The sequence below is a fragment of the Meriones unguiculatus genome, chromosome 4 (genome assembly GCF_030254825.1).
Source record: "Meriones unguiculatus strain TT.TT164.6M chromosome 4, Bangor_MerUng_6.1, whole genome shotgun sequence".
NCBI classification, from domain to species: Eukaryota; Metazoa; Chordata; class Mammalia; order Rodentia; family Muridae; genus Meriones; species Meriones unguiculatus.
The window spans coordinates 67,398,595-67,542,773 of NC_083352.1; the positions used below are offsets into that span (position 1 = coordinate 67,398,595).

A 144,179-nucleotide genomic window follows, 5' to 3' on the forward strand; every position below is an offset into this window, starting at 1 on the left:
GGCACAGAAACAAGTTTCCATTGAAAGAACAGAAACGCAAAGCACAACTTTGTAAACTAATTCACATACGTGTCGCCCGTTCAATTATTATAACAAGAAAACTGAAAAGTGATGTATTACACTATACAGCACAGAAACAAGTTTCCAACAGAAGAACAGAAACGCAAAGCACTACTTTGTAAACTAAATCACATGTGTGTCGCTCGCTCAACTGGGAATACAGGAAAAATGAAAAGTGATATATCGCACTGTACAGCACAGGAACAAGTTTCAAACGAAAGAACAGAAAAGAAAAATACTACTTTTATTTTTTTTCTTATTTTACAAATTTATTTAAATTGTAAGTTTTCCTATGATCTTTAAAACTAGCTGGATGTGGTGGCACACATTCATAATCCCAGCTCTTGTGTACCTGACTCAAGAGGGTCACTGAAAGTTCAAAGCCAGGCTGGATTATATAGTGAGTTTCAGGATGACCTGTACAATAGAGAGGGATTACTGTCTTTTTTTTTTTTAATAATTTTTTTATTTTTTTTATCAGTTACATTTTATTAACTCTGTATCCCAGCCGTGTCCCCATCCCTCATTCCCTCCCATTCCCTCCCTCCCTCCCTCATCTCCACCGTGCCCCTTTCCAAGTCCACTGATGGGGGGACCTCCTCCCCATTCATCTGATCCTGTTTTATCAGGTATCTTCAGGACTGGCTGCAAAGCCCTCCTCTGTGGCCTAACAGGACTGCTCCTCCCTTCGGGGTTGGTGAGTCCAAAGAGCCAATCATTGAGTTACTGTTTCAAACGGAATCACATGTGTGTCGCTCGCTCAATTAGAAATACAGGAAAACTGAAATGTGTTATCTCACACTGTACAGCACAGAAAAAAGTTTCCATCAAAAGAAATGAAACAAAAACCACAACTTTGTAAACTAATTCACATACATGTCGCCTGTTCAATTATTGTAACAGGAAAACTGAAAAGTGATTTAACACACTGTACAGCACAGGAACAAGTTTCAAACGAAAGAACAGAAAAGCAAAGCACTACTTTGTAAACTAAGTCACATGTGTGTCACTCGCTCAATTAGGAATACAGGAAAACTGAAAAGTGTTATCTCGCACTGTATGGCACAGAAACAAGTTTCCATGGAATGAACAGAAATGCAAAGCACAACTTTGTAAACTAATTCACATACGTGTCATCTGTTCAATTACTATATCAGGAAAACTGAAAAGTGATATAACGCACTATACAGCACAGGAACGAGATAAAAAATGAAAGAACAGAAAAACAAAGCACTACATTGTAAACTAAATCAGATGTGCATAGCTCGCTCAATTAGGAATAAAGGAAAACTGAAAAGTGATATATCGGACTGTACAGGACAGGAACAAGTTTCCAACGAAAGAACAGAAAAGAAAAGCACTACTTTTAAACGGAATCACATGTGTGTCGTTCGGTCAATTAGGAATGCAGGAAAACTGAAAAGTGATTATCACACTGTATAGCACAGAAACAACTTTCCAACAGATGGACAGAAATGCAAAGCACTACTTTGTAAACTAAATCACATGTGTGTCGCTTGCTCAATTAGGAATACAGGAAAACTGAAAAGTGTTATCTCGCACTGTACGGCAGAGAATCAAGTTTCCATTGAAAGAACAGAAACACAAAGCACAACTTTGTAAACTAAATCACATACGTGTCGCCCATTCAATTATTACAACAGGAAAACTGAAAAATGATATATCGCAGTGTACAGCACAGGAACAAGTTTCCAAAGAAAGAACAGAAGTGCAAAGCACTACTTTGTAAACTAAATCACATGTGTGTCGCTCGCTCAATTAGGAATACACGAAAACTGAAAGGTGATATATCGCACTGTACAGCACAGGAACAAGTTTTGAGCAAAAGAACAGAAATTCAAAGCACTACTTTGTAAACTAAATCACATGTGTGTCGCTCGCTCAATTAGGAATACAGGGAAACTGAAAAGTGATATATCGAACTGTATGGCAAAGAAACAACTTTTCATCGAATGAACAGAAAAGCAAAGCACAACTTTGTAAAATAATTCACATACGTGTCGCCTGTTCAATTATTATAAAAGGAAAACTGAAAAGTGATAGAACCCTAACCCTAACCATAACCCCCTAACTCTAACCCTAACCGTAACCCTAACACTAACCCTAACCCTACCTAAACCCTAATCCTAACCCTAACCCTAACCCTACCCTAACTTGTTCCTAACAGGAACAACTTTATAAACTAATTCACATACGTGTCGCCCATTCAATTATTATAACAGGAATACTGAAAAGTGATAGAAACCTAATCGTAACCCTAATGTTAATCCTAATCCTAACACTAATCCCCTAACCTTAAACATAACCCTAACCCTAACCCCAAACCCTAACCCTAACCCTAACCCTAACCCTACCCTAACCCTAACCCTAACTCTAACCCTAACCCTAACCCTAACGTGTTCATAACAGGAACTAGTTTTCAACGAAAGACCATAAACCCAAAGCACTACTTGTAAACTAAATCACATGTGTGTCACTCGCTCAATTAGGAATACAGGAAAACTGAAAAGTGATATAACGCACTGTACAGCACAGGAAGAAGTTTCGAACAAAGGAACAGAAAAGCAAAGCATTACTTTGTAAACTGATTCACATATGTGTCGCCTGTTCAATTATTATAACAGGAAAACTGAAAAGTGATATAACGCACTGTACAGCACAGGGACAAGTTTCCAACGAAAGAACAGAAAAGCAAAGAAATGTGAATTGTAAACTAATTCACATACGTGTCGCCTGTTCAATTATTATAACAGCAAAACTGAAAGGTGATATAACGCACTGTACAGCACAGGAACAAGTTTCGAATAAAAGGACAGAAAAGCAAAGCACTACTTTGTAAGCAAAATCACAGGTGTGTCGCTCACTCAATTAGGAATACAGGAAAACTGAAAAGTGATATATCGAACAATAAGGCAAAGAAACAAGTTTTCATCGAAAGAACAGAAACGCAAAGCATAACTCTGTAAATTAATTCACATACTTGTCGCCTGTTCAATTATAATAACAGGAAACCTGAAAACTGATATATCACACTGTACAGCACAGAAACAAGTTTCCAACAGAAGAACAGACACGCAAAGCATTACTTTGTAAACTAAATCACAGGTGTGTTCTCGCTCATTTAGGAATACAGGAAAACTGAAAAGTGATATAACGCAATGTACAGCACAGGAAAAATTTTCCAACAAAAGAACAGAAAAGCAAAGCACTACTTTTAAACGGCATCACATGTGTGTTGCTCGCTCAATTAGGAATACAGGAAAACTGAAAAGTGATAAATGGAACTGTACGGCAGGGAAACAAGTTTTCCTCGAAAGAACAGACACAAAAAGCACAACATTGTAAAATAATTCACATACGTGATGCCTGTTCAATTATTATACCAGGAAAACTGAAATGTGAAATAACCCTAAGCCTAAGCCTAACCCTAACCCTACCCTAACCCTAACCCTAACCCTAACCCTAAACCTAAACCTAACCCTAACTTCTTCCTAACAGGAACAAGTTTCCAACAAAAGAACATAAACGCAAAGCACTACTTTGTAAACTAAATCACATGAGTATCACTCGCTCAATTAGGAATACAGGAAAACTGAAAAGTGATATATCGCACTGTGCAGCACAGGAACAAGTTACCAACGAAAGAACAGAAAAGCAAAGCACTGCTTTGTAAACTAATTCACATATGTGTCACCAGTTCAATTATTATAACAAGAAAACTGAAAAGTGATATAACGCACTGTACAACACAGGAACAAGTTTCCAATGAAAGAACAGAAAAGCAAAGAACTACTTTGTAAACTAATTCACATTCGTGTCGGCTGTTCAATTATTATAACAGGAAAACTGAAAATATTGTAACGCACTGTACAGCACAGGAACAAGTTTCGAACGAAAGAACAGAAAAGCAAAGCACTACATTATAAACTAAATCACATGTGTGTCGCTTGCTCAATTAGGAATACAGTAAAACTGAAAAGAGATATATCGCACTGTACAGCACAGGAACAAGTTTCCAACGAAAGAACAGAAAAGCAAAGCACTACTTTTAAACGGAATCACATGTGTGTTGCTCGCTCAATTGGGAATACAAGAAAACTGAAAAGTGATATAACGCACTGTACAGCACAGGAACAAGTTTCCAAAGAAAGAACAGAAATGCAAAGCACTACTTTGTAAACTAAATCACAAGTGTGTCGCTCGCTCAATTCGGAATACAGGAAAACTGAAAACTGATATATCGAACTGTACGGCAAAGAAACAAGTTTTCAGGGAAAGAACGAAACGCAAAGCACAACTTTGTAAAATAATTCACATACGTGACGCCTGTTCAATTATCATAACAGGAAAACTGAAAAGTGATAGAACCCTAACCCTAACCCTAACCCTAACCCTAACCCCCTAACCCTAAGCCTAACCCCTAACCCTAACCCTAACCCTAACCCTAACCCTACCCTAACCCTAACCCTAAACCTAACTTGATCGTAAAAGGAACAAGTTTCCAACGAAAGAACATAAACGAAAAGCACTACTTTGTAAACTAAATCACATGTGTGTCACTCACTCAATTAGGAATACAGGAAAATTGAAAAGTGATATATCGTACTGTACAGCGCAGGAACAAGTTTCCAAAAAAAAGAACAGAAAAGCAATGCACTATTTTAAATGGAATCAAATGTGTGTCGCTTTCTCAATTAGGAATACAGGAAAACTGAAAAGTCTTATCGCGCACTATACGGCACAGAAACAAGTTTCCATCTAAAGAACAGAAACACAAAGCACAACTTTGTAAACTAATTCACATACATGTCGCCTGTTCAATTATTATAACAGGAAAAATGAAAAGTGATAGAACCCTAACCGTAACCCTAACACTAACCCTAACCCTAACTTTAAAACCCTAACCCTAACCGTAACCCTAATCCTAACCCATAACCCTAACCCTAACCCTAACACTAACCTTACCATAAACCTAACCCTATCCCTAATCCTAACCCTAACTTGTTCCTAACAGGAACAGGTTTACAATGAAAGAACATAAACCCAAAGCACTACTTTTAAACGGAATCACATGTGTGTCACTTGCTCATTGAGGAATACATGAAAACTGAAATGTGTTATTTCGCACTGTACGGGACAGAAACAAGTTTCCAACGAAATAACTGAAATGCAAAGCACAACTTTTTAAATTAATTCACATACGTGTTGCCTGTTCAATTATTATAACAGGAAAACTGAAAAGTGTTATCTCGCACTGTATGGCACAGAAACAAGTTTCCATCGAAAGAACAGAAAGGCAAAGCACAACTTTGTAAACATATTCACATACATGTCACCCGTTCAATTATTATAAGAGGAAAACTGAAATGTGATATATCACACTCTACAGCACAGGAACATGTTTCCAACGAAAGAACAGAAAAGCAAAGCACTACTTTGTAAACTGAATCACATGTGTGTCACTCGCTCAATTAGGAATACAGGAAAACTGAAAAGTGATATATCGCACTGTACAGCACAGGAACAAGTTGTGAGTGCAAGAACAGAAATTCAAAGCACTACTTTGTAAACTAAATCACATGTGTGTCGCTCACCCCATTAGGAATATAGGAAAACTGAAGAGTGATATATCGAACTGTATGGCAAAGAAACACCTTTTCTTCGAATGAACAGAAAAGCAAAGCACAACTTTGTAAAATAATTCACATACGTGTCGCCTGTTCAATTATTATAACAGGAAAACTGAAAAGTGATAGAACCCTAACCCTAACCATAACCCCCTAACTCTAACCCAAACCATAACCCTAACCCTAACTTCTTCGTAACAGGAACAACTTTCTAAACTAATTCACATACGTGTCGCCCATTCAATTATTATAACAGGAAAACTGAAAAGTGATATAACCCTCACCCTAACCTTAACCCTAACCCTAACCCCTAACCCCTAACCCCTAACCCTAACCCTAACCCTAACCCTAACTCTAACCCTTTCCCTAACCCTACACTAACCCTAACCCTAACCCTAACTTGTTCCTAACAGGAACAACTTTCCAATGAAAGAACATAAAAGCAAATCATTACTTTGTAAACTAAATCACATGTGTGTCCCTCGCTCAATTGGGAATACAGGAAAACTGAAAAGTGATATATCGCACTGTACAGCACAGGAACAAGTGTCAAAGGAAAGAATAGAAAAGCAAAGCACTACTTTGTAAACTAATTCACATTTGTGTTGCTCGCTCAAGTAGGAATACAGGAAAACTGAAAAGTGTTATTTCACACTGTATGGCACAGAAACAAGTTTTCATCGAAACAAGAGAAACGCAAAACACAACTTTGTAAAGTAATTCACATACGTGTTGCCTGTTCAATCATTATAACAGGAAAACTGAAAAGTAATATATCGCACTGTATAGCACAGAAACAAGTTTTCAACAGAAGAACAGAAACACAAAGCACTACTTTGTAAACTAAATCACATGTGTGTCGCTTGCTCAATTAGAAATACAGGATAACTGAAAAGTGATATATCGCACTGTTCAGCACAGGAACAAGTTTCCAAAAAGGAACAGAAAAGGGAAGCACTACTTTGTAAACTGAATCACATGTGTGTCGCTTGCTCAATTAGGAATACAGGAAAACTGAAAAGTGTTATCATGCACTGTATGGCACAGGAATAAGTTTCCAAGGAAAGAACAGAAATGCAAAGCACTACTTTGTAAACTGAATCACATGTGTGTCGCTCGCTCAATTAGGAATACAGGAAAAATGAAAAGTGTTACTTCGCACGGTACGGCACAGAAACGAGTTTTCATCGAATCAAGAGAAACACAAAGCACAACTTTGTAAAGTAATTCACATACGTGTCGCCCGTTCAATTATTATAACAGGAAAACTGAAAACTGATATATCGCACTGTACAGCACAGAAACAAGTTTCCCATAAAAGAACAGAAAAGCAAAGCACTACTTTGTAAACTATATCCCATGTGTGTCCCTCGCTCAATTAAGAATACAAGAAAACTGAAAAATGATATATCGCACTGTACAGCACAGGAACAAGTTTCGAATGAAAGAACAGAAAAGCAAAGCACTACTTTGTATACTAAATCACATGTGTGTCCCTCGCTCAATTAGGAATACAGGAAAACTGAGAAGTGTTATCTCCCACTGTAAGGCACAGAAAAAAGTTTCCATTGAAAGAAAAGTAATGCATAGCAAAACTTTGTAAAGTAATTCACATACGTGTCGCCTGTTCAATTATTATAACAGGAAAACTGAAAAGTGATATAACCCTAACCCTAATCCTGACCCTGACCCTGACCCTGACCCTGACCCTGACCCTGACCCTGACCCTAACCCCCTAACCCTAACCCTAAACCCCTAACCCTAACCCTAACCCTAACCCTAACCCTAACCATACCCTAACCCTTACACTATCCCTAACCCTAACCCTAACCCTAACCCTAACTTGTTCCCAGGAACAAGTTTCCAATGAAAGAACATAAACGCAAAACACTACTTTGTAAACTAAATCACATGTGTGTCGCTCGCTCAATTAAGAATACAGGAAAACTGAAAAGTGATATATCACACTGTACAGCACAGGAACAAGTTTCCATTGAAAGAAAAGAAAAGAAAAGCACTACTTTTAAATGGAATCACATGTGTGTCGCTCACTCAATTAGGAATACAGGAAAACTGAAAAGTGTTATCTCACAGTGTACGGCACAGAAACAAGTTTCCATCGAAAGAACAATCAGTTCCCATCATGTAGAAGTATAAATTATCACCAATGCACGATTTTTATCTTTATTCTTTCAGAAAACACTCAAAGGTACCAGGTTCTTTTTTGTGGTCTGTAGCTTAATGTTGTAGACTAGCAACAAAATAGTTATAAATTTAAAACTCTCTGAGTCTTAGAGACCAGTGGGAAGTTTTATGTCCAGCCAAGTTTAGGTGTGTTCTTGTAACCCATGGTATATAAAAGGCTCATATGTATTTGCAGTTATATGTTTGTACACAAGATGTGAACTATCACTGATGTTCAAGTTTGCAGGTAAAGATGTGTGTGTGTGTGTGTGTGTGTGTGTGTGTGTGTGTGTGTGTGTGTACTCGTGTGTGCATGCATGCATGTATGATCCAAAATCAGTCTTTCTGCTTTATATACTGCGCCCACTCTCTGGCCCCAGGACTAGAGCTTCAAATGATATTAAAAAAAAGAAAGCATGGAAGATAATAATAGTCTGTAATATAACATGTTTTTTCTTTTAATATTGTTATAGTCTGAAATCTGTAACTTTGTCCTATATAGTTCCTGCCCTAAAAAATGAGACCAAACACAAGATAAACATTAGGTTTAGTGCAAAGAGAATCCTAGAAAGGATGTCATTTTCAATCATACCAGGAAGGCTATTATAATAAGTTATGGAGAGTAGATAGCAATGACATAATTGATTGCTACAGTTTAAGAACACTGGGGGGGTGGGCGGAAGGGGCTGGTGTGATGGCTCAGCTGTTAAAAGCATGTCTGCTCTTCCAGAGGTCCTAAGTTCAATTCCCAGCAACCACATGGTGGCTCACAACCATCTATATACTGGAATCTGATGCCTTCTTCTGGCACGCCCATATACATGCAAATAGAGCACTCATATGCAATAAATAAATAAAATCTTTAAAATTTAAACTTCAGAGAGTCACTCAGTGTTGGTCACATTATATATTCATAATTTTACCCATAAACAATTTGGAGTGTGTATTGAAAAGGTGCACACTTGAAAGATTTCATGTCACAAAAAGCCAAAGGGGTTTGGATTGGTGTGTAGACAGACCTTTGTAGGTGCTGGTCACAGCTTGGCTCTTTGTCACCTAGTAAGGTGGTAGTGTTTTGGGTTGTAGGCTCATGCTTTAGAAACCCAGCCTCTGACCTCTGTGCTATTGTGTTTGAGGTAGGGATAGTTAGATGAGGTCATGAGTGCTTCTCTGATGCTGTAAGACAATAAAGCCTCTGAGCTGCCTTCTTCCCTCTGTTACCATGTGTCATCCACCCTATGATGATGTAGTAAGGAGGCTCTTACAGGCTCTTCTTTTGGGCTTCTCAGCCTTGAAAGCCACAAGCTTTTAAGCAATGTACTAAAGCATGTGGTATTTAGTTACACTAACAGAAAACAGACTAAGACGCACACCAAGTGGTAGAATTGGAGAGGTATGTAATGTGCTTATGTGTTTCTTACTCTGAGAGGCACGGCTTACAGACAAAGGTTTAGGGGTTTCTGCAGTATTGTGTGTATTCAACCCTGGGCCTACCTCACACATGGCTTTTAAGGGACCATGAGCAAGTGATGAAATGATTCGGTGATTGTCAAGAGCCAGCTCAAGTGTCAACATACTCAAGGACACCCAAGTTACTCATGACTTGTTAGAGTGCTCTGAAGAAGATAATGAGCTTGTTGGAAAATTCTCACATGAGTCACACAGGCTTTCAAATGCTGCTTTTTTATTTAGTTAGAAGAACAGGGAGAAAAATCTCAACACGTTTAGAAAGGTTTGTGTTTCTTCCATCTTTTTCAAATCAGAGTTGAGTGTTGCTCAGACAAGCCCCTCTCCTTTGTGAGTTGACCTGCCCAGGCTTCAGATGTGGCACACAGAGGTTTCGGGACAGGTGGGTCAGTATGACTGTTGTCCACAATGGAGAAGCAGCTGTACATTCTTTAGATACTGTCTCTGATGTCAGAGGTAACTCACTGAGGGTCATGGAGAAGAGGTCATATGCCCAGCTAAAAGCTTCCTTCCTGTATCTATCACCCTGAGCATGGGCCTGTTGAATCATAGCTCCCAAACATATCAACCATGCCACATTCTCACAGCGTCTGATGAAGCTGATGTGGCTGTGCACAGAATTGGCACAGTTCCCGGATTCATCTCTAGCATTCCACCTTCATTATTTCACTAGTCCAGACAGAATCTACAGCTTCTAGAAGAGTGCCATCTTCTGTATTATACCACACTGTTTAATCTCCAACAATATACATATAATAATTAAAAGCGGTAGTTATAATTCTCCAAGCACATGAGGCTTAATTAAGGTGCAGGAGCCTCAGCCTTCAAAAGTCTGAATTAAAACAAGACACCCAATTAACAGACCACTGATTATCTGCAAAAGATAAAAGCAAAAGATAGCAAAAGGATTCACTCACCATCATACCTCCTTCAAAATTAAAAATAGTTGCATCCCATAATTTCTATGTGAAAAATAACTTGCAAGAAATGAGTAAAGAAAGCAAATATGTGGGCATACTCATCATTTTTCCACAGCACCAGTGCCTTTGGTTTTCTTAGATGGGCTAGCTTGACCTTCTCACTCAGCCTTCTCATGCTAGCAAGTTCTAAAAATATTTTCTTGTTGAAGAAAACATTTCAGCATTCCCTGCCAAAGTACCCTATATCCTGCCTTCCTTTGTAAGTAACTTCCCACAGTCCCCAAATGCCCAGTTTCCTTTCCTCCTTCACCATACATTCCCTCAGCACCTCATAAAGCAGTTGCCATTGAAGTATGTGCTTCAATATCTGCTGATGATTTATGGTTGAAATTGCAGTTAAAAAACGCGGCTGTTGGTATCAGACAGAACTGAATTCAAATCATAGTTAATTAGTTACCAGATTTTTTGACTTCCATAAACAGTTTGGCTTCTCCCTATGAGAAAACATGCTGATTGCTACCTCAGGAATTATTCCAAAAACAGACCTCATCATTGGCACAAGGCCTGTCCAGCATGAACATGTATGTTCTTAACTATACCACAGTTATCATTCCAGGAGTCTTTGGGTCTGACTGCCAAGAGATGACAGTGGTTTTATCAGAAGGAAACAATATCTTTGAGTCCACTCTAGGTACAAGGATAGACCTCTTGGAGTGAGTCTAAGTGTTCCTGGTTAGATAAGTCCTCCGCCATTGTATAGCCTTGTGTCTGTTCATCAAGAAAAAAAAGTTGTTTTTTTTTTTTTTTTTTTTTTTTGGTGGGGAAGAATAGACCATTACATGGACCTCATGAATAAAGACTAATGTATATTTTTTTTTCTTTTTACTTTTTCCCAAACAGGGTTTTTCTGTGTATCGTTGGCTGTCCTGGACTCTTTGTAGACCAGGCTGGGCTTGATCGCCTAGAGATCCACCTGCTTCTGTCTCCCTGAGTGCTGGGATTATAGGCGTGCACCACCAACTAATGTGCTTTCTAAGATCATGGTGGTGAAAACCAGAAGTACCCAAAAGATCCATTCCATTTTACAACAGAGTCAAGACTTCTCAAGTGTAGGAACCCCACCAGCCCCACATGGGAGTTGGCAGAAATGTAGTCTTGGCCTCACTCCATGCTCATGACTGAGAATATCTGGCAGTAGCCTATGTCTCACCAAAGCCCTATGCTGGCCTCCAACATTTGAAAATGTGCTTCTCAGATAGTCTTTAAACCCCGAGAATCCATGAATTACCATACTGCTCTGGGGCATCCTGACACACCCTGGATGATGTCTGTGGCTGTGTATTTACATACTACTTGGCCTGACTTGGATGTTCAGGACATGATAACCTCAGACTGGAGATGTGGCTTTATGGCTGGTACCATGGCATCAATGGGATTAGTTTCATTAGAATTACTCCTCCCTGTGATTCCACTTATTTCGACATGACTTACTAGCTGATTGTCCTTTTGAGTGTAAATTATCATAATTAATAAGAACTGCCTTCATCCTATTTTTCTGTTTTTGTTGGGTAAGAAATAGAGAAAAGAACATTCAAGACTTCTTTGAAAAATCAGGCAGATTTAGAATAATTATCTTGTTTGTTTATGTTTATGTATTTAGTTGTGTTCTATTTTCTATATTGCAAGAGCTATAAGACTAGGGGCCTAGTGAGGACATTTCCTGGCACAGAATGAGCATTTTGGTTGCCATATTTATTGGTTGAGTGCCATATTAGAAGACTCTGGTGTGTTTCTATATGACAAGTGGTATGAAATTCTTTTTCTTTTTTTCAGCCCTTTTTGGGGGAAATTAAAACTGGAAAAATGAAGCCTTGTGATGTAGGACTCCACAGTGTCAATCTAAGCACCTTTCTTGTCTTAACTTCTAGATGTGACATTTCTTCTTTACAGCTGATCTTACCTGCTCTTTTCTCAAACAACTATAAGATTATCTTGCAAGGGATTAGTGAAGAAATCATGGAATTCAAATTTAAATTTGGCTTTCTTCTCTCTCTCATAGAGGAAGCCTGCAGAAAGCACAGGTGTGCATTCGTGATCCTCCCAAACATAAAGCCTTTTTAGAAACTGTAAGGGGTAATGTTCTTTTCTTTTGATTTTCCCCCTCATTTGCCTTTGAGTATTTATTTTAAAATCATGACTACCCTAAGAGAAAAGTGTATCAAGAATAAAATTAGAAAAGCCAAAATAAATGAATGAACTTACAAAAATAAAAATAATAAGAAGAAATGCAAATAGCCAGAGAACAAGAATGACTATTCAACGCCTTTAGCAATCAAGGAATTTCAGATTAAAATAATGTTTTGAATATTAGTTTGGAAAAAAGACAATCTGAGAAGAAAAGACATAATTGCCCTAAGTGTAAATTGTTCCTCCCTGGACCAATGTGGCAAAATTAATCAGCCTTAAAATTATAGCTGGGTCTAGTGGCTCAGATCCCTAACCTCAGCACTTGAGAGGTAGCAGCAGGCAATCTCTGTGAGTTCCAGGCTAGCCAGGAATACACAGTGAGACCTTGTTTCAACAGAACAAAACAAAGTAAGAAACAAAAAAACTTATTTCCGGAAATATGCTTTTTTAAAATGTCTTTTGTTTTAATGCTAGCTGTTGAACCCAAGTTCTCCTAGCCCTTGCTCTACCAGCAAGCTATACTTCTGCCCCTGAGAATTTACTTTAATAAAATATAATTAAATTTAAATGAAATTTAGCTGTAAAAAGAAGTGAAACACTGGGGTAGAGCAGCAGACTGTCAGCTGTCAGCTGAGTGACCAATAAGAATAAAGCCATGACACATGGTCTGATACAATCGTATAATTTTACAGAAGGTTTTACATATGGAAGACACCAGAGATGAGCCAAGCAAAACAATATAGCAATGAAAAAGATGTTTATTAATCACTGTATAAAAATATCTACATGTTTAAAGAAAAGGAGCTAGATGAGAGATAAGAGCACATAGATAAAGTTTAAAGGCAGTTAATTCCTAGGAACATACCACAGAGGGCCTCTGAAAGCCTCTGCCCTTCAGACTATCAAAGCAGATGCTGAGCCTGATGGGCAACTGTTGGGCAGAGTGAACGGAATTTTAGGTAAGAACTGGGAAATAGTAAGAGCTGGAGAGGACAGGGTCTCCACAAGGAGAGCAACAGAACAAGAAAATTTGAACATAGGGAACTTCCCAGTGACTCATACTCCAACCAAGGACTATTCATGGAGATAACCTAGAACCCCTGCACAGATGTAGCCCAGGGCAGTTCAGAGTCCAATTGGGTTACATAGTAATGTGAAGAGGGACTGCCTCTGACATAATCTGATTGGCCTGCTCTTTGATCACCTCCCTCTGGGGGGGGTGCAGCCTTACCAGGCCACAGTACAGGACAATACAGCCACTTTTGATGTGAACTGACAGAGTAAGAACAGAAAGGAGAGGAGAACCTCCCCTATTAGTGGACTTGGGGAGTGGCATGCAAGCAGAGGGAGGAGGGAGGGTGGGATTGGGATGGGAGGAGGGAGGGGCTTATAGGGGGATGCAGAATGAATAAAGTGTAATTGATGAAAAATTTAAGAAAAAAAGGGAAAAAAATAATTTAAGAACCTTAAATGACTTTCAAAATTGGAGGAAAACATGGAGTTAGTCAATTGGCATGGAGCACGTCTCGCCCCTGGGGGCAATGGTCGCCTGAACCTACTCAGACCTCGGACACCACCACTGCTAGTTCTAGAACTGACGCAGGATGTTCCAACGAGGGGTTAAGGCTTCTCATAATATTTCCTATAAGCCCACACCTGTTTGTCTATATCCCCCATTTTTATGCATTATTAGCCAGATAGAGCCAAGTAATTGTGGTAATGATACTTGCTTTTTTTTAAACCCCAATGCTAGTAAAGTTAGGTATGCCCTGGTTACTCGCATGCCTCACTGGGTACCTGTGCCCATTGATGCCCCTCGCGCTATGACTCTCTTCAGACAGAAAAGGGATCTTGGAACTACAGCCACCATTGTTACTACCATCTCATTGACGGCTGTTGGAGCTACCACCAGGGCATTAGCCATGAGTCATACTGGGCAGACTGCTCAGACCCTGAATAATCATTTAGCCAATGTAGCTCATGCCTTAGTTGTACATAAAGGAATTAATGCTCAACTAAAAGGAAGCTTGATGGTGTTCAATCAGAGGATTGACCTCTTGCAGGAGCAAATTGATACCCTATGGCAAATCGCTCAACCTGGCTGTCAATGAAAGTATGCTGGACTTTGTGTCACTAGCATACAACATGAGAATTTTTCCTGCGCTGCAAATCTGTCTAAACAATTGTCGAGCTATATTTTAGGTAATTGGACTGGAGAATTCGATACTACGATGGAGCAGCTGAGAGTGGCCATTGTCACAGTAAATTCTACCGGAGTGGACGCAGGACTAGCCACAGGATTATCAACATGGATTGCTGCAGCCATGAATCATCTGAAGGAATGGGCGGGCATGGGAGTGTTAGCAGGCCTTCTGGTGTTGGTCTCCTTGGTTTGCCTGTGGTATATATGCAAGATTAGAGTCTCACAACAGTGTGATGCAGCCATGATCATTCAGGCCTTTACAGCCATTGAAGCAAGGCATTCTCCCCAAGCATGGTTGGATACCATAAAAAGCTAAAATGATACGCTCAGGATGCGAGGCTAAGCACTGCACTCAGGGTCAGCTGCTTTGGACCCAGAGAAGAGCATGTCTGATTGCATGCGGGTTGATGCCCCAGGTCCCGCCTCTGAGAAAAAGGTATCGGACGGGTCCGATGCTCTTTGGGTGGATGACACCTAAATGAACATCTGTACAAAGTCCCAATTTATTTCTAATATCAGAGATCAGACCTCTACTCTTGCCTGATGCATCTAAAACAAAAAGGGGGAACTGTAGAGAGCTGCAGAATGCTATGCCTTAAAGATGGAGCTGGTTTCCGCCTTCCACCTTCCCGATGGTGAGTGCTCTCTGTCAGGAACAACTCCACATTTGGCTAAGGCCGAGGATCTGGCTTGCTTCCATGTATGTGGACCTATCTGCATTGCCCCCGTGGCACGCCTGGGTTGGCTACCCAGAGGCTATTTAAGCTGTGGGCTGGCTTTCCCCGGGGTCCGAGGATTGTTCAATGTTCCTGAATAAACTGCATTGAAAAAAAAATATATATATATATATAAAAAAAAAAAAAGGCAGTTAATTGTGGGTTAGTAGACTGTGGTTGTCCTTAATTTTTTTTTTATTTATTCATGGTCTCTGACTTTCCTATGTTGAATATACATACTTTTATGCTAAAAGTTTATGTGCTTTGTTTAAAATATAAAGGTTTGGAGTTGGATATGACAGCTCAAACCTGTAATCTCAGCATTCAGGACAAGTTTAACCAGCTTGGGTTATACTTGTGGAACTGTGTCTCAAGGCACAGAGAAACAAAACAATGCCAAAAAAGAAAAGAAACATCTTGCTTTGAGGTTTCTCAAAGACCACTGGAGTGAGTGAAAAGGAAATAAGTTAGCACTCTCCACAAGAAGATTCTAGGCTGGCTAGGTGCATGTGGGCAGATATTTGCATGTAGGGTAGATGAAATGAAGACACAGCATTCAGCAAACTGCTCTGAACCCCTCAGGGATCATAGAAAGCAGAGGTGATCCGAGAAAGAGGGGGAAATAGAATTCAGACTGAGGCTAGACCAGCCAGCCTATCCCAGGGAGTCTGGAGAGCATGAGGTGGGTTTTCCTGCACCATTCCGCTCCCAGCAATAAAGAATCTTCCTGCAGTGCTGAGGTACCAGTTTCATCATTGGAGATAAGCAAATTGGGCTTTTCTGTGTAGCCCAACATGCCCATAACAGTACACAGCACCCATGCTGATCTCTATTGACTCCATGGGGAGTCTAATGGGATGACAGGGAATAGCTACATACCATAAGGGAATAGATACCTACTCTATAAGGGAGTCACTACATACTGTATGAGGGAATAGACACATACTATAAGGGAATAGATAACATATTGTGTAAGGAGTGACCATAGGACAGAGCCCAAAGTGGTCAGGTGATGACAGCCAAGTGAGATTAACGCAACGCTCTGGAGTACTAAGATAAGTTTTAGAAATGTCCTTCTTTGGCATGGGGGTGCCTCAGTGTAGTGTGTGCTTAGTGTGTGTTTGATCTCTATCAAAATCACTGCTCATGGAAAGCCTTCACTCTACTGCAGTTCCTTTAGTGACATCACCTGACTGGCAGAATATTTTGCTTCTAAAAATTGTCCCTGTGTGTGTATTGGGGGAGCGGGGGATGGCTGTCAAAAAAGTGGGAAGTAGGAAGGTGAACAGAAAAAAAAGACCTAATAATCAAATCAGATAAAGACATGGTTCACATAGATTTACTCTTAATAAAAAGACGTGAGTAAATTTTTTTTCAGCCGTAGAATTCTGTAAGCAGAAATATGTAGCTTGTCACACTGCAAAATAGGCAAATCCAAAACTTTACCATTGACAAATAATGTGTCATCGAGGGACTCTTACTTTAGTGTACAAGCATGTGTGCGTGCATGGGTGCATATGTATGTGTGTGGCGTGTGAGTGTTTTGAGCCAGGGTCTCATGTACTGGCCAAGGCTGGTCTATGTTACAAGGATGACCCGGAACTCTAGATCCTCTTGTCTTTACCTCCCAAGTGCAGGGATTAGAGGCCTGTGCCTCTCCTCCTGGCTACCACCCTGCTAAGCCCTTTTTCTCTTTCACTGTCATAGCTGACTACAAGGAGAGCTTCAACACCATTGGAAACATTGAAGAGATCGCGTACAATGCTGTTTCCTTCACCTGGGATGTGAATGAAGAGGCAAAGGTTAGTGAAACCTACCATGGCTCTTAATGAATGAAGACTCTTGTTCAAAACCCTGTGTAGTGTTTTCCTAGAAACTTGAGTCAAAAAGAAGAAAACGAGCATGGTACCTTTCTTATTTTATTTATTTATTTAGTTATTTGTTTATCTATCATCTGTGTATCTATCTATGTATCTGTATGTATGTATGTATCTGTCTGTCTATTTTGGTTTTTAAAGACTGAGTTTCTCTGTGTAACAGCCTTGGTTCTCCTGGAACTCTCTTTGTAGACCAGGCCAGCCTTGAATTCACAAAGATTCAACTGCCTCTTCCTCCCAAGCACTGGGGCCCTGCTATATTCCCTTTTAGAGGATTCATGCCTTTGTCCTTTTGTTGTGGGGTGTGAGCTTCTGCTCTGAAAAAAATGTGATGAGCTGCCATGTTGCCCCTCCTCAGTTCTTCAGGCCACATGTTCCAGTCTAGAACTTGCATCTAACACTTGGAGTCTCGTAAGCCCCCGGCTTCTCTATGCCACCATCAGGAAGCTTGTATCTTCACTGTAGCGACATACAGCTTCAGTAGGTGAAGGAGCAGAGCTCCAGAAGTAGGGCTTCCAATCACCTTCACCACGATGACTTTGAAACACTTCTTTGTTGACTGACCCTCTTCTGTTTCTTTGGGTGTAAGTGTAGCTGAGACATGCAGGGGTAAGTAATGTCTCTGACAAACAGGCATCAAGGACAAATGCCTGCCCTACCTTGGTTTGGATAAGGAAGTGTTTCCACAGATAGCCCTGTTTGCTCTCTAGCCACAGGTCTGTTTTGAAGGCCCCAAAGCTCATTCTGGGTCTCAGTGTCTTATTCTTCAGCCTCATTTTGCACTTAAAGGATGTTTCAGATAAAACCTAAGCTTGTTTTCTGCTTCAGTTGTGTACCTGTGTACCGGCTGGTGAGTGTTAGAAGACTTTGTCTTTCATCTCAGGAGGAGGTCAATGTAAACAAGGCTGTCAATGCTTCATTGTCCTCAGCGGGAAGGCTGGGTGAGAGAGGAAACTGGCTGGGAGTTTGCAAGCAGGCTTTCCAGAAGAAAATGAATTGCTCAGTGTCTCATTCCGCTCATGTATAAAACAATGTAGGTGAAACTGGCTTTAGGCCCAAGAAAGCTGACCCAAATGGGTATTCAGTGACAAGTCAGCCGTGCAGCCTGGAGAATGTTCCAGAGAAGGGAACAGGCCCTACTACAAGATGCTTCACACAGAACTTCAGGCAAAATGTGTCTCTGGCATGCCTGCACACACCATGTGCTCTTGGCTGCCTGAGACCTCTCCAACTCTCTCCCTACTCCTGAGACTGTCACAGCTTACTGAGGTTGTCTGCGCCATTCCACGGCTCCTGCCGCCTATCTTTCTTTAGCCTGTGCTGGCCCCTGCTCTTTATGTTTCTCTTTGAGGCTAGACTATTGCACAAAAGGGGTTTGTGTTAGGGCACAGTACTGGGATGTGCTAGAATCTCTGGCAGTCAAAACAAATGTCTCTACAGGCATCTTACTAGGCTTTGGGGGATATCGATCCAGCAAGGGATCCAGTAACCAATCAGCAGTGTGACCAGGGGGAGGCCATATCCACTTCATGGTTACTGAGAAGAAAAATGGGATTTTGCCACAGAAGATGTCCTAGAGTGTTAAAGCTAGCTCTAAACATGCACCACAGTCCTCTCCGTATTTTCAGTATTACAGTCTGCTGTAATGGATGGTAGAGACAAGTGAGTTAAGGGCTGTTTCAGTAGGGACCTTTGAAAGAGAAGTGGACATCCCAAGAGACAGGCTCCATGGAAGCTGATGGAATAGTTGATTTGGGGCTACACTAGCTGATCTTGCAGCCAGTTCATTCTACACCACTCTTGCCATATACAAGTGCTCACTTTATGTATGCATGGATGGATACATGTATGTCTGTGTGCATGAGTGTGCACATGTGTGCCTGTCTGTATGTGAGTTTGCACATATGTGCACAGGTATACTTCTAGGCACACATACTGGTTTTCTGTAGACATTGGCAAATGGTCTTGGACAATATTTTATGATACTTCCTGCAGTAGTATGTTTGTTTTATTTCCTTAATACCTATTTTTAGTGAATGTCTTTTGTTTTAAGTGATAAGTAAGCTTTTTAATGTTACAAATGGTTATTACTGATTTTATAGTAAGTAGACTGCAAAAGAAACACTAGGATAGCAGTTGTGGGAAAGACTGTCAGCTAAACAGGGAGGGTTTGGTGATATCATACAGAAAATGTTTTCTTTTCGGGGGTTGCTGTTACGTTTATACCCAACAGATATTTGCAGGCTTCAGGAGGGGGTCTCAGCAGCTCAGTCTATATCACAGGATGTTTGGGATTTTTTTTTTTGGTGGCCAGAAAACACAGACCTATGGTCCACAAAGCACATGTGTTAATATTGTGCATTTATGAATTATTCTAAATTTTAACATTTTCACCCATGTTTAAAAATAAAGAGTTTTTAGTTTGTTTGTAACATTTTTTTTGGAGATAGGGTCTCCCTGTGCTACCTTCTGGGGTGTGGGATTATAGGCCTAAACTATAATACCAGGCTTCATCATTATCATCATTATCACTATTGTTGTTGTTATCATTATTATTATTGTTATTATTATTATTATTATTATTAGATGCAGGTTTTTTAATTATTTTGATAATTAAGAATTCTAGAGGCACTGGGCCTAAGTTTGCAAGGTTGTAAGTGGCTTTCATGATGAGTGACATTATCCTAGTGCTACTCTGTTCTGGAACTTTCTCTGCCCAGCCCTGGGTATACATTTGAATTTTTACGCACTATGGCATCCACCCGAGGTTCAGGTCTTTGCTAGCTACCACTGTTGGGAGGTAGCAACACAATGAGATTTAAAATGTTTCTCATGTGTATGTGCCAAGTACTTTACCCACTGGGCCTTCTCCTTAGCCCCTCTTCTAATGTTGTGTTTATTGTTTGTGTGTGCGCACACTCCTGTGTGGTCCTTAAAATTGACCCCAGGACTTCCCATGTGCTAGGCAAGTGCTCTGCTTCTGAGGACCTTACGCAGCCCTGCCTCTTAGCCCTGCATCTATCTTTCCTCTGGAGCAAGCAGGAGAAAGGAGAGGACACCAACACTGAGTTATTTAGCTTCCTTTAGTAATGAACAACATTTGGCCAGGAATGTGCTCAAGTTCTGTGGTGGTCCCAGGCTCTGGCCATGGTCCCAAGCTGGCTGCCTGCTTCAGGCCTAGTGGCTGCAAGGTTCCACCTCTCAGAGCCGGTTTTTCCAGTTGTACCACAGTGGCTTTCTATTAGGTGACTCAAGCAGGCTAAACAGTCTTGGACAGGACCTGTTCCCCTCGGGGTCTTTGCAGTCTGGAGGACCATGCACTGTGCATTGTCTCAGGTTCTTGGTGTGTAGATGGTGGAGTTCTGAGTGTCCCCACTGTCCCCACAGGTGGGCATGGGTCCTGGCCAGTGCAGCAGAAGGCACCTGCAGTGCAGCTGTAGTGTACAGCTGTGGCCTAGACCTGGCACCACAGTTTCCAGCATTTGTGTTTATTTTTTCTGGGGACAGGGGTGGTTTTTAAGCCAAGCTGTGTGGCCCAGACTGGCTCAGAACTCACAACAATCCTCCTGTCTCAGCCTTACAAATGCTGGTATTACAGGCATTGCCAGCTTCCAGCATCTCATGTCCCCTTCCTCAGTTTTATTTGCCGAGCTGTGGAATGGTGGGGAGTCAGGGTAAACACTCCACAGATGCCTGAGGTCCCACCCAGAGGGTTATGATGGGACAGCTTCTGAGCCTTACTTTCTCACATGACTCTCACCTGCAGGGCATTCCGATTTTAAGTTTCTCTTTAAAGTCAAACACTGGTACTAGAAAGCAGGTTTGCCAAGCACAAATCTCCAAGATGGTGATTTTTCACACAAGACTGTTGAGTCATTCAAGAGTAGTGAGCTTGGAGTACTGGTTCAGAGCATCTCTGCGACGGTGACATCACCCACACGGTGCAGCCCTAACTGCAGCTCTTTCTCAGGTTTCCAGGGAGAGTTCAAATGCCCCATGCCTCTTCAGTGTTGCTCTCTCTTCCATAGTGATTCCAAGGTTAACCTAGTCCCTGAGTGCTAGGATGTCTGTCATGGAGACCATACAGGAGACCAGCGTGAGCATTAGAATGCTGCAGAATTCCTTGCACTCTTTGCCTTGTTACCATATTAGGAGACCAGCACACTACACCCTTTGTTTTGTGTTTGCGCCTTCCTACTCTAGCAAATGCTAGGATGAGGGAGGTCACCCTCTCCCCAGTCTTTAAAAAAATCCCTCTGCAGCCAATATTTTGGAAGAATCTTAATTCAGTAAAAAATATTTCTCAATAGGGATTGAGCATAGCAAAAGTCCTCCCTCTTGATTAGTTTCTTTAGGTGTACAGATTTTAGTAGGTTTATCCTATATTATATGTCTATATGAGTGCAATCCCTATCCAGAAAGGCAAAGAGGATGAACATCAGAAGAAGGAGAAAAGAGACCTCTGAAAGGCTCTGCCCTGTACACTATCAAAGCAGATACTGAGACTTATTGCCAACCTTTGGGCAGAGTGCAGGGAATCTTATGAAGGAAGTGGGAGACAGTAAGATCTGGAGAGGACAGGAGCTCCACAAGGAGAGCAACAGAACCAAAAAATCTGAGCACAGAGGTCTTTCCTGAGACATACTCCAACCAAGGACCATGCATGGAGATTACCTAAGACCCCTACACAGATAATAGCCCATGGCAGTTCAGTGTCCAAGTGGAGTTCCATAGTAATAGGAACAGGGACTGTCTCTGACATGAACTGATTGGCCTGCTCTTTGATCATCTCCTCCTGAGTGGGGAGCAGCCTTACCAGGCCACAGAAGAAGACAATGCAGTCACTCCTGATGAGACCTAATAGAATAGGATCAGAAGGAAGGAAAAGAAGACCTCCCCTAAGAGTGGACTTGGGGAGGGGCATGCATGCAGAGGGGGGAGGAAGGGAGGGATTAGGACAGAAGGAGGGAGGGAACCACAGGGGGGATACAAAATAAATAAAGTGTAATTAATAAAGAATTAAAAAATATTTCTCCTTCACCACCACTAAAGACGAGTCTATTACATCTTTCTTTAGAAAAATTTTTGTTTACTGTCTATTATTATTATTAATGTGTCTCTCTGTGTGAGCCTGGGTGAACAGGAGTGAGGACATGCATGTAGAGCTCAGAGGACACTTTCCCAGAGTTGTATCTCTCTTTGTACCTTGCTCTGAGTCAGGGTCTCTTGTCTCTGTCACCCTCCACAGTCCAGGCAGGAGGACATAAACTTCCTGTCTCTGCGTCCCATCTCTCAGGAGGACTGTGGGATTACAGACACTCCAGCATCCCTAACTCCCTATCTAGGTTGTGGGAACAGGTCTCAGATTGCCAAGCTTGTGTGGCAAGTACTTTTGCCCACTAAGACATCTTGTTGGCCTTTCTTTTGACAAGTCTTAAAGAAAAACCTGCCAGGCTGTGGTGGTACATGCCTTTAATCCCAGTACTGGGGAGGTAGAGGCAGACCGATATATTTATGAGTTTGAGGACAGAGCTAGTTCCAGGAGAGCCAGGGCTAAATGGTGAAACCCCATCTTGAAACAAACAAACAAAAGCAACCTAAAATAATTCAGTAATATTAAGCTGGCATAGTAGGGTATTCTTTGCTGCCTTTGGATTTAGCATCTCTGCCTGTCAGGGTAGAACAAGGCTTCCTGTTTGATGCTGTCTGTCCTGTTTGCCTGAATACCTTCCACTAGCTGCAATTAAGGACTTGATGTGTCCCATTCATCACTTTATTATTAGATTACCAGTGAATGTTCTTCCAGTCTCAGGAAGAGAGTTTCAGAAACATGTCTGTATCAACAGATGTTTAGGATGCAACTGGATGTACAGGGCTAAGAGATGTCATGGAGGACATTTCTTTGCATCTCAACTTCCAATTTGCATCCCAGTCCTGCAAGATTAGGTAGATGGAAGGGCAGATGCTACCCTCAGGCTCCTGTCCTACCCATCCTCATGGAAGCAAATCATCCATTACAATGAGACCAAAAAAAAAAGTGCTATAATTTTCCTTTTCCAATAATTGCAGAGTGCAACTTACATGGGCCCAGGAGGGAAGATGGGCATCAGCTTCGCCTCCTCAGCAAAGCAGATTAAATGACTCTTCCTGCTTGGCCACAGGCCCCATGTTTAACATCCTCAGCCCCACAGCAGCTGGCCCCCAGAAAAGCTGGTGTGCTGTTTTAACACTTCAGAGCCCAGAGCTTTCCTTATCCTTATGCCCTGGAGCATTACTTGTTTGTATCATAAAAACCATTGTTAATCCCATCACTCAGGAGGCAGAGGCCAGGTGGATCTCTGTGGTTTGAGTCCAGCCTGGTCCACATAGTGAGTTTCAGGATAGCCAGGACTACACAGAGAAACCCTGTCTTGAAAAACCAAAAAGAACTACCACCACCAACAATAACAAAACCCCAAACCATTGACCAGAATGGACGTAGCTACTACTTCAGATATTTTGCTCTCTTCAGCTGAGTGCTTGTATGTGTGTAGACTAACTTGACATCAACAATCTCTGCTGAATGTGTGTGTACGTGCCCACTCACACATGCGTGCTCTGAATAGCCTAACATTAGCGGGTCTTTCTACTCTGTACACACTAAAGAGCAGCATTTCCCAAGACTGCAGTTCTGAGGTATTTAACTGGGTTCTTTCTACCTTTACACATTTATTCTCTATCTACTCACCTCTCTAGCTCTTTCTCTGGTATCCTGAAATTTATTTTCACATTTATGGGCTTGTGTTTTTCTTTTATACTTTTTTCCTGTCATGAATAGTAGAGACTTTTTGTTCTTTTCCTTTTGTTCAAAACCATGCAAGAGGCCCAGCATGTAACACACAAACAAAACTAAGATGGAGATTATTTTCAGAGAAGATGAAGGTATGTGCAACTTAAGCAATCAAATAAGCAAACACACTGCAAGTTGTTCTGACCTTCACACACACCCCACAGGAGAGAGAGGAGGAGGAGGAATGGAGAGAGAGAGAGGATTTAGAATAAAAAGTTGTCTGTAAGCTTGTACCTGTAGAAACCCATCAGGTGATTGTGGCCATGGCGTGCTGACATTTCCCCTGAGCCCTGCTTCCTTACTAGTCTACTTCTAATTAATGTTAAGTATCTGAGTTTGCTCTAATATTTAAAAGATGTCATCTAAACCTGAGGCTGTTTTTTGAGGAGTGGTTGTTGAGATGGCTGGCTGATGACAACTGAAGATAAGAGGTCTTCATCCATCTGTAAATCTGTCTCTGAGGAAGACAAAAGCCAATGGGAAGCAGTGCCTAGCAGCACCTGTACTATAGGGCAAGTAGGCAGAGTCAGTGTGTAGATCTGAGGACCTGTGTCCTGTAGAGCAACTTCCCTTGTCTCTCCTCCTGTGTGTTGGTTTCTTCCTTCAGGTGCTCCTCTCTCAAGGTGCAGCTAGTGGTGAGCAAGCCCCGCCCAGTCCCTGCATGTGAGCCAGGAATGGACAGTACAGTCCCTCTGAGTTTAAGAGACAGCTTGTTAACAGAGCAGGTCTGTGATGGCAGTGACATTTCACTACAAGAAAGCAGTGAATTGGGGAGAACAGAATTTTTTAATCTTGTACAACTTTATAGTTACTTTAGGTGAGTGAGATTATGCTAATTAAAAGCTATCCTTAAACTCAGTACCTATCATGTCTCAGGTTTGCTATTTCTTTTCTTCCTCCTCCTCTTTCACTTTTTCATTTTAATTTTTATTTGGGTGTGTGTGTTTGTATGCATTTCCCATAGAGGCCAAAAGAGGCTGTCAGATTCCCCTTGAACTGGAGTTATAGGCAGTTGTAAACTTCCAAACATGGGTGCTAGGAACCAAGTTTGGATCCTCTGGAAGAGCACTGAATGCACTTACTTGCTGAATCATTTTTCCAGCCTCATCTAGCTGTCTCTTTTCCAGTATTTCTTTTTTCATCTGAGATGTCTAACAGGTGCTGTTGTTGAGTCAAGCTTTCATGTAGCAGAGGCTGGCTGTGATCTCTTGATAATCCTGCCACCATTGCCCAGTGCTGGAATTACAGGCTTGTGCAATCACACCCTGCTTTATTGGTGCTCTGTGTCAAGTACAGCGCTCTTAGAAAGCTAAACTTCTGGGTCTGGAGATGACTTAGTGGTTAAGAGCACTAGTCTTGTAGAGGACCCAAGTTCTATTTCCAGCACTCACATGGTGGCTCACAACCATCTGTGACTCCAGCTTTGAAGGGTCTGATGCTTCTAAACTCATAGAGCCTGGGCCATGCAAATGGTATACATACATACATACACACACACACCACATACACACACCACGCACACACACGCAAAACACTTCTGTTCATAGAATAAAATGCATAAATCTGAAAAGTAATTTACAAAAATCTAAATTTGGTAGTCATGGTGTACCTTCCTAGGGCATGCTTCTAAATGGACTCTCCCTTGAACTCTTCCTTGAACTCCTGGACACCAGAGGAGGGGACAAGATGTGCAAACATTGGTTTTTAGAATGCACAGAGAGAGCAAATGGACTGCCTAAAGGATGCCATAGTTCTGGGTGAGCAAGGTTCATAACTTTGCTGGTTCCCTACCCCACAGCATCAACAGGAAGTTGATGCCTTTTCTTAGGGAGCTTCTACGGCAGTTAAAAGATAAAGCCGTTTGTGCAGAAGTTACCATTCACTTAGACTAAGTTAGTATTTTGCTTAACTTAGGCCGATTTTAAGCAGGTTATCTGATAGAGAATATTATAGGGCATCCCATGGTCTCAAAAGTAAAGAGAGCACTGGGAGAGGCTCCTGGGAGAGGTCTCAGAAGGATTGAGTTACACACAGCCGAGCAGGGCAAATGGCGTTTTTATGTGTTTGCTGGGGCGTGGTGTGGGCAGAGGGAGCTTTAAAAGGGAAAGACAAACATTTGCTGGAGTCTGTGGTATTGAACTTAAACAAAGCCTTGCCTTTGTTCCTCTTTTATAAGGTAAGGGCTGACAGGAAAACTGGAGCTAATGCTTGTAAACAAGGAGTAATCTTTGGATGGCATCTCACCGAAGATATCAGTTGATCTTTTGTTAGTGTGGAGCAGCCATGGTCTCTGCCCTGCATTCTACTTACGGCTCTGAACTTCACAGCTATAAGCTATTGTGTTGTGCAGAGAATTGGATTACACACTTGGATTTCATGACATAATGGTGTGTGCCTGTGTGCACAATGACTAATATTTGTTCAGCAATTACTATATATCAGGCACCCTGCTAGGCCTTTATACGTATTATCCAATTATTCGTGTTTCTAAGCAGGTGACAGCTTTCATCTGAGGAGTGAGTTGAAGTTAGTAGCTTACCTCAGTAACACAGCAAATGCACAACAGAGCCAAGCAAGTCTAGGCTGAGCACAGTCCTTCCATAGTGCTGGTCTATGTTGGGAGGACTGTGAAGGGACATCTCCACTCTCACGGCCAGGGAGACAAGGGTGTATTTGAGGCAGCAGATGAGATACCAGTTTTGAGAGATGGGATTCCTGGCCAGGCACAGGTCCTGCTCTCAGAGAAGCTAAGACAGGCCTGGAACTAAGGTGAACTTCCAAGACTCTTGCCTCCACCTCCCAGCACTGGTATCACAGGCAGGAACCACTGAGGCATGGCTTTTTCTTCTCCACTTTCAGCTGGAGAAAACAACTTAAGCAGCAAATTTATGTTCCTGTGTACAGTTGTATACAAAAACCACACAGACATTCACAGTGGCATTGGTTATAAACTAAAAGCTGGAAACAGCCTAATTGGGGGGGGGGATTTCTCATTCTATATGTAAGCATTTTTAAAGAAACACAGCTATCAGATTTCATCATTATGTGGGAAAAGTGAGAATTGGGAATATGTGTTCTCTTCTGCCCTTTGCAGAATAGGACAGAACTCACATTTGCATAGTACACTGAGGTACTTGACTGGGGAGCAAGGGTGGGAGAGTGTTTGCAGTTTTGCTTTTGGTGCCTTTTGAGTTTTGTATTGGATTAGAGCATTACAAAGTTTTTATATCTGGGGATGTGGCTAAGTTGCTAGGCTGCTCACCTAGTATGTGCAAAGCCCAGGTTTTGATCACCAGCCACACACATACCAGGAATATATGAGGCCCTATCCAGAGAGGGTGTGATAGAGAGAAAGAGAGGACAAGAAAGCAAAACCACCAAAAAGTTGACTGAATTTACACTTAAATTCCCACAACAGGGAGCTTGTCAATGTGTGAAGCAGTCACTGTTAGGCAGTGTCCAAGGCCCTCCTCATCCTAGTATGCTGCTGTGTAAGATCCAATGGGGTGGCAGAGCTGAACAGTGAAAATTGGAGATGAATGGACTCTCTGGCCTAGACATCCCTCCTGCTAAGTTCTGTGGAGAAGTAGACTTAATCATTTTTTTTTTTGGTGAGACAGGGTTTCTCTGTGTTGTTCTGGCTGTCTTGGAACTCACTATTTAGACTGGGATGTCCTTGAACTAAAAATCCCACCTTCCTCTGCGTCCCAGTGCTGGGATTAAAGGCATGCACCACCAGTCAGCCAATTTGATATTTTAAAAATAAATTTACCTTGATTTAATGTTTGTTTAATCATTGAGGCTTATAAACTGGAGTCATCTGAGGTTGGCTTTACAAACTCCCTGAGGAAAAATCTGGCCAGGATAGGGTAGTGTCCCCCTGAAAGAGCAGGGTTGGGGACCCCTGTGGTGCAGTATAGCTACCTGAGCAGTGCACAGGGGTGGCCTGCTTGACTGCTCTGGCTCTGAGGAAGAACAGTTACAAAGATGAGCATCATGGAGGTTGGCTGTGGGCTGTGTGGTGGGTGGCGAGGTTGGAGAAGCTCCTTACTTTTGCTTGTATGGCTCCTTTCCGGTTGAAAAGTATGGCCTCATTTAAATACCATAGCACCAAAGTGGGGATTATTAGAGCTTCTCAAAAGACAGGGTCTGCAAGAAGGAGGGCTGGCTGAAGGAGCTTCCTTCTGCTCCTTCCTTCCTTCCTTCCTTCCTTCCTTCCTTCCTTCCTTCCTTCCTTCCCTCCCTCCCTCCCTCTCCCCTTCTCTTTCTTTCTTTTTTTCATTCTTTCATTCTCTCTCTCTGTTTTTGTTCAAGACTTTCACCCTGCTCTCAGCTGTAGAGAAAGCTGGCATCTTCTAACCCCCTCACTTCAGGTGACCCCACTTACCACTTGCATTGGAGGCTGTAGCCGAAGCCTCTGGCTCCCTGGGGAGCCCTGTGCCCTTTCACTACCAGCCTGCCTGGCCCAGGTTCGTCTTACATTTTTAATGTTTCTCTCACCTACTCTGGAAGGGTGTGAACCCTGCCACTCCGGAGCCCCACTGCTTTTCTCAGGTCTCACTGGGCCTCTTACTGGGTACTGTGGCCCACACCTACTTGTCCCACTTGACGCATGACACACGGGCCCCAGGGCAGCTTCGACGCTGATTCCAGGGATCTCCACATCCCGCAGCCTTTGTTCTCACCCCTGATTCCTACAGGAAGCCTTCCCAGTTAAGCTCTTTACTTCTTTGCAAGTTCTCATACCAAGTATGGTTTGTATTGTTCAACTAATTATGCTTGTTCCACAACACTGACTAGAACTGGGCATGAGCCTCTGTGCTTCTCATCTGTAGCCCTTCCAAGGGTGTGAGCATGTGTGGATAGGGAGGTGGTTAGCTGGACGGACAGACAGACAATCATGCTGAGTATGTTGTTGGTCTTATCGTAGCTATACTGCTACCTCAGTCACTAGGTAGGTAAATGGGCACGCAGACACGCTGTCAGGTAGCTTCAGAGGGTATATCCGGTCAGCAGTGACCCACTGTGTTGTCTTGACAACTTCAGCTACTCTGTCAGTCTCAGCTTCTAGGTACTATTATGAAAGCACGATTGTGCATAAAGGAAAAATGCATATTTGGAAAAAAATTATGTTTCTTAACTCATTGAGTAAATACTTGATGAGGAACCTGATGAGGAACTTGATGAGGAATACTTGATGAGGAGCCTGGCAGAATGAAGCTGACCTGAGACAGAGAAATGGCCTTTTGGGCTTTTGCCCTCATGGAACAGGTAACTAAACACATTAAATTCAAATACTATTCAGTGTATGAAGAAAACAGAAAAGAGAAATGCAGTCAAGTATGCCTCTGGATGGGAAGGAGAGAAAAGTAACTCTGGCTTGTGTGTCTGAAGAGTTAGTATTGAACTGAAGTCTCAAAGGGGGCGGGGTAGTCATCCAGTCGTCCAGTGTGGATCTGCAGAGACAGCAGACCGAAGTGCCCTGAAATGGACCAGATTTGACGTGCTTGGAAAACAACAACAAAAAACACACTGGTGTGGAAAAACAGAAAAACCATGGCAGGGTAGAATGTGAGAGCAACTCAAATGTTCATCTGTGTGTATTCAGACGCACTTGTAGCATGTGTAAAAAATAAATACATTGTAAGAATGAAAGATAAAACAAAAAAAAGAAATACAGTAATCATATCTACAAGTGCTGTATAATCTGAGGCTTCAGGAAATCCTGAACAAAACAGCAAAGGGGCCTGAGAGCAGGTGTGGGGGCTGGTCTTGCCTTGCTATCCTCACCTCTGAGCACACTGCCAGCACAGGAGGATGCTTGTCACTGCTGGGTGAGTCACAGCGTGAAGTGAGCGATAGCTCACATTTTATTATGTTCTTGCTTGGCTAGAGTTTACTCTTACTTTTTTTGCCTGTTTCATTTGTCATTCCATCTGCACTCATGTGGAAGAAAAATGACAAAATGTAAGGAAGCTATCTAAAGGTCTTTAATAAGAACCAAGAACTAATCCCAGCACCTGGGAGGCAGAGGCAGAGGCAGAGGCAGAGGCAGAGGCAGGGGCAGGGGCAGGGGCAGGGGCAGGGGCAGGGGCAGGGGCAGGGGCAGGGGCAGGGGCAGGGGCAGGGGCAGGGGCAGGGGCAGGGGCAGGGGCAGGGGCAGGGGCAGGGGCAGGGGCAGGGGCAGGGGCAGGAGGATCTCTGAGTTCAGGACAGCTAGAGCCACATAGTGAGATCCTGTCTAAGGAAGAAGAAGGGGAGAGAAGAAGGAGGAGGGGTGGGAGGAGGAGAGAGGGAGAAAGGGAAAGAAGGAGGGGGAGGAGAGGGAGGAAGAAGAAAAAAGAGGAGAGAAATTGGCACCAACACACTTACTTATTTATATAATATTTATGAAGGGAGAATGGGTTCTAGTGTTAAACTTATTTCTTGGTGCACACCCTACCTGTGATTATTGCAATAAACCTGTGTGATTCTTTAGATGAGTTCTTTAGGATCCTGAGTATTAGGAAATACATTAATATATAAATAGCCTTTAGCCAGAAAGATAGTACAAGTACAAAATTCAATTTGTATGAAGTCAAATAAATCCATGACACTGAATCATGGTTGTGAGGATTTAGTTTTAAATCTTAAATTGCTTTCTAAATTAAATCAATTAAAGATAGGGTTGACTGTTTCTATTGGAAAGCCCAAGAAACAGTGGAAATTAACAATGAGATCATGGGTTGGCTCTGAAGCTCCCTGCTGTGTTCATTTTAATAAACTGTCTTATTTGCCTGGTGTGCAGCTGGGGTTGAGACCTCAGCAAAGTCACTTTTATGTTCGAAGCCACAAAAGGGGAATTGTCACTCACATGTAACAAGTGATTTTATTTTTAAAAAGTCACATGCTTTAGACTGCTTTTTCTGGGGAAGGTGTCTAAAAAATTATCTGCTTCACTCTGAACATGTGAGGAAATTGAAATGGTGTCTATTATTTGCCTGACTGCACAAGATTTAATTAGTCTTCCTGAAGAAGGAAAAGTGTGCTTCTAGAATTAGAGGAATCCACCTGAGTTTTGGGAAGGATGTAAGCAGAGGCTGCACAATTGTGTGTAACTCAGGGACAGGTCAGCTATGTACCGAGTCCATCTGCTCTTTGCATAGCCTGAGCTCCTGTTGAAGCTAGAAATAACTTTCTGTGCTTGACATTTAGATGAACATTCAGGGGGTGAAATCATGCTTTGTCCTCAGCTCTGCAACACATTTACGTTGGGTTCTTTGTAGGTCAACTTAGGGGAAAGTTGCTCTTGGGTTTGCCTACTACTGGTGGAGCTGTGGGACATGGTTGGGTTTGCAAAAAGAAGCAAATGCTTATCAGCTCCTCGGCCAAGTTTTCAGTTAATAGCCTTCTGTGCCGCCCCACTCCCACTTCCGTTAAAGTTCAACCATTTGGATTTTGAGTGTGGCACAGCCAGGCTGTGATTGATGCCATCAGACCCTGAAACTGCTTTCCAGGAGGTGGCCAGGAGAAGGAAGCGCTGCTGAGCCCAGCACAGCACCCTGCATGCTGGGCTGACCCGAGAGATGCCAGCACAGAAGGCAGGCTCCTGAGGTTTACCTTTTATGGGATCAGGCTGCCTTGAGTCTGAGCCACTCTGGGCCTTCTGTGGAGACCTTTCTCTTTTAAGAGCATTAAATCTAAATATCTCCCTGTTGAACTCTATTGGTTTTTAAGGACCTTGTGTACAGGGTGATTGACTTTTATGGCTCCTCCAAGGATGACTGAGTCTATTTATTGCCAGTGAGCATCCGTTATCTCATTGGCTCTAGATGACTAGGCTACTTAAGTGGTCCTTGTAAATAGTCATGATCTGTTGCTCTAGCTCTCTTAGGTCAGACTTGGAGATGACAGACCATAATTAGCTTTTATTCCTAGCTATCATTGACCCTCAGTGAATGACATGCAAATTAGCAAGCCAGTCATGTAGGAAATATCCACCAGAACATTGTCTTCTCTTCTACTAGGCAGACCTATAGATGGAGTCTGGAGTGATGGTGGATTACATCAGGGAGATCTTTGTGAAATACAGGGCCAGAATTAGGGACAACCACTAGTTCAGCAGAGTGAGCATTTTGTTTGCTGATACAAAACTGCATTCTGGCCTAGATCATCCCATTGGCAGCAATAGAACAAGTCAAGTGTGCCTAGAAAAGGACGCCTCCTTCCTGACCATCACATCAGTGGTCACGTTGCTACTGTAATCTTTTTTTTTTTCAATGCAGTTTATTCAGGAACATTGAACAATCCTCAGACCCCGGGGAAAGCCAGCCCACAGCTTAAATAGCCTCTGGGTAGCCAACCCAGGCGTGCCACGGGGGCAATGCAGATAGGTCCACATACATGGAAGCAAGCCAGATCCTCGGCCTTAGCCAAATGTGGAGTTGTTCCTGACAGAGAGCACTCACCATCGGGAAGGTGGAAGGCGGAAACCAGCTCCATCTTTAAGGCACAGCATTTCGCAGCTCTCTACAGTTCCCCCTTTTTGTTTTAGACGCATCAGGCAAGAGTAGAGGTCTGATCTCTGATAATAGAAATAAATTGGGACTTTGTACAGATGTTCATTTAGGTGTCATCCACCCAAAGAGCATCAGACCGTCCAATACCTTTTTCTCAGAGGCGGGACCTGGGGCATCAACCCGCATGCAATCAGACATGCCCTTCTCTGGGTCCAAAGCGGCTGACCCTGAGTGCAGTGCTTAGCCTCGCATCCTGAGCGTATCATTTTAGCTTTTTATGGTATCCAACCATGCTTGGGGAGAATGCCTTGCTTCAATGGCTGTAAAGGCCTGAATGATCATGGCTGCATCACACTGTTGTGAGACTCTAATCTTGCATATATACCACAGGCAAACCAAGGAGACCAACACCAGAAGGCCTGCTAACACTCCCATGCCCGCCCATTCCTTCAGATGATTCATGGCTGCAGCAATCCATGTTGATAATCCTGTGGCTAGTCCTGCGTCCACTCCGGTAGAATTTACTGTGACAATGGCCACTCTCAGCTGCTCCATCGTAGTATCGAATTCTCCAGTCCAATTACCTAAAATATAGCTCGACAATTGTTTAGACAGATTTGCAGCGCAGGAAAAATTCTCATGTTGTATGCTAGTGACACAAAGTCCAGCATACTTTCATTGACAGCCAGGTTGAGCGATTTGCCATAGGGTATCAATTTGCTCCTGCAAGAGGTCAATCCTCTGATTGAACACCATCAAGCTTCCTTTTAGTTGAGCATTAATTCCTTTATGTACAACTAAGGCATGAGCTACATTGGCTAAATGATTATTCAGGGTCTGAGCAGTCTGCCCAGTATGACTCATGGCTAATGCCCTGGTGGTAGCTCCAACAGCCGTCAATGAGATGGTAGTAACAATGGTGGCTGTAGTTCCAAGATCCCTTTTCTGTCTGAAGAGAGTCATAGCGCGAGGGGCATCAATGGGCACAGGTACCCAGTGAGGCATGCGAGTAACCAGGGCATACCTAACTTTACTAGCATTGGGGTTTAAAAAAAAGCAAGTATCATTACCACAATTACTTGGCTCTATCTGGCTAATAATGAATAAAAATGGGGGATATAGACAAACAGGTGTGGGCTTATAGGAAATATTATGAGAAGCCTTAACCCCTCGTTGGAACATCCTGCGTCAGTTCTAGAACTAGCAGTGGTGGTGTCCGAGGTCTGAGTAGGTTCAGGAGACCATTGCCCCCAGGGGCGAGACGTGTTCCATGCCAATTGACTAACTCCATGTTTTCCTCCAATTTTGAAAGTCATTTAAGGTTCTTAAATTACTTTTTTCCCTTTTTTCTTAAATTTTTCATCAATTACACTTTATTCATTCTGCATCCCCCCATAAGCCCCTCCCTCCTCCCATCCCAATCCCACCCTCCCTCCTCCCTCTGCTTGCATGCCACTCCCCAAGTCCACTAATAGGGGAGGTTCTCCTCTCCTTTCTGATCTTAGTCTGTCAGTTCACATCAAAAGTGGCTGTATTGTCCTCTACTGTGGCCTGGTAAGGCTGCTCCCCGCCCAGAGGGAGGTGATCAAAGAGCAGGCCAATCAGATTATGTCAGAGGCAGTCCCTCTTCACATTACTATGTAACCCAATTGGACTCTGAACTGCCCTGGGCTACATCTGTGGAGGGGTTCTAGGTTATCTCCATGAATAGTCCTTGGTTGGAGTATGAGTCTCTGGGAAGTTCCCTATGTTCTAATTTTCTTGTTCTGTTGCTCTCCTTGTGGAGACCCTGTCCTCTCCAGCTCTTATTATTTCCCAGTTCTTACCTAAAATTCCGTTCACTCTGCCCAACAGTTGCCCATCAGGCTCAGCATCTGCTTTGATAGTCTGAAGGGCAGAGGCTTTCAGAGGCCCTCTGTGGTAGGTTCCTAGGTTGTTTCCTGTTTTCTTCTTCTTCTGATGTCCATCCTCTTTGCCTTTCTGGATGGGGTTTGGACGTTTTAGTTAGGGTCCTCTCTCTTGCTTAGTTTCTTTAGAAACACAGGTTTTAGTGGGTTTGTCCTATGTTGTATGTCTATATGAGTGAGTATATACCATGTGTGTCTTTTTGCTTCTGAGACAACTCACTCAGGATGATCCTTTCCAGATCCCACCATTTACCTGCAAATTTCATGATTTCCTTATTTTTCATTGCTGAGTAATATTCCATTGTGTGGATGTACCACAATTTCTGCATCCATTCTTCAGTTGAGGGGCATCTGGGTTGTTTCCAGCTTCTGGCTATTACAAATAAAGCTGCTACAAACATGGTTGAGCAAATGTCCTTTTTGTGTACTTGAGCCTCTTTTGGATATATGCCCAGTAGTGGTATGGCTGGATCTTGAGGAAGCGCTATTCCTAGTTGTCTGAGAAAGCGCCAGATTGATTTCCAGAGTGGTTGTACAAGTTTACATTCCCACCAGCAGTGGAGAAGGGTTCCCCTTTCTCCACAACCTCTCCAGCATGTGTTGTCACTTGAGTTTTTGATCTTGGCCATTCTCATGGGTGTAAGGTGAAATCTCAGGGTTGTTTTGATTTGCATTTCCCTAATGGCTAATGAGGTTGAGCATTTCTTTAAGTGCTTCTCTGCCATTCGGTATTCCTCTACAGAGAATTCTCTGTTTAGCTCTGTTCCCCATTTTTTAAGTGGATTACTTGGTTTGCTGCTTTTCAGCTTCTTTAGTTCTTTATATATACTGGATATGAGTCCTCTGTCAGATAAAGGGTTGGTGAAGATTCTTTCCCAATCTGTAGGTGGTCGCTTTGTTTTGATGACGGTGTCCTTTGCTTTGCAGAAGCTTTTCAGTTTCATGAGGTCCCATTTATTGGTTGTTGCTCTTAGAGCCTGTGCTGTTGGTGTTCTGTTCAGGAAGTTTCCCCCTGTACCAATGAGTTCTAGGGTATTTCCCACTTTTTTTTCAAGCCGATTTAATGTGTCTGGTTTTATGTTGAGGTCTTTGATCCACTTGGACTTCAGTTTTGTGCAGGGTGACAAGTATGGATCTATTTTCATTTTTCTACATGTAGACATCCAGTTAGACCAGCACCATTTGTTGAAGATGCTATCTTTTTTCCATTGTATGGTTTTGGCGTCTTTGTCAAAGATCAGGTGTCCATAAGTGTGTGGGTTTATTTCTGGGTCCTCTGTTCGGTTCCATTGATCCACCATTCTGTTTCTATGCCAGTACCATGCAGTTTTTAAAACTGTTGCTCTATAGTACAACTTAAGATCAGGGATGGAGATACCTCCAGAAGATCTTTTATTGTAGAGGATTGTTTTAGCAATTCTGGGTTTCTTGTTATTCCATATGAAGTTGAGAATTTTCCTTTCCAGGTCTGTAAAGAATTGTGTTGGTAATTTGATGGGCATTGCATTGAATCTGTAGATTGCTTTTGGTAAGATGGCCATTTTTACTATGTTAATCCTACCAAGCCATGAGCATGGGAGATCTTTCCATCTTCTCATATCTTCTTCTAATTCTTTCTTCAGAGATTTGAAATTTTTTTCATACAAGTCTTTGACTTCCTTGGTTAGGGTTACTCCGAGGTACCTTATGTCATTTGTGGCTATTGTGAAGGGTGTTGTTTCCTTAATTTCTTTCTCAGCCCTTTTGTCTTTTGTATACAGGAGGGCTACTGATTTTTTTGAGTTAATTTTGTATCCTGCCACTTTGCTGAAGGTGTTTATCAGCTGTAGGAGTTCCCTGGTAGAGTTTTTGGGGTCACTCACGTATACTATCATATCATCTGCAAATAGTGATAATTTGACTTCTTCCTTTCCAATTTGTATCCCCTTGATCTCCTTCAACTGTCTTATTGCTCTAGCAAGGACTTCCAACACTATGTTGAAGAGATATGGAGAGAGTGGGCAGCCTTGTCTTGTCCGTGATTTCAGTGGGATTGCTTTAAGTTTCTCTCCATTCAGTTTGATGTTGGCTATAGGCTTGCTGTATATCACCTTTACTATGTTTAGATATGTGCCTTGTATCCCTGATCTCTCCAATACTTTGAACATGAATGGATGTTGGATTTTGTCAAAGGCTTTTTCAGCATCTAGGGAGATTATCATGTGGTTTTTTTTCTTTCAGTTTGTTAATATGGTGGATCACATTGATGGATTTCCGTATATTGAACCACCCCTGCATACCTGGGATGAAGCCTACTTGGTCATAGTGGATAATATCTTTGATGTGTTCTTGGATTCGGTTTGCAAGTATTTTATTAAGTATTTTTGCATCAATGTTCATAAGGGAGATTGGCCGGAAATTCTCTTTCTTTGTTGAGTCTTTGTGAGTTTTAGGTACCAAGGTGACTGTGGCTTCATAGAATGAATTTGGTAATATTCCTTCTGTTTCTATTTTGTGGAATAGTTTGAAGAGAATTGGTGTTAGCTCTTCTTTGAAGGTCTGGTAGAATTCTGCGCTGAAGCCATCTGGTCCTGGGCTTTTTTTGGGTGGGAGACTTTTGATGACCGCTTCTATTTCTTTGGGGGATATAGGTCTATTTAGTTGATTTACCTGGTCCTGGTTCAGCTTTGGTAAGTCAAATCGATCAAGAAAATTGTCCATTTCATTTAGATTTTCAAATTTTGTGGCATATAGACTTTTGAAGTAAGTCCTAATGATTGTTTGGATTTCCTCAGTGTCTGTAGTTATATCCCCCTTTTCATTTCTGATTTTGTTGATTTGGGTGGTGTCTCTCTGCCTTTTAGTTAGCCTGGCTAAGGGTTTGTCGATCTTGTTGATTTTCTCAAAGAACCAGCTCTTGGTTTCATTGATTCTTTGAATTGTTTTATTTGTTTCCAATTGATTGATTTCAGCCCTGAGTTTGATTATTTCCAGCCGTCTACTCCTTCTTGGTGTGTCTGCTTCTTCTTTTTCTAGGGTTTTTAAGTGAGCCATTAGGGTGCTTGAATGAGCTGTCTCGAATTTCTTTTTGAAGGCACTTAGTGCTATGAACTTTCCTCTTAGCACTGCTTTCATTGTGTCCCACAAGTTCGGGTATGTTGTGTCTTCATTTTCATTGATTTCTAGAAAGACTTTAATTTCTTTCTTTATTTCTTCCCTGACCCAGCTGTCATTTAGTAACAAGTTGTTCAGTTTCCATGTGTGTGTAGGCATTTTGTTATTTCTGTTATTGTTGAGGTCCAGCTTTATTCCATGGTGATCAGACAAGATACATGGGATTATTTCAATCTTCTTGTATTTGTTGAGGCTTGCTTTGTGACCCACTATGTGGTCTATTTTGGAGAAGGTTCCATGAGGTGCTGAGAAGAAGGTAAATTCTTTTGTGTTTGGGTGTAAAGTTCTGTAAATGTCTGTTAGGTCCATTTGATTCATGACCTCTGTCAGAGACATTGTTTCTTTGTTTAATTTCTGTTTGGTTGACCTGTCCTTTGTTGAGAGTGGGGTGTTGAAGTCTCCCACTATTAATGTGTGTGGATCTATATGTGCTTTAAATTTTATCAATGTTTCTTTCACAAATGTGGGTGCCCTTGTATTTGGGGCATAGATGTTCAGGATTGTGATGTCTTCCTGGTGGAATTTTCCCTTGATGAGTATAAAGTGTCCTTCCCCATCTCTTTTGATTAATTTTGGTTGAAAGTCTATTTTATCAGATATTAGAATGGCTACTCCTGCTTGCTTCTTGGGACCGTTTGCTTGGAAAGTCGTCTTCCAACCCTTTACCCTCAGGTAATATCTATCTTTGTGTCTTAGGTGTGTTTCTTGTATGCAACAGATTGCTGGGTTTTGTTTACATATCCATTCTGTTAATCTGTGTCTTTTTATTGGAGAGTTGAGTCCATTGATGTTGAGAGAGATTAATGACCAGTGGCTGTTAGATCTCTTGATTTTGATGTTGGCTGTGGTCATCAGGTTGTGTGCTTGGTTGCTTTTTGTTTTACTGAAGTGAGGTTATTTATTTCCTGTGTTTTCTTGAATGTAGCTAGCTTTCTTGGGTTGTATTTTCCCTTCCAGTGTCTTCTGTAATGCTGGATTTGTTTGTAGGTATTGTTGAAATTTGTTTTTGTCATTGAATATCTTGTTTTCTCCATCTATGAGGACTGAGAGTTTTGCTGGGTATAGTAGCCTGGGCTGACATCTGTGTTCTCTTAGGGTCTGCATGATATCTGTCCAGGCCCTTCTGGCTTTCATAGTCTCTGTTGAAAAGTCAGGTGTGATTCTAATGGGTTTGCCATTATATGTTACTTGGCCTTTTTCCCTTGCAGCTTTTAGTATTTTTTCTTTGTTCTGTATACTTACTGTTTTGATTATTATGTGGCGGGAGGATTTTCTTTTCTGGTCAAATTTGCTGGGTGTTCTGTAGGCCTCATGTATTCTAATTGGCCTCTCCTTTAGCTTGGGAAAATTTTCTTCAATGATTTTGTTGAAAATATTTTCTGGGCCTTGGAGAAGGGAGTCTTCTTTTTCCTCTATACCTATTATTCTTAGGTTTTGTCTTTTCATATTGTCTTGCATTTCTTGGACGGTCTGTGTCAGGAATTTTTCAGATTTAACATTTTCTTTGACAGATACATTGATTTCTTCCATTGTATCTTCTACACCTGAGATTCTTTCTTCCATCTCTTGTAGTCTGTTGGTTATGCTTACCTCTCTAGTTCCTGTTTTCTTCCCTAGATTCTTCCTTTCCATTATTTCTTCCATTTGTGTTTTCTTTAATTTTTCCAATTCTATCTTCAGGTCTTGAGTTGTTTTGTTTACTTCCTTCACCTGTCTGATTGTACTTTCCTGTTTTTCTTTTAGTTCCTTCAACTCTGTTTCTTTCATTTCATTCAGTGTTTTAAGCATTTCCTTTCTAAAGGCCATAAACTGTTTGGCTGCAGCTTCCTCTATTTCTTTATGGATGGCAATATTCTGTTTGAGTTTATCTTCCTCTATGTCTTTACGAATCTTATTTGTTTCCTCTGTTATCATCTTCATGAGCATACTTGTTAGGTCATCTTCTTGGATTTCAGTTATGGTGGGGTGTCCAGGGCTACTTGCCCCTGGGTAACTGGGTTCTGGAGATGCCATATTGCTCTGTCTTTTGTTGCTTGAGCTTTTACGCTGGCCTCTACCCATTGTGTTATCTTAGGAGTTTGGGGTTATTTTCTGGTGGTTCCTGGGGATCCTGTGGTGGAGAGAATCCCCTTTGCAGAAAGCTGGATTTTCCTGAAGGATGTCTTCTCAGCTTTTTGGGTATAGTCCCTGGATGGCTGGTGTTTTTTCAGGAGTTGCTCACCTCAGGGATATAGACCTGAGTGGTAACTGTGGTCTTTGTTAGTCGAGAGGGTTCTCCTCTCACCCAGGGAAGTCCTGAGGGCAGCTGCCCTGTTTCTGGGTTTCTTGTTGCAAATTTAATGATCAGCTGCTGTGACCCAGTTGGACATCAGGCGCGCCTCAACTGTTTGTGTTTGTGTCTGGAGCACAGCTGAGTGCTGGCGCCTCGGCCCCACTAGACTACTAGACTTTTTCTAGGGAAGGATTGGGTGATTTAGATCAGTACAGTTTCCTTCCTTCCCCATGGATTCTCTGGAGACAAGGACTCCTAGTGTCTTTTTTTGCCCTGGTGCACACTTCTCAGTGTCCGCCAGCTGGCTGGCCACAGAAATTTGCCTGTGCCTGGAGCACAGCTGTGTGATGGCGGCTCAGTCTCTGCCAGCTGTCTGGTGCGCAGAAACTGCCTGTGTCTGCCTTTGTGGCTTTTGGGAGTCTGAGTGGCTCCCTAAGCTGGGTAATTTTCCGGGGACCTTTTCAGGTTGGGGGTGAGCTGAGTGCTCTGAGATCAGACCCGCCGTTTCTATCTCTGGCGGCGAATCAGGTGCGCAGGCAGGCAGGGCTCTGTGCCGGAACCTGGGTCCCCGGCTCTGGCTCCGGGCTGGCTCCTGGGGTGCCCGTGGAACCCGCCCGAGTCTTTTCCAGGGGATGTCTGGGTGACCTAAGGCCGGTCCCAATCGTTTCCTGTATCCTGGGGTTATCTCTCGACTGAAAATTCCAGTCTCTGATAGTGTGGTGCCCAAGGTTCAGTCTGGGACCGTGACCAGAGACACTGGCTTGTGGCTCTGGGCTGGGGCTGGGGCTGGCGGCCGGCAGCCAAGCGTCTGGCGGAACCGGGATCTCTTCCGCGGTTTAGCCGGGTGAGTTAAAAGCTGATTGAATCCCCCACCGTGGGGTATCCTCTCACTTGGGAAACACAATGACTGTGTTTTATGGCCGAGAGTTCTGATTGCTGTTCACTGTGCTGATCCTGCTGTGCTGCTGCTCAGAATGAGAGTCCTCCCGGCGCCGCCATCTTGCCCCTCCTGACAGTGCTACTGTAATCTTTAAGACACCAGCACGTATCTCTCACCCCATCTCACCCCTGCCTTCTGTGGTTGCAGGGCACAGAGCTTGCATATTTGTGTTGCTGCAGCCTCAGGAAACTTGAGATGTTTGAAAACATTTGCTGCTTAAGTGAATGTTAAATAAAATTTCTCTGTCATTTAGGGACTCTCCAAGGTAGCATTTTCTGTTACTGTGACTGTTATGGACAGAATATTTCTACACTGGAAGTTTGGAAGATGCATCCTGCCTGCCATAGTCTTCATTACTCAGGCATTTGCATCTTCAGTTGATCTCACCCCCCTGCCCCCAGGCTTCTTTAGATTCTGTGAGGCCCCTGCTCAAATCTAGAGTATCTGTGGCTTATGTTTCACTAGTTTCCTCCAGGCTGAGGACTTTGTTCTGCGGGACCTCTGCTCACACCTCTCTTGTACTCGACCACTGTATGATGGTCATTGCTGAACACTGGTTGCATTCTCCTTGAATTGTTAGCTTCTGTCTCTTTCTAAGATCCTACACCATTTAATGCATTGTGTGCTTCACTGTGTGCTTCCATGGATACTTATAGACTGAATAAATGAATGAAAAGAATGAATGAGTGAAATGAATGTATATATTTAAAAGTATCTTTTCTTTATTTTTATAATATATAACATGATATTACAGGGTATATAAAGAGCAAAGTAGGGAAATTAAACTATGTATTATACAGTTATTCTTTCCCTTCCTGTGCGCACGCACCTATGCCTGTGTCTGTGTACAAAGCCGCTAAAATTTATTGTACACCATGCCTGTAATTCCAGCTCTAGAGAGCCTTAATCAGGAGGATCACCACAAGTTTAATACTAGCCTGGGCTAAAGAGGGAGCTTCAAGTTTCAGGTGACCTTGAGCTGCCAAGGGGACCCTGTCTCAAAGACAAACAGATGGAAAAACATTTCTTTAACACAAATCCAATGTCTCTCAGAGTACCCACACATTAGATCTCTAGACATACAGTGAGACAGAGTACCTTTAGTATTTGTTTTCGGGTTTTGGCTAGAAAGGTGGGAGCTAGTGGCACAGCTGGCAAAGTTGTTGTAATTAGCACATCATTGAAACTTGTCAAATGTCCTTAGACACTCCTGATGGGCATAAGGAGGAGCTCACAGGTAAAAGGATGTGTGAAGAGGTGAAGCACTGACAATTAGATGCCTGGTGGTGTAAATTACTAAAAGTCTACAGGGTATCAAACAGATCAGCCCGGTACCTAGGAAGAACTCTGTTGCCTTCATTTTCCTTCAGGGCAACTCTAGGCACCTTCACAGAGGCACAAAGGTTTTGACATCCATCAAAAGCCCACTTTTGATGGGATAACACTTTTGAAACTTTGTGTTACACATAATAATATATGTCCCGGTCCACCCCTGTCCCTGCTACCCTTCCTCCTAGTTCTTGTCAGTGTTCTTTGCTCATTCCAATAAAAATCACTATTACATAGTGTCTATATTAGTTTGTGTCACAATGAGCAGAGCACCTGTTAGAAACAGTTTAGTGGAAGAAAGGTGTTTTGTTTTTCTTTCTTTTCCCAGAGTTTCAGAAGGTCCCAGTGCATTGTGGGTGGGAGGCATCATGGTAGGAGTGTGTGGCAGAGGCTGTTCAGATCAAGGTGGACCTGAAGGCAGAGAGCATGCCAAGAGCCAGGGGCTGGCTATATAACATAGGACCCAGAGACAGAGTTCCCAGCCAGGCCACTTCCTAAAGCTTTCATAGCCTCTAACAGCACTCATCTCTGGGGGAATTGTAGATGCAAACTATGAAAATGCCATCTTTTGGCTGTGACCCACCATTATGTAGAACAGGGTCATTTTTAGCTCATTTACACTCATCCTCTGTCTTTACCAATCCTTTACAGTGAAACTTGTTTTTTATTCTGTTAATCAAATAGAACTCTCAAAAACTGATTAGAGTTTCTGTCCTGTTGGCATCATGTCATTTCTATTGTATATTTTTTGTTTGTTTGTTTGTTTTTTAGCTTGAAGGTTTTAAAAGTTTTTCTATTGCATTTCCTGATGCCACATGTTATAAGATGAGGATTTAGTTTGTTCAGAATCTTGCTATAATTCCCAGGTTGCACTGGTCCTCATGATCCTCCTGACTCAGCTCCCTGACTGCTGGATTACAGGTGTGTGCCACCACTTCCTGTTAACAGGAGGAGGTTTATGCTGTTATTTAATCCCTCCTGTTTCGTTTCTTGCCTTTGCCAGCTCCTCTTCTTCACTAATGTGGAGTAGGTTAGCATTTAGATTTTCTTTTTCAGGGAGAGGGCTTGCAGGCACTTTAACGGGACCATTGAACATGGCAAGTATTGAGTGACATGTATGAGGCCCCTTAGCTGGTTAATGCTACTAGAGGCTGAAGTAAGGGTTTTTGACTTGCAATCTAGTGGGATTCCTGTAAATTCAGTTATCTAATGCTTAGTGAGTTCTTTGCTAGGCATTGTATTAGGTGCCAGGTCATATTAAATAATAAGAAATTATTCCAGACAGACCTCACGCTCCACAGTCAAGGAAGGAAGTTTTACAAAACATAACTGGGTTTCAATGCTATTCTATTAAAAAAGAATAGTTATTTAATTATTATTATTTTTTATCCTGTAGGTCAGAGGTTAGGGAAAGTTATAACTAGAAGTGTCAACTTCTTAGATTAATTGACTAATTTAGTATGTGGGTGTGCCTGAGTGTATGTATGTGTGCCACGTGCATCCAGGAGCATATAGAAGCCAGAAGACGGTCTCAGATCCACTGGAACTGGAGTTACAACAGTTGTGCACCACCGTGTGGGTCCTGGAAATCAAACCCTAGTCCTCTGCAAGAGTAGCAAGTGCTCTTAACTGCTGACACATTTCTGTAGCCCCAGAAGTGGCGATTTTAATATACCAAGAAAATAACCTAGTTAACTCATTTATAGTGATGTGCTTTCTAGACAGTCATTTAAATTGTCTATTTCAAGTTCAAATATCAAAGCAAATTGTTTAGAAGTTTACAGCCATATAATGTTTTGTGCATCTGGCAGGATTCTATGGGAGAGTATTGAACAGTTATCAGTTGTCCTTATAGGTTTGTGTAGGATTTTCACTTCACATGCCTGCCTGCCTCCCTCTTTGAAGGTCCTCTGCATGGCAGTTTGTGAACTTTCTTCTTTTTCTGCCTCCTTCAGATTTTCATCACAGTGAATTGCTTGAGTACAGATTTCTCCTCCCAGAAGGGCGTGAAAGGACTTCCTTTGATGATTCAGATTGACACATACAGTTACAATAACCGCAGCAATAAACCCGTCCACAGAGTGTACTGCCAGATCAAGGTCTTCTGCGACAAGGTGAGTAAAGACAAATTTGTCAGAAAGGTTCTGTTATGGCTAGATGTTCTTTTTAATGACATTTCTCCCTTGTCGCTGTTCTCGGCCAACCACAGAGACATGGCAGTCTTTTATTCTCAAGTCCTGTTAGATATTTAGGGAGTCACCAATCCACTGTCCTTTGTCTTGGCTCTTGCTGTTTTCAGTATTTTTACCATTAATTTAATGACTGGCATTGCCCTGGGGCTTAGTTCTCTCAGGCTGATAAAACAAAATACCTGAGGCTAGGTGGTATGAGCAATAGAAATGTACTTTCTACGGAAACCTCAGCGCTATGAGTTCAGTCCCTGTGAGGGACTTCCTGGCTGCCGGTAGGCATGTTCTTTCCTTGTGCTCACATGGAAGAAAAAGAGAAGAGCTCTCCTGTGTCTTTTCACGGGACACTGTCACATCAGGGATCAGCCTCATCACCTCACCAGCTTCACTTCAGCACATGTCGGGTGAAATGAGGGAACCTTCAGTTTGTAGCATACTGTGCTTTGGTCCGAGCGTGCAGCTGAGATGACAGATCTGGAATATCCGCTGGGTGTAGACACTACTGTAGAACACACATTGCAATCTTGGCCATTTGTTGAGTTGCATGGGGCCTCACCTAGAACTTTCAGGACTAGAAACCTTGCCTACAAAATAAGTTCATCATTTCTTACACAGCACACAGTGCTTTCATCTCCATGATTGCTACTATAAACTTTAACAGAATAGTTAGAATAAGAAAGCTTCAACCCTGAAGGTCAGGTACAAGAGATGGTCACAGGTGTGAGCACGTGTACTGATCATTTGACAGCCTGTGTGAGGTCAGCCTCTGTGAGGGCAAGTAACGGAGCCTAAGGTACTCGTTGGAAAGCACCAAGGGGCCTTCTGAGGACAGGGTGTGAGGTGGGCTGGGGGAAAAAATTCTAAAGACCCTAGCTGGCTGGTGTGTGCAAAGGGACTGACATTGCTATGTTGTTTTGCATGAGAAGTTACAATGTAAAGCCCTGATCTAAGGGGAAAACCCTGTTCTGGGCAAAACTGGTAAGAGTAAAATCAGCTGCTGGAGTGGGCAAACAGGTGGCCGGGAAAGAAAAGCACAAAAGAAAATTAAGATAGGAAGGGACACTCTCCTGGTTAGTTTTTGCCACACAGCTGGAGAGTTTTCTCGTAAGAGAAGGGCCAACCGAGAAAATTCCTCTAGCAGATTAGCATGTGTGTAAGTCTAAGGAGCATTTTCTTGATTGATGGGTGATGTGGAAGGGCTTAGCTTACTAAGGGCTTAGCTTGCTAGCCCTGGGCAGGAGATCCTGGGTATATAAGAAAGCAAACTGAGCAAATCTTGAAGAGCAAGCCAGTACGAGACATTTCTTCATGGTCTCTGATTCTGTTCCTGCCTCCAGGTTCCTGCCTTGAGTTTTTCTCCCTCAGTGATGGCCTGCACCTGTAAGAGGAAGTAAGCCCTTTGCTCTCCAGGTTGCTTTTGCCGTGGTCTTTATTGTAACAATAGAAAGCACACAGAAATGTCTATCTATACTCTGTATTTATATACAGAGTAGGCCATCTTATAAAACAGAAGACTAGGGGCTGGCTCAGTCCTAAAGAACACTTGCTGCTCTTGAAAAGGACTCAGATTCAGTTTCCAGTAACTGACAGCTTTACAGCCATTGGCTACTCCAGTTTCAAGGGATCTGGTACCCTCTTCTGGCCTCTGTGGGCACCAGGCACTCATGTGGTGCATGTACACATGTGCAAACAAAACACTCCCCAAAATAAAATGAATAAACCTTAAAGCAACAATAACAGTGCGCTTCTTTGTATTACTGTGTGAACATTTAAGAAGAGGGATTGTAGGTTACAAGCCTCAGGGGAGAACTGTCCTGGCTTCTCATGTTGCCCAAAGTGACTCCGAAAATAGCCCCCCCAAAAAAAAACACATTTCATTAAAAACAAGATTAAGGCCAGACCAACTTCCTTATGAACAGTGAATGAACATCATGAAGCTACTACCACCCAGCAGATGAAAAACAGCCCAATATCTCAAAGTGAGCCAATGAATCTCGCTAACAGGAAGCTTGAAAACCATGTATATGAAGAATAGACCTATGCTTGAGCTCAGGCAAGAACTTGCAATAGAAGCAGAAGTATTCCATAATGTATGAGAAGCAGCTAGTGGCTAGGCCAGTCATAAGGAGGTGCAGGTGGGAAAACAGCGCAGAATAGAAGGAAATTATAAAAGAGAGGAGTGAACATACCACAGACAAGAGCTAGAGATGACTGAATATTTGTAGAACAGTGGTCATTGAGAAGAACAAACCAAGAAAAAAAAACAATAAACTCCCAAGCAACAGAATACAACAAATGCAAAAATGGTACATCAGAACCATGGGAGAGTGTTTATACCGTGCTGGGGGAACTGGCTCAGGAAAACAATATGAAACAACAGCTATCAGATGGGCAGAGTGGCACACACCTTTTAACCCAGCACTAGGGAGGCAGAGGCAGGTGTGTGTCTGTAAGTTTGACCAGCCGTGTCTATGTAGTGTGTTCCAAGACAGCCAGTGAGACTCTGTCTCAGGGGGTTAAAACAAGAAAACATAGCTATCAGACTTTGAAAAGATGAAAACTATTCTTTGGGCATTTAATTAAAGGAAAATAAATAATTAGAAGTGAATAGGGATATTTTTATCATCAAAAATTTCAACAGTAATACTATATCAGGAGAAAATAGTTATCTGAATAGAATAAAGTAAACCAAGGACTTTTTTTCTACCCAATTAACTCCAATGTAAAGAATATAGAAAAACACAAACTTCAAATAAAACATAAACGACAATATAACATCCCAATTCTGGTGAATATTCCTTCTCCCTAAATCTAGTAGAGAATAAACTCTAGACATGGAATGTGAAAGCACAGGTGATATGCTGATGGAGGGCACACAGTTATCTGTAAATCGGAGAGTGCAGACATGTAGCCATCATGTAGCCATCAGTGTGGCCTACTACTACTACTACTTAGTCATAGGATGACTACTGAAAAGCTCAATAAACTGCAGGGAAATGGCTCAGTGGATAAGAGTACTTTTTATGTAAGCACAAGGCCCTAAATTTGAATCCTTACCACTAGTATAAAAATCTGGGCATATTGCATGTGCCTGTAACATTGGGATTGTTTCTGAGGCATGTGGGTGTCCAGCCACTCACTGTAGCTTAAATGTCAAACTTTAGGTTCAATGAGAGACCTGTCTCAAGGCAATAAGTCAGGGCATAATAGAGGAGGACATTCCAAATGCTTCTCTGGTCTCAGAACACACTGAAGGACACTTGCACACAACACACATACATACAAGTGAGGTAACAAAGACAGTGTAATCTCACTGGCTGCTTATAGGTATACACTGGTGACTACTTCAGATTAGATGATGGAGAAGAGAAATGAAAAGAGGCCCGTAGCTAATTCCATGCTACCCTTCATTCTTAAAGCTACACCAGTCTGTTTTAAATTGCCTGTTATAGCAATGAAATAGCACAGGGAGGAATGTGTCCCTGTGAGCCAAGAGAAGTGACAGCAGAGAGGAAATGGTTAAGAGAAGATAATAAAAGCCACTGGAATTGCACTGTAGGCACAGCTGTATAGCCCTTATAGAACCGAGGGACAGTTAGGTAGCCTCCAGAGCCCAGAGGCCATTTGACGCAACACTCAGTGAGTACATACACATGGGTCAAAGGCACTTGGCTGGACTCACGCAGCAGAGGAGCTGGGTCCAGACATAGATCTGTCTCAGTTCAGACTCCTTGAATCAATAGCTAACTGAATGTGAGAGTGACTACTGATCATTCAAAAAACCCAAAACTAAACAAACACACACACAAAACCCCAAACTTGTAGGGAGGAGAGTATTGCACTGTGGTTGTGAGCCTATGTCTTAGAGGAAAAGAGGCTTTAAGGGATAAAATGGGCTCATTATACCAGTTGTTTGCCAATTTAAAAAAAAAAACAAACCTATTTTCATTCAGTTATTTTTCCTTTCAGTGAGAAAGGATGAGAAGGGGAATGTGTACGTTCCCTACCTGCCCCAAAGCTTTGTTTTTGAAGTCACATGGCGGGGCCTTAGGCTAGGAAAAGGTGGTTGGAAAAACCATTTACTTGTATGGCTATGATTTTAAACATTGAAAACCCAGAATGGATCACTCTCATGTACGCTTTGCCAATAAGAAAGGTCACATTCCTAATAGTTCCTGTTTTAAATGCCCTAATGAAGCATGATGGATTGGCATTTTTTTTTCAAGCAGTGAGTGATGACATAGGTTTCTGTATATTGCAGTGTTAAGGAGTGGGGAATGTCAAGAAACTCACATGAAGAAGAGTCTTAGGACCTTGTGGATGGGTTAACTGTAATTGCATCAGCTGCATCAAATTTGCCCTCTTAAATGAAATGGACTTCTTCCCTAAGTGTAGAAGTAATGTTTTCTGGAAGTTTTGGCGACAAGTACTCCTAGGAAATAAAGTGATGCAAGATCTTGGTGGAGGCAGATCTGTCTGTACTGAATGTGTAGTGCTTTTTTGGGTCTTACTGAAATCACAGCTTTATTTAGAAATGAGAATGACAGTTCCCCAAGAGTGTATAATGTGTTTCTAGTTCCTGAAAACTATACTGCACATATATAATTTTTTTTCCAAAAATACGCTTAATTCATTTTATGATCTTGTATAAAACCCCATATGTGGTAGCCACAGCTGGAGCCTAGGTCCTCTGAACTCTGGTGAGGGTTTTCTCAAGGTGGTCCATGAATTCCTGATGAGGTTATTTGATGAACACAGTCTTTCCCAGAGGTTCCAGGATCAAGAAGCTGTAGGACTTGGAGATGGCATGAAAGGTGGCCTTGATGGAGTTGCCCAGGGTGGCAGTGCAGCCCTGTCTTATGTTGGCGGTCACTAATACTGGCCATACTTAGCAGCTTTCTGGACACAGGAGCAGAGATGATGCCAGTGCCTCTCGGTTGGGGGAGACTCAGCAGTGTGGAACCACAGCTTCCTGTCACTCTGCATGGAACAATGTGGGGCTTGCCAATCTTGTTCCCCAACTAGCCTTTCCATACAGAAAGAGTGGAAAGCTTGGCCAAGATGATAGCCCCTCGGGTTTTGATTGGCTATATCCTTGGACCACTTAATACCAGGGCCAACATAACTATTCTAGTCCCCAATAGCAACTAAAGCCTTGAACTGGGTCCTCATTGCAGCATCTACCCTGGCAAGATCTTCAGAATCTCATCTTTTGGGGATGCTCTCAGGAAAAAGCTGATGGTCTAGGATTCCTTAATGGGTGGGGAGAAGAGGTAAATTGTCTCCAGGAATTCTATTTTCAAGTCCTTGACCAGGTGGCCCAGCTTGGTGACAGGGATCCACTCCTTGTCTTTGGCTTTACCTCCAGAAGCCTCACAGCTTCTATTATAAACCTCAGTCCCCAAGGCTACTGCCAAGTCCTCTGCAGAAGCTGTTGTGGCCTTCCAAGCCTGAACCAGAGGTATTCTGCATCATCCACTGTTTGCTGTTTTCCTGAAGAGGAGGATGATATAGATAATTCTTAAACAATTCTTTCTTGGCTATTCTCAGAAATAGCACAAATAAAACCATTCTTTAAAAGTAAAATTTCTTGGGCTGTACCCATTTTTATTGGTTACTTTTCTCGTGCTAAGATAAAATGCCATATGGGTCCAGAGGGTTGAGTTTATCATGGCAGGTGAGGCATAGCAGTGTGAAAGTAAGCATGAAAGTAGGAGCAGGAAGATGAGATGCAGGCATAGTGCAGAGAGAGAAAGTGGAGTGAGGTTTTAAACTCTCTTAAGCCCACCCCCAGTGATGCACTTTCTCCAATGAGCCTTTCTCCAATGATGCCAGCTTCCCAGGCATCACCACCAACTGGGGACCAAGTGTTTGCATACCAGGCTCTGGAGAATGTTCTCATTCAGGTCATTGCACTATCTGTCTGAGTTAGCCGTCTAGCACTGGGATAAAGCCCATGACCAAAAGCAGCAGGTGGGAGAGTGGGCTTGTTTCCTCTTATTCTTCCAGGGCACATCACAGAGTGAAGGCAGGGAAGGAGCTCACAGCAGGAACCTGGAGGCAGGAACTGAGGCAGTGGTTATGGAGGAGAGCTGCTTACTGACTTGCCCTGCTCCTGCACACCCCCTCTCCCCGGCTTGCTCAGCTTGCTTTCTTAGATCCAGGAGCCTGTGCCATGGCCGACACCACTGCCAGCAGGCTGGGCCTTTTCTCATCCATCAAGAAAATGCTCCACAGGCATTTTCTCAGTTGAGATTCTCTCCTATGACTTTAGCTTGTGTCAAGTTGATCAACAAACAAATAAAACAAAACAAAAACACAGCAAACTAACCAGGGCAATATTCAGCATGATGAGTGTTTTTCACATGACACTAATACTTAAAAATAACACAAAATTTGACAATGAAAAAATAATTTGTATAATTTTGGGATGTGTCTTGAGTGAACTATAATTTATAGGGGTAGATAATACATATTTGTATGGAATACTGAATTACACATAGCTTCCAACACATGGCAAAGTGCTCTGTATGTATCTAAGAAAAAATGTTGCCATTTCCCACTCCAAACTTGAAGTTGGTTTGAGCAAGGTGTTATTGGGGGCATTTAGAATTGATTTCTCTTTGTTTAAACACAAAGGCTCTACAAAAATCTGTGTTATTTTGATGAGTTTTTTGTAGCCGGTGTATCTATATTTCTCTATGTTGTCCCTCTTGCTGTGGATTTCCATGGCCTGTAAGTATCAATGACACCTCAAAATTTAATGTAAAATAGCATAAGAACGGCTATTTCTTTGGTAGTTTTTGGTATGAAAGGTGCATTGTGATTGTCTGAGTCCTATCTATGGAAAACAGCAGTGGCCCATCCTTCAAGAACTCCCTCCAAAGCCATGGTGCTCTTGCTGAACCCAAGTCCTCACTGTATCCTAGTCTTGTCTGGCTTTCTGCTCTAAGTCAGTAAGACCAGTAAGAGTCAGTGTGACCAAAAGTGTATTTGGTTTGTCTGAAGGGTGCAGATTACTGGGTGCTTTATGTGGTGTGTGTCACTGTTTCCTAAACAGACTGCAAGGAAAGAGACTGTTAACATGGACCTAGGAAGCAGGTTTGGCTTGGTGTCCTGTGAATGTCACCTGTGAATTGTGAATTCATGGTGTACTTGAATTCTGCTGAAGCCAGAATGGAGGAAGCTGTGCTGGATACCTTTCTGGGATCAGGAGAGGAAAATAGGTTAAGAAATGGCCCAAAAGAAATATGAACAGCAAATGATGCTGACACCAGGGGCAGCTGATCAGGTAGTGGAGCAGGAGAAGGCCTTGAATTTGGCTAATAAGAAGTCAAATTACAAAGAACAGGAGCACAGAAGTGAGTGAATGCATGTTTCTCCTACGTGGTAGAGTGAGCACCATCTCTAAGCATACAGGGAAATACGATAATTTCATGTGCAGAGTGATCCCGCATCTTTGTGTGGCTACAAAAATGCCCCCTTTATTTCTTCCTGTGATGATTTTTGAAAAAATTCATAACCATAGGCAGAGGAAAACTTGCCCTGGGAAGTGGCACTTGCCTGAAAGCTGTCTGTGCCTAGGAGCGGACGCCATGGGCCAGTGCTTAGGCTGTTCTATTAATAGCACTGAGCTACCCAGCAGGTGACACTGGGCCAGAGAACTCAGCCTGTTCTTTCCCCATGGATTCAAAAGCCAAGTTCATGGAGTAGGCATGAGACAGGAAGAGGCAGCAATCCGATGAGCTGGCCTTACAGGTCAGAATGTAGCATGAAGATCTGTGAGTGTTCTCATTTCGCTGAGGCAGGAAGCTTCCTGGCTTCCTCTTCCCATCTTCATGCTGTGTGTGAGAGAGAGAAAGAAAATGAGAATATTCTTTTATGCTCTGAAAACATACCTTGCTTGGTCTCTGTTTTCCCCATCAGGGAGCAGAAAGAAAAATCCAAGATGAAGAGAGAAAGCAGAATAGGAAGAAAGGGAAGGGCCAGGCCTCCCAAACCCAGTGCAACAACTGTAAGTCAACCCCTCCCCAATGCTGATTGTAGCCAGCAGGGTCCTTTGAAGAGACAGAAGAAGCTGGCTACAGGGGAAGGTACGAAGGCTCCAGGTGTGGCCTGCTTTGCCCCTACAGTGCAGACAGGGGCAGCGTTGACATGGAAAGCAAACAGAAATCCTCCGCGGTACACACAGGACAGCTGGAAGTGGAGGAGCCTTCTACCCTCATTGTACTTCCCAGAATCCCATGCTCTTTTTGTTTATTTGGGCCTGGGGAAGGGCATTTGAAGCATAATCTAGGCTGCTGGGAAAGCTTTGGGGGAGGATCATGGACTTGGCTGACAGTGTTCATGTGTGCATAGCCCTGTTCTGTGGTTGTTGTGGTTTCATGCAGCCTCTGACGGGAAGCTGGCCGCCATACCTTTACAGAAGAAAAGTGACATCACGTACTTCAAAACCATGCCTGACCTGCACTCGCAGCCCGTGCTCTTCATACCAGATGTTCACTTTGCCAACCTGCAGAGGACTGGACAGGTACTACTTTTGCTCACAGCCTCCTACTGCCCTCCTCAGGGTGTGCTGGTGTGTACGCAGAATAGGCCACAAAAATAAACTCAAGCAGCAGGGGAATGGCAACACAAAAAGTAGGTTTTTACAGAAAACATTGTCTTGGGAGGAAATACTGGCATGCTAAGGCAAAGAAAGGTGTGAGCTGTTATTAGAACATTGTTGACAACAGGACAGGAGAGAGCTCCTCATCTGCCTGTTCAAGTTGTGGTGTCTGTGAAGCAGACTCGGTCAGTGCACATATCGCCACCTAGTGGTGAGAGGTAAAACTGTTTCATACATTTCATACATTTGCCCAGAGGAGAGAAATTAAGATCTTGTCAACAATTTTTTTCCTTAGCAAATTAGTAGTTCTCATTGAGTGGATAAATCATTAGTCATCTGAGGGAAAAAGAGTGTTAGATCTTCCTTCAAAAACACAATAGCCAAGTCCTATGGTTATATCTACAAATGAAATGAAGGATTGGAAATCAAATAAATATTCAATAATTAAATCATTATGACAGCTTAGTTTTGTGGAAGATTATGCAGACACTGAAATTTAATGATGAAAACTATGCATCCACAGGAGAATTAATTATGATTTTGTTCAATAAAAACTAAAAGGGTACTGATGTGCTGGGTCTAGCACTCCAGTGCTGACGGAGCTGAACTGGAGCTTGCTCAGGGTTTTTCCTGTGCTAACTGAAGACTGGTCCTCTATAAGGGAAGGTTTACAGAATTCTCGGGTGATGCTGATGTTATTTCCTTTACTCTTTAAGGTTACTTCTCCCAAGGGAGAAATGAAAACTGGAGAAGAAAGAAAAGATGTTTCTTAGCATCAGCCCGAGTTTGTTTTGGCCATACTAATTGGGACTTTAATTTTGCCTCGTTTTGTTTTCTTTTGAATCCAGAATCCTTAGCTAAAAGGATTGTTTTGAGAAATAGGAGCATTATGACAAACTCAAGTCCCCTCGCATTCTAAGTGCTGGGACTTGACATCAGCCTGATTTCTCAATCTTGCAGCTTCTCCTTTTTCTGGAGAATGTTTTATATAGTGACAAGGCAGCTGTACAAGCAGAGGATCATGGTGTATGTGGGGGGTTGCATGTGTGCATATGCATGAGTGTGTGTGTTTATTTGTTTCTCGGTTCATGATATAATATGATAATAAATATATTCATACTTTTTGCATGGAGTACATTTCTACTAAAATTCATTTTAACATTTCTATCTTGTCTTATTACATAGGAACCAATATATAAGAGGAAAGAATATGAATATTGTATCTTTTCCAGAAAAGACAGCCAGCAAGGCTGTGTGTGAGAGAGAGAGATGGTTGCCTGCATGTGGCACCACTGTCTGCAGGATACTTCAGTTTCTCTAATTCTGATTGTGCTTGCCACTGCTCGTTCCTAATGACACTTGTCCTTGGAGATCTTCCTTTTGCCACATGACCTTTAGAGCATGAAGAGAGTTAATGAATGAAAAACTGAAATAAAAAGAGGAAGATGTGGCTCCCCTTAAAGTGTGGAGATTTTTATTGTATATGTAAAGGACAAAGCAGGCAGAGGGAGGAGTCCAGGCTGAACATGGCCAGCTGACTAAACGGGCAAGGAGAGAGAAGTAAGAGAGAAGCCAAGAGCTGCCACCAGGTTCAAGAGGCAAAGAAAGCCAAAATGGCTGAGTTACATGCTGTTGGAACAGGAAGTCCAGCCAAGAGAGGAGTGTAGGGGAGGGGTTGGGGTGAGGTATGTTGAGAGGAGCCACAGGTCCTGAGGGATGCTGGCCCGATTTGATATGTGAAATAGGCATCCCAGTTAAATATTTGTCCACCAGTTTCTTTGCTGACAGTTTACCCTTACATTTCTGTGGTGATGGGAAACCCCCATCTGTGGTGTGGTAAGCCCCCTTTGACGAACAAACACCCGGGAGCCAGCACAGCCTTTCTAAAGAATGTGTTTAGATCTTACCAACAGATTTTCTTATTGTCAGGAGCAACATTTGGCAGAGAGCCAGAGTAACCTGATCAGATCAGACCAGCTTAAGCTAGAAATAGTCACATTTCTGAATTTACTTTATAAAATCTAACACACACACCATTGCTAATCAAATGTATCTTTTTTCCTCTTCACAGATAGTTTGTACAGTCAGACAACTCATTCAGATTTCTGTTTTATCCTGTCTGACATGAGCCTCTTGTTTTCCCCACGGGTGTATTACAACACAGATGACAAACGAGAAGGGTAAGAGCAGTCCTTCATTCTAAGCACATAATGTTTGTTTGTGGGGTGGCAATGCACCTTCCCAGCCTGGGCCGCCCTGGGCAGGAGATGGGACCTTCCCATGTGCTGTGACCTAGAACGGAGAGAGGGGCAACAGGTGGTCACCTTTTCCTGCAAGCCCATCTTCTGTGCCTTCCCTTTCTCCCTGTGATCTGCCTTTGACTAAATGGTAATTTTGCAAATGTGGCCCATCCCTTCTAGTGCACTGTTTGTTGAAATCTTTCTGATAGCTCTTGCTTCCCATCGTTTCATCTCAGCACAAGATCTGGTTGAGAGTGTAAAAGCCTTTCCTGCTTTCAAAACTGCCCGGGACACAAACAGCTCCTGAAGCCTTACTCAAGGTGTTGAATGGGGCCTGAGTAGATTGAGAACCTGTTCACTGCCCTGTGGGTTTGGGGTAGGAAGTTGTCTTCTGTATCTTCCAGATGTGTCTCTCTGGCCCCATCTTTGCAGAGAATATATGCCCACCTATAAATGTTTAGGGGCAGCTAACTCTTCAGTGTAGTTTCTTTCCTTAACTCATTTTATATACTCAGAAGCTTGCAGGTATGAAAGGGCTGTTTTAAGGTCACGAGATGACTCTTCTAGGACACAGTAATGTTGGTAGCACATTCTCACGGGGTAGGTGTTGAGCTGCCTTCTATTTGAATATTGCCAGTGACGAATGCTCTCTGCATATGAGGAAGCTCATTATATTATTTCTAAGAGCTGGGTGGTTTCAGCTTTTAGAGTTTAAAGGAGGAAAACTGTACTTTGGCTTATTCTTTTGGAACAACATAGGGCAGAGGCAGGGGCAGATGCCAGAGCTGTTCCTCTGTGGCCTCTGCCAGTTAGAGAATGTCATTTAGGCTTCCAGTCTCTTGAATGACACTGCCTATGTTTAGTATGATCTTCTCTGGTTAATTAATTCTTTTTGGAAACATCCTGACAAACATACCCAAGAGTGTGTTTTACAAATCTTCTTAGGGTCTCTCATTTCATATTGGTTAACAGTTGAGATTATCATAGCACGTTCTCTCTGATAACAGTGTTCAACTTCTGTCCATTCACTCCTGCTCTGTTCTCTGGATAAGCCTTTTCCACCCTCAACATTCAAACTTCTATTCTTCCCTGAAACTGTTCTTAGTTAAAATATAATTTTATCTTTTAATATCTTAATTTCTCTCATGGGAGACTACTAAATTTATACAACAACAGCAAAAAAGGAGCATTTTGCCTCTGTGTAGGTTTGTGTACCAGTTGCATGCCTATTGCCCATGAAGGCCAGAAAATGGCATTGAATCCCTGGAACTGGAGTTACAGATGATTATGAACTGTGCTATGGATGCTGGGAATTAAACCCAGGCCCTCTGGAAGAGCAGCCAGTGCTTTTAACCTCATAGTTCTCCAGCCAGTTTTGTTTTCTTTTTATTTGCTTTTGTTTTCTGAATACATGTGTTTAGAACCTCCTGAATTGCAGATTATGTTGGGAACTCTCTTATAATCCAAAGGCTATATTTTTCTCTTAAAGCAGGCTAAAACCACATTCATTCCTTAACACGTATTTTATGCTTATTGTTTGCATTAGTTGTGTATACCTAACATCCCAAGATAAATTTCCTACAAACCATAGTCAAACTTTCCCATTCCTATGTAAAACACTTCATAATTGGTGAAGGAAGTATAGTTGATATTGCTGGCTTTATTCCTGAAGCAGAAGTTTTCAAGTGACAGACCAAGGGCCAGATCTTCTTTTGGTGGGGGTGGGGGTGGGCAGGGTCTCAGTCTGTAGCCCTAGCTGCCTGGAACACACCATGTAGGCCAGGCTGGCCTTGAGCTCACAGAGATCTTCCTCCTGAGTGCTGGGATTAAAGGTGTGTACGCCACACAGCCTCAATCACCCATTTTGAATGGTCTACAGACTAAGATGGTTTCAATAGTTTAAAAACCTCCAGTGAAGACTGGCATTACATGATCAGTGATATGAAGTACACCCGAGCCTCTGCAAGGAATGTTTTTCTGGAACACAGCTGTATTAGTTCCTTCATGTGTTCTCTATGGTTTCTTTGGTGATACAGCAGCAGAATTGAGTGTTACAGTAAGAATCTGAAAAACCTTTGCTGCTGGGCCCTTTTTAGACAAAGTTTGCCACCTTCCGTCTCAGAGGAAGACACTCTCAAAGGAATTAAATTAAATAACCCCCAGGCTGCTTAGGACTGGAACTTGTCCAGGACCAAATCTCTAAAATCAGTTGTAAATCCTTTAAGTATTGATTAGAAAGACAAGCATAGTGGCTCATGCCTCTAGTCCCAGAAATCGGGGATCTGAGGCAGGAGGATCAAACGTTTTGGCTAGCCCAGTCTGTCTAGAAAATAAAAACTCCCATTTCAAAAACAGAAATGGGTAGTTTGTTCTTTTTATCTTGGGACAGAAATAATCAAATTTCAGTTGGTTGGAACAAACAAGTGATTAGACCTATGAATTCTAATCTTTAAATCACATATTTTATAAAGAGACAGCATGGCGTCATGAAAAGAATGTTGGCTTGAGCTCAGGAAGCCAAGTCCATCCTCTGGACTGTTGTTTATCCACATGAAGCCTCATCCAGCCTTCCTGTCCCTAACCTCCATGTCCTCAGGTCTATACTGAGGGTGCTGTAGAAGGCTCTCTCTCTTACATCCCCAGCATTTGGCATTTTGCTTAGTGGTATTCCTGAGATAAAGTTCACAGGGAGTGTTATAAAGGGGAACTTTAGGAGAGTGTGAAGTGATTGTGCAGACCCATCAGCCTGTCTTTTGCAAGCTAAGTGGCCAGTGACCTACCTGTAACTCCACTGGTCTCTCCATAAGAATTGCCTGTGTTGTTGCGTAGTCATCCATTCCAAGGACAGCCATGACCTGTACTTCCATACATCTCTGATTGAGCAATGTGGGCAGGTTAGTGCCTCTGTGTTAATGCATGCTGGGTCCTTGGCTATTGCTATATGTTAAAGTAATAGCACTCCCTGGATACCTTGGCTAGGTTCTGAATGCTTTTATGTGTATTCTTTTCATAATAGGAAATCTGGGAGATTTCCTATTATCTCCCAGATTTCCTATTATCTGCCATTAACAGTGAGGAAAAAGGCCTTGAGAAATTTGGAAACTTCTTCAAAGTTGTCTAGCTGGTACATGATAGAAGCACAGGTTGAGCCAGTGCCTACCCATAATTCCCAGCACTCACCAATGTGCCTCCATTGCCCCGTTTCCTCAATTCTAGACCCATGCATGGCTGAGGGGAAGGCACAGGGGTGGGGGCTGGGCATATCCTATTGTGTAAGCTTTCTGGTCTTTACCAAGGCCTAACCTTGTTTCATCTCATGAGCTCTCCTGGCAGGGCAGACAGATCTCAGAGCTCTGAGGACACCGTGTGTGCTCATCTAGCCCTGAGGAGGTACTAACATCAGTGGCATTGTCACAGCAGCCATCAGGACGATGGATCAGGCCAAGCTTGTGATTTTGAGTTAGCTTCACTGTTTGCGGTAGTTAAAGAGGCTGGAGAATAACCCGCAGAGTTTGTCTGTGCCTTGTGCTCTCCAGAAGTTTCACCATAAGTCCTGGTAGCTTTGTAGCCTTCTCCATCCTTGCTCTTGTATCAGACCTAACATTTCTCAGGATTTTTTGGATGAATCTTAATATTGTTTATTGCTTCCAAGGGTCTTGTTTTCCTTGTGATTAACCCCACAAGCCTATGGCTGAGTATGCTGCTGGCCCTGGGTTTTTCTAACTGATGGCCTCGTGATGGAGATGATGTCAGGGAAAGCTCTGCTCTGTTGCTTTCTGATCCTTTGAAAATGATTATATAGTGTCACTGAGCTGGGCACAAGAAGGCCTTCAGCCTGCATTCTTCTCATTAGAATGCGGGCAAGTCATAGCTGCCTTGTTTGGTTTTGCTTTGAAAAATAAATGAAACTACTGGATTCATAACATATAAAACTTACTGACTCCTACTGGGTTTATAGATTTGAAAGTGTTTGGCCTCCCAAGAGAAATGTGGTTTATCTGAGATACTATTTTAATGACAAAGCCTGCTGTGGCTTGGATTAAGTTGTTCTCAAAAGTCAACTGAACTGGAAAAAATATAAATGAATCTTACTTTGTGAAGCAGCTTGACTCACACAGCATGAGAAGGTATCTGATAACATTTCAGGCAATTTACCAGTTATTAACCTAATAGTGCCTGGCTGCTATGTGTATGGATTTTTTTTTTAATCTTCTAGTTCTAAGTTCATGGTCACTAGTTCATGGTCACTACTATTACAGTTCTAAGTTCTTGGTCAGTTCCAAGAGGAGACAGTATCATGCCTGCTTTTATGACAAAGCAGCAAGGGCAAGGCAGAGGCAGCAGTGTTCTAAAAGTTCTTTACTGCCTTCAGGTGAGACCTGAGTCGTAGTTTTTTCCTTAGCTGTTTCTACTGTTTGACATAGAGGAAATAAAATAAGATGGCTCTTGATAGGCTATCCTCAAAAGCATCTCAGATTTCTTGGGTAGCTCTTTCATGAGATGGTTCCCTTGAAGGTGGCACATGCGAATAGCCTTTTTTCCTATTAGCTGAATCACAGTGTGGAAGGCTGATAACACATTTGAGCCTTCTGTCATTGTGGACACAAGGGCTAAGATTGTTCTTATTCAGCTGCCTCAGAGTGCTCAGGACGTAAGTGAGCAAGGCGGAGATGTGTGTTAAGAAACTCAGTTGGCTGATGCTCCCTTTGGAGGTAAATTAAGTACCGTTGGTTTTAGTGATATAAGCTTCCAACATGGATAGGAATGTTTTCAGACTGTCCCAGGTAGTGTGCATGTGCTTTTATAAGCTGGGTCCCTACCAACCCGACTTGGGAAGTGTTGAATGGCTCTCTGGTGGCAGGAAGCTCACTCAGGCAGGAGTCACAGTTTTGTGTTGCCCGCAGGACTGGGGTTAATTACTGTGTCCATCTCCTATGTGAGACCAGGAGGTAGTGAGCTGTTTGCTCTGGGTGGAAAATCTAGTCTTCTCTGTTCTTGCCCTCAGCCTGTGATCATCAGCATCTTCATTGTCTTCATCTAGCACTTTGGTGGTGCTTCCCCTCAGTCCCCGACACTCATGGAATTCTCCCGGGAGCCTCCTGTAAATTTAGCATTTTTATTATTTTTTAAACCATGTGTGCATTGCATGTGGGTATGTACACGTATGTGCAGGTGTTAGTGGAGGTCAGATGCATTGGATCCCTCGGAGCTGGAGGACAGAAAGCTTAGCCCCCTGCCATGGTGCTAGGAACCTAACTCTGGTCCTCTACAAGAGCAGTGTACAGCCTTTATTGCTGAACCACCTCCCCAGCCTCCTTTTAAATTGTATTAAAGTAATTAATTTTTATTTGCACATAATATTTGTACTTATTTATCTGGTGTGGTACGATCACTTGACAGTGTAAATAGTGTATACTGATCAATTTGGTGTAATTAATACTTCTAGTTCCTCAAATATTATCATTTCTAAGTCAACAGCCTCCTTTTAGGAGACTGAGGAGCAGGGAAGTTGAGCAACATGCCAAATTTGTACAGTAATAAACTACAAAGCAGGGATTTTAAATCCATCGAGGTGGTCTGACTGCTGAAGTCCTGTCCTAACCATTCTGCTAAGTGATTGCTAGACACTGCCTCATGGGCTAGTCTTCAGAGAAATGATCATTTTCTACAAGTCTGCATCTACGCCTGAGACTAAAGAATTGTAAATCTCCACTTTTCTGATTTCTCTTCTAATTCCCTTAGTCTGTCTGGAAAGCATAAGAACTTTGAAAGCAAATGCAGAACTGACTCCAGAGAGAATGTTCTGGTCTCAGTGGAGTGGGTTGAACCTTCACTGTGGCAACCAGGAAAGGGAGAACTGTAGGAAGCCAGGACAGTCTTCAAGAGAGGTCTGTTGAAGTGGCCTGTGTTGTCTCCTGTCGGGAGCTCACCGTGGATGTGAGAGGCTGCTGCAACTTGGGTGCCATCAGCTTTTCCGTGGTCCTGACCTTCTGAACAGAAAAGGAGAGGCAGGCTCAGCAACCTCCCTTTTGTGGCTCCATCTTTCTCCCTCAGTGGGGATGGTGGTGTAGAGCCTGCAGGGGAGGACAGGTTAGTACCCTGTGGTGTGACACTCTCTGATGTATTTAACCATTTCTGCCTGTCTTCTCCAGCAGCAGCGTCCTTGTTAAACGGATGTTCAGGCCCATGGAAAAGGAGTTTGGTCCGACACCGTCTAAGCAAATTAAAGAAGAAAACGTAAAGCGAGGTATCTCTCCTTCCTGTGTGCCACTGGTGTGAAGGTTAGGGAGTGTCTTGTCAAGAACTCACTCCCTGAGACTGAACCATTCCCAATCCTGGTGGGCTTTCCCTCATATGGGAGGTTACAGGCTTTTCCATTACAGGCCTTGGAGGAACGGTTATGTGGCTCCCAACTCCTCCAGCAGGGAAATACATAGTTCAGAGGACATTGGCTCTGTGAGTGCGTCTCATGAACCAGTGATTCAGAGATATTCAATAGATAAAACAATTAACAACAAAAGGTTGGGCACGGCCATATGAGATGGTGGCTCCCAGTTCACCATCACTTGTTTTCACCTCCATTCCTTGGTGTCTTTTCCTCCCTGACTTTACTTAGGAATAGGGCAGAGTCATAGGGAAACCAGGAGTCACACTGGTGTGTGGAATTATATTTACAGCCTGGTAGCTGGTCCAATAACTATTTTTCAAAGCTTGTGAAACTGCCACCAAAATTGCCACTACAAATTGTATTGGCCTATAAGTAAAAGTTAAGGTATGGCTTCTGAAACTTTGAATTCAGACACAGAGGGCGCTGTAACCTACCAGCGGTAAGAACCACCTCCACGCTACCTCCAAGAGCTTCTCTTTGGAGAAGGATGGAGACATCACTGGGCCCTTGCTCTTAGCAGGTGCTTGGCTCGGGTATTGAGGGTTAGTGGCAGCTCCTACTTGTCAGAAGTCGCTCAAGAAGAATGGTGACAGTTAACAGCAAAGCCATCGTTACAGGTTGTTTTTCCTTTGCAGCCACTTGTCAGGGTAACTGGGTCAGAGTCATTTTGGGGCTCCACAAGAGGCTGCCTGCCTTTGGCTGTGTGATGTCTGGGATGTTCAGTGCTGGTTCCTGTTGTGGTTGGCAGGATTGTTGCCATTGGTACACCCCAGAATAAATCTAATGAAAACTGGCTCTGTGGGCAAGCCCTCTAACGGTCTGGAGCCCAGTATGGCCTCTAGGCTAGCTGTCAGCAAGCCTGACAGGGGAAGGCTGAGACTGCCCCACCTGCTCAACAAAACAGAACAAAATGAAGCACCTGAGCTCTTACCAGCCACCCCTGAGCAACAGGAAAAGCAATGGTTCAAGCTGAGGCTATTTATTAGTAGTGCTAATTTTAATAGAATGTAATCTCTCTAGGGTCATCCTGATGGAAGTTGCTCTTTCCCTCTCTTTCTGTTGTTGAGAGCTTCAAGAAGTTACAGAATTTCCATCAAGTAATAGCTACCAGTATGTCTTCCTCTTGAGTTTACTCTTCCTTATCTGGATGTAGCCAGGGTCCGCATTCTAAGTATTTTTCTCACACTGTTCACATTGCCTCCTTTTCTGATAGCCTTTGGGTTCTAGGCAGCTTAACTGACATGGAAGTGATGCAGGATTGCTTCAAGGGACTAAAGTTGTAAACTTGTAGGAAATGCAGTCAGTCTGCATATTTACTCGGCACTTCTGTTTTGATGTTTGATAAAGAAGGCACCAGTGCCCAAGTCTGCCTCTCTCCTTCCTCTGCCTCTCCTCCCGTTACCACAGTCACCGCAATCTACCTGAACATTCACAGGCCACAGAAGGGAGTTTGGGCAGAACCCCTGTCAATGTGGCCTTTATATGCACAGCTTTAAGAATGCCTTTGTGACGGAGGGGGAGGGGAGACATGGAGTTTGGATTTGGCTGATTTCATTTCCCAGTCCTGCCTTTGTTTTTCTGCCGATGGTGATGGTAGCTAGGTGGATTTAAGATGATAGTTGAGATGTAGGCTCACCAGTGTTTTGCTGTTATTGTTTTTGCCTGGGGCAGTTTTCCCTAGTGTGGACAGATGAGGGGTTTCAGCTTTTTCTTCCCTTGGGTGGGAAGTTATGCTGCTGCCAGAGGATAAAAAGAGTAGCCCTCTGGAATGCCGGACTGCACCTGAATGACAGTGGCCAGTTTTTTGTTTGTTTGTTTGTTTGTTTGTTTGTTTGTTTTGTTTGTTTTTGTTTTCTGGAAGCTGCCCTTTCAGCATGATTGCTGGAGTGGTGGGCACAGGAGGAGGACTCAGTGGTCAGGGGAAGCAGAAGCAAGGGTGACCATGTTTGTGGGACCCCACAGGTGCATCTTAGCCTCCCGAGGTCCATTTACATTGCTGAGATCGGCAGTGCCTGCCCATCTTAGCCTGCACACTCCCCAGTTCAGAGCTCTTACAGAGAAGTGAAAGGAAAAGCTATGCCCTCGCTGGAGGGCACAGGGGCCACACCTACTTCCTGGTTGCTTCTGTAGGTTGAAGACTGAGCCTCTCTGTGTGCTGGGCCTAGATGAAGCCTACCACATGGACCTTATTTCCCAGAACTGGCAGCAGGCACCTATGTGCTGGATGCTAGTGTCCTACTTCACAGATTATCCAGACAGGGAAAGATTAAGTCATTAGGGTCACAGCAGGGGCTGAGCTGGACTTGCACCCAAATCTGTGATTCTCTGCATCCTAAGTTCTTCCTGGACTGTCCTAGGTGCTACCCTGGTACCCTTCCAAGCCTGTGCAGGAGAATGTCTGCCTGACCTTCTCTTCTCCTGGTGTCATTCCTTTCTAGATTTGGTGCTTCTATGCTCTTCACAACTCAGAGATACTTGAGTATCTTAGCCTTCTCCCTCACCTCACCATGGTAGGAGCTGTCTGGAAAGCATCCTCTTTTTGGCTCTTTCTTTATGACTCTCACAATGGTGTCTAGGTCATCTGGTACCTGCCTGTCTCTCCTAATGGACCATAAACTCCCTAAAGGCAGAGAATGGGGTCTATTAGCTCTCTGCCTCAACCTCAGCTCTTGGTATATACAGCCTATGGCACCCAGGAGCCTTCAGTGGTATTCACTGAATGAGCACAGGGAACAGTAGTCATGAGGAGACTGTGTGCCTTTCTTGAGAAACTAAAGTGTGGATCTAGGTGTCAGAGCTGGTACATCCCAGTAGTCATTGGCCTTTTGGCAGAGCAGGTGGTGTCAGCTTGAGACTCCCATGTGACAGGAGTCACGCTGGCTGTCCCCTTCTCTTGCAGTGCTTTTGTATGTGCGGAAGGAGAGTGATGACGTGTTCGACGCCCTGATGCTGAGATCGCCCACAGTGAAGGGCCTGATGGAAGCGGTAAGCCACAGCCCCCTCAGCCTCCAGAGTCCCTGCCCTGCCACCTGGGCAGAACTTAGGTGGCTCCAGAATCAGAAAGAAAGTGAAGAGTCGAGTTCTTTGTAAATATCCATGTCTGTGTCAGCCTATCAGCGTGTTAAGACAGACTTTTGGAATAACAGCCAAATTCCTATTGGTTCCAGACTAATCATCCCAGTCAGATGCTTTGGAGGAAGGATAACATGGGGCTTTTGTTTATCTGTTTTAATAAAACCAAATTAGGTGCATATAGTGTACAAATAAACACAAACCAAAAAATGTATGGTGCCTTGTTGGCTTGGGTAGCATATTCCAAAGTGGAGAGAGGACATGTTGGTTATGGGGAAAGATCTGCTGCAGAACTGCAGTGGTTTGAGATGATTCTCCCCTTCTCTCCGCTGCCCTAGGCCAGGGTTAGCAGCACGACCTAGGGAAAGCTGTGTTTTATTCACACGCTGTTCACCTAGCTTTGACTGTGCCTCAGTATGAGCAGTTTCAGAGACAGCTGTGCAGTAGGGGATAGGCTGTGGCAGTGATGGGGACCAGCGCTGCCTCTCACCTCTCCTGGGGGCTGCTGGTCTGAGAAATGCATCGGATGGGATATTTGGGCTTATGGCTGAACACTGCAGTACGTGAGGAAGTTCCTATGTGTAGACCACACAACACAGTGGCCTGAGATCACTTTCATTTGTACTTTTCCCTGGTGTGTGTCCATGCTAGAACATGCTACAAACCAGCGCTTCCTTCTCTTTACTGGCAGAGTAATCATTCACTGTATGAACACAACATACTTCATTTTTTTTTCATTCATTCAGCTGACAGGTCCATGTGCTTTTCCTTCTTGGGGTGCTCCTGAGAATGCCCTGCTGTGAATGCTCATGGGCTACTTTCTGTTTGGACATCTGTTTCCAATTCTTTAGGAGTATATACAGAGTAAAACTGGCAGGAAGACACAAAATGCCCTCTATTACACGATTCAATTTATCAGTAATGTCCAGAATCAATGACTTCTGGGAGAGAGAAAGCAGGCAAGTTTGCCATGGGTTGGGGAGCAGAAGGAAGATCTACACTAGTGCATTTCCTGTGGAAGTGATGAGAATGTTTTGGAACTTGAGAGAACAGCTGTGTGATATTGTGAATGTATTGTGAGTGTCTATCTACAGTTCTGAGTAGTAATCAGAAAAAAATTAGAAGAATGTGGCCACAGTGGGTTTCATACTGCTCCCACTCTGGCATTTCATGACCCTGGTCATTCTGAGCAGAGCAGCACTGTCACTCTCCAGAAAGCGCAGGAGGAGGCTTGGCAGCTTTTTATTTGTCGTGACTTGTGGGGACTATTGATTTCTATTCTACTCAGAGCAGAAACAAATCCAGAAGCAAATGCAAGAAAGACTATGGAACTTCTAATGAACTATGATTTTTGTTGTTTGTTTTGTTTTGAGACAGGGTCTTACTGTGTAGCCCCAGCTGACCTGCAATTCACTGACTGTATAAGCAAGGCTGGCCTATATAATTCAGAGATCCACCTGCTTCTGCCCCGGTAGTGCCAGGACTAAAGGCTGTGTCACCACCATCATGGGCTCTGAATTTTAAACTGATTAGAAAGAACAGATACTACAAAAGGCCTAGAAGGGATGAACCAAGATTTTTTTTAATGACCTTGAAATTGCTGAAGGATGGATAAATGGTCTACAAAATAATGTAAAATAGTCAGATTTCTCTGAACATCATTGTCCACTTCCATACCTTAGTCTGGTTTTTAAGAGCAGATAAAATAATTGTTTATAGGAGTATCTAGAGGTTATTTCAATGCACATTCTTAGTCCTTCCTGCTGAAGAGGCAATGTTGCTGAAGATTCAGGCTGACCTGGATTCTTGCCTCACCTTTCTGAGCACAGGGATTATGGGACTGTAAGCATATACCACGAGGCCTTGTAGGAATCCATATTTAACCAACTCCTAGAACAGCCTGAGGGATGGATACCACAGATCTAGAACAGGTTTGAACTGCTGTGCTATGCTGGGATCCTGCTTTGGTCCTTGGTGTTTTTTTTTCCTTCTGTAACCTCTGTCTACTTTCATAAGTACCCTGAAGATGTGTTCACACTGGACCACTGTGGAACAAAAGGTCACTTCACCTACTCAACAGCAACTTTTCTAACTTTTCAGCCTCCCTTCAACTCCTGTGTTGTTTTGGTAGATGGTAAATGGGGGTGAGGCAGGGGAATGGGTAGAGAGAGCTGCAAGCCTTGGAAACTTCAGGTTCCCTCCATGGCTTTAGTCATAGTCTTCAGGCAATTCTGGCTTCATCTTCCTTTCAGCTTGGAACAAAAAAGTTTCCTTAACGTTTAACACAAACTACCTGCTTGCTTCTGGAGTGTTACAAGTGGGAAAGGTGGTCAAGAAGAGCCTTTTCAGGGTCCACAAGTGGGCTGGTAGTGATCTACAAACCAAGTTCATTGACCTTAGGGGTGTCAAGACCACAGGCTCTGTCGAAGGGGACCATCAGCGTGTGATGGAGATGGTGTCTTTTGAAGAACACTAGAGCTTACTAATGTAGTTCTCTTTTTAAAAATGATTTATTTGTTTTATGTGCATTGGTGTTTTGCCTGTATATATGTCTGTGTAAGTGTGTCAAGTCACTTGGAGCTGGATTACAGTCAGTTGTAAACTGCCATGTGGGTGTTGGGAATTGAACTCAGGTCCTCTGGAAGAACAGGCAGTGCTCTTAACCACTGAGCCATTTCTCCAGCTAATGTAATTCTATCCTGAGTTGATTTGTGTCTCTGTGTGAGGTAGGAAAACTGACTGGAATGTGGATCCGCCGAGAACCAGGATATTTTATTATACTCACATTTACCAGTACATGTTTGTATGTTATAATAAATATGTACATGGGTATATAATATGCATGTGTAATGTATGTGTATTCCTATATATTGTAATATGTATGCATAAAATGAATACATAAATTTATACATCATCTCTCCATATCTAGAATTTGTCTCACAACTTTCCATAATACTAAACTTCATGAGTACTCAAGTCCATGTATTTTATATAAAATAGCATATTCCTACACAACTTCGGCAATCCTCCATCTGCTTTAAACCATCCCTAGTTACACTACCTGATGAATGTAAAAGCTATGTAGATAGCATTGTTTAAGAAGTAATGGCAAAAAATGTCTATACATATTCAGCACAAGCACAACTTTTATAAAATACTTTTGATCTTTAGTCACTTAACCCTGTGGGTGCTGCCTGCAGTTATCGAGGGCAGACTGTATAGATGTCCGTATTGTTAGTGGCATAAATATGGGTGATATGTGCTTGTGTGAAATGAATCCACATATGTAAACGTGTCAAGAGTACAGTAGAGTGGTCAGTATTCCCTGTCTTCAGCCATGACTCTGTTACTTGGATATATGTTCTCTTTTACTTATTTTATTGCAGTTTTGTCATTAGCATACAAGACATTAGATTAAAACATTTTTGAACGAAGTGAGTTTTAGTACACTCTCCTCCCTCAGTCTTCCCACCTCTTGTCCCCAACCTCTGGCAACCTCCTTCAGTCTCTTTTCTTCTTTCATGTCATACGTTTTTTCTGGTTTTGTTTTTAAAGTAGTCTTTTACTTTTTAAAAAAAGAAAATAATTATTGACAGTGATGAAATGTGACTCTGTCACCTAAAAAAAATACAACTGTGTTTCCACCCTTCCTTCAGGTGTGAACTGGTATTTGAATCAGAAGGTACCATATCAGACAGATTCATGAACAGTTCCGAGGTGGTGACTTTCTATAGCCCACATGGATGTCCTACAGCCTGTGAGCCAGGCCACATGATGGGTGCAGTAGCTCGGTTAGCTAGAAGGTGGTATGCTCACTTTTAAAAAACTGGTGTTTGTGTGTATGTGTGTGCACATGTGTTTTCATCAGTGAGCATGGGCTGTGTCATGTGTGGAGGTCAGAGGACAACACTGAGGTCACTTCAGCTTCCCCCTGATTGAGACAGGCTCAGTCTCTGCTGTAGCACCTGCTGCAAGTCCATGGGAGCTCGGCCATTGCAGGTGTGCACTGCAGCATCTGGCTAAACGTGCAGTTTGGACATCCAGACTCAGGTCCCTATGCTGTGTGGCAGGCACTTTAACCACTTAACCACTGAGGTGTGTGGGCTTGCTGTTTCTTGAGACTGTTTCAGAGCTTGCCTGGCTCTTACCACAAGCATACACAGCAGCAAGCAAAAGATCATACCTCCTAACTGTGCTACTTCCTGTGGGCCAAGCATTCACACACACTAGTCTAGGGGGGCCATTCCTGAAACCACCACATAGTAACCTTATGAAGAGTGAACTTTGACCACGGAACCTCGGAGCTTGTTCTGGAGGTCAGTGAAGCCACTCAGACCTCAGGGCTCTTGCACATGCTGTCCCCTCTGCCAGGATGCTCTTCTTTCATATCACAATGTTGGGGCTGCTCACCCCCAGCTCGTGGGGCCTGTCAGACCACTCACATAAATAACACCTCTTCTCTGTGTGCCTCCACCTGCTTTATTTTATTTCAACCTGGTGTCTTGATCAGTTTTTATTGTCAACTTGACATGACCTAGAGTCACCTAGGACAAGGGACCCTCAGTTGAAGAATTGCCTGAGACAGACTGGCTTTTGGCCATTTCTGTGAAAAATTGTCTTGACTGATGAATGATATGGGAAGACCTAGCCTGCTGAGTCAGCACTGTCTCTAGACAGCTGAGCAAGAGCCAGTCAGAAAACCAGTAAGCAGCTTTCCTTTCTGCCTTTCTGCTTTACTTCCTGCTTGAGTTTTTTAGCTTCTCAGTAACAGACTGGTATTTGAGGTATAAGAGGAAATAAACTTTGTCCTCAAGTTGCTGATGGTCAGAATGTTTTGCTACTGCAAGAGGAAAGAAGCCAGACCACCTGGCATACCTAATATTGGTTGGGTGTTCCTTCCTTCTTTTCTCCAGTAGAATATGCAGTCCCGAGGGGTTTGTCTCTTGCCGTCAGTTGCATATCCTCAGGCCTTGGGCACAATGTTTGTTGCAAATGTTTGCTATTCGCAGAGTATGTCCCACCATGCTGAGTGCTACAGGCTCCTTTTAATTATTGTCATACTCCTATGAACATGGCATGGAAATAGCATCATCACCATTTTACAGATAGGGAAAATGAGGCTGGAAGACATAGGTGCCTCTTTTACCAAGCTCTACCCCAAATGGTGGCACCACCCTAAGCTCTCCATCAACTCAAGTCTAGGTAGGCAGATGTCCATATGTTTACATAAAAGAAGAATAAACAATGCCAGTCACACAAAGAGTAAAGGGAAAGCAAGAATCGATAATAAGCATCTGGGAAAGAGGCGGGATAGACAGTTGATTGATCAGCCCTTTGCCAAGTACATGCTTTGGAGAGTGGAGAGCCTAATTACTGAAAAGAGGAGCCAGGAATCGATTCCTTTTTCTTTTAGAAAAAAGGGCGACTGAACAGACATGAGACTACTGCTGTTGAGTAAGCAAACTTTTTCACTTGAAAATTAAAAAGAAATTGCAAGTGACACTAACCAAAGCCAAATCTTAGAAGGCAACTGAGTGAGAATAATTAGGTGAAAATACTGGGGACTCTATCCTCCCCCTCCCCTTCCCCCCAGCACACGTACACACGCAGCAAGCACTATGCACAGAAAGGAATGCTATCCAGAGCTTCCTACTTTTTTGTGCCATGGGTGCCTTTTGCAATTTCAAATCCATTGACTCTTTGAGAGTGCTTTTAAGTATCTAAACTAAAACAGAATTACAAAGAAAAGCAATGGCATTATGAAAGGCAGTCACCAAGATGGTAGAAAGTGTCTGTGATGTAGGATAGTGCATCAGATATGATGTAGGGATAAGATGAGTAGCACCCAGTGCGGTGGGTGAGTGCAGCCCATACTGTGAAATGCATACAGAAATTTTTAAAGATTCATTATTTTGTGTGTATGTCTGTGCACATCTGTCCCTACTGATGAGGAAGTAGTGAACATCCTTGTGGAAATAGAACCCGAGTCCTTTGCAAGAAGAACAAGTGCTCTTGGCCGCTGAGCCAGCTTTCCACCCTGCAGGCCGAATGCTAATGCACCACAAAATATCCATGATCCCCACCACCAAAAAACAAGCTAGTTGCTGTGTGGGAAAGGCATAGAAAGGTTCTGGTTTGAGGCTAATTTAAGTATGGGTGTATGTATGTTGTCCTATCCGAGTTCTGTGCATCGTCTTGCTGTGGCTCTGGCCAGCTATGCTGAGGAAGTAATCAGGAAATAATGTGGAAGCAGGCTGCTCTCAAGGAGTTTCTGAGAACTAGTTCTGTTCACTGAGTGGTTCTAGATCCCCAGGGAATGAGTAAGGAAGTGAGGTCACTCTTGAGAGCCTTGCCATTTCAGCAAGAACTGAATTCAGTTCAGAGCTCAAAAGACAGAGCTAGCTCACCATACCGGGTTCCTCTCTCTCTCCCTCCTCCCTCTCCCTTCTTCCATCTCTTTCTGGGTCTCATGTGTCCCAGGCTGCCTTCAAAACTTGCTATGCAGGGGAGGTTGACCATGAACATATGCTCCACCTGCAGTGCTGAGATTGTACAGATACCCTTCACACCCAGTTTATGTGGTCTTGGGGCTCAAACCTAGCCTTGTGTATACTAGGAAAGCACTCTTATCAACCTGTCTAAAATGGAAGTGGCTCCCTTTTATTTGCATATGCAAATAGGACACCAAGGGGCTTGCTAAATAGTGTAGGGGCCTCAATGGGAGGAAGAGAGAAGAGAGTAGAGGCAATGTAAAGTATTCCTGAGAGGCTTAACATTTTTTATTAACTTCTCAACTTTTTATTTCTCATTTTATTGAATTATGGTTCAATTGTCTTTGTTACACATTATATGACAGAGTATCTTTGGGAAATTCAGTATGTATGTGTATATGCATTTACTATTATATAAACTAGACCAACCGTGTCATTGTAATTTATCTGCTAAATTTCTCCAATTCTGAATTAAGTCTTCCACCATGCGTGTGTGTTTTTGAGACTTCCTGTGTCCATTCATTTCCCTTAGCTTTTGCCTCTCCAGCTGCTACTCATCTGCTTCTCATTTTATCTGCCTATTTGTTTGTTTACATTTTCTGCAAACAGGCCCTTCTAACACAAGGCCTGTTTTCTTTGCTGCCTCCAGGCTCTTGTGAGAAATGTTGCCTTTTCTATTTATTTGCACGTTCATGTGGAAGTCAGTAAACAACTTGCAAGAGTCAAGGTTCTTGCCTTCCACCTTGTGTTTCTGGAGTTGAGCTCACCTGGCCAGCCTTGATGGTGAGGGCCTTTACCCACTGAGCCATCCCACTGGCCAACAAGTGTGTTGTTTTGTTTTGTTAACTTTTGTTCATTGGGCCTTATTGTGGCTGTGGGGAAACCTCATCAGGACCACCAGTGATGTGCCCCACGCAGGCAAGAGGATACTTGTCTAGTCTGTCTTTATCACCCTGCCTCTCTGTCTTGCTTCTGAGTGTACATATGGTGAAGAGGTCTTTCTGCCCTGTGGTAGGGATGGAAAGGCAGGAACCTAGGGTTCTCTGGAACAAACTTTTCTCAGGATCTCAGCTCTCCCCTAGGGTTCTGCAGCCCTTTTCTAGCCTGTGTTGCACTTCCTAAGTCTGGGTCCCAACCTTACCTGTGAGCGAGGGGATGGCACATATTTGGAGTAGATCTTTCTCGAATACATCTTGCCACTTTGTACTTACAAAAATGACACAATCATAAAAATAAGCACTGTGGAATTATACAAAGTAAAAGGGAGCTTGAATCTGACCATTTATCAATGTAGCTATCATTAATAGATTGCTATGTCATTTAAATATTTTATATACATTTAAATATATGTAAACATTAAAAATTCAGATAAGATTATACTATATTGACAAATTTTCACTTATTTTCCCCTCTAATATGCTAGCAATTTTTAAAGTGTAAGTGAAGAAAATGTCAAGATATTTAATGCATATTTGTTATGACTTTCCTCTGTTATGAACAGGTATGTTCCAAACATGTTTGAGCATGAGAGTATTTCTGTATGTCCGATTACTAGACATGATGTCAATGGCTCATATTCACTTTTAAAAACTATGCTTCTGTCAAACTTCTTTTCCAGGAGGCTGAGGGTCACTATTCCTTATATAGAATCTGAACACTGCTGTTTCCTCATGCTCTGACCAACATTAGATTATGACTTCAGTTTTGTTTCGTTTTAGATTTTTTAGATTAATTTTTAATGTGTCATTTGTCTGCCGTGTGTGCAGGTACATATGGAGGCCAAAAGAGGGCATCAGATCCATCAGAGCTGTAAACCAAAAGCAGAAAATGTTTAAACCTGCTGGATCTCTCATTCCCTTCCTTCCCCCTGCCCCCCGCTTGGTTTTCCAAGACAGGATTTCTGTCCTGGACTCACTCTGTAGACCAGGCTGGCCTCCAACTCACAGATCCACCTGCCTCTGCCTTCCAGAGTGCTGGGATTATAGGGGTGTGCCATGGCACCTGGCTCATTTGCATTTTTGATAGTTAAATTAAAAGTACTATCCTATCATTATTTTCATTTGAAATTTTTAAGTAAAAGTTCAGTGCAGTTTTCATATGCTTATTGCCTGATTATATTCTTCTTGTATATAATTTTTCTGTTTTTTTTTCTTTCTTCTCTGCCCTGTTCCCCATCGAGTTCTTTTTAACGAAGCAGTTTGCTCTGTATATATTGTTTTTATTTTAAAATGCTTCCCAGCATATTATTTTTCTTTGTGGTATGTTTGAGCTACTGATATTTCAGAATTCCACAGTTATTACTATTCAGTTATTTCTGCTTTTGGTTTACAGCTCTGATGGATCTGATGCCCTCTTTTGGCCTCCATATGTACCTGCACACACGGCAGACAAATGACACATTAAAAATTAATCTAAAAAATCTAAAACGAAACAAAACTGAAGTCATAATCTAATGTTGGTCAGAGCATGAGGAAACAGCAGTGTTCAGATTCTATATAAGGAATAGTGACCCTCAGCCTCCTGGAAAAGAAGTTTGACAGAAGCATAGCATATATATTCTATATAGCATATAGCATATATATTCTATATAAGGAATAGTGACCCTCAGCCTCCTGGAAAAGAAGTTTGACAGAAGCATAGTTTTTAAAAGTGAATATGAGCCATTGACATCATGTCTAGTAATCGGACATACAGAAATACTCTCATGCTCAAACATGTTTGGAACATACCTGTTCATAACAGAGGAAAGTCATAACAAATATGCATTAAATATCTTGACATTTTCTTCACTTACACTTTAAAAATTGTTTTGCAGGTGTCATGTCTCCCGGAAAAACTGTACTTAGGATGATGGCTATCTGAAGAATGAACTCATGTTTATCTTTTCCTGTGCTTTCATGGTCTCAGTGGTCTCATCTTTCATATATAAATCTTTTATCCACCTGAACTTTTTCTCTCACTACCTCTTGAGGTTGGTCTGGAGAACATTCCATCGCTCATGCTGACCTCAGGGCTGGGCTCACAGGGGTGAACCACTGCAAGTGGCTCAGTTGAAATGTGTTTTGATGCATGGCTACCTATTTAATCCAACATTGTGAGTAGATGTTTTTTTTTTTTCCAAGGGATCGGAAATGCCACTTTTATCAAGATTGTTTTGCTGAGTGATTTAAGATCTATCCAAAGGGAGAATCAAAATTGGGATGGCACTAGACATGGGCTCTGACACACTGCGAAGCATGAGCTGCATTTCTCTTCCTTCTAAGGGCAGAGGAAATAATGACTTGGTGAAACTAGTCAGGGCCATAGTTAGTGAGCTGTGACCCTGTGGCTGCTAACGTGGATTGGGGCTCCATTCACTTCTCTATGCCTCATTTTGCTAATCTATAAAGCCAGTGGCTTGGGCTGAATGGTCTCAGCAGTTAGTGCAGGGAAAGTGTTCATCATGAGATTTCCTGACGTGTCTCATTAGGGGACTGTGCTGTGCTCAGATGTGAGGTCTGAGCTGGAATGCTGTGCTTCCCAGTGTGTCCCTGCTCTCTGCTGACCACTTTCCTGTTATTCATGTTTCAGCTGTCTGAGAAGTATGGGCTGCCAGTGGAGAAAATCACAAAGCTTTATCAGAAGAGCAAAAATGGGTAAGAAAAAAGCTAACTCAGCTAGCTGCCCTGTCTGCAAGGTACATTTTTAATATAGCTTTACCTGTTGTCACATCCGTGGCCCACGATGCTAGCAGTTCAGGCAGGGAGACCCACAATGCATTTCTAACATGTCACCCGAGGTGCTTTCATCTACTGACAGCCTCACATGGGCGGGAGTAGTCTAGAGGTGGTGGGACATCGGGGAAAATGACGTTGCAGAACTACATGTAGCTCTTCACATTGGCTTCTGAGTGACACAGTACGGACAAAAATTAGCTGAGGCTAAAGGAAATTATTTCAAGGTAATCATTAATGAAATCTCAAATGGGCGTCAGGCTGCTCGCCCACATGGTAAGGAACAGTGAACAGTTAGTCCTTCCTGGTTGGGTGGTGAGGAGCCTCTGGGTTCCCTGCTCCATTTCCTCCTCACAGGCTCACTGAGAAGGAATGAAGCCCAGGGCCTGCTTAAGTATTTGCCCCAGGTCTCACTTTCAGTAAACAGAAAGCATATTCAATGCCTGCAGGGAGGTGGGCCGCTTCAATGGCCTCAAGGATCAAGTGCTTCCCTCTCCTCTGCCCCTCTTAAGACCTTTCTAAGGCTTCCTCTTTGGGAGTAGGTACCATAAAACTCTTCTGGACCCTTTTCATAAAGAAAATATGACCTGGGTTCTCGGGCTTACTGATTTTGCAGTCTTTGGCTGACTGAGCATCAAACTTGAACTCCTGTTAGACACTCGGTGAATGTGTGCTGCAGTTCTTTCCAAGATCAGTGCAGTAGGCTGGGGATACCACTTTGAGTGAAGCCTCAAGTCTTGCTGGCTAGAGAGCTTCAGTGTGGACAAACACACTGCTGATAGCACTGCCTTTCAGCACTGGGCCTGTGAAGGCCTATGCATAAGGCTTTTATCCCAACATCAGCCCACTAAGCGTGGGTGCCTTTTAATTCTGTAAAAGAACAAACTGAAGGTATGGCAGCATCCCTGATGACACCACTATAAAGTGATTCAGGGAGTCATTCTTTCTCAAATGAAAATCTCTTTGGCTAACAAGAGTGAGACAGGCTCAGGCACTTCTCAGTCACAGATAGAGGTGCTGGAGGGACACTTTACTGGTTAAGAGCATGTGTGGCTCTTCCACAGGACCCTGGTTTCATTCTCAGCACTTACATGGCATCTCACAACTACCTGCAATTCTAGTCCAGGGGATTAAATTGGTCTTCAGAACTCTGAGGGTACCATGCACAATGCACACATACCGTACACAGAGATGCATTCAGGCAAAACACTCAAATATAAGACAAAAACAAAATTTATATAAAAAAAATCACAGATAGACTCTGGAAGTTGGTTTTCTTGAAACCAAACCACCATGGAGTAGGCAGCCAGGAAGAGGTGAAGTAGCTTGGGGTGAGGCAAAGCCAGCTTTAGACCCAGCTCAGGCGTTCATTGGCTGGGTGAAGTTGGAGAGCCATTGACCTTACTGAGTTGTTTCTTACTTGCAAAGCGCTGCTGATAAAACTTGCCTTTATAGTTGCTGTAGAGTCATATGTAACTTTTACTGTACATGTGTGTTCAGCCAAGGGCAGTTGAGGTTTGTAATGAAAATACAGAGGGGCCTAAGAATGTGATTAGTCAGTAGCTTGAAGGCTGCTCTTGCATAAAGCCCTCTGTTCACTGGCTTTGTTTCTTACCCCACCCCATCTCACCCAATTTCGGCAGCATCCTGGTGAACATGGATGACAACATCATTGAACACTATTCAAATGAGGACACCTTCATCCTCAACATGGAGAGCATGGTGGAAAGCTTCAAGATCACGCTTATGGAGATCTGAGCACTGGGCCCAAGTCCCCTTGACAGGAGCTTCCGGTGCACTCCTTCCTGGGAGAGGTGGGCTCGCTGCCCTACAACCTGGAGACCCATCTCACCCATCTTAAGTGACTGTTACAAGACTGCTTAGAAGGGGGCAGGGCCCAAGGCCCACCAACAGACCAACAGTCAACTCTTCTACTTGCTTGGAGCTGAAGCCTGTATCCCTCGGCTAAGTTCTTTAAGCCTGTCAGGCCCTTATTTATTGTCCATTTTTTCCCCAAGAGCCTGGAGTCCAGGCCCTCCAGGACTCTACAAGTTACTGATAGCTCCACCTGAGACCTCCAGAGTTCCCCCTTCAAGGGAAACACAGCTAGTCCATTCATCTCGAAGAGCCTGGGGAACTGCGATGCCTTTTTTCTTACCTCTCCACATTTCTTGAGTGGATGGACAAGATGAGCTGCTTCTTGGCACAGTCGTCATGGGTGGGGTAAAGAGGACACCCATTTTCTGGCCTGGAACCTTCAGGTTGCTCTGAGGAAGGTCATTTTGCTTAAATACCTCCAGGGGATCTCAGCAAATAGCCACTGGGCCTTGTTCAGGAAGACATTCCGCTACCATGTCAGTAATAAGGAGCACAAAGTATGATTGACAGCCATGTACATAATTTGTACCTAATATTGCAATAATATATTTTACCTGTGGTGTGTGGGCATGTTTACTGCCATTGCCCTGGAGGGGACATACCTGGAGACTCAGAGCATTCTGCTCTATCTGAGAGGAGGCTAGGAAAGAGGCCTTTAAGGTATCATGTGACTGGTGAATGCCAAGATGGACTCTCCACTGAGCCATGCTGAGGACTTGTTTCCCCAAATGGAGCCCTCTCCCCTCAGACATGACTCTCCCTTGAGGCCATCACATTTTGTCTCATGGTGATCTGTTGTCTAAGAGTGTCCTTTGAGCTGTTCAGGAAAGATCATGCTGTCAGCGCCTTCTTTAGCACTGGAGTGAGACACCTTGAAGCTTATGCAAAGTTTCCGCAAGGGTTTGCACTGGGGTCCTATCCCTGGGGCCTGCTGCAGAACTGCTTGGCTTACAAGGGATGGACACAGTAGTGGCTCATAGTTTACAAGCATGTCCTTCATCTCAAGTGGCCCCTTTGCGAAGCGAGCCAGCAGCTCAGCTGGGCTGTGACCAGCAGACATTGCTTCCTCTGGCTTCTGAAGATGGGAAGGGGTGAGGCTGTCCACCCTGGCTGTGGAAAGCGTGGGATTTCTGGAACTTCTGAGACTGGCTTTGAGAGGCACACTGGAGAGCTAAGGCTGTTTCCTCCTCTCCTGGCCCTTGGGAGGGCAAGAGAAAAAGGCTTTCCTGAACAGCATGCCCTATGGTGGGCCTCAGTTCTCTTTGAGAGGACAGGTTGGTAGTTTGGGGATTTTTTTGTTACACTGTGGGCTGAGCACTAGTTCGGATAGTCAGGCACATCCCACCCCAAAGCCTGGATAATGGGGCAGCTTCCATGGAAAGGTCCAAATTTGTCTATGAAGCACTTTGATGTCTTACCTGGAGGCTCTGTTCTCCAGCTCCTGCCTTCTTGCCCCACCTTCCCCTGAGAGCCCGAGCAGCCGAGGCTGACTCTAGCCTAGCTACCCAAAGCTGCAGAGGAATGGGCTGGAGAGTAGGTGCTATGACCAAGAGGATCCAAAGAATAGCAGGGGCACCTTTCTGAGAGCCCACTGGGCTCCGAATCCCTCTGTGTTGCCAAAGGTTTGTATCCTGGGCTCAGCTCTGCTTAGTCCTCTGCTCCACCCCACATCACTTGCTGAACCAGCAGCTTGGGGACCCTCTAGGGCACTAGCAGGGCTCTGATCTAAGGCAGACAAACTCAGTGTTGGAAATATATGCTCTATGTGCTTCCCATGCTACAGCACTTGGGGTTAGCTCCAAACATGAATGGCAGACCTTAGGGTGGCTCAGGATTCCAGATCTGTAGTGATCTGACAGGCTCCCAGCTCTTCTCTCTGGTTTCTGGAAAACTGCCCATCTCCCCCGAGGCAGAGGACCAGCTGGAGATGGCTTTGCCTTTGTCCTGAGTCACTACAGTCCTTGTGGTAGCCAGAACAAGGGACATGAAGCCAGGACCACAAATAGGGGTGCAGCGGTAGGTCCAGGAGTGTCTGTTGGTGGACTTCTCTGCATCCATCCCTCGCTGCATTAGCAGAGCTTTGCTGAGCATCATTTCCTGAACAAAAATAGCAAGATAGAAAAGCTTGTCTTTCCTTTGTCCCCGAATTAACCGCACCCAAACTTTTTTTTTTGTAATCCATAAAAGGTTGGGGAACACATGAAGCAGGTGTTTTCATTCTATGTCCCCACTGAAACTTCCTCAGTGTTTAGAAATTGGAACCAACAACAACAAAAATATACAATGGGCTGCCATCTTGAAATCAGTTCCTAAAAGACTAAGGCATGTCCCAAAGCAGAAACCTGGGAAGCATGAAATGAATTAAAACATTTATTTTTCATGCAACAGGAAAAGAGGGTTTGTGCCAAATTCTAAGAATGGCCCTTTCTGAAAGACAAACAAGGGGAGACTGATTTGTATACAATCTACTCCCACATAAAAAAAGAGTAAATGTAACTTAATAGTTTTGTAAATGGGAGAGGGGAATCTATAAACTATAAATATGTTATTTTATTTTTTGTACATTTTTAAGAAGAAAAAAAAATAAATATTCACAATATGAGTCAAACAGCTGTGTCTGCTGCTTTCTGGACAGTGGCTGCTGGTGTGGGGAAGAGTCACCAGCCTGGGGTCTTGGCTGTCCCTGCCCCTTCAGTCCTTCATACAGTGGAGACTTGCCTACCAGTGCTCTCCCTCTTCCTTACACCAGGCTTGCAAAAGAAGAGGGCCAAAGGGCAACAAGAGGCCTCCAGGGTGGCTGCCAGCACAGCTGCCCTTGACTGGCCTCTCAGGTGGGTTCTTTCCACTCCCTTCTCTCTGGCACTTTGTGGTTATTTCTGCTTCATTAGATCTGTGCCAACCGCTATGGAGAGGCTGAAACCGCACGGCTCCTACTTCAGTTCCGTCTCCACACTCGCTGACCCTTGAAAACCCATACTGGGGCTCCTGTGCTAGCCACCTCATTATGCAGCATTCACACTGCTCCAGCTGGTATCGTCAGTGATCTCCAGGAGCAGCCATTCCAAGAGGCAGAATGCTAGCATTTTCTACAGCACCCTTCTCTAAGGCACAGTACTAAAATCTTGCCTCAAAAAAGCCTTCCCTGGCCTCACCCCCAATGGGATCCCTGCCCTTTGTGCTCAGATCAGTGCTAGGGAAAAACAGGCCTGGGGTGGATGGAGAGTGTTTATTATGGAAAGTTCTGGAAAGATCATGTAATTAGAAATGGGCCATGGTCTTTTTTTATTGCTACCCATGTCCTTCCTCATCTTTGGGTCTGATTGTTCTTCATACCTGCCTGAATGGGTCGTTTGGGGGGATGTGAGTGTTATCACATCTTCCTTTCCCTGTGGACATCAGTGAACTGTGCTTATCCCCTCCTCCCCCCTCCCCAAGCTCCCCAAACTGGGGGAGATTTTTGGTGACATATTCCATCTATTCCAAAGGGTTCTTCAGCTCTGTACTCCTAAGCAACTCTAAATGGGTCCATGGTTAATACTGGGAAGTCAAGAATTTGAGGAAAGACGGTGGGGGCCTCTGATGAGCCAGAGGCAGAGAAGAGAAATGTGAAAAGACACCAAGGGTGAGCACCACCCATGTTCATTGGGCATCAGTATCCATCACGTGGTACTTGGGAAAGAACATTTCCCATTCGCCATGAAGTGTTTATAGTGGTATTTGATCCTGAGTTAGGTATTCCCCTCCAGCCATCTCCTTTGCTAACAAGGCCTCTCTAGCTCACATATAAACTTCCAAGCCTGCCACACTTATGCTGACTGGCGGCCCCATCAAACACTCAGTATGAATCCAGCCAAATGATGAGATGTTGCTATTGAGGTTCAGCGAGAGGTCTGACTGGCCATTTGCCTGTCTTCCTGGAGGTGGTGTGTACTGGTGAGAATTTTTATTAGCATATACTAATTTAGATATTTACACACATGTATGATTTGGTCATTTTCATACCTCATTACTCTGGTTTGTTCCCCTTCCACTCTTGCTGATCCCTTCATTTTTCCTAACCAGGCTCCTTTCACATGTCTCCCACGTTTCCATGTGCACCGTGTGTGTGTGTGTGTGTGTGTGTGTGTGTGTATGTGTGTGTGTGTGTGTGTAGACTCAATGAGTTTAGAGTTGCTTATGTAAGCATGGGGAGAAAGTTATTTAGAGCATGGGCATGGGCAACTTAGTATCACTGTTACACCAAGTTACACCCCTAAGGAAAATGTCTCCCCTTCCTCCTCAGGGAGGGGTGGAGTCTCTTCCCTGTCCCTACCCCCTACCCCAAACCCCACCCATGTTAAAATGTCCATGGGCCCAATCTTGGGCATAGGAGGGAATATTTAACTAAGTGGGGTTGGCAAGTCCAGCTGCATTGTACCTTAGAGTGTTTTTACTGTTTGTCACAGAGAAATACTAAAATATCAAATATTCCCTGGAAATTCATAGAGCTAAGCCTTCCCATGGCCTGGGTGCTCCAAGCTGCCCCCTAGTTAGCTCCTGATGGTCACTATCTCTGCACCCGAGGAAGGTCTGGAACTATGCACCACACATTAATACTCAGTACAGAAAGTCCTAGGCAACAGGCATATTGATGCTACAAAAGTGGGGAAATGGTTGAGTTGTAGATATACAGGCTCCTCAGGGCTCTGGCCACATTCCCATCATCACCTCATCATCACGTGTTGTGTTTCAGATATTGCTTACACACAGAGACTAACTGTGGAGGAGGAAAAGAGTCTCCTCCACATCTGCACCCCAAAGGTCTAGCTGGCCTGTGAGGAGCCTATTGTACCTCCTAATCTAGGGAGCAAGTTAGTAGCTCTTGTTCATATAGCATTAGCCTTTGGGGCTGTAGTCAAGGCCAGTGATAGGAACAAGACGAGAAAAGCTTGATGTGATGGCTTTGGGGGAACATTTAGTTATCTCTCCCACTAAATCTCCAACAGAGTGGGAAGGGAAAGGATTATATTGCTGTTGTATTTTTAGTTTGGTTGGTTTTTGAGACAGGATTTCTTTGTGTACCCTTGGGTGTTCTAGAACTCACTACATAGACCAGCTTGGCCTTGAACTTACAGATCTGCCTGCTTTGCTTCCTGAGTGCTTCCCTGATCTTACTGAGGAGTTTTTCTGAGTTTTGCTTTGGTGCTTCATGTTTGGAGAAGCACAAAGTGGGAGGGAGTGAAGGCCAAGCTGAGAAGGAAGTAAGGAAGCCACACATGGACCAGAACTGCTTTCAAACTCTTCCACCCTCAAACCTGAAAGACACAAGACACTGTCAGCTGAGGCAGCTTAGTAAGAAAAAAATCTCATGCTCCAGACAATGATATTAAATAATAAACATGCTTTAATGCCAGGCAAGAGCTATACAATCAACTGAGAATGGGACCACTTCACATAATATGACATATATATAATTAAATCCATTTCCAGAAAGTCCCACTGGGGAGTACCACACCGCCCCTTCTCCATCCTGAGCGAGGTATGAACAGTCAAGCACTCTGAAACGTTCTCCAGTCCTGTGGACAGCACAGACTTCCTTTACTTGGAACAAAACAGGCTCTACCTCCACCAGAGGCCCCTGAACACAGCACAAACACTGCCTGGCCACAGGAGTGACAGATGTCTTCAGGCACTCGGCCCTCCTGATGCTGTGAAGTTCATTGGTCAAACATGCATGCATAAAATGACACCCAATGCCTTCCTGGGAGAGGTGGAGAAGAGGAGGAAACATACAGATAGGTCTGTTATGTCTGTGTGTCTAGCTGGTCTGGAGCTCTCCAGGCCTTCTGGGGACCACAGGGTTCATAACCTGTGCTCTTGAATTCTGAAGAGCTGGAGGCCACCTCTGGTTTCCATCCCAACTTGGGTTAATTTTGCTTTCCAAAAACAGACTTTATCATTTGGCTCACAGGATTTGGCAAGCCTTGCTACAAAAGGTAAGGAAATGACACTAGGAAATATTAAGATTACAAAATCTAGGTCACAAAATTTCAACCTATGGAGACACCATTAAAGTTTGAACTTCTGCCAGTTAAGAGTATCGCCATGGGGGGGGGGGACCTTCGGCCAGCAAGAATTGCCTGGGCATCATTTCTTATAGCTGTGTTTAACTTTTTGCGGCTTTGTTCTACAGGAAGTGGCTACAGGCAGCAGAGACCTTCCTGACTCCTCTTAGGCAGGCTCTGCCACCAACATCCTTGAGTGTCTGGGCCTTGTTGATGCCACTGTGTGTGAGGCTTTGGTTGCCTGTAGCCAGAAGTTTTTGCTTCCAACCCTTATTTCAAAGTAGTGTATATGAGGTGACCAGCCCAAGCAACAACTCAGCTTTGCTAGATTCAAATAACACGGTGAAAGGGAGTGCTGTTGGGACCCACGGTGGCCTCAGACACTGCAGGCTCCCTAGCCGGCACCTACAGTGGGTGGGTGAACTGCCTGGCTGGCCCACACCTCACTACATGAAAGATACCCGGGGGCAGAAAAAGAAGATTCTAGGCGTGGCTCCCCCACTGAGGATGTAGGTTACACTGTTAGGACCAATCTGCTTTTCCGAGTCTATGGAACATTCATCTGCTTAGAAAGACAGCACACCTGCACCTGCCGGTGCGCTGCTGGACCATGGCCCCTTCTCAGAGCTGCTGGTGGACAAGACGCTTGGAAACTGCCTTCCTCTGGCCACCTTGACTCTGTAAAACCATTCGAAATCAAAGCTGGGCCCTTGTCATCATTCTTTTGTAATTTTATGGAGTATATAAAATACACTTGTTGACTGGTACATTTGTGCAAAGACAGGACTTTAAAACAAGACACTGACATTCGTTGTAGTTGGCTTCACAATAAACTGCTAAAACAAGTCTTCTGTAGTAAGATTGCATTAGCGCTCACTAAACATGCATTTACAAGGCAAAACACTTAATTTGGTCTGCAATACCCAATATTTTATATACAGCAGTCTTTTTATAAATCACAAGTAGGTAGCAAGATGGGTCTGGTTTTAGAATGTTACCATCTGTGTTTGATTTTTCAAAGGGCCTCATATTAGCTCACCTCTGTAAACCTGTGGGGTGGGAGAACCGCTGAGTCATCTTTCCCCATCTCTGTTAATTTACCTTGTAATGTTCACAGCTTGGAAACTACAGCCTGCTGGGGTGGAGGGGAATGTCCCAGCTGGCTTTAATAGCTTTACCCCAGAGGGTAACCTGCTCTTAGAAAACCTAGCCTCAGGTGCCTGCCATAGCCCTGAGGGCATGCGTGACAACACACCCAGATTAGGAGTTTTGTCTTTCAAACAAAGCCCCTCAAAGCTTGCTGAAGGATCTCAGGGGCAGAATGGAATTCTTTTCTCTGGCCCCACCAGTCTTGGGTTTTAAGACAGACACATTAGAATCAAAGGGAAAAAAGTAATGATGATTAAAAAGTCATCCAACAGGGAACACCACGAAGTCTGTTCATGCTCTCCACAAGCGCTCTGGGCATTCACGTCCACGACGAAAGAAGCAAGGGGCAAGGGTGTCACAGCAGAGCACGTCTGACTGAAGAGGGGACAGCTTCACCATCAATATTGTTTGGCAAAAAATACAAATAAAATAAGTTTAAAAGCCAACTGGGAGAGACCCAGGCAGCTGTAGCGTTCTTAGGGTGCGGGGCTCAGAACTGGCTGGCGCTGCTGGGGTCACACTGCAGGAGACGCACTATGGATGGATCGCTTTTGGCCCCTCGGATGAATTCTTCCAGGGAGAGTTTTCCTAGAAGGCAAGAGGACCAGTGAGTGACGGCCTGTGGTTCTTTGCACTGCACACGGGGCACAGCAGAAGCCTACAGCTTCACCCACCAGAAGCCAGGAGACCATGAGGCAGGGACCCCAATTCTCTGTTTACCGTGGCATTCCCCCACCTCGCTCAGTGCACAGGGCCATTTAACAAGACCTCCAGGACAGGACCCAGGGCCTGGGGAGGGTACTGGCTTACCCTGACCTGAATCTTTGCCCTAGTGCCTCACCCCACTCCTCGAGCCCCTGTGCTCATGCTCAGCTTCTGAGGACTGAGTAGCCCTAGCTCGTTTGCGTGTGCCAGGCTCAGGCCCTTCAGCCCCTGTGTACTGCTGTATTCTGGTTTGCAGAAGACTCCTCCCCCCACCCCGCTCCCAGTGGGCAGAGCAGGAGTGTAGGTTCTTTTTAACAACTTTTGAGGATAGCACCACCATCATCCAAAGTCGGGAGGATAAAGGACTGTGTTCTAGACAGAAGGTGATACACTTCTGTCAACCCAGGCAGCTTGAGAAGGAAGCCAAAAACCTGGATCTCTCACCAGACAGCTTTCTTTCTTTTTTTTTTTTTTGATATGGACTCTACTGTGTAGCCCAAGCTTCCTTTTTTTACTTCAGGCTCCTCAATTTCCTGGATCTTCAGTATCCTTCCTCCTCAACTTTCCGCCAGTAAAGGTCTCTGTCACTATCACTTTGGAGAAATGGGGGTGGGGGTGGCTTTCCTCATTCCTGGCACTTCCATGGTGACACTTTGATTGAAGTGACTCATTGACTGATAGTTGGAAATAGAACTGTTGGGAGCCGTTACCTAACTACCTAACTTTGCCCTCTCTCCTTCCCTGCAGACTTAGCCCCATCTGTTTTTCCAAAGACAGATACGAGGCTGCCAGGCTCCTCCAGGCCTGTGCACTCCAGTACCTCCTTAGCTGCTCTTCCGTGCTACCTGCTCAGCCCCTGCAGGATGAGAATGAGGGGATGGGATTGGAAGCAGCATCTAAACACTTTAAAGCTGCAGGCACAAGCACAGGCATCGGGCACCACAAGCTGCAGAGCATTTGGTACCCATATGAACTCTGCCTCTTGCACAGACTCCCAGATTGACTTGCTTGTAGGTGCAGACTTTTCATGGCAGAGGCCAGCAGTGGGATGCAAAGACCCTTATCTAAGGAGACTCTGGTGGCAGCAGGCTTCACACCACGCCGGCTCTGCTCCAAGTGAGGAAGGACAGGAGGCTCATGCCCGAAGCACTGAAGCCAAGCCCTGAGCTGAAGCAGTGTGTTTTTCGGGTGCTCAGCAGTCCCTGCCCTCCTGCCCTCACTGTCTCCATCCCCATAGCTTTCCTTGTTTAAACAAATCTTTCCTTATCAAAGCCCAGGGCAGTAGTAGTCGGCTGTGCATTGGGCAAGGGCCCAGGCAGAGCTCTTTGATCCCGTAGAAACAGTCCCAGTGGAGAGGCTCTGCCATTGCCTTGAGCCAGATATCCAGAAGTGTCTTTCCCCCCATCATTTAGTCCTCCTCTAAGGAAGAGGCTGGGTCTTAAAGCCATCATGTTCCCCAGATGACCAAAACCTGTGGTTCAATATCATAAAAACAATCCCATGTTTGTTTAAACTTGTGAAACAAACTATGTGCTGTGAATCAGGGCACATGAGGGAAAACAGCTCTCAGAGGATGTCAGGCAGCTTCATGGAGGCAACTTCTAGCAGTGAACAAGCTGGCTGTGCCACCAAACCAAGAAACCAGCTTCTCAGGGAGCTGGCGCCCCACGTATGGGGGGAAAAGGAGGCTTATTCTATGCAGAACATGCTATCATACACACCACGAAGGACCTGGTCTATTTGTACACAGCTCACTAGAATTATTAAACATCAGGTGTGAGGGTCTGGGGCCAGTGAGCTGTCTCAGTGAATAGAAGTATGTGATGCGTAAACCTGATGACCTGAATTTGATTCCTGGAAACTATGTAAAGGAAAGTGGGGGGAAACGAACTTCATAAACATGTCTTCTGCATGTGTGCACCATGGCACACTCATACATGTCATGTAATAATACTTGCAAAATTCTACACTGTAATATTAAAATGAGTTTTATGTTTTAAAGATGAGTTGGCTGGAGAGATGGCTCTGCAGTCAAGAGCAGAGGACCAGTTTGATTTCCAGCATTCATGTTGAGTAGATCACAACCACCTGCAGCTCGAGTTCCAGGGAACTGTATATCCTCTTATGATCTCTGCAGATTTCTGCATGCGTGTGATGCATATAAACTCACACATATGTGCAGGTACAAACATACATGCATGTAAATAATAAAGAAATACATGTTTGTTTAAAGAGCTGTGAAGCTTTTGGCAGCATTGGGTCATCAATGGTAGGCCTTGACTTAGCACTGTAAACTCAGGAACTATTTCTGAATAGCATTTCAAGATTTGGCAATAAAAATAATGATTCTAAAATAACTTTAAATTTCAGTTGAATAACGATCAATTACTTAGCATACGTATGTCCCAAATATTGCACACAGAGAGATGCTATAAAGAAGTCATTATTTCTCAATTGCCTGGGGATCCTGTATCTTACTTGGTAGCCCAACATGCAGAAACCATATCTATTTATTTGATTTTGCAGATAGCTTCAGACTTGTGGTCCTCCTGTGTCACCAAGCGCTCTTTGGTTTGTGCACCTGCTGGCTGCATCCAGGCAGCACCCTCACCCAGTGGAACCAGCAGACCACTCCAACCTGCTTCCCACTACCTGAGCTTTCACTTGGACGCAGCATGGTAGAGTCTGCTCATAAGATCACTCAGGCAGGCTGGGATAAAAGCTGTTGGGGTCTTTAAGAAACAGCAGGCACATCCCCATACTCTGGCCTATTGGCCACAAGGATCCAGACTTCTAGAAAAGGCCCATCCTACCTCAGTGGCTTCTTGGGTCCTTTTATTTCTGCTCCACAGGACCCATTCTATTCTGGGGAAGGCTAACTTAGGAGAAAGCTAGAAGGGCCTAGAAAATAAGGCCTTTGCTCTAGACTGGGACCAGCTCCAGGGTCTACCCACTTCTATTCCTCCCCGCCCAGCATAGGTGGTTGTCACATATCACTGTGCATAAGGTCCCTGTGGTTGACATTTGGTCCTTTTATAGAGCCACCCTGCCCGGACTCCACCAGAAGCTTGACCCAAGCAAAGTCCTTTAGCCTCTTACCATCTCTATTGGTGTCCATCTGGGGGAAGATCTTCTCTGTCCTTTTTTCTGGGGTTGATTCATCTTCAGGCATTTTCATGACAGAGGAAACCATTTTGTAGATAGCCTAGGGAAAGAAGCAGCCGGGTTGTGATATGGAAACAGTTCAAGCCAACAGTAGCTCTATCAAGAGTCAGATGCTGGAGTAAGGGGAAGGGCCCTTTGTTCTGCTGGAGTGCTGTCTGCTGGAGTGCTGCCTTTTACAGGTAGAAGCCAGGCCCTCGAACTTGCTCTCCACCAACGACACCCTCGGTAGTGCCAACTGGCAGAAAAGCCCATCCTGCTGCCTCTGATGTGTTATACGTGTAAAGGAACTCTCAGCAGTTGTGTTAATATTTGAGCCATGCTTGGGGGAGGAGCAGGACTGAGGTTGTATTCCTAACATGCCAGGAATGGTTGCTATTCTCACACATTAGATGACTGACCACCCCTAGGCTCAGAGACAAGTAGGGCCTATTGTGGTTACAACCCTGGCCCCTCGAGGAAGACAGACACCCACCAGCCTGTGAATGCACGTGGAGAGAGAATCTCTTATGTACTGCATGAAAGCATTGCCTGTCTATAAAAAGCTGAGGTAGGAAACAGGAAGTTGGAGTTCTGGCAGAGAGAGATGAATGCTAGGATAGAGTCAGAGGTAGATTCGTCCTGGACTGTAAGGTGAGGTAACCAGCCATGCCGCACACATATAATAGCATAAACAAGCTGGGCACAGTGGCCTTTGCCCCTGCTGTATCCCAGTTCTTGAGGAGGCAGAAGCCGGTGAATCTCTGTGAGCTTGAAGCCAGCCTGGTCTACAAAGTGAGTATAGGACAGCCAGGGCTACACAGCAAAATCTGTCTTGACAAACCAAAAAGAAAAGAAAAGAAAAAATAAATGGGTAAAATAAGTTATAAGTTCTGAGCTGGTCAGGATTGAGCCCAAACTTTTGGTCTAAGCATTTATTCATAAATAATAAGGTCTCAGAGTCATTATTTCAGGAACTGGGGTGAGGGTGGCCATGTGTATGTCATTATCTTCCCCCTGGCAGACCCTATCAGTCCTCTCAACCTGTGCAGCACTGTTTTCTCCACAGTGCGTGGCTATGGGCTGTATCATTCTCTGAAGATACAAGTAGCTCTGAGAGGGATGGCAGGTGCTGTTAGAGTTTTGGATTATAATAACTTTGCAATCTCAGGCTGAGATAGACTTCTGTGAAATATGATAGAAGAAAAAGAGATTTGACTGAAGGACTGAGTAAGTGGAAGTGAAGATGCACAGGAAAGGTTCGAGGGCCTCACTCATCAAAGGTGCTTTGTATTAAGGAAGAGCAAGATGAAGTCATTATTTAGATCATGACATTGTTAATCAATTTTACTTTGGGCACTTCAGCATGGTGAAAACGTTTAAAAAAATAGATTTTGTCAGAAAGTTCTGGAACTTTCTGGAGTTCTAGGTACATCAGTGTAACTGGGAAAAACAGGGAAATAAAGACAACTAAAGAGAAGAGGAAATGCCAGGTGAAGGTGATAGTAAGGGTTAAATTTCCCTGCTTTACATTCGTGTTTAGGATTAATCCTATCAGAAATACCTAAAATATTGTAGAAATGTTCTAATCCCAGCCAACAAAATAAGAATGAAGGTGGATTCACCCAGCAGAGGTCCCCTTGGGCAGATACCATCCCTCAGAGACCCCTGCGGCAGACTTCCATGTCCCTTGCTGAACTCCAGGGACACCCCATGGTCAGTCACTCTAGGAAGACAGTCAAGGCCAGCACCATGGCCCAGTTTAGAGTGATGGCCAACACTGGATAAACTCAGCCACATCCAGCTTTCCTGAAAAGTGCTTGCTAAAGAGTTCCTGCAGGCAAGAATAGGGCTGTAATTAGTTCTTCTCCCAGACCCTGTCGGCTGTTCTCGGCTGTTCTCGGCTGTTCTCGCAAGCCTCCATCTGTGTCTCCACCTGTGCTATGGGTTTAGAACCACAGGCCAACCTGTTGGCCATAGAGGTAGTGCTCTTTTTAAAAGTGGGAAAGCTTTCCTGCTAACTCCAGAACAAGGCAAGATGGGACCAGGCAACACACACACACACACACACACACACACACACACACACACACTTCGAGCTTCTTTGTGTTCTGTGAGTTCATAATCTCAGGGATCTCAGAACAGCAACAGCAGTGCAGTGTCTGGACCCCACCGGTTCACCCCAGCACAGCCTCTGTCCAGGGCAAGCACTGCTCCGTCAGCATGTGTAGAGGTGTCAGCTGAGGAATATTTACAGACAACAGAGGCATTTATTTTTTGCCTCAAGACTTCAGCATACTGTGATTGTCTTTCCCCAATCTCTTTTGGACCCAGTTGTTTCTCTACTGAGTCTTTTTGCTTCTTGGGAGCTCCTTCCTGGTTTGTGTTTGTGACTGTCTTGCAGTCAGGTGCTCTCCTGTTTTCCTAGATCAGTGGCTTCACTCGCACTCATTTCTTATCTGAGTGTTCACCTGCTCACCCCCAAGCCTGGCCCATGTACTAAGGATAAAAGAAAATGGGACTCTACCACAGGAAGCCACCTATGCCTTCCCTTCCTTTCTCTTCAGCGTGCATCTCCCTTCCTCTGCACAAACAAATGACTCTATTGCAACGTCTCTGGGAGCATTTCATTCCACTTACCCTAAATTACAGTTGGCCAGGACACCCTCCTTTTGTGACGGGCGATCATGCCTGGCTACTCATCAGGCTACTGGCAGTGGCTACTGCAAGGTCTTGTATAGCACCAGTGTAAAGAATTTGTTCCAGAGTGAGAGCCCCTCCTCACTTGCCTTCTTTCATATATACATTTTTAAGATTTATTTATTTGTGTATTTTATGTATATGAGTACACCAGAAGAGGGATCAGACAGGTGAAAGCTGCCATGTGGGTGCTGAGAACTGAACTCAGAACCTTTGGAAGAGCAGAGAGAATCTTTGCCACTGAGCCATCTCTCCAGCCCCGCTCTCATATTCTTCCTCTCTTCTCCTTTACTCTGCTTCTCTATATAAGGTTCCCTCTTTGTCTCACAATTTTTGTTTCCCACCCTTTGTTTCCCACCCTTTGTTTCCCACATCTCTCTCCCTCTGTAAATATGTATTTATACATAAAATCTAATTCTTGTAAGCTCCCTACACTCTCGGAGTCTGCCAACAGCTGCAGCCTCCCCCTTTGGTGCAAATGTTTGTGGATACATATCTATCACTGCAGACAACTATGCAGACCTGCGGATTTAGGAGCATATCCACCGACACCCCAATCCTGTAAGCCTCTGCTCCTGACTATCCCCTCCACAGGTCTCAGTTACCATTCATTTTCCCAACCCACTCATTCAACTGTCATTTTCTGTCTTGAGTCTGACACACCAGGATACTGTGCCCAGCCCTGCCTTTGTCCTGAGGGGTTTACCAGGAAGCAGGCAGAAGGATGAGATGCCCACTGTGGGATGGGCCAAAGGACTGTGTGGCATGATGACAAGAGGTGTGGGACTCTGGGTCTGAAAGGAGGCTAGGGCAGGCCGCCCTGAAGGCTGACTATGAAGCAAGACATGAAAAGAGCACAGGCCTTCCAAAGAAAAGCAGTTGGCGGGGTTTGTCCTCTCACATCTCATCTGCCCTTTAGAAAGAGCTTGGATGATACCACACTGCCAAAAGTATCCCACTTTCCAGGGACCACCGTTTAGATGGGCTTAGGCACACCGGCAACGCCTTAGTAGTTGTCATGAAAGTCTTCACTTCCGTTCTTCTCAGTCCCTAGTGCTCCCTTAGAAACCCACTGACCCTTTAAGAACCCTGGGCCTGGAAGGCTAGGGCTAAATGGAATCCTCCTTCTTGGGACTTTGATGACAACGAGCAGTAGCAGTATGGAGGTCAGTCCTTTAACACTTCTGCTAGAGTGGAGGCGTGAAAGCTGACGCAAACACAGGGCGTAAGAGGAGACTACCTCTACGGCCAACAGGTTGGCCTGTGGTTCTAAACCACAACACAGATGATGACACAGATGGAGGCTTGTGAGAACAGCTGAGAACAGCCAACAGGGTCCTGAACTGTTAGGAAGGAATAGAACTGGCTCAGAGAAATGAGGGCTCTACAAACAGCTCCCTCGCCACATCACCAGCCCACAAAGAACAGAGTCACTGAATCCTCCACAAGACGATGCATAAGTAGCAGTTGCAAACTGGGCACCTGGATGTCTGGATGGTTAGGTTTCCTTTAAGAGGCTGGTCTTTGGCCAAGCATAATGGCTTTGTTATGGCAATTAGATTAGATTTGTTCTTTGTGCATCAATTAGCCAATAGGATGAATGCAGTGATTCCCCAAACCAAGTTTGTAATGTGGTTGGCCCCAGGGCAGAGCAGACAGGGGTGGCTTCAGGCCCCAGGGCAGTGCACAGACAGTGGTGTGGGGGGACTTCAGGCCCCAGGACAGAGAAGATAGGGCGGGTGGGGCTTCAGGCCCCAGTGGTGTCAGTCTCACAAGCTTAGCTTGGAGGGATGATGGCTTCCTTCTGTTCCCCAGAGCAGGAACAACCAAAACTGACTACTGTTGAGCTTCAGTCTAGGGCTCTAGAGCCTCAAGAGAAAAGACACAGTCCCAACCAGTGCTCTGAAGCAAACCATGTCTTTTATTATCACCATTTCCCCCAAACTTAATGGGATTAAGCCATAGAGAAACCAAGCTGCTTCCGCATGTTAGTTTTAGCAATGTCAGTGAAGACTTGGCAGAGGTAGCCTATTTTTAAGTCATGTTAGAAGGATGCTGTCCCTGGGTATATGTGGACCTTTGGGACACTCAGAAGCCCAGTAAGGTTGTTCCCTGTTAGGCTCACTGTGGCCTTCCTCTTTGTGGTCTTTCCTCACTCCTCCTTACTTTCCCTCCTTCCTCCCTCCCTCCATTCCTTCCATCCTGAAGGAACAAACTCTTAGAAACAGTCACATCTGGATTGACAGGGCTGTGGATCGACCAAGGCCAGGCACAATTTTAAGAATCGAGGCATTTTCTCTGAAAGACACCAAAGCGACTCTTTTCACCAGAGAATTTAGAGTCTTCCTATAAAGCACCAGACATTCAGTGCTCTCTGATGGCAGCGGAGGTTAGCTGAGCAGTGCTGTCTGTGGATTGCAGATAAGGAACAGCATCCTACTTAGAAAGATTTCTACACCAGGATAAGAGACCCTGAAAACCTTTTCTGGTAATAATTTTAAACTGCAGTCGGTGTCTACATGCTGGAATGATATAAGTCATTCAGCTGGAAAGGTAAACTACATCAGTGTCCGTCACCATGTCCTGCTGAGGTATTTGAGTACCATTTCTGACAAGAGAACAGCATTCCCATCTCCTCTTTTATTTTATTATTTGAAACATTTTTTATTTATGTGCATGAGTGTTTGCCTGGTGACCACAAAGGCCAAAAGAGGGCATCAGATCCATTGGAAGTAGAGTTAGAGAATGCTGTGAGCTGCCATGTGGGCTGGGACTCCATCTCTACCCTCTGAAGAGCAGTGATCTTAACCAGTCAGTCATTTCTTCAGCCCCTCTTACTCCCTCTCCATAAATGACATCTCATTCTTATACTACATTTCATGAATGTTTTTACTTAGGAAAAAATAAACTATCAGTTTTTCCTGTTCAAAATAGGGTCTGTCCACTTTGCATAATTTTCCCCATACAGGCCTGAGAACTTTGAAGATCTTAAGTACAGATTTATAAACCGACTCTTGCTTCCTACACAACAGCTTACTATTTAAAAGGCCAGCACGATGCCTTTTTATCATTTAAAGGTGATAGACATTAGATAATCTATAGAACGAAGTGTGTGGAAATTAAAACTATACACACATAAGCGGGACAAACTCTGCGATATAGTGCTTTCACTAAAGTTTTTTGTTTTGTTTTGTTTTGTTTTTTCTTCTCTCCCAAAATCGTATTTCTCTGTGGAGCCCTAGATGTCCTGCAATCCTCTCTGTAAATCAAGATGGCCTCAGACTCTGAGATCTGCTTGCCTCTTCCTTCCGAGCCCTAGGATTAAGGTGTGAGCCACTGCCAACGTGCCCCTACAGCTCTTTTTAAGAAATGTGTCTTTCAAGATGCCCTAAGACCACCATCACCCAAACAAGGTGAGAAACACTGGATTATGCTGACTGAAATGTATTAGGACAGAGAGAATTAACTGGAAAATTACTGAGTGCTGGTGGTCCCATCGAAAGAACAGAAACGCAAAGCACAACTTTGTAAACTAATTCACATACATGTTGCCCATTCAATTATTATAACAGGAAAACTGAAAAGTGATATATCACACTGTACAGCACAGAAACAAAATTCCAACAGAAGAACAGAAATGCAAAGCACTACTTTGTAAACTAAATCACATGTGTGTCGCTCGCTCAATTAGGAGTACAGGAAAACTGAAAAGTGTTATCTCGCACTGTACGGGACAGAAACAAGTTTCCATCGAAAGAACAAAAACGCAAAGCACAACTTTGTAAACTAATTCACATACGTGTTGCCTGTTCAATTATTATAACAGGAAAACTGAAAAGTGATATAACCCTAACCCTAACGCTAACCCCCTAACCCTAACCCTAACCCCTAACCCTAAAGATAACCCTAACCCTAACCCTAACCCTAACCCTAACCCTAACCCTAAACCTAACCCTAACGTGTTCCTAACAGGAACAAGTTTCCAACGAAAGAAAATAAACTCAAAGCACTATTTTGTAAACTAAATCACATGTGTCGCTCAATTAGGAATACAAGAAAACTGAAAAGAGATATATCGCACTGTACAGCACAGGAACAAGTTTCCAACGAAAGAACAGAAAAGCAAAGCACTACTTGTAAAGGGAATCAGATGAGTGTCTTTCGCTCAATTAGGAATACAGGAAAACTGAAAAGTGTTATCTCGCACTGTACGGCACAAAAACAAGTTTCCATCGAAAGAACAGAAACGGAAAGCACAACTTTGTAAACTAAATCACATACGTGTCGCCTGTTCAATTATTATGACAGGAAAACTGAAAAGTGATATAACGCACTGTACAGCACAGGAACAAGTTTCCAACGAAAGAAGAGAAAAAAAAGCACATCTTTGTAAACTAATTCACAAACGTGTCGCCTGTTCAATTGTTATAACAGGAAAACTGAAAAGTAATATAACGCACTGTACAGCACAGGAATAGTTTCCAACGAAAGAACAGAAAAGCAAAGCACTACTTAGTACACTAATTCACATATGTGTCGCCTGTTCAATTATTATAACAGGAACACTGAAAAGTGATATATCGCACTGTACAGCACAGGAACAAGTTTCCAACGAAAGAAAAAAAACGCAAAGCACTACTTTATAAACTAAATCACATTTGTGTCACTCGCTCAATTAGGAATACAGGAAAACTGAAAAGTGATATATCGAACTGTAAGGCAAAGAAACAACTTTTCATCGAAAGAACAGAAATGTAAATCACAACATTGTAAAAGAATTCACATACGTGTCGCCTGTTCAATTACTATAACAGGAAAACTGAAAAGTGATATATCGCACTGTACAGCACAGGAACAATTTCCCAATGAAAGAAAAGAAAAGAAAAGCACTACTTTTAAACGGAATCACATGTGTGTCACTCGCTCAATTAGGAATACAGGAAAACTAAAAAGTGTTGTCTCGCACTGTACAGCACAGAAACAAGTTTCCATTGAAAGAACAGAAAAGCAAAGCACAACTTTGTACACTAATTCACATATGTGTCACCTGTTCAATTGTTATAACAGGAAAACTGAAAAGTGATATAACCAGAACCCTAACCCTAACCCTAAAACCCTAACCCTAACCCTAACCCTAACCCCTAACCCTAACCCTAAGCCTAACCCCTAACCATAACCCTAACCCTAACACTAACCCTAACCCTAACTTGTTCCTCTTAGGGTTTTTTGTTCCAACAAAAGAACGTAAACGCAAAGCACTACTTTGTAACCTGAATCACATGTGTGTCACTCGCTCAATTAGGAATACAGGAAAAATGAAAAGTGATATATCGCACTGTACAGCACCAGAACAAGTTTCCAACGAAAGAAGAGAAATGCAAAGCACTACTTTGTAAACTAATTCACATACGTGTCACCTGTTCAATTATTATAACAGGAAAACTGAAAAATGATATAACGCACTGTACAGCACAGGAACAAGTTTCCAACGAAAGAACAGAAAATCAAAGCACTACTTTGTAAACTGAATCACATGTGTGTCACTCGCTCAATTAAGAATACAGGAAAACTGAAAAGTGATATATCGCGCTGTACAGAACAGGAACAGGTTTCCAAAGAAAGAACAGAAGAGCAAAGCACTACTTTTAACGGAATCACATGTGTGTCGCTCGCTCAATTAGGAATACAGAAAAAATAAAAAGTGTTATCTCGCACTGTACAGCACAGAAACAAGTTTCCATCGAAAGAACAGAAATGCAAAGCACAACTTTGTAAACTAATTCACATATGTGTCACCTGTTCAGTTATTATAAAAAGAAAACTGAAAAGTGATATAACCCGAAACCTAACCTTAACCCTAAAACCCTAACCCTCACCCTAACCCTAACCCTAACCCCTAACCCAAACTCTAACCCTAACCCTAACCCTAATCCTAACCTAAACCTAACCCTAACAATAACCCTACCCCTAACCCTACCCCTAACCCTAACCCTAACCCTAACCCTAACTTGTTCCTAAAAGGAACAAGTTTCCAAAAAAATACGTAAACGCAAAGCACTACTTTGTAAACTGAATCACATGTGTGTCGCTCGCTGAATTAGGAATACAGGAAAACTGAAAAGCGATATATCGCACTGTACAGCACAGGAACAAGTTTCCAAAGAAAGAACAGAAAAGTAATGCACTACTTTTAAACGGAATCACATGTTTGTCGCTCACTCATTTAGGAATACAAGAAAACTGAAAAGTGTTATCTCCCACTGTATGGCACAGAAACAAGTTTCCATCGAAAGACCAGAAACGCAAATCACAACTTTGTAAACTAAATCACATACTTGTCACCCGTTCAATTATTATAACAGGAAAACTGAAAAGTAATATAACGCACTGTACAAAACAGGAACAAGTTTCAGATAAAAGAACAAAAAAGAAAAGCACTAATTTGTAAACTATATCACATGTTTGTCGTTCACTCCATTAGGAATACAGGAAAACTGAAAAGTGATATATCTCACTGTACAGCACAAGAACAAGTTTCCAACGAAAAAACATAAATGAAAATCACTACTTTGTAAACTGAATCACAACTAATTCACATACGTGTCGCCTGTTCAATTATTATAACAGGAAAACTGAAAAGTGATATATCACACTGTACAGCACAGAAACAAGTTTCCAACAGAAGAACAGAAACGCAAAGCACGACTTTGTAAACTAAATCACATGTGTGTCGCTCGCTCAATTAGGAATACAGGAAAACAGAAAAGTGTTATCTTGCACTGTATGGCACAGAAACAAGTTTCCATCGAAAGAGCAGAAAAGCAAAGCACACCTTTGTAAACTAATTCACATATGTGTCGCCTTTTCAATTATTATAACAGGAAAACTGAAAAGTGATATAATGCACTGTACAGCACAGGGACAAGTTTCCAACGAAAGAACAGAAACGCAAAGCACAACTTTGTAAACTAATTCACATACGTGTCACCTGTTCAATTATTATAACAGGAAAACTGAAAAGTGATATATCACACTCTACAGCACAGGAACAACTTTTAAATGAAATAACAAAAAAGAAAAGCACTAATTTGTAAACTAAATCACATGTGTGTCGCTCGCTCCATTAGGAATAAAGGAAAAATGAAAAGTGATATATCTCTCTGTACAGCACAAGAACAAGTTTCCGATGAAAGAACAGAAAAGCAAAGCACTACTTTTAAACGGAATCACCTGTGTGTCGCTCGCTCAATTAGGAATACAGGAAAACTGAAAAGTGTTATCTCGCACTGTGCGGCACAGAAACAAGTTTCCATCGAAAGAACAGATATGCAAAGCACAACTTTATAAACTAATTCACATATGTGTCGCCTATTCAATTATTATAACAGGAAAAGTGAAAAGGGATATAACCCTAACCCTAACCCTAACCCTAACCCCCTAACCCTAACCCTAACACTAACCCTAACCCTATCCCTTATCCAAACCTAACCTAACCCTAACCCTAACCATAACCCTAACCCTAACCCTAACCCTAACTTTTTCCTAACAGGAACAAGTTTCCAACAAAAGAACATAAATGAAAAGCACTACTTTGTAAACTGAATCACAAGTGTGTCACTCGCTCAATTAGGAATACAGGAAAACTGAAATGTGATCTATCGCACTGTACAGCACAGAAACAAATTTCCAAAGAAAGAGCAGAAAAGCAAAGCACTACTTTTAAACTAAATCACATGTGTGTCGTTCGCTCAATTAGGAATACAGGAAAACCGAAAAGTGTTATCTCGCACTATATGGCAAAGACACAAGTTTCAAAAGAAAGAACAGAAAGGCAAAGCACAACTTTGTAAACTAATTCACATACGTGTCGCCTGTTCAATTATTATAACAGGAAAACTCAAAAGTGATATATCACATTGTACAGCACAGGAACAAGTTTCAAATGAAAGAACAAAAAAGAAAATCACTAATTTGTGAACTAAATCACATGTGTGTCACTCGCTCCATTAGGAATACAGAAAAACTGAAATGTGATATATCTCACTGTACAGCACAAGAACAAGATTCCAACGAAAGAACAGAAAAGCAAAGCAATACTTTTAAACGGAATCACCTGTGTGTCGCTCGCTCAATTAGGAATACAGGAAAACTGAAATGTGTTATCTCGCACTGTACGGCAAAGAAATAAGTTTCCATTGAAAGAAGAGAAACTAAAAGCACAACTTTGTAAACTAATTCACATACGTGTAGCCTGTTCAATTATTATAACAGGAAAATGAAAAGTGATATAACCCTAACCCTAACCCTATCCCTAAGCACCTGACCATAACCCTAACCCTAACCCTAACTCCTAATCCTAACCCTAACACTAACCCTGACCATAACCACTAACCCTAACCCTAACCCTAACACCACTGCCTTCCCTATCCCTTACCCAGCCCTAACCTAACCCTGACCCTAAGCCCCTAACCCTAACCCTAACCCTAACACCTAACCTAACCCTAAACCTAACCCTAACCCTAACACCTAACCTAACCCTAAACCTAACCCTAACCCTAACACCTAACCCTAACCCTAACCCTAACCCTAACCCTAAACATAACCCTATCCCTTACCCAGCCCTAACCTAACCCTAACCCTAACCCTAACCCTAACTTGTTCCTAAAAGGAACAAGTTTCCAACGAAAGAACATAAATGAAAAGCACTACTTTGTAAACTGAATCACATGTGTGTCACTCACTCAATTAGGAATACAGGAAAACCGAAAAGTGTTATCTCGCACTGTACGTCACAGAAACAAGTTTCCATCGAAAGAACAGAAACGCAAAGCACAACTTTGTAAACTACATCAAAGACGTGTCGCCCGTTTAATTATTACAACAGGAAACCTGAAAAGTGATATATCACACTGTACAGCACAGAAACAAGTTTCCAAGAAGAACAAAAACCCAAAGCACTACTTTGTAAAATAAATCACATGTATGTCGCTCGCTCAATTAGGAATACAGGGAAACCGAAAAGTGTTATCTCGCACTGTATGGCACAGAAACAAGTTTCCAAAGAAAGAACAGAAACGCAAAGCACAACTTTGTAAACTAAATGACATATGTGTCGCCTGTTCAATGATTATAACAGGAAAACTGAAAAGTGATATATCACACTGTACAGCACAGGAACAAGTTTCAAATGAATGAACAAAGAAGAAAATCACTAATTTGTAAACTAAATCACATGTGTGTCGCTCGCTCCATTAGGAATACAGGAAAACTGAAAAGTGATATATCTCACTGTGCAGCACAAGAACAAGGTTCCAACGAAAGAACAGAAAAGCAAAGCACTACTTTTAAACGGAATCACCTGTATGTCGCTCACTCAATTAGGAAGACAGGAAAACTGAAAAGTGTTATCTCGCACTGTACATGAGAGAAACAAGTTTCCATTGAAAGAACAGAAACGCAAAGCACAACTTTGTAAACTAATTCACATACGTGTCCCCTATTCAATTAGTATAACACGAAAACGGAAAAGTAATATAATGCACTGTACAGCACAGGAATAAGTTTCCAACGAAAGAATAGAAAAGAAAAGCACTAGTTTGTAAACTAATTCACATACATGTCACCTGTTCAATTATTATAACAGGAAAAATGAAAAGTGATATAACGGACACTACAGCACAAGAAAAAGTTTCCAACGGAAGAACAGAAAAGCAAAGCACTACTTTTGAAAGGAATCACCTGTGTGTCGCTCGCTCAATTAGGAATACAGGAAAACTGAAAAGTGTTATCTCGCACTGTACGGCACAGAAACAAGTTTCCATTGAAAGAACAGAAAAGCAAAGCACAACTTTGTAAACTAATTCACCTGTGTGTCGCATGATCATTTATTATTACAGGAAAACTGAAAAGTGATATAACCCTAACCCTAACCCTAACCCTAAGCCCCTAACCCTAACCCTAACCCTAACCCCAACCCTAAACCTACCCTAACCGTAAACCTAACCATATCCCTTACCCAGCCCTAACGTAACCCTAAACCTAATCCTAACCCTAACCCTAACCCTAACTTGTTCAAAACAGGAATAAGTTTCCAACGAAAGAACGTAAATGAAAAGCACTACTTTGTAAACTGAATCACAGGTGTGTCACTCGCTCAATTCGGAATACAGGGAAACCGAAAAGTGTTATCTCGCACTGTATGGCACAAAAACAAGTTTCCAAAGAAAGAACAGAAACGCAAATCACAACTTTGTAAACTAAATGACATACGTGTCGCCTGTTCAATTATTATAACAGGAAAACTGAAAAGTGATATAAAGCACTGTACAGCACAGAAACAAGTTTCCATTGAAAGAACAGAAACGCAAAGCACAACTTTGTAAACTAAATCACATACGTGTCGCCCGTTCAATTATTACAACAGGAAAACTGAAAAGTGATATATCACACTGTAAAGCACAGAAACAAGTTTCCAACCTAAGAACAGAAATCCAAAGCACTACTTTGTAAACTACATCACATGTGTGTCGCTCGCTCAATTAGGAATACAGGGAAACCGAAAAGTGTTATCTCACACTGTATGACACAGAAAGAGGTTTCCAAAGAAAGAACAGAAACGCAAAGCACAACTTTGTAAACTAAATAACATACGTGTCGCCTGTTCAATTATTATAACAGGAAAACTGAAAAGTGATATAACCCTACCCTAACCCTAACCTAAGCCCCTAACCCTAACCCTAACCCTAACCACTAACCCTAACCATAACCGTAACCCTAACCATATCACTTACCCAGCCCTAACCTAACCCTAACCCGATCCCTAACTTGTTCCTAATAGGAACACGTTTCCAACGAAAGAACGTAAATGAAAAGCACTACTTTGTAAACTGAATCACATGTGTGTCACTCGCTTAATTAGAAATACAGGGAAACCGAAAAGTGTTATCTCGCACAGTATGGCACAAAAACAACTTTCCAAATAAAGAACAAAAAGGCAAAGCACAACTTTGTAAACTAAATGACATACGTGTCGCCTGTTCAATTATTATAACAGGAAAACTGAAAAGTGATATATCGCACTGTACAGCACAGAAACATGTTTCTAACCGAAGAACAGAAATCCAAAGCACTACTTTGTAAACTAAATCACATGTGTGTCGCTCGCTCAATTAGGAATACAGAGAAACTGAAAAGTGTTATTTCGCACTGTATGGCACAGAAACAAGTTTCCAAAGAAAGAACAGAAATGCAAAGCATAACTTTGTAAACTAAATGACATACAGGTCGCCTGTTCATTTATTATACCATGAAAACTGAAAAGTGATATAACCCTAACCCTAACCCTAACCCTAAGCCCCTAACCCTAACCATATCACTTACCCAGGCCTAACCTAACCCTAACCCTAACCCGAACTTGTTCCTAACAGGAACAAGTTTCCAAGGAAAGAACGTAATGAAAAACACTACTTTGTAAACTGAATCACATGTGTGTCCCTCGCTCAATTAGGAATACAGGAAAACTGAAAAGTGTAATCTCCCACTGGCACAGAAACAAGTTTCCAAAGAAAGAACAGAAACGCAAAGCACAACTTTGTAAACTAAATGATATTCGTGTTGCCTGTTCAATTATTATAAAAGGAAAACTGAAAAGTGATATAACGCACTGTACAGCACAGGAACATGTTTCCACCGAAAGAACAGAAACGCAAAGCACAACTTTGTAAACTAATTCACATACGTGTCGCCTGTTCAATTATTATAACAGGAAAACTGAAAAGTGATATATAACATTTTACAGCACAGGAACAAGTTTCAAATGAAAGAACAAAAAAGAAAATAACTAATTTGTAAACTAAATCACATGTGTGTCGCTCGCTCCATTACGAATTCAGGAAAACTGAAAAGTGATATATCTCACTGTACAGCACAGGAACATGTTTCCATCGAAAGAACAGAAACGCAAAGCACAACTTTGTAAACTAAATGACATACGTGTCACCTGTTCAATTATTATAACAGGAAAACTAAAAAGTGATATCTCACATTATACAGCACAGGAACAAGTTTCAAATGAAAGAACAAAAAAAAATCACTAATTTGTAAACTAAATCACAAACGTGTCGCCCGTTCAATCATTACAACAGGAAAACTGAAAAGTGATATATCACACTGTACAGCACAGAAACATGTTTCCATCGAAAGAACAGAAACGCAAAGCACAACTTTGTAAACCAATTCACATACGTGTCGCCTGTTGAATTATTATAACAGGAAAACTGAAAAGTGATATAACGCACTGTACAGCACAGGAAAAAGTTTCCTTCGAAAGAACAGAAACGCAAAGCACAACTTTGTAAACTAATTCACATACGTGTCGCCTGTTCAATTATTATAACAGGAAAACTGAATAGTGATATATGACATTGTACAGCACAGGAACAAGTTTCAAATGAAAGAACAAAATAGAAAATCTCTAATTTGTAAACTAAATCACATGTGTGTCGCTCGCTCCATTAGGAATACAGGAAAACTGAAAAGTGATATATCTCACTGTACAGCACAAAAACAAGTTTCCAACGAAAGAACCGAAAAGCAAAGCACTAGTTTTAAACGGAATCACCTGTGTGTCGCTCGCTCCATTAGAAATACAGGAAAACTGAAAAGGGTTATCTCGCACTGTACGGCACAGAAACAAGTTTCCATTGAAAGAACAGAAAAGCAAAGCACAACTTTGTAAACTAATTCATATATGTGTCGCCTATTCAATTATTATAACAGGAAAACTGAAAAGTGATATAACCCTAACCCTAACCTTAACCCCTAACCCTCACCCTAACCCTAACCCTAACCCGAACCCTAACCCCTAACCCTAAAGGTAACCCTAACCCTAACGCTAACCCCTAACCGTAACACTAACCCTAACCGTAACCCATACAATATCCCTTACCCTGCCCTAACCTAACCCTAACCCTAACCCTAACCCTAACCCTAACCCTAACTTTTTCCTAACAGGAACAAGTTTCCAAGAAAGAACGTAAATGAAAAGCACTACTTTGTAAACTGAATCACATGTGTGTCGCTCGCTCCATTAGGAATACAGGAAAACTGAAAAGTGTTATCTCGCACTGTACGGCACAGAAACAAGTTTCCATCGAAAGAACAGAAACGCAAAGCACAACTTTGTAAACTAATTCACATACGTGTCGCCTGTTCAATTATTATAACAGGAAAACTGAAAAGTGATATATCACATTGTACAGCACAAGAACAAGTTTCAAATGCAAGAACAAAAAAGAAAATCACTAATTTGTAAACTAAATCACATACGTGTCGCCCGTTCAATCATTACAACAGAAAAACTGAAAAGTGATATATCATACTGTACAGCACAGAAACATGTTTCCATCGAAAGAACAAAAACGCAAAGCACAACTTTGTAAACTAAATGATATCCGTGTCGCCTGCTCAATTATTATAAAAGGAAAACTGAAAAGTGATATAAGGCACTGTACAGCACAGGAACAAGTTTCCATCGAAAGAACAGAAACGCAAAGCACAACTTTGTAAACCAATTCACATGCGTGTCGCCTGTTCAATTATTATAACAGGAAAACTGAAAAGTGATATATCACATTGTACTGCACAGGAACAAGTTTCAAATGAAAGAACAAAAAAGGAAATCACTAATTTGTAAACTAAATCACATGTGTGTCGCTCGCTCCATTAGGAATACAGGAAAACTGAAAAGTGATATATCTCACTGTACAGCACAAGAACAAGTTTCCAACAAAAGAACAGAAAAGCAAAGCACTACTTTTAAACGGAATCAGCTGTGTGTCGCTCGCTCAATTAAGAATACAGGAAAACTAAAATTGTTATCTCGCACTGTACGGCACAGAAACAAGTTTCCATTGAAAGAACAGAAACGCAAAGCACAACTTTGTAAAGTAATTCACATGTGACGCCTGTTCAATTATTATAACAGGAAAACTGAAAAGTGATATAACCCTAACCCTAACCCTAACCCTAAGCCCCTAACCCTAACCCTAACCCTAACCCTAACCCCTAAACCTAAACCTAACCCTAACCGTAAACCTAACCATATCCCTTACCCAGCCCTAACGTAACCCTAAACCTAAACCTAACCCTAACCCTAACCCTAACTTGTTCCTAACAGGAACAAGTTTCCAACGAAAGAACGTAAATGAAAAACACTACTTTGTAAACTGAATCACATGTGTGTCACTCGCTCAATTAGGAATACAGGGAAACCGAAAAGTGTTATCTCGCACTGTATGGCACAAAAACAAGTTTCCAAAGAAAGAACAGAAACGCAAAGCACAACTTTGTAAACTAAATGATATCCGTGTCGCCTGTTCAATTATAATAAAAGGAAAACTGAAAAGTAATATAAGGCACTGTACAGCACAGGAACAAGTTTCCATCGAAAGAACAGAAACGCAAAGCACAACTTTGTAAACCAATTCACATACGTGTCGCCTGTTCAATTATTATAACAGGAAAACTGAAAAGTGATATATCACATAGTACAGCACAGGAACAAGTTTCAAATGAAAGAACAAAAAAGAAAATCACTAATTTGTAAACTAAATCACATGTGTGTCGCTCGCTCCATTAGTAATACAGGAAAACTGAAAAGTGATATATCTCACTGTACAGCACAAGAACAAGTTTCCAACGAAAGAACAGAAAAGCAAAGCACTATTTTTAAACGGATTCAGCTGTGTGTCGCTCGCTCCATTAGGAATACAGGAAAACTGAAAAGTGTTATCTCGCACTGTACGGCACAGAAACAAGTTTCCATCGAAAGAACAGAAACGCAAAGCACAACTTTGTAAACTAATTCACATACGTGTCGCCTGTTCAATTATTATAACAGGAAAACTGAAAAGTGATATATCACATTGTACAGAACAGGAACAAGTTTCAAATGCAAGAACAAAAAAGAAAATCACTAATTTGTAAACTAAATCACATACGTGTCGCCCGTTCAATCATTACAACAGGAAAACTGAAAAGTGATATATCATACTGTACAGCACAGAAACATGTTTCCATCGAAAGAACAAAAACGCAAAGCACAACTTTGTAAACTAAATGATATCCGTGTCGCCTGCTCAATTATTATAAAAGGAAAACTGAAAAGTGATATAAGGCACTGTACAGCACAGGAACAAGTTTCCATCGAAAGAACAGAAACGCAAAGCACAACTTTGTAAACCAATTCACATGCGTGTCGCCTGTTCAATTATTATAACAGGAAAACTGAAAAGTGATATATCACATTGTACTGCACAGGAACAAGTTTCAAATGAAAGAACAAAAAAGAAAATCACTAATTTGTAAACTAAATCACATGTGTGTCGCTCGCTCCATTAGGAATACAGGAAAACTGAAAAGTGATATATCTCAATGTACAGCACAAGAACAAGTTTCCAACGAAAGAACAGAAAAGCAAAGCACTACTTTTAAACGGAATCAGCTGTGTGTCGCTCGCTCGATTAAGAATACAGGAAAACTAAAAGTGTTATCTCGCACTGTACGGCACAGAAACAAGTTTCCATTGAAAGAACAGAAACGCAAATCACAACTTTGTAAAGTAATTCACATGTGACGCCTGTTCAATTATTATAACAGGAAAACTGAAAAGTGATATAACCCTAACCCTAACCCTAACCCTAAGCCCCTAACCCTAACCCTAACCCTAACCCTAACCCTAACCCTAACCCTAACCGTAAACCTAACCATATCCCTTACCCAGCCCTAACGTAACCCTAAACCTAATCCTAACCCTAACCCTAACCCTAACTTGTTTCTAACAGGAACAAGTTTCCAACGAAAGAACGTAAATGAAGAGCACTACTTTGTAAACTGAATCACAGGTGTGTCACTCGCTCAATTAGGAATACAGGGAAACCGAAAAGTGTTATCGTGCACTGTATGGCACAAAAACAAGTTTCCAAAGAAAGAACAGAAACGCAAAGCACAACTTTGTAAACTAAATGACATACGTGTCGCCTGTTCAATTATTATAACAGGAAAACTGAAAAGTGATATAACGCACTGTACAGCACAGAAACAAGTTTCCATTGAAAGAACAGAAACGCAAAGCACAACTTTGTAAACTAAATCACATACGTGTCGCCCGTTCAATTATTACAACAGGAAAACTGAAAAGTGATATATCACACTGTAAAGCACAGAAACAAGTTTCCAACCGAAGAACAGAAATCCAAAGCACTACTTTGTAAACTACATCACATGTGTGTCGCTCGCTCAATTAGGAATACAGGGAAACTGAAAAGTGTTATCTCACACTGTATGACACAGAAACAAGTTTCCAAAGAAAGAACAGAAAGGCAAAGCACAACTTTGTAAACTAAATGACATACGTGTCGCCTGTTCAATTATTATAACAGGAAAACTGAAAAGTGATATAACCCTAACCCTAACCCTAACCTAAGCCCCTAACCCTAACCCCTAACCCTAACCCTAATCCTAACCCCTAACCCTAACCCTAACCCTAAGCCCCTAACCCTAACCCCTAACCCTAACCCTAACCCTAACCCTAACCCTAACCCCTAACCCTAACCATAACCGTAACCCTAACCATATCACTTACCCAGCCCTAACCTAACCCTAACCCTAACACTAACCCTAACGCTAACCCTAACTTGTTCCTAATAGGAACACGTTTCCAACGAAAGAACGTAAATGAAAAGCACTACTTTGTAAACTGAATCACATGTGTGTCACTCGCTTAATTAGAAATACAGGGAAACCGAAAAGTGTTATCTCGCTCTGTACGACACAGAAACAAGTTTCCAACCGAAGAACAGAAATCCAAAGCACTACTTTGTAAACTAAATCACATGTGTGTCGCTCGCTCAATTAGGAATACAGAGAAACTGAAAAGTGTTATCTCGCACTGTATGGCACAGAAACAAGTTTCCAAAGAAAGAACAGAAACGCAAAGCATAACTTTGTAAACTAAATGACATACGTGTCGCCTGTTCATTTATTATAACATGAAAACTGAAAAGTGATATAACCCTAACCCTAACCCTAACCCTAAACCCCTAACCCTAACCCTAACCCCTAACCCTAACCCTAACCATATCACTTACCCAGGCCTAACCTAACCCTAACCCTAACCCGAACTTGTTCCTAACAGGAACAAGTTTCCAAGGAAAGAACGTAATGAAAAACACTACTTTGTAAACTGAATCACATGTGTGTCACTCGCTCAATTAGGAATACAGGAAAACTGAAAAGTGTAATCTCGCACTGGCACAGAAACAAGTTTCCAAAGAAAGAACAGAAACGCAAAGCACAACTTTGTAAACTAAATAATATTCGTGTTGCCTGTTCAATTATTATAAAAGGAAAACTGAAAAGTGATATAACGCACTGTACAGCACAGGAACATGTTTCCATCGAAAGAACAGAAACGCAAAGCACAACTTTGTAAACTAATTCACATACGTGTCGCCTGTTCAATTATTATAACAGGAAAACTGAAAAGTGATATATCACATTTTACAGCACAGGAACAAGTTTCAAATGAAAGAACAAAAAAGAAAATAACTAATTTGTAAACTAAATCACATGTGTGTCGCTCGCTCCATTACAAATTCAGGAAAACTAAAAAGTGATATATCACATTGTACAGCACAGGAACAAGTTTCAAATGAAAGAACAAAAAAAATCACTAATTTGTAAACTAAATCACATACGTGTCGCCCGTTCAATCATTACAACAGGAAAACTGAAAAGTGATATATCACACTGTACAGCACAGAAACATGTTTCCATCGAAAGAACAGAAACGCAAAGCACAACTTTGTAAACCAATTCACATACGTGTCGCCTGTTGAATTATTATAACAGGAAAACTGAAAAGTGATATAACGCACTGTACAGCACAGAAACAAGTTTCCATCGAAAGAACAGAAACGCAAAGCACAACTTTGTAAACTAATTCACATACGTGTCGCCTGTTCAATTATTATAACAGGAAAACTGAAAAGTGATATATCACATTGTACAGCACAGGAACAAGTTTCAAATGAAAGAAGAAAAAAGAAAATCTCTAATTTGTAAACTAAATCACATGTGTGTCGCTCGCTCCATTAGGAATACAGGAAAACTGAAAAGTGATATATCTCACTGTACAGCACAAAAACAAGATTCCAACGAAAGAACAGAAAAGCAAAGCACTACTTTTAAATGGAATCACCTGTGTGTCGATCGCTCAATTAGGAATACAGGAAAACTGAAAAGTGTTATCTCGCACTGTACGGCACAGAAACAAGTTTCCATTGAAAGAATAGAAACGCAAAGCACAACTTTGTAAACTAAATCACATACGTGTCGCCAGTTCAATTATTACAACAGGATAACTGAAAAGTGATATATCACACAGTACAGCACAGAAACAAATTTCCAACCGAAGAACAGAAATCCAAAGCACTACTTTGTAAACTAAATCACATGTGTGTCGCTCACTCAATTAGGAATACAGAGAAACTGAAAAGTGTTATCTCGCACTGTATGGCACAGAAACAAGTTTCCAAAAAAGAACAGAAACGTAAAGCACATCTTTATAAACTAAATGACATATGTGTCGCCTGTTCAATTATTATAACATAAAAACTGAAAAGTGATATAACCCTAACCCCAACCCTAACACTCAGCCCCTAACCCTAACCCTAACCCCTAACCCTAACCCTGACCCTAACCCTAACCCTAACCCCTAACCCTAACCGTAACCCTAACCATATCCCTTACCCATGCCTAACCTAACCCTAACCCTAACCCTAACTTGTTCCTAACAGGAACAAGTTTCCAACGAAAGAACGTAAATGAACAGCACTACATTGTAAACTGAATCACATGTGTGTCACTCGCTCAATTAGGAATACAGAAAAACCGAAAAGTGTTATCTCGCACTGTACGGAACAGAAACAAGTTTCCATCGAAAGAGCAGAAACGCAAAGCACAACTTTGTAAACTAAATCACATACGTGTTGCCCGTTCAATTATTACAACAGGAAAACTGAAAAGTGATATAACGGACTGTACAACACAGGAACAAGTTTCCATCGAAAGAACAGAAACGCAAAGCACAACTTTGTAAACTAATTCACATAAATGTCGCCTGTTCAATTACTATAACAGGAAAACTGAAAAGTGATATAACGGACTGTACAACACAGGAACAAGTTTCCATCGAAAGAACAGAAACGCAAAGCACAACTTTGTGAACTAAATGACATACGTATCGCCTGTTCAGTTATTATAAACAGGAAAACTGAAAAGTGATATACCGAAGTGTACAGGACAGAAACATGTTTCCATCGAAAGAACAGAAACGCAAAGCACAACTTTGTAAAATAATTCACATAAGTGTCGCCTGTTCAATTACTATAACAGGAAAACTGAAAAGTGATATAACGGACTGTACAGCACAGGATTTCCATCGAAAGAACAGAAACGCAAAGCACAACTTTCTAAACTAAATGACATATGTGTCGCCTGTGCAATTATTATAACAGGAAAACTGAAAAGTGATATATCACATTGTACAGCACAAGAACAAGTTTCCAACGAAAGAACCGAAAAGCAAAGCACTACGTTTAAACGGAATCACCTGTGTGTCGCTCGCTCAATTAGGAATACAGGAAAACTGAAAAGTGTTATCTCGCACTGTACGGCACAGAAACAAGTTTCCATTGAAAGAACAGAAACGCAAAGCACAACTTTGTAAACTAATTCATATATGTGTCGCCTATTCAATTATTATAACAGGAAAACTGAAAAGAGATATAACCCTAACCCTAACCCTAACCTTAACCCCTAACCCTAACCCTAACCCTAACCCGAACCCGAACCCTAACCCCTAACCCTAACCGTAACCCTAACACTAACGCTAACTTCGAACCCTAACCCTAACCCTAACCGTAACCCAAACCATATCCCTTACCCTGCCCTAACCTAACCCTAACACTAACCCTAACCCTAACCCTAACCCTAACTTTTTCCTAACAGGAACAAGTTTCCAAGGAAAGAACGTAAATGAAAAGCACTACTTTGTAAACTGAATCACATGTGTGTCGCTCGCTCCATTAGGAATACAGGAAAACCGAAAAGTGTTATCTCGCACTGTACGGCACAGAAACAAGTTTCCATCGAAAGAACAGAAACGCAAAGCACAACTTTGTAAACTAATTCACATACGTGTCGCCTGTTCAATTATTATAACAGGAAAACTGAAAAGTGATATATCACATTGTACAGCACAGGAACAAGTTTCAAATGCAAGAACAAAAAAGAAAATCACTAATTTGTAAACTAAATCACATACGTGTCGCCCGTTCAATTATTACAACAGGAAAACTGAAAAGTGATATATCATACTGTACAGCACAGAAACATGTTTCCATCGAAAGAACAAAAACGCAAAGCACAACTTTGTAAACCAATTCACATACGTGTCGCCTGTTCAATTATTATAACAGGAAAACTGAAAAGTGATATAACTCACTGTACAACACAGGAAAAAGTTTCCTTCGAAAGAACAGAAACGCAAAGCAAAACTTTGTAAACTAATTCACATACGTGTCGCCTGTTCAATTATTATAACAGGAAAACTGAAAAGTAATATATCACATTGTACAGCACAGGAACAAGTTTCAAAGAAAGAACAAAAAAGAAAATCTCTAATTTGTAAACTAAATCACATGTGTGTCGCTCGCTCCATTAGGAATACAGGAAAACTGAAAAGTGATATATCTCACTGTACAGCACAAAAACAAGATTCCAACGAAAGAACAGAAAAGCAAAGCACTACTTTTAAACAAAATCACCTGTGTGTCGATCGCTCAATTAGGAATACAGGAAAACTGAAAAGTGTTATCTCGCACTGTACGGCACAGAAACAAGTTTCCATTGAAAGAACAGAAACGCAAAGCACAACTTTGTAAACTAAGTCACATATGTGTCGCCCGTTCAATTATTACAACAGGAAAACTGAATAGTGATATATCACACTGTAGAGCACAGAAACAAGTTTCCAACCGAAGAACAGAAATCCAAAGCACTACTTTGTAAACTAAATCACATGTGTGTCGCTCGCTCAATTAGGAATACAGAGAAACCGAAAAGTGTTATCTCGCACTGTATGGCACAGAAACAAGTTTCCAAAGTAAGAACAGAAACGTAAAGCATATCTTTGTAAAGTAAATGACATACGTGTCGCCTGTTCAATTATTATAACATAAAAACTGAAAAGTGATATAACCCTAACCCTAACCCTAACCCTCAGCCCCTAACCCTAACCCTAACCACTAACCCTAACCCTAACTCTAACCCTAACCCTAACCCTAACCCCTAACCCTAAACCTAACCCTAACCGTAACCCTAACCATATCCCTTACCCAGGCCTAAACTAACCCTAAACCTATCCCTAACTTGTTCCTAACAGGAACAAGTTTCCAACGAAAGAACGAAAATGAATAGCACTACATTGTAAACTGAATCACATGTGTGTCACTCGCTCAATTAGGAACACAGGAAAACCGAAAAGTGTTATCTCGCACTGTACGGAACAGAAACAAGTTTCCAGCCGAAGAACAGAAACGCAAAGCACAACTTTGTGAACTAAATGACATACGTATCGCCTGTTCAATTATTATAAACAGGAAAACTGAAAAGTGATATAACGCATTGTACAGCACAAGAACAAGTTTCCATCGAAAGAACAGAAATGCAAAGCACAACTTTGTAAACTAATTCACATACGTGTTGCCTGTTCAATTATTATAACAGGAAAACTGAAAAGTGATATAACCCTAACCCTAACCCTAAACCTAAGCCCCTAACCCTAACCCTAATCCTAACCCTTACCCTAAATCCTAACCCTAACCCTAACCCTAAACCTAACCCTAACTTGTTCCTAACAGGTTAGGAACGTAAATGAAAAGCACTACTTTGTAAACTGAATCACATGTGTGTCACTCGCTCAATTTTGAATACAGGAAAACCGAAAAGTGTTATCTCGCACTGTACGGCACAGAAACAAGTTTCCATCGAAAGAACAGAAACACAAAGCACAACTTTGCAAACTAAATCACATACGTGTCACCCGTTCAATTATTACAACAGGAAAACTGAAAAGTGATATATCACACTGTACAGCACAGAAACAAGTTTCCAAAGAAAGAACAGAAACGCAAAGCACAACTTTGTAAACTAAATGACATACGTGTCGCCTGTTCAATTATTATAACAGGAAAACTGAAAAGTGATATAACCCTAACCCTAACCTTAAGCCCCTAACCCTAACCCTAACCCTAACCCCTACACCTAAACCTAACCCTATCCCTAACCCTAACTCTAACCCTAACCCTAACCCTAACCCTAACTTGTTCCTGTTAGGAACAATTTTCCAACGAAAGAATGTAAATGAAAAGCACTACTTTGTAAACTGAATCACATGTGTGTCACTCGCTCAATTAGGAATACAGGAAAACCGAAAAGTGTTATCTCGCACTGCACGGCACAGAAACAAGTTTCCATCGAAAGAACAGAAACGCAAAGCACAACTTTGTAAACTAATTCACATACGTGTCGCCTGTTCAATTATTATAACAGGAAAACTGAAAAGTGATATATCACATTGTACAGCACAGGAACAAGTTTCAAATGAAAGAACAAAAAAGAAAATCACTAATTTGTAAACTAAATCACATACGTGTCGCCCGTTCAATCATTACAACAGGAAAACTGAAAAGTGATATATCATACTGTACAGCACAGAAACATGTTTCCATCGAAAGAAAAAAAACGCAAAGCACAACTTTGTAAACCAATTCACATACGTGTCGCCTGTTCAATTATTATAACAGGAAAACTGAAAAGTGATATAACGCACTGTACAGCACAGAAAAAAGTTTCCATCGAAAGAACAGAAATGCAAAGCACAACTTTGTAAAATAATTCACATACGTGTCGCCTGTTCAATTATTATAACAAGAAAAATGAAAAGTGATATAACCCTAATCCTAACCCTAACCCTAACCCTAACCGTAAAACTAACCCTAACCCCTAACCCTAACCCTAACCCTAACCCCTAACCCTAACCCTAACACGAACCCCTAACCCTAACCCTAACGCTAACCGTTCAATTATAATAACAGGAAAACTGAAAAGTGATATAACGCACTGTACGGCACGGAAAAAAGTTTCCATCGAAAGAAAAGAAACGCAAAGCACAACTTTGTAAACTAAATGACATACGTGTTTCCTCTTCAATTATTATAAACAGGAAAACTGAAAAGTGATATAACGCACTGTACAGGACAGAAACATGTTTCCATCAAAAGAACAGAAAGGCAAAGAACGACTTTGTAAACTAATACGTGTCGCCTGTTCAATTATTATAACAGGAAAACTAAAAAGTGATATAACGCACTGTACAGCACAGGAACGAGTTTCCATCGAAAGAACAGAAACGCAAAGCAAAACTTTGTAAACTAAATCACATACGTGTCGCCCGTTCAATTATTACAACAGGAAAACTGAAAAGTAATATATCACACAGTACAGCACAGGAACAAGTTTCAAATGAAAGAACACAAAAGAAAATCTCTAATTTGTAAACTAAATCACATGTGTGTCGCTCGCTCCATTAGGAATACAGGAAAACTGAAAAGCGATATATCTCACTGGACAGCACAAGAACAAGTTTCCAACGAAAGAACAGAAAAGCAAAGCACTACTTTTAAACGGAATCACCTGTGTGTTGCTCGCTCCATTAGGAATACAGGAAAACTGAAAAGTGTTATCTCGCACTGTAGAGCACAGAAACAAGTTTCCATTGAAAGAACAGAAACGCAAAGCACAACTTTGTAAACTAATTCGCATATGTGTCGCCTGTTCAATTATTTTAACAAGAAATCTGAAAAGTGATATAACCCTAACCCTAACCCTATCCCTAAGCCCCTAACCCTAACCCTAACCCTAACCCTAACCCCTAACCCTACCCGTAACCCTAACCCTAACCCTAACCCCTAACCCTTACCCTAACCCTAACCATATCCCTAACTTGATCCTAACAGGAACAAGTTTCCAATGAAAGAACGTAAATGAAAACCACTACTTTGTACACTGAATCACATGTGTGTCACTCGCTCAATTAGGAATACAGGAAAACCGAAAAGTGTTATCTCACACTGTACGGCACAGAAAAAAGTTTCCATCGAAAGAACAGAAACGCAAATCACAACTTTGTAAACTAAATGACATACATGTTGCCTCTTCAATTATTATAAACAGGATAACTGAAAAGTGATATGACACAATGTACAGGACAGAAACATGTTTCCATCGAAAGAACAGAAACGCAAAGCACAACTTTGTAAACTAATTCACATACGTGTCGCCTGTTCAATTATTATAAAAGGAAAACTGAAAAGTGCTATCTCTCACTGTATGGCACAGAAACAAGTTTCCATTGAAAGAACAGAAACGCAAAGCACAACTTTGTAAACTAATTCACATATGTGTCGCCTGTTCAATTATTATAACAGGAAAAGTGAAAAGTGATATAACCCTAACCCAAACCCTAAGCCCCTAACCCTAAACCTAACCCTAACCCCAACCCTAACCCTAACCCTAACCCTAACCCCTAACCCCTAACCCTAACCCTAACCCTAACCGTAACCCTAACCATATCCCTTACCCAGCCCTAACCTAACCCTAACCCTAACTTTTTCTTAACAGGAACAAGTTTCCAACGAAAGAACATAAATGAAAAGCACTACTTTGTAAACTGAATCACATATGTATCACTCGCTCAATTAGGAATACAGGAAAACCGAAAAGTGTTATCTCGCACTGTACGGCACAAAAGCAAGTTTCCATCGAAAGAACAGAAACGCAAAGCACAACTTTGTAAACTAAATCACATACGTGTCGCCCGTTCAATTATTACAACAGGAAAACTGAAAAGTGATATATCACACTGTACAGCACAGAAACAAGTTTCCAACCGAAGAACAGAAATCCAAAGCACTACTCTGTGAAGTAAATCACAGGTGTGTCGCTCGCTCAATTAGGAATACAGGGAAACCGAAAAGTGTTATCTCGCACTGTATGGCACAGAAACAAGTTTCCAAACAAAGAACAGAAACGCAAAGCACAAATTTGTAAACTAAATGACATACGTGTCGCCAGTTCAATTATTATAAACAGGAAAACTGACAAGTGATATAACACACTGTACAGGACAGAAACATGTTTCCATCGAAAGAACAGAAACGCAAAGCACAACTTTGTAAACTAATTCACATATGTGTCGCCTGTTCAATTATTATAACAGGAAAACTGAAATGTGATATAACCCTAACACTAACCCTAAGCCTAAGCCCCTAACCCTAACCCTAATCCTAACCCTAACCCCTACCCTAACCCTAACCCTAACCCTAACCCATAACCCTAACACTAACCCTAACCGTGACCCTAACCATATCCCTAACTTGAACAAGTTTCCAACGAAAGAACGTAAATGAAAAACACTACTTTGTACACTGAATCACATGTGTGTCACTCGCTCAATTAAGAATACAGGAAAACCGAAGAGTGTTATCTCACACTGTATGGCACAAAAACAAGTTTCCAAAGAAAGAACAGAATCGCAAAGCACAACTTTGTAAACTAATTCACAGACGTGTTGCCTGTTCAATTATTATAACAGGAAAACTGAAAAGTGATATAACGCACTGTACAGCACAGAAAAAATTTTCCATCGAAAGAACAGAAACGCAAAGCACAACTTTGTAAACTAATTCACATACGTGTTGCCTGTTCAATTATTATAACAGGAAAACTGAAAAGTGATATAACGCACTGTACAGCACAGAAAAAATTTTCCATCGAAAGAACAGAAACGCAAAGCACAACTTTGTAAACTAATTCACATACGTGTCGCCTGTTCAATTATTATAAAAGGAAAACTGAAAAGTGGTATATCACATTGTACAGCAAAGGAACAAGTTTCAAATGAAAGAACAAAAAAGAAAATCACTAATTTGTAAACTAAATCACATGTGTGTCGCTCGCTCCGTTAGGAATACAGGAAAACTGAAAAGCGATATATCTCACTTTACAGCACAAGAACAAGTTTCCAACGAATGAACAGAAAAGCAAAGCACTACTTTTAAACGGAATCACCTGTGTGTCGCTCGCTCAATTAGGAATACAGGAAAACTGAAAAGTGTTATATCGCAGTGTATGGCAAAGAAACAAATTTCCATCGAAAGAACAGAAACGCAAAGCACAACTTTGTAAACTAAATCACATGCGTGTCGCCCGTTCAATTATTACAACAGGAAAACTGAAAAGTGATATATCACACTGTACAGCACAAAAACAAGTTTCCAACCGAAGAACAGAAATCCAAAGCACTACTTTGTAAAGTAAATCACATGTGTGTCGCTCGCTCATTTACGAATACAGGAAAACCGAAAAGTGTTATCTCGCACTGTAAGGCACAGAAACAAGTTTCCATCGAAAGAACAGAAACGCAAAGCACAACTTTGTAAACTAAATGACATACGTGTCGCCTGTTCAATTATTATAAACAGGAAAACTGACAAGTGATATAACCCTAACCCTAACCCTAACCCTAACCCTAACCCTAACCGTAACCCTAACAATATCCCTTACCCAGCCCTAACCTAACCCTAACCCCTAAACCTAACCCTAACCGTAACCGTAACCATATCCCTTACCCAGCCCTAAACTAACCCTAACCCTAACCCTAACCCTACAGGAACAAGTTTCCAATGAAAGAACGTAAATGAAAACCACTACTTTGTACACTGAATCACATGTGTGTCACTCGCTCAATTAGAAGTACAGGAAAACCGAAAAGTGTTATCTCACACTGTACGGCACAGAAAAAAGTATCCATCGAAAGAACAGAAACGCAAAGCAAAACTTTGTAAACTAAATGACATACGTGTTGCCTCTTCAATTATTATAAACAAGATAACTGAAAAGTGATATAACACAATGTACAGGACAGAAACATGTTTCCATCGAAAGAACAGAAACGCAAAGCACAACTTTGTAAACTAATTCACATACGTGTCGCACGTTCAATTATTACAACAGGAAAACTGAAAAGTGATATATCACACTGCACAGCACAGGAACAATTTTCAAATGAAAGAACACAAAAGAAAATCTCTAATTTGTAAACTAAATCACATGTGTGTCGCTCGCTCCATTAGGAATACAGGAAAACTGAAAAGGGATATATCTCACTGTACAGCACAAGAACAAGTTTCCAACGAAAGAACAGAAAAGCAAAGCACTACTTTTAATCGAAATCACCTGTGTGTCGCTCGCTCAATTAGGAATACAGGAAAATTGAAAAGTGTTATCTCTCACTGTACGGCACAGAAACAAGTTTCCATTGAAAGAACAGAAACACAAAGCACAACTTTGTAAACTAATTCACATATGTGTCACCTGTTCAATTATTATAACAGGAAAACTGAAAAGTGATATAACCCTAACCCTAACCCTAAGTCCCTAACCCTAACCCTAACCCTAACCCCAACCCTAACCCTAACCCCTAACCCTAACCCTAACCCTAACCCTAACCCCTAATCCTAACCCTAACCCTAACCCTAGCCCTAACCCTAACCCTAACTTGTTCCAAACAGGAACAAGTTTCCAACGAAAGAACGTAAATGAAAAGCACTACTTTGTAAACTGAATCATATGTGTGTCACTCGCTCAATTAGGAATACAGAAAAACCGAAAAGTGTTATCTCGCACTGTACAGCACAAACACAAGTTTCCATCGAAAGAACAGAAACGCAAAGCACAACTTTATAAACGAAATCACATACGTGTCGCCCGTTCAATTATTACAACAGGAAAACTGAAAAGTGATATATCACACTGTACAGCACAGAAACAAGTTTCCAACCGAAGAACAGAAATCCAAAGCACTACTTTGTCAAGTAATTCACATGTGAGTCGCTCACTGAATTAGAAATACAGGAAAACCGAAAAGTGTTATCTCGCACTGTACGGCACAGAAACAAGTTTCCATCGAAAGAACAGAAAGGCAAAGCACAACTTTGTAAACTAATTCACATACATGTCGCCTGTTCAATTATTATAACAGGAAAACTGAAAAGTGATATATCACACTGTACAGCACAGAAACAAGTTTCCAACCGAAGAACAGAAATCCAAAGCACTACTTTGTAAAGTAAATCACATGTGTGTCGCTCGCTCAATTAGGAATAAAGGGAAACCGAAAAGTGTTTTCTCGCACTATATGGCACAAAAACAAGTTTCCAAAGAAAGAACAGAATCGCAAAGCACAACTTTGTAAACTAAATCACATACGTGACGCCTGTTCAATTATTATAAACAGGAAAACTGACAAGTGATATAACACACTGTACAGGAGAGAAACATGTTTCCATCGAAAGAACGGAAACGCAAAGCACAACTTTGTAAACTAATTTACATATGAGTCGCCTGTTCAATTATTATAAGAGAAAAACTGAAAAGTGATATAATGCACTGTACAGGACAGGAAAAAGTTTCCATCGAAAGAACAGAAACGCAAAGCACAACTTTGTAAACTAAATTACATACGTGTCGCCTGTTCAATTATTATAACAAGAAAACTGAAAAGTGATATAACCCTAACCCTAACCCTAACCCTAACTACTAACCCTATCCCTAACCCTAACCCCTAACCCTAACCCTAACCCCTAACCCTAACCCTAACCCTAACCCCTAACCCTAACCCTAACCCTAACCCTAACCATATCCCTTACCAAGCCCTAACATAACCCTAACCCTAACCGTATCCCTAACTTGTTCCTAACAGGAACAAGTTTCCAACGAAAGAACGTAAATGAAAAGCACTAATTTGTAAACTGCATCACATGTGTGTCACTCGCTCAATTAGGAATACAGGAAAACCGAAAAGTGTTATCTCGCACTGTACAGCACAGACACAAGTTTCCATCGAAAGAACAGAAACGCAAAGCAAAACTTTGTAAACTAAATGACATACGTGTTGCCTCTTCAATTATTATAAACAGGATAACTGAAAAGTGATATAACACAATGTACAGGACAGAAACATGTTTCCATCGAAAGAACAAAAACGAAAAGCACAACTTTGTAAATTAATTCACATACGTGTCGCCCGTTCAATTATTACAACAGGAAAACTGAAAAGTGATATATCACACTGTACAGCACAGGAAAAATTTTCAAATGAAAGAACACATAAGAAAATCTCTAATTTGTAAAGTAAATCACATGTGTGTCGCTCGCTCCATTAGGAATACAGGAAAACTGAAAAGCGATATATCTCACTGTACAGCACAAGAACAAGTTTCCAACGAATGAACAGAAAAGCAAAGCACTACTTTTAAACAAAATCACCTGTGTGCCGCTCGCTCAATTAGGAATACAGGAAAACTGAAAAGTGTTATATCGCACTGTATGGCAAAGAAACAAATTTCCATCGAAAGAACAGAAACGCAAAGCACAACTTTGTAAACTAAATCACATACGTGTCGCCCGTTCAATTATTACAACAGGAAAACTGAAAAGTGATATATCACACTGTACAGCACAGAAACAAGTTTCCAACCGAAGAACAGAAATCCAAAGCACTACTCTGTGAAGTAAATCACAGGTGTGTCGCTCGCTCAATTAGGAATACAGGGAAACCGAAAAGTGTTATCTCGCACTGTATGGCACAGAAACAAGTTTCCAAACAAAGAACAGAAACGCAAAGCACAAATTTGTAAACTAAATGACATACGTGTCGCCAGTTCAATTATTATAAACAGGAAAACTGACAAGTGATATAACACACTGTACAGGACAGAAACATGTTTCCATCGAAAGAACAGAAACGCAAAGCACAACTTTGTAAACCAATTCACATACGTGTCGCCTGTTCAATTATTATAACAGGAAAACTGAAATGTGATATAACCCTAACCCTAACCCTAAGCCTAAGCCCCTAACCCTAACCCTAATCCTAACCCTAACCCCTACCCTAACCCTAACCCTAACCCTAACCCATAACCCTAACACTAACCCTAACCGTGACCCTAACCATATCCCTAACTTGAACAAGTTTCCAACGAAAGAACGTAAATGAAAAACACTACTTTGTACACTGAATCACATGTGTGTCACTCGCTCAATTAAGAATACAGGAAAACCGAAAAGTGTTATCTCACACTGTATGGCACAAAAACAAGTTTCCAAAGAAAGAACAGAATCGCAAAGCACAACTTTGTAAACTAATTCACATACGTGTTGCCTGTTCAATTATTATAACAGGAAAACTGAAAAGTGATATAACGCACTGTACAGCACAGAAAAAATTTTCCATCGAAAGAACAGAAACGCAAAGCACAACTTTGTAAACTAATTCACATACGTGTTGCCTGTTCAATTATTATAACAGGAAAACTGAAAAGTGATATAACGCACTGTACAGCACAGAAAAAGTTTTCCATCGAAAGAACAGAAACGCAAAGCACAACTTTGTAAACTAATTCACATACGTGTCGCCTGTTCAATTATTATAAAAGGAAAACTGAAAAGTGGTATATCACATTGTACAGCAAAGGAACAAGTTTCAAATGAAAGAACAAAAAAGAAAATCACTAATTTGTAAACTAAATCACATGTGTGTCGCTCGCTCCGTTAGGAATACAGGAAAACTGAAAAGCGATATATCTCACTTTACAGCACAAGAACAAGTTTCCAACGAATGAACAGAAAAGCAAAGCACTACTTTTAAACGGAATCACCTGTGTGTCACTCGCTCAATTAGGAATACAGGAAAACTGAAAAGTGTTATATCGCAGTGTATGGCAAAGAAACAAATTTCCATCGAAAGAACAGAAACGCAAAGCACAACTTTGTAAACTAAATCACATGCGTGTCGCCCGTTCAATTATTACAACAGGAAAACTGAAAAGTGATATATCACACTGTACAGCACAAAAACAAGTTTCCAACCGAAGAACAGAAATCCAAAGCACTACTTTGTAAAGTAAATCACATGTGTGTCGCTCGCTCATTTACGAATACAGGAAAACCGAAAAGTGTTATCTCGCACTGTAAGGCACAGAAACAAGTTTCCAAAGAAAGAACAGAAACGCAAAGCACAACTTTGTAAACTAAATGACATACGTGTCGCCTGTTCAATTATTATAAACAGGAAAACTGACAAGTGATATAACCCTAACCCTAACCCTAACCCTAACCCTAACCCTAACCGTAACCCTAACAATATCCCTTACCCAGCCCTAACCTAACCCTAACCCCTAAACCTAACCCTAACCGTAACCGTAACCATATCCCTTACCCAGCCCTAAACTAACCCTAACCCTAACCCTAACCCTACAGGAACAAGTTTCCAATGAAAGAACGTAAATGAAAACCACTACTTTGTACACTGAATCACATGTGTGTCACTCGCTCAATTAGAAGTACAGGAAAACCGAAAAGTGTTATCTCACACTGTACGGCACAGAAAAAAGTATCCATCGAAAGAACAGAAACGCAAAGCAAAACTTTGTAAACTAAATGACATACGTGTTGCCTCTTCAATTATTATAAACAAGATAACTGAAAAGTGATATAACACAATGTACAGGACAGAAACATGTTTCCATCGAAAGAACAGAAACGCAAAGCACAACTTTGTAAACTAATTCACATACGTGTCGCCCGTTCAATTATTACAACAGGAAAACTGAAAAGTGATATATCACACTGTACAGCACAGGAACAATTTTCAAATGAAAGAACACAAAAGAAAATCTCTAATTTGTAAACTAAATCACATGTGTGTCACTCGCTCCATTAGGAATACAGGAAAACTGAAAAGCGATATATCTCACTGTACAGCACAAGAACAAGTTTCCAACGAAAGAACAGAAAAGCAAAGCACTACTTTTAATCGAAATCACCTGTGTGTCGCTCGCTCAATTAGGAATACAGGAAAATTGAAAAGTGTTATCTCTCACTGTACGGCACAGAAACAAGTTTCCATTGAAAGAACAGAAACACAAAGCACAACTTTGTAAACTAATTCACATATGTGTCACCTGTTCAATTATTATAACAGGAAAACTGAAAAGTGATATAACCCTAACCCTAACCCTAAGTCCCTAACCCTAACCCTAACCCTAACCCCAACCCTAACCCTAACCCCTAACCCTAACCCTAACCCTAACCCTAACCCCTAATCCTAACCCTAACCCTAACCCTAGCCCTAACCCTAACCCTAACTTGTTCCAAACAGGAACAAGTTTCCAACGAAAGAACGGAAATGAAAAGCACTACTTTTAAACGGAATCACCTGTGTGTCACTCGCTCAATTAGGAATACAGGAAAACCGAAAAGTGTTATCTCGCACTGTACGGCACAGAAACAAGTTTCCAAAGAAAGAACAGAAACGCAAAGCACAACTTTGTAAACTAAATGACATACGTGCCGCCTGTTCAATTATTATAAACAGGAAAACTGAAGAGTGATATAACCCTAACCCTAACCCTAACCCTAACCCTAACCCTAACCCTAACCATAACCCTAACAATATCCCTTACCCAGCCCTAACCTAACCCTAACCCCTAACCCTAACCCTAACCCTAACCCCTAACCCTAACCCTAACCGTAACCGTAACCATATCCCTTACCCAGCCCTAAACTAACCCTAACCCTAACCCTAACCCTACAGGAACAAGTTTCCAATGAAAGAACGTAAATGAAAACCACTACTTTGTACACTGAATCACATGTGTGTCACTCGCTCAATTAGAAGTACAGGAAAACCGAAAAGTGTTATCTCACACTGTACGGCACAGAAAAAAGTATCCATCGAAAGAACAGAAACGCAAAGCAAAACTTTGTAAACTAAATGACATACGAGTTGCCTCTTCAATTATTATAAACAGGATAACTGAAAAGTGATATAACACAATGTACAGGACAGAAACATGTTTCCATCGAAAGAACAGAAAGGCAAAGCACAACTTTGTAAACTAATTCACATATGTGTCGCCTGTTCAATCATTATAACAGGAAAACTGAATAGTGATATAACCCTTACCCTAACCCTAACCCTTAACCCTAACCGTAACCCTAACCCTAATCGTAACCCTAACCATATCCCTAACAGGAACAAGTTTCCAACGAAAGACCGTACATGAAAAGCACTATTTTGTAAACTGAATCACATGTGTGTCACTCGCTCAATTAGGAATACAGGAAAACCGAAAAGTGTTATCTCGCACTGTACGGCACAGAAACAAGTTTCCATTGAAAGAACAGAAAGGCAAAGTACAACTTTGTAAACTAATTCACATACATGTCGCCTGTTCAATTATTATAACAGGAAAACTGAAAAGTGATATAACGCACTATTCAGCACAGGAACATGTTTCCATCGAAAGAACAGAAACGCAAAGCACAACTTTGTAAACTAATTCACATACGTGTTGCCTGTTCAATTATTATAACAGGAAAACTGAAAAGTGATATAACCCTAACCCTAACACAAAGCCCCTAACCCTAACCCTAACCCTAACCCTAACCCTAACCCCTTACCCTAACACTAACCCTAACCCTAACCCTAACCCCTAAACCTAACCCTAACCCTAACCCTAACCTTAACCCCTAACCCTAACCCTAACCCTAACCCTAACTTGTTCCTAACAGGAACAAGTTTCCAACGAAAAAACGTAATTGAAAACCACTACTTTGTAAACTGAATCACATGTGTGTCACTCGCTCAATTAGGAATACAGGAAAACCGTAAAGTGTTATCTCGCTCTGTACGGCACAGAAACAAGTTTCCAAAGAAAGAACAGAAACGCAAAGCACAACTTTGTAAACTAATTCACATATGTGTCGCCTGTTCAATTATTATAACAGGAAAACTGAAAAGAGATATAACCCTAACCCTAACCCTAACACCTAACCCTAACCCTATCCCTAACCCTAACCGTAACCCTAACCCTAACCCTAACCCTAACCCTAACCCTAACCATATCCCTAACTTGTTCCTAACAGGAACAAGTTTCCAACGAAAGACCATACATGAAAACACTACTTTGTAAACTGAATCACATGTGTGTCACTCGCTCAATTAGGAATACAGGAAAACCGAAAAGTGTTATCTCGCACTGTACGGCACAGAAACAAGTTTCCATCGAAAGAACAGAAAGGCAAAGCACAACTTTGTAAACTAATTCACATACCTGTCGCCTGTTCAATTATTATAACAGGAAAACTGAAAAGTGATATAACCCTAACACTAACCCTAACCCTAAACCCCTAACCCTAACACTAACCCTAACCCTAACCCTAACCCCTAACCCTAACCCTAACCCTAACCCCTAACCCTAACCCTAACCCTAACCGTAACCCTAACCATATCCCTTACCTAGCCCTAACCTAACCCTAACCCTAACCCAATCCCTAACTTGTTCCTAACAGGAACACGTTTCCAACGAAAGAATGTAAATGAAAAGCACTACTTTGTAAACTGAATCACATGTGTGTCACTCGCTCAATTAGGAATACAGGAAAACCGAAAAGTGTTATCTCGCACTGTATGGCACAGAAACAAGTTTCCATCGAAAGAACAGAAACGCAAAGCACAACTTTGGAAACTAAATCACATACGTGTCGCCCGTTCAATTATTACAACAGGAAAACTGAAAAGTGATATATCACACTGTACAGCACAGAAACAAGTTTCCAAGAAGAACAGAAACCCAAAGCACTACTTTGTAAACTAAATCACATGTGTGTCCCTCGCTCAATTAGGAATACGGGGAAACCGAAAAGTGATATCTCGCACTGTATGGCACAGAAACAAGTTTCCAAAGAACAGAAACGCAAAGCACAACTTTGTAAACTAATTCACATATGTGTCGCCTGTTCAATTATTATAACAAGAAAACTGAAAAGTGATATATCTCACTGTACAGCACAAGAACAAGTTTCCAACGAAAAAAACAGAAAAGCAAAGCACTACTTTTAAATGAAATCATCTGTGTGTCGCTCGCTCAATTTGGAATACAGAAAAACCGAAAAGTGTTATCTCGTAATGTACGGCACAGAAACAAGTTTCCATCGAAAGAACAGAAACGCAAAGCACAACTTTGTAAACTAATTCACATATGTGTCGCCTGTTCAATTATTATAACAGGAAAACTGAAAAGTGATATAACCCTAACCCTAACCATAACCCCTAAACCTAACCCTAACCCTAACCCTAACCGTAACCCTAACCCGAACCCTAACCCTAACCCCTAACCCTAACCCTAACCCTAACCGTAACCCTAACCATATCCCTTACCCAGCCCTAACCTAACCCTAACCCTAAACCTATCCCTAACTTGTTCCTAACAGGAACACGTTTCCAACGAAAGAACGTAAATGAAAAGCACTACTTTGTAAACTGAATCACATGTGTGTCACTCGCTCAATTAGGAATACAGGAAAATCGAAAAGTGTTATCTCGCACTGTACGGCACAGAAACAAGTTTCCATCGAAAGAACAGAAACGCAAAGCACAACTTTGGAAACTAAATCACATACGTGTCGCCCGTTCAATTATTACAACAGGAAAACTGAGAAGTGATATATCACACTGTACAGCACAGAAACAAGTTTCCAACCGAAGAACAGAAATCCAAAGCACTACTTTGTCAAGTAAATCACATGTGTGTCCCTCGCTCAATTAGGAATACGGGGAAACCGAAAAGTGTTATCTCGCTCTGTACGGCACAGAAACAAAATTCCAAAGAAAGAACAGAAACGAAAAGCACAACTCTATAAACTAATTCAAAAACATGTCGCCTGTTCAATTATTATAACAGGAAAACTGAAAAGTGATATAGCGCACTGTACAGCACAGGAACATATTTCCATCGAAAGATCGGAAACGCAAAGCACAACTTTGTAAACTAATTCACATACGTGTTGCCTGTTCAATTATTAAAACAGGAAAACTGAAAAGTGATATAACGCACTGTACAGCACAGAAACAAGTTTACATCGAAAGAACAGAAACGCAAAGCACAACTTTGTAAACTAATTCACATATGTGTCGCCTGTTCAATTATTATAACAGGAAAACTGAAAAGTGTTATAACACACTGTACAGCACAGGAACATGTTTCCATGGAAAGAACAGAAACGCAAAGCACAAGTTAGTAAACTAATTCACATATGTGTCGCCTGTTCAATTATTATAACAGGAAAACTGAAAAGTGATATAACACTAACCCTAACCCTAACCCCTTACCCTAACCCTAACCCTAACCCTAACCCCTAACCCTAACCCTAACCCTAACCCTAACCCTAACCAATAACCCTAACCCTAACCCTAACCGTAACCCTAACCATATCCCTTAACCAGCCCTAAACTAACCCTAACCCTAACCCTAACCCTAACTTGTTCCTAAAAGGAACAAGGTTCCAACGAAAGAACGTAAATGAAAAGCACTACTTTGTAAACTGAATCACATGTGTGTCACTCGCACAATTAGGAATACAGGAAAACCGAAAAGTGTTATCTCGCTCTGTACGGCACAGGAACAAGTTTCCATCGAAAGAACAGAAACGAAAAGCACAACTTTGGAAACTAAATCACATACGTGTCGCCCGTTCAATTATTACAACAGGAAAACTGAAAAGTGATATATCACACTGTACAGCACAGAAACAAGTTTCCAACCGAAGAACAGAAATCCAAAGCACTACTTTGTCAAGTAAATCACATGTGTGTCCCTCGCTCATATAGGAATACAGGGAAACCGAAAAGTGTTATCTCGCACTGTATGGCACAGAAACAAGTTTCCAAAGAAAGAACAGAAACACAAAGCACAACTTTGTAAAATAAATCACATACGTGTTGCCTGTTCAATTATTATAACAGGAAAACTGAAAAGTGATATAACCCTAACCCTAACCCTAACCATAAACCCCTAACCCTAACCCTAACCCTAACCCTAACCCCTAACCCTAAGCCTAACCCTAACCCCTAACCCTAACCCTAACCCTAACCGTAACCCTAACCATATCCCTTACCCAGCCCTAACCTAACCCTAACCCTAACCCTATCCCTAACTTGTTCCTAACAGGAACACGTTTCCAACGAAAGAACGTAAATGAAAAGCACTACTTTGTAAACTGAATCATATGTGTGTCACTCGCTCAATTAGGAATACAGGAAAACCGAAAAGTGTTATCTCGCACTGTACGGCACAGAAACAAGTTTCCATCGAAAGAACAGAAAAGCAAAGCACAACTTTGGAAACTAAATCACATACGTGTCGCCCGTTCGATTATTACAACAGGAAAACTGAAAAGTGATATATCACACTGTACAGCACAGAAACAAGTTTCCAACCGAAGAACAGAAATCCAAAGCACTACTTTGTCAAGTAAATCACATGTGTGTCCCTCGCTCAATTAGGAATACGGGGAAACCGAAAAGTGTTATCTCGCACTGTATGGCACAGAAACAAGTTTCCAAAGAAAGAACAGAAACGCAAAGCACAACTTTGTAAAGTAATTCACATACATGTCGCCTGTTCAATTATTATAAAAGGAAAACTGAAAAGTGATATAACGCACTGTACAGCACAGGAACATGTTTCCATCGAAAGAACAGAAACGCAAATCACAACTTTGTAAACTAATTCACATACGTGTCGCCTGTTCAATTATTATAACAGGAAAACTGAAAAGTGATATAACCCTAACCCTAACCCTAACCCTAAGCCCCTAACCCTAACCCTAACCCTAACCCCTTACCCTAACCCTAACCCTAACCCTAACCCCTAACCCTAACCCTAACCCTAACCATAACCCTAACCCCTAACCCTAACCCTAACCCTAACCGTAACCCTAACCATATCCCTTACCCAGCCCTAAACAAACCCTAACCCTAACCCTAACCCTAACTTGTTCCTAACAAGTTTCCAACGAAAGAACGTAAATGAAAAGCACTACTTTGTAAACTGAATCACATGTGTGTCACTCGCTCAATTAGGAATACAGGAAAACCGAAAAGTGTTATCTCGCTCTGTACGGCACAGAAACAAGTTTCCATCGAAAGAACAGAAACGCAAAGCACAACTTTGGAAACTAAATCACATACGTGTCGCCCGTTCAATTATTACAACAGGAAAACTGAAAAGTGATATATCACACTGTACAGCACAGAAACAAGTTTCCAAGAAGAACAGAAACCCAAAGCACTACTTTGTAAACTAAATCACATGTGTGTCCCTCGCTCAATTAGGAATAAGGGGAAACCGAAAAGTGATATCTCGCAGTGTACGGCACAGAAACATGTTTCCATTGAAAGAACAGAAAGGCAAAGCACAACTTTGTAAACGAATTCACATATGTGTCGCCTGTTCAATCATTATAACAGGAAAACTGAATAGTGATATAACCCTAACCCTAACCCCTTACCCTAACCCTAACCCTAACCCTAACCCTAACCCCTAACCCTAACCCTAACCCAAACCGTAACCCTAACCATATCCCTTACCCAGCCCTAACCTAACCCTAACCCTAAGCCTAAACCTAACATGTTCCTAACAAGAACAAGTTTCCAACGAAAGAACGTAAATAAAAAGCACTACTTTGTGAACTGAATCACATGTGTGTCACTCCCTCAATTAGGAATACAGGAAAACCGAAAAGTGTTATCTCGCTCTGTACGGCACAGAAACAAGTTTCCATCGAAAGAACAGAAACGCTAAGCACAACTTTGGAAATTAAATCACATACGTGTCACCCGTTCAATTATTACAACAGGAAAACTGAAAAGTGATATATCACACTGTACAGCACAGAAACAAGTTTCCAACCGAAGAACAGAAATCCAAAGCACTACTTTGTCAAGTAAATCACATGTGTGTCCCTCCCTCAATTAGGAATACAGGGAAACCGAAAAGTGTTATCTCGCACTGTATGGCACAGAAACAAGTTTCCAAAGAAAGAACAGAAACGCAAAGCACAACTTTGTAAACTAATTCACATACATGTCGCCTGTTCAATTATTATAACAAGAAAACTGAAAAGTGATATATCTCACTGTACAGCACAAGAACAAGTTTCCAACGAAAAAACAGAAAAGCAAAGCACTACTTTTAAACGAAATCACCTGTGTGTCGCTCGCTCAATTAGGAATACAGAAAAACCGAAAAGTGTTATCTCGTAATGTACGGCACAGAAACAAATTTCCATCGAAAGAACAGAAACGCAAAGCACAACTTTGTAAACTAATTCACATATATGTCGCCTGTTCAATTATTATAACAGGAAAACTGAATAGTGATATAACCCTAACCCTAACACTAACCCCTAACCCTAACTGTAACCCTAACCCTAACCGTAACCCTAAACATATCCCTATTCTTTTACTAACAGGAACAAGATTCCAACGAAAGACCGTTCATGAAAAGCACTACTTTATAAACTGAATCACATGTGTGTCACTCGCTCAATTAGGAATACAGGAAAACCAAAAAGTGTTATCTCGCACTGTTTGGCACAGAAACAAGTTTCCAAAGAAAGAACAGAAACGCAAAGCACAACTTTGTAAACTGAATGACATACGTGTCACCTGCTCAATTATTATAAAGAGGAAACCTGAAAAGTGATATAACGCACTGTTCAGCACAGGAACATGTTTCCATCGAAAGAACAGAAACGCAAAGCACAACTTTGTAAACTAATTCACATATGTGTCGCCTGTTCAATTATTATAACAGGAAAACTGAAAAGTGATATAACCCTAAACCTAAACCTAACCCTAACCCCTAACCCTAACCCTAACCCTAACCCTAACCGTAACCCTAACCCGAACCCTAACTCTAACCCTAACCCTAACCCTAACCGTAACCCTAACCATATCACTAACCTGTTCCTAACAGGAACAAGTTTCCAACGAAAGACCGTACATGAAAAGCACTACTTTGTAAACTGAATCACATGTGTGTCACTCGCTCAATTAGGAATACAGGAAAACCGAAAAGTGTTATCTCGCACTGTACGGCACAGAAACAAGTTTCCATCGAAAGAATAGAAACGCAAAGCACAACTTTGGAAACTAAATCACATACGTGTCGCCCGTTCAATTATTACAACAGGAAAACTGAAAAGTGATATATCACACTGTACAGCACAGAAACAAGTTTCCAAGAAGAACAGAAACCCAAAGCACTACTTTGTAAACTAAATCACATGTGTGTCCCTCGCTCAATTAGGAATAAGGGGAAACCGAAAAGTGATATCTCGCAGTGTACGGCACAGAAACATGTTTCCATTGAAAGAACAGAAAGGCAAAGCACAACTTTGTAAACGAATTCACATATGTGTCGCCTGTTCAATCATTATAACAGGAAAACTGAATAGTGATATAACCCTAACTCTAACCCCTTACCCTAACCCTAACCCTAACCCTAACCCTAACCCCTAACCCTAACCCTAACCCAAACCGTAACCCTAACCATATCCCTTACCCAGCCCTAACCTAACCCTAACCCTAAGCCTAAACCTAACATGTTCCTAACAAGAACAAGTTTCCAACGAAAGAACGTAAATAAAAAGCACTACTTTGTGAACTGAATCACATGTGTGTCACTCCCTCAATTAGGAATACAGGAAAACCGAAAAGTGTTATCTCGCTCTGTACGGCACAGAAACAAGTTTCCATCGAAAGAACAGAAACGCTAAGCACAACTTTGGAAATTAAATCACATACGTGTCACCCGTTCAATTATTACAACAGGAAAACTGAAAAGTGATATATCACACTGTACAGCACAGAAACAAGTTTCCAACCGAAGAACAGAAATCCAAAGCACTACTTTGTCAAGTAAATCACATGTGTGTCCCTCGCTCAATTAGGAATACAGGGAAACCGAAAAGTGTTATCTCGCACTGTATGGCACAGAAACAAGTTTCCAAAGAAAGAACAGAAACGCAAAGCACAACTTTGTAAACTAATTCACATACATGTCGCCTGTTCAATTATTATAACAAGAAAACTGAAAAGTGATATATCTCACTGTACAGCACAAGAACAAGTTTCCAACGAAAAAACAGAAAAGCAAAGCACTACTTTTAAACGAAATCACCTGTGTGTCGCTCGCTCAATTAGGAATACAGAGAAACCGAAAAGTGTTATCTCGTAATGTACGGCACAGAAACAAATTTCCATCGAAAGAACAGAAACACAAAGCACAACTTTGTAAACTAATTCACATATATGTCGCCTGTTCAATTATTATAACAGGAAAACTGAATAGTGATATAACCCTAACCCTAACACTAACCCCTAACCCTAACTGTAACCCTAACCCTAACCGTAACCCTAAACATATCCCTATTCTTTTACTAACAGGAACAAGATTCCAACGAAAGACCGTTCATGAAAAGCACTACTTTGTAAACTGAATCACATGTGTGTCACTCGCTCAATTAGGAATACCGGAAAACCGAAAAGTGTTATCTCGCACTGTACGGCACAGAAACAAGTTTCCATCGAAAGAACAGAAAGGCAAAGCACAACTTTGTAAACTAATTCACATACGTGTCGCCTGTTCAATTATTATAACAGGAAAACTGAAAAGTGATATAACCCTAACCCTGAAGCCCTAACCCTAACACAAACCCTAACCCTAACCCTAACCCCTAACCCTAACCCTAACCCTAACCCTAACCCCTAACCCTAACCCTAACCCTAACCGTAACCCTAACCATATCCCTTACCCAGCCCTAAACTAACCCTAACCCTAACCCAATCCCTAACTTGTTCCTAACAGGAACACGTTTCCAAATAAAGAACGTAAATGAAAAGCACTACTTTGTAAACTGAATCACATGTGTGTCACTCGCTCAATTAGGAATACAGGAAAACCGAAAAGTGTTATCTCGCACTGTAAGGCACAGAAACAAGTTTCCATCGAAAGAACAGAAACGCAAAGCACAACTTTGGAAACTAAATCACATACGTGTCGCCCGTTCAATTATTACAACAGGAAAACTGAAAAGTGATATATCACACTGAACAGCACAGAAACAAGTTTCCAAGAAGAACAGAAACCCAAAGCACTACTTTGTAAACTAAATCACATGTGTGTCCCTCGCTCAATTAGGAATACGGGGAAACAGAAAAGTGATATCTCGCACTGTATGGCATAGAAACAAGTTTCCAAAGAAAGAACAGAAACGCAAAGCACAACTTTATAAACTAATTCACATACAAGTCGCCTGTTCAATTATTATAACAGGAAAACTGAAAAGAGATATAACTCTAACCCTAACCCTAACACCTAACCCTAACCCTATCCCTAACCCTAACCGTAACCCTAACCCTAATCCTAACCCTAACCCTAACCGTAACCCTAACCATATCCCTAACTTGTTCCTAACAGGAACAAGTTTCCAACAAAAGACGATACATGAAAAGCACTACTTTGTAAACTGAATCACATGTGTGTCACTCGCTCAATTAGGAATACAGGAAAACCAAAAAGTGTTATCTCGCACTGTTTGGCACAGAAACAAGTTTCCAAAGAAAGAACAGAAACGCAAAGCACAACTTTGTAAACTGAATGACATACGTGTCACCTGCTCAATTATTATAAAGAGGAAACCTGAAAAGTGATATAACGCACTGTTCAGCACAGGAACATGTTTCCATCGAAAGAACAGAAACGCAAAGCACAACTTTGTAAACTAATTCACATATGTGTCGCCTGTTCAATTATTATAACAGGAAAACTGAAAAGTGATATAACCCTAAACCTAAACCTAACCCTAACCCCTAACCCTAACCCTAACCCTAACCCTAACCGTAACCCTAACCCGAACCCTAACTCTAACCCTAACCCTAACCCTAACCGTAACCCTAACCATATCACTAACCTGTTCCTAACAGGAACAAGTTTCCAACGAAAGACCGTACATGAAAAGCACTACTTTGTAAACTGAATCACATGTGTGTCACTCGCTCAATTAGGAATACAGGAAAACCGAAAAGTGTTATCTCGCACTGTACGGCACAGAAACAAGTTTCCATCGAAAGAATAGAAACGCAAAGCACAACTTTGGAAACTAAATCACATACGTGTCGCCCGTTCAATTATTACAACAGGAAAACTGAAAAGTGATATATCACACTGTACAGCACAGAAACAAGTTTCCAAGAAGAACAGAAACCCAAAGCACTACTTTGTAAACTAAATCACATGTGTGTCCCTCGCTCAATTAGGAATAAGGGGAAACCGAAAAGTGATATCTCGCAGTGTACGGCACAGAAACATGTTTCCATTGAAAGAACAGAAAGGCAAAGCACAACTTTGTAAACGAATTCACATATGTGTCGCCTGTTCAATCATTATAACAGGAAAACTGAATAGTGATATAACCCTAACTCTAACCCCTTACCCTAACCCTAACCCTAACCCTAACCCTAACCCCTAAACCTAACCCTAACCCAAACCGTAACCCTAACCATATCCCTTACCCAGCCCTAACCTAACCCTAACCCTAACCCTAAACCTAACATGTTCCTAACAAGAACAAGTTTCCAACGAAAGAACGTAAATAAAAAGCACTACTTTGTGAACTGAATCACATGTGTGTCACTCCCTCAATTAGGAATACAGGAAAACCGAAAAGTGTTATCTCGCTCTGTACGGCACAGAAACAAGTTTCCATCGAAAGAACAGAAACGCTAAGCACAACTTTGGAAATTAAATCACATACGTGTCACCCGTTCAATTATTACAACAGGAAAACTGAAAAGTGATATATCACACTGTACAGCACAGAAACAAGTTTCCAACCGAAGAACAGAAATCCAAAGCACTACTTTGTCAAGTAAATCACATGTGTGTCCCTCGCTCAATTAGGAATACAGGGAAACCGAAAAGTGTTATCTCGCACTGTATGGCACAGAAACAAGTTTCCAAAGAAAGAACAGAAACGCAAAGCACAACTTTGTAAACTAATTCACATACATGTCGCCTGTTCAATTATTATAACAAGAAAACTGAAAAGTGATATATCTCACTGTACAGCACAAGAACAAGTTTCCAACGAAAAAACAGAAAAGCAAAGCACTACTTTTAAACGAAATCACCTGTGTGTCGCTCGCTCAATTAGGAATACAGAGAAACCGAAAAGTGTTATCTCGTAATGTACGGCACAGAAACAAATTTCCATCGAAAGAACAGAAACACAAAGCACAACTTTGTAAACTAATTCACATATATGTCGCCTGTTCAATTATTATAACAGGAAAACTGAATAGTGATATAACCCTAACCCTAACACTAACCCCTAACCCTAACTGTAACCCTAACCCTAACCGTAACCCTAAACATATCCCTATTCTTTTACTAACAGGAACAAGATTCCAACGAAAGACCGTTCATGAAAAGCACTACTTTGTAAACTGAATCACATGTGTGTCACTCGCTCAATTAGGAATACCGGAAAACCGAAAAGTGTTATCTCGCACTGTACGGCACAGAAACAAGTTTCCATCGAAAGAACAGAAAGGCAAAGCACAACTTTGTAAACTAATTCACATACGTGTCGCCTGTTCAATTATTATAACAGGAAAACTGAAAAGTGATATAACCCTAACCCTGAAGCCCTAACCCTAACACAAACCCTAACCCTAACCCTAACCCCTAACCCTAACCCTAACCCTAACCCTAACCCCTAACCCTAACCCTAACCCTAACCGTAACCCTAACCATATCCCTTACCCAGCCCTAACCTAACCCTAACCCTAACCCTATCCCTAACTTGTTCCTAACAGGAACACGTTTCCAACGAAAGAACGTAAATGAAAAGCACTACTTTTAAACGGAATCACCTGTGTGTCACTCGCTCAATTAGGAATACAGGAAAACCGAAAAGTGTTATCTCGCACTGTAAGGCACAGAAACAAGTTTCCATCGAAAGAACAGAAACGCAAAGCACAACTTTGGAAACTAAATCACATACGTGTCGCCCGTTCAATTATTACAACAGGAAAACTGAAAAGTGATATATCACACTGAACAGCACAGAAACAAGTTTCCAAGAAGAACAGAAACCCAAAGCACTACTTTGTAAACTAAATCACATGTGTGTCCCTCGCTCAATTAGGAATACGGGGAAACAGAAAAGTGATATCTCGCACTGTATGGCATAGAAACAAGTTTCCAAAGAAAGAACAGAAACGCAAAGCACAACTTTATAAACTAATTCACATACAAGTCGCCTGTTCAATTATTATAACAGGAAAACTGAAAAGAGATATAACCCTAACCCTAACCCTAACACCTAACCCTAACCCTATCCCTAACCCTAACCGTAACCCTAACCCTAATCCTAACCCTAACCCTAACCGTAACCCTAACCATATCCCTAACTTGTTCCTAACAGGAACAAGTTTCCAACAAAAGACGATACATGAAAAGCACTACTTTGTAAACTGAATCACATGTGTGTCACTCGCTCAATTAGGAATACAGGAAAACCAAAAAGTGTTATCTCGCACTGTTTGGCACAGAAACAAGTTTCCAAAGAAAGAACAGAAACGCAAAGCACAACTTTGTAAACTGAATGACATACGTGTCACCTGCTCAATTATTATAAAGAGGAAAACTGAAAAGTGATATAACGCACTGTTCAGCACAGGAACATGTTTCCATCGAAAGAACAGAAACGCAAAGCACAACTTTGTAAACTAATTCACATACGTGTCGCCTGTTCAATTATTATAACAGGAAAACTGAAAAGTGATATAACCCTAACCCTAACACAAAGCCCCTAAACCTAACCCTAACCCTAACCCCTTACCCTAACACTAACCCTAACCCTAACCCTAACCCTAACCCCAAACCCTAACCCTAACCCTAACCCTAACCCTAACCCCTAACCCTAACCCTAACCCTAACTCTAACTTATTCCTAACAGGAACAAGGATCCAACGAAAAAAACGTAAATGAAAACCACTACTTTGTAAACTGAATCACATGTGTGTCACTCGCTCAATTAGGAATACAGGAAAACCGAAAAGTGTTATCTCGCTCTGTACGGCACAGAAACAAGTTTCCAAAGAAAGAACAGAAACGCAAAGCACAACTTTGTAAACTAATTCACATATGTGTCGCCTGTTCAATTATTATAACAGGAAAACTGAAAAGTGATATAACCCTAACCCTAACCCTAACCCTAACCCCTAACCCTAATCCTAACCCTAACCCTAACCGTAACCCTAACCCGAACCCTAACTCTAACCCTAACCCTAACCCTAACCCTAACCGTAACCCTAACCATATCACTAACCTGTTCCTAACAGGAACAAGTTTCCAACGAAAGACCGTACATGAAAAGCACTACTTTGTAAACTGAATCACATGTGTGTCACTCGCTCAATTAGGAATACAGGAAAATCGAAAAGTGTTATCTCGCACTGTACGGCACAGAAACAAGTTTCCATCGAAAGAACAGAAACGCAAAGCACAACTTTGGAAACTAAATCACATACGTGTCGCCCGTTTAATTATTACAACAGGAAAACTGAAAAGTGATATATCACACTGTACAGCACAGAAACAAGTTTCCAAGAAGAACAGAAACCCAAAGCACTACTTTGTAAACTAAATCACATGTGTGTCCCTCGCTCAATTAGGAACACGGGGAAACCGAAAAGTGATATCTCGCACTGTATGACACAGAAACAAGTTTCCATCGAAAGAACAGAAAGGCAAAGCACAACTTTGTAAACTAATTCACATATGTGTCGCCTGTTCAATCATTATAACAGGAAAACTGAATAGTGATATAACCCTTACCCTAACCCTAACCCCTAACCCTAATCGTAACCCTAACCATATCCCTAACCTGTTACTAACAGGAACAAGTTTCCAACGAAAGACCGTACATGAAAAGCACTACTTTGTAAACTGAATCACATGTGTGTCACTCGCTCAATTAGGAATACAGGAAAACCGAAAAGTGTTATCTCGCACTGTACAGCACAGAAACAAGTTTCCATCGAAAGAACAGAAACGCATAGCACAACTTTGGAAACTAAATCACATACGTGTCGCCTGTTCAATTATTACAACAGGAAAACTGAAAAGTGATATATCACACTGTACAGCACAGAAACAAGTTTCCAAGAAGAACAGAAACCCAAAGCACTACTTTGTAAACTAAATCACATGTGTGTCCCTCGCTCAATTAGGAATACGGGGAAACCGAAAAGTGATATCTCGCACTGTATGGCACAGAAACAAGTTTCCAAAGAAAGAACAGAAACGCAAAGCACAACTTTGTAAACTAATTCACATACAAGTCGCCTGTTCAATTATTATAACAGGAAAACTGAAAAGTGATATAACGCACTGTTCAGCACAGGAACATGTTTCCATCAAAAGAACAAAAACGCAAAGCACAACTTTGTAAACTAATTCACATACGTGTCGCCTGTTCAATTATTATAACAGGAAAACTGAAAAGTGATATATCACAGGGTACAGCACAGGAACAAGTTTCAAATGAAAGAACACAAAAGAAAATCTCTAATTTGTAAACTAAATCACATGTGTGTCGCTCGCTCCATTAGGAATAAAGGAAAACTGAAAATTGATATATCTCACTGTACAGCACAAGAACAAGTTTCCAACGAAAGAACAGAAAAGCAAAGCACTACTTTTAAACGGAATCACCTGTGTGTCGCTCGCTCAATTAGGAATACAGGAAAACTGAAAAGTGTTATCTCACACTGTACAGAACAGAAACAAGTTTCCATTGAAAGAACAGAAACGCAAAGCACAACTTTGTAAACTAATTCACCTATGTGTCGCCTGTTCAATTATTATAACAGGAAAACTGAATAGTGATATAACCCTAACCCTAACCCTAACTCCTAACCCTAACCTTAACCCTAACCCTAACCCTAACCCTAACCGTAACCCTAACCATATCCCCAACTTGTTACTAACAGGAACAAGTTTCCAACGAAAGACCGTACATGAAAAGCACTACTTTGTAAACTGAATCACATGTGTGTCACTCGCTCAATTAGGAATACAGGAAAACCGAAAAGTGTTATCTCGCTCTGTACGGCACAGAAACAAGTTTCCAAAGAAAGAACAGAAAAGCAAAGCACAACTTTGTAAACTAATTCACATATGTGTCGCCTGTTCAATTATTATAACAGGAAAACTGAAAAGTGATATAACGCACTGTTCAGCACAGGAACATGTTTCCATCGAAAGAACAGAAACGCAAAGCACAACTTTGTAAACTAATTCACATACGTGTTGCCTGTTCAATTATTATAAAAGGAAAACTGAAAAGTGATATATCACATTGTACAGCACAGGAACAAGTTTCCAACCGAAGAACAGAAATCCAAAGCACTACTTTGTCAAGTAAATCACATGTGTGTCCCTCGCTCACTTAGGAATACAGGGAAACCGAAAAGTGTTATCTCGCACTGTATGGCACAGAAACAAGTTTCCAAAGAAAGAACAGAAACGCAAAGCACAACTTTGTAAAGTAATTCACATACATGTCGCCTGTTCAATTATTATAACAGGAAAACTGAAAAGTGATATAACGCACTGTACAGCACAGGAACATGTTTCCATCGAAAGAACAGAAACGCAAAGCACAACTTTGTAAACTAATTCACATACGTGTCGCCTGTTCAATTATTATAACAGGAAAACTGAAAAGTGATATAACCCTAACCCTAACCCTAACCCTAAGCCCTTACACCAAACCCTAACCCTAACCCCTTACCCTAACCCTAACCCTAACCCTAACCCCTAACCCTAACCCTAACCCTAACCCTAACCCCTAACCCTAACCCTAACCCTAACTGTAACCCTAAGCATATCCCTTACCCAGCCCTAAACTAACCCTAACCCTAACGCTAACCCTAACTTGTTCAGTTTCCAACGAAAGAACGTAAATGAAAAGCACTACTTTGTAAACTGAATCACATGTGTGTCACTCGCTCAATTAGGAATACAGGAAAACCGAAAAGTGTTATCTCGCTCTGTACGGCACAGAAACAAGTTTCCATCGAAAGAACAGAAACGCAAAGCACAACTTTGGAAACTAAATCACATACGTGTCGCCCGTTCAATTATTACAACAGGAAAACTGAAAAGTGATATATCACACTGTACAGCACAGAAAAAAGTTTCCAACCGAAGAACAGAAATCCAAAGCACTACTTTGTCAAGTAAATTATATGTGTGTCCCTCGCGCAATTAGGAATACAGGGAAACCGAAAAGTGTTATCTCCCACTGTATGGCACAGAAACAAGTTTCCAAAGAAAGAACAGAAACGCAAAGCACAACTTTGTAAACTAATTCACATACATGTCGCCTGTTCAATTATTATAACAGGAAAACTGAAAAGTGATATAACGCACTGTACAGCACAGGAACATGTTTCCATCGAAAGAACAGAAACGCAAAGCACAACTTTGTAAACTAATTCACATACGTGTCGCCTGTTCAATTATTATAACAGGAAAACTGAAAAGTGATATAACCCTAACCATAACCCTAACCCTAAGCCCCTACACCAAACCCTAACCCTAACCCCTTACCCTAACCCTAACCCCTAACCCTAACCCTAACCCTAAGCCCCTAACCCTAACTCTAACCCTAACCATAACCCCAAACCCTAACCCTAAACCTAACCCCTAACACTAACCCTAACCCTAACTCTAACCCCTAACCCTAACCCTAACCCTAACCGTGACCCTAACCATAAACCTTACTTGTTCCTAACAGGAACAAGTTTCCAAGGAAAGAACGTAAATGAAAAGCACTACTTTGTAAACTGAATCACATGTGTGTCACTCGCTCAATTAGGAATACAGGAAAACCGAAAAGTGTTATCTCGCTCTGTATGGCACAGAAACAAGTTTCCATCGAAAGAACAGAAACGCAAAGCACAACTTTGGAAAAAAAATCACATACGTGTCGCCCGTTCAATTATTACAACAGAAAAACTGAAAAGTGATATATCACACTGTATAGCACAGAAACAAGTTTCCAACCGAAGAACAGAAATCCAAAGCACTACTTTGTCAAGTAAATCACATGTGTGTCCCTCGCTCAATTAGGAATACAGGGAAACCGAAAACTGTTATCTCGCACTGTATGGCACAGAAACAAGTTTCCAAAGAAAGAACAGAAACGCAAAGCACAACTCTGTAAACTAATTCAAATACATGTCGCCTGTTCAATTATTATAACAGGAAAACTGAAACGTGATATAGCGCACTGTACAGCACAGGAACATATTTCCATCAAAAGATCGGAAACGGAAAGCACAACTTTGTAAAGTAATTCACATACGTGTCGCCTGTTCAATTATTATAACAGGAAAACTGAAAAGTGATATAACGCACTGTACAGCACAGGAACATGTTTCCATCGAAAGAACAGAAACGCAAAGCACAACTTTGTAAACTAATTCACATACGTGTCGCCTGTTCAATTATTATAAAAGGAAAACTGAAAACTGATATATCACATGGTACAGCACAGGAACAATTTTCAAATGAAAGAACACAAAAGAAAATCTCTAATTTGTAAACTAAATCACATGTGTGTCGCTCGCTCCATTAGGAATAAAGGAAAACTGAAAAGTGATATATCTCACTGTACAGCACAAGAACAAGTTTCCAACGAAAGAACAGAAAAGCAAAGCACTACTTTTAAACGGAATCACCTGTGTGTCACTCGCTCAATTAGGAATACAGGAAAACCGAAAAGTGTTATCTCGCACTGTACGGCACAGAAACAAGTTTCCATCGAAAGACAGAAAAGCAAAGCACAACTTTGGAAACTAAATCACATACGTGTCACCCGTTCAATTATTACAACAGGAAAACTGAAAAGTGATATATCACACTGTACAGCACAGAAACAAATTTCCAAGAAGAACAGAAACCCAAAGCACTACTTTGTCAAGTAAATCACATGTGTGTCCCTCGCTCAATTAGGAATACAGGGAAACCGAAAAGTGTTATCTCGCACTGTATGGCACAGACACAAGTTTCCAAAGAAAGAACAGAAACGCAAAGCACAACTCTGTAAACTAATTCAAATACATGTCGCCTGTTCAATTATTATAACACGAAAACTGAAAAGTGATATATCTCACTGTACAGCATAAGAACAAGTTTCCAACGAAAAAACAGAAAAGCAAAGCACTACTTTTAAACGAAATCACCTGGGTGTCGCTCGCTCAATTAGGAATACAGAAAAACCGAAAAGTGTTATCTCGTAATGTACGGCACAGAAACAAGTTTCCATCGAAAGAACAGAAACGCAAAGCACAACTTTGTAAACTAATTCACATATGTGTCGCCTGTTCAATTATTATAACAGGAAAACTGAAAAGTGATATAACCCTACCCTAACCATAACCCCTAAACCTAACCCTAACCCTAACCCTAACCGTAACCCTAACCCGAACCCTAACCCTAACCTAACCCTAACCCTAACCCTAACCGTAAGCCTAACCATATCCCTTACCCAGCCCTAACCTAACCCTTATCCTAACCCTATCCCTAACTTGTTCCTAACAGGAACACGTTTCCAACGAAAGAACGTAAATGAAAGCACTACTTTGTAAACTGAATCATATGTGTGTCACTCGCTCAATTAGGAATACAGGAAAACCGAAAAGTGTTATCTCGCACTGTACGGCACAGAAACAAGTTTCCATCGAAAGAACAGAAACGCAAAGCACAACTTTGGAAACTAAATCACATACGTGTTGCCCGTTCGATTATTACAACAGGAAAACTGAAAAGTGATATATCACACTGTACAGCACAGAAACAAGTTTCCAACCGAAGAACAGAAATCCAAAGCACTACTTTGTCAAGTAAATCACATGTGTGTCCCTCGCTCAATTAGGAATACGGGGAAACCGAAAAGTGTTATCTCGCACTGTATGGCACAGAAACAAGTTTCCAAAGAAAGAACAGAAACGCAAAGCACAACTTTGTAAATTAATTCACATACATGTCGCCTGTTCAATTATTATAGCAGGAAAACTGAAAAGTGATATAACGCACTGTTCAGCACAGGAACATGTTTCCATCGAAAGAACAGAACCGCAAAGCACAACTTTTTTTTTTTTTTTTTTTTTTTTCAATGCAGTTTATTCAGGAACATTGAACAATCCTCGGACCCTGGGGAAAGCCAGCCCACAGCTTAAATAGCCTCTGGGTAGCCAACCCAGGCGTGCCACGGGGACAATGCAGATAGGTCCACATACATGGAAGTAAGCCAGATCCTCGGCCTTAGCCAAATGTGGAGTTGTTCGTGACAGAGAGCACTCACCATCGGGAAGGTGGAAGGCGGAAACCAGCTCCATCTTTAAGGCATAGCATTCCGCAGCTCTCTACAGTTCCCCCTTTTTGTTTTAGACGCATCAGGCAAGAGTAGAGGTCTGATCTCTGATATTAGAAATAAATTGGGACTTTGTACAGATGTTCATTTAGGTGTCATCCACCCAAAGAGCATCAGACCGTCCGATACCTTTTTCTCAGAGGCGGGACCTGGGGCATCAACCCGCATGCAATCAGACATGCTCTTCTCTGGGTCCAAAGCGGCTGACCCTGAGTGCAGTGCTTAGCCTCGCATCCTGAGCGTATCATTTTAGCTTTTTATGGTATCCAACCATGCTTGGGGAGAATGTCCTGCTTCAATGGGTGTAAAGGCCTGAATGATCATGGCTGCATCACACTGTTGTGAGACTCTAATCTTGCATATATACCACAGGCAAACCAAGGAGACCAACACCAGAAGGCCTGCTAACTCTCCCATGCCCGCTCATTCCTTCAGATGATTCATGGCTGCAGCAATCCATGTTGATAATCCTGTGGCTAGTCCTGCGTCCACTCCGGTAGAATTTACTGTAACAATGGCCACTCTCAGCTGCTCCATAGTAGTATCGAATTCTCCAGTCCAATTACCTAAAATATAGCTCGACAATTGTTTAGACAGATTTGCAGCGCAGGAAAAATTCTCATGTTGTATGCTAGTGACACAAAGTCCAGCATACTTTCATTGACATCCAGGTTGAGCGATTTGCCATAGGGTATCAATTTGCTCCTGCAAGAGGTCAATCCTCTGATTGAACACCATCAAGCTTCCTTTTAGTTGAGCATTAATTCCTTTATGTACAACTAAGGCATGAGCTACATTGGCTAAATGATTATTCAGGGTTTGAGCAGTCTGCCCAGTATGGCTCATGGCTAATGCCCTGGTGGTAGCTCCAACAGCCGTCAATGAGATGGTAGTAACAATGGTGGCTGTAGTTCCAAGATCCCTTTTCTGTCTGAAGAGAGTCATAGCGTGAGGGGCATCAATGGGCATAGGCACCCAGTGAGGCATGCGAGTAACCAGGGCATACCTATCTTTACTAGCATTCCAGCATTGGGCAAAAAAGCAAGTATCATTACCACAATTACTT

General features: G+C 41.9%; 1 protein-coding gene across 1 annotated transcript; it reads left to right on the forward strand.

Annotated features, from left to right (window-relative positions):
- The first annotated feature begins 16,636 nt into the window (after positions 1-16,636).
- On the forward strand, positions 16,637-76,649 carry LOC132653796 (grainyhead-like protein 2 homolog). Its single transcript, XM_060383222.1, has 10 exons — positions 16,637-16,658; positions 17,018-17,187; positions 44,146-44,304; positions 52,306-52,393; positions 52,770-52,908; positions 55,135-55,167; positions 61,380-61,474; positions 64,515-64,600; positions 74,749-74,813; positions 76,535-76,649. Exons 1-10 carry the CDS (start codon positions 16,637-16,639, stop codon positions 76,647-76,649), a joined length of 972 nt encoding a protein of 323 aa, XP_060239205.1.
- The last annotated feature ends 67,530 nt before the right edge of the window (positions 76,650-144,179 follow it).

Excerpts from the sequence above, each read along its gene's own strand:
- LOC132653796 (XM_060383222.1), top strand. The coding sequence starts at position 16,637 with ATGGCTGTCAAAAAAGTGGGAA. Across the intron at positions 17,188-44,145 it reads ATGTGAATGAAGAGGCAAAG|ATTTTCATCACAGTGAATTG; the intron begins GTTAGTGAAACC and ends TGCCTCCTTCAG. Across the intron at positions 61,475-64,514 it reads AGAAGAAAACGTAAAGCGAG|TGCTTTTGTATGTGCGGAAG; the intron begins GTATCTCTCCTT and ends CTTCTCTTGCAG.